This window comes from Crassostrea angulata, chromosome 9, assembly GCF_025612915.1.
Source record: "Crassostrea angulata isolate pt1a10 chromosome 9, ASM2561291v2, whole genome shotgun sequence".
Taxonomy (NCBI): Eukaryota; Metazoa; Mollusca; class Bivalvia; order Ostreida; family Ostreidae; genus Magallana; species Magallana angulata.
In genome coordinates, this window is record NC_069119.1 from 9,344,969 (window position 1) to 9,489,147 (window position 144,179).

The following is a 144,179-nucleotide window of genomic DNA, read 5'->3' on the forward strand; positions in this document are numbered from 1 at the left end:
AAAAATGACGTAACGTAAAAACGGAAGTGACGTTGCTATAGAAACTTTAACATCTTTGAGCCATTATAATTTCACATTATCTCTGAAAGTTTCATAAAAATCGGTCAAAAACTTTTTGAGTTATGAAGCCGAAAAGAAGTCAGAAAAAAAAAGAAAAAGTATAATAATAACTAGAGCAAAGCTCGTTGCAAAGCAACGAGTGGGTCTTCCATTAATCTCGGAAGTAAAGCTGGAAGTTCCTGTAAGAAGCAGAGCTCTTAAACCAATAACAAGAGTAACTAAAATAAAAATATGAAAAAATCGAATTATTCCTGGTACGACTTAACAAAATACGAATGATTTTGAGTACGACTTAACAAACACCTTTCCGATTTCAAGAACGACTTAACAAAAAAAATCCGAATGTGTTACAGTACGACTTAACAATTATTTTTGGTACGAGTTAATTTTACTTTAAACATTACGCTATTTTTTAAACCAAGGAAACGGAAACAAAATTTCCGGAAAAATCAATGTTTAAACCCCAATATCTCTGTAATGCATCGTCCGATTTTAAAACGGCTTTCAGTATTTGATTTAGCTTAATAAGCTCTACAAAACACATTTCCATTTTTGATTTGATCAGAAAATTCATTTTTTCGAAAAATTTGTTTCACTTCCGGTTTCGACCAGAAGTGACCGATTTTCATTTCGAGCCTTATTACAGAGGTAAATCGACCAAATCATAACCATTGAAAATTTCAAGCCTCTATCCTAAAGCGTTTTTGAGAAAAGTCCGGGACAAAATGACTTTTTGAAAATTTTAAAAATGACGTCACGTCAAAACGGAGGTGACGTTCTCTTTAAAACTTTAACATTCGTGAGGGACGCCAATTTGCAAAAATCTCTGAAAATTTCATCAAAATCGGTCAAAAACCTTTTGAGTTATGAGGCAAAAAAGGAGTCAGAAGAAAAGAAAAAGAATAATAATAATAACTAGAGCAAAGCTCGTTGCAAAGCAACGAGTGGGTCTTCCGTTAATGTCGGAAGTAAAGCTGGAAGTTCCTGTAAGATGCAGAGCTCTTAAACTAATAACAAGAGTAACTAAAATCAAAAGATTTTAAAAAATCGAATTATTCCTGGTACGACTTAACAAAATCCGAATGATTTTAAGGACGACCTAACAAAAACCTTTCTGATTTCAAGAACGACTTATCAAAAAAAATCCGAATGTGATACAGTACGACTTAACAATTATTTCATGTACGAGTTAATTTTGCTTTGAACATTACGCTATTTTTTTTAACCAAGGACGCGGAATCAAAATTTCCGGAAAAATCAATTTTTAAAACCCGATATTTCTGTAATGCATCGCCCGATTTTAAAACGGTTTTCAGTGTTAGATTCAGCTTAATAAGTTCTACAAAACACATATTCATTTTTGATTTGATCAGAAAATTCATTTTTTCGAAAAATTTGTTTCACTTCCGTTTTCGACCGGAAGTGACAGATTTTCATTTCCAGCCTTATTACAGAGGTAAATCGATTAAATTATAAGCATTGAAAATTTCAAGCCTCTTTCTAAAAGCGTTTTTGAGAAACGCTGCGGACAAAATGACTTTTTGAAAATTTCAAAAATGACGTAACGTAAAAACAGAAATGACGTTTTCGAAAAAACTTCACAAACTTTGAGATATAATAAATGCACATAATCTCTGAAAGATTCGTCAAAATCGGTTGTAAACTTTTTGAGTTATAAAGCCGAGAAGGAGTCAGAAAAAAAAATAAAAAGTATAATAATAAAAAGAAACCGAAGAATAACAAGAGGGTCTTCCGTTGAAAACGGAAGACCCTAATAAAAAGAAACCGAAGAATAACAAGAGGGTCTTCCGTTGAAAACGGAAGACCCTAATTAATGTTTCTTTGCTTTTTAAACAAACGTTGCCAAGGAGACTGGGTCTGTTTTTTGCTCAAGCAGTATAGTGATTATAGACATCATTTATTTAGTAAATAACGAAATGATGTATACAAAACGTGTGTGCGAGTGCGTGTGTGTGTGTGTGTGTGTGTGTGTGTGTGTGTGTGTGTTTGTGTGTGTGTGTGTGTGTGTGTGTGGGGGGGGTCATAAACATGTTACATAGTATTAATACATGTGGTGCTGAATGCAATAATGACCCCCCCCCCCTATTTTACACACCAACGTAAAATAGACATCACAAAAACACAATAAAGTGGCCAAATGACTAGAACTATTATGCAATACATATACAAAATATTAATCAGAGACCCCCTAATGTAGTTACATAAGTAAAACCAAACATAAAAAGACGCATAGAATAATAGGTAACGTCTTAGGGAGTCTCTTGAAGACTTTTCAATCAGATTAAGTGTTTGCAATTAGCAATATTTAAAGACAATAATTAATTCTACTAAGATCGCTATTGCAATACTTTATTAATATGGATATGATAAAACACATATTTTTGTAGACATAACAATTGAAGAAAAAAAAATTAATGTCGTGTAGGACATTTTGTCGTTCTAATTATTGTATTTGTGTATAGTAAGGGAAGGTGTGGAGTATGTTTGGATACAGGGATCCAGGAGTTCCCTTTCAGCTCCCTGGTTGGCCGACGACGGAACCCCATTGCCTTACACAGGAACAATCGACAATAACAACGTTCCGGATTCATTCAAAATGGCTTTTTATCAAAGATTGTACGCTTATCCAGCTTTGGGTCAATATTACCCTCTTTGTGAAATCTGATTTGTTGTTAATTAAAAAGAATAGATATTCATTATATACACCTGTCATCTTGTTTTGAACCTTGTAAGATGTTAACAAAGCAAGTTTTTATTCATGGATCTGCAGTTACATGTACATCACCTCACATAAATTCTGCATTTGACACTACTAACTGAACTCTGATGTATCAATGTTTTGTTAGTTGAAAAAAACTTAACAAGAAGGTTCATTTCCTAAGTAGAATTTTCAGTGAAAAATAAATAGCCATGGTTTTTAAAATGAAATACAGAAACAGAAATCGTTTATTACTGGTATACAGAACAAGAAATGATCAGCGTTTCCTTATTTTAAAGACATACTGAATAAAATGATCTAAATCCAGTGGTGTAATACATGTATCTGTTGATACCAAATGTCATGTGAAAGTATGCGAGGCAGTTTTTGTTTTAAAAAAACAACAACCAAACAACATCCACTCATTCACAACTTGCACATGATCGATTTACAATGCGCGTAAAAAAGTATTAAATGTGTACGACAAAAAATATTTAGATAATAACTGCGACACACACACACGTGAATACGCATCTGTGTTTATGAACTGGTACTAGTTCCATAACCTGTCTTTCCCGTATAGGATATGCGTCATTCATAAACTTTAAAAGCATCATTAAGCTTGTTTACAGATGATGGAGCCCCACTAAAATACTAAAATGTTAAACACATTTCTTGATGCAAGATCAAAAATATAACTATCTACGAACATGTTAAGAGTTATTTAATTATTCTATTTACGATTGATATTTACCCCTGTCTATCCTATTAAAGATCATTTTTACATTAAACTGTGTTTTAAATGACACAAATTTTTGCAGGGCTAGGTCCTGCCGATAAATAAAATCACTGGAGTGAAACACCACTTTCAAAGTCACTGAATGTGATAAAAACAAGTTTCAGTTTAAAAAAATATGTATACAAAAACATAATATCAGTTTTAAAAATGTAAAAGCTCTTCGTTGTTGTTTCCTTGTCGCATGGAATTTTCGAACATTTCGTCTGAAAGGGTCATAATGTTGTCAATGCAATGCCCTCCTCTATACAAATTGTTTGAGAAGCAATACAATGTACCATATGTTATGATTATATACATACATATATTATGTATCGTTTTAATTAGAGTAAAAATTGGATGTTTCAAAAATATATCATTACTAAATATTTGAACATTAAATAAAACAACAGACTTGCATACAACACCCAAAAGATTGATAACATATTCAATGTAAATTTTCCTCTTAAGGAATTCTTCAAATCTGATTTTATATTTGCTGATTTTTGCAAAAGAAATTCATATTACTGACATCAAGGCCTGTTTTTCCCCCTCAATATCTGAAAATTTTAGTCGTTTTTCAAAAACAATAAGAAGTGTTCTTACTTAAAATAGGCTTCGGATCCCCCTCCTACAGATATCATTAATTTGAATCACTTAAAACATTCTAGATAAAATGTTCTATCGTTAAAATGACAGATGTCCTACGGACCCGGTTTAACGATAGAATACTCGCTCCGTAGAAAATAAAATATATATCGAGCTGTATCTCGCCTAAATTTTCAAAAGATTAGTCTCAAATACCTACAATGTTGCTCTTTTATAATCCCATTTACCACATTCACTGTTTTTGCAACGAGATCACTGCCTCTTTTAACATCAATTTTGAAAATTCGCTGTTTACGGTCGCCATGTTAATGATAAAATCTGAGACATTCCGAATGCGATTTCCGACAAAATGGCATGCACATTCAAACGTGTTTATTAACAAAATGCCTTGGTACGACTCATTAAATTGATTATTTTGTAAATTGAACTACAAAAGCATGTTCAGAAAGGTTTGTAGTGTTTTTTCCCTGCAGATTGTTTTTAACAAAATATAAAATAAAAGCGATAAACTATAAAAATATTTGGTGAATTTTTACACCGTATTGTATCTATCCACCATTTCTTGAATTTGCAAACTTATGATTTAAGTTAACACTGTGCCGGATAATTATGCCAGTGCCAAGGTAGCATTTTTGCACCCGCTTAAGATGCAGTTTAGGAAAAATCCGTATATACCGAATGATAGACCTTTGTCTAGAGAGTAAATAACCACTTTTGTTTTAGTGTGTGTAACCTCACAGGTGAGATAGGGTGAATTAACCATGCATCGGACACATACCTTGGATCGGACAACTTTGTTTATAAATATACAAATAAATGTGCTTGCGCTCATGTGTTGTTTCGTATATTCCTGAATTAGAACAAATGAACTTTATCATTATTAAGAATCTGACAGTCACATTGTCAAAGAAATAGCAATATAGGCATCGTTAAATGACATCAAATACGCCATTATTGAAAATTTAGCTGGCACGATAAAGAACCCCTTATAATAAATATTCCTTTAACAGAAGCACTTGCCTAAATTCCTATAAGTAGATTTGGAAATTTACATTAAAAGAAATCTGAATAGCAATTGAATAAATTTATTTTTCCGAACCTTTGAATTTTTGTATCAAAACCAGAAAATGTTATTTTTAATCTCTAACGTTACTGTACTGCTATTGCTGTCCGATGCTTGGTAAATATTTTCCGATCCATGGTGAAATCGTTCAACACTTCATTAATTTGCTTTATTTTCTACATTTTTAACAATTTCACAATTTTTCCTCCAATATTAAGCAAGGGGAAAACCTATAACTTTTAAAACAAGTTTTATTTATATTTGGACGATATTTGATGCGTGAACAAAGGGAAAAATCCAAAGGTGTCCGATGCATGGTGAAATCACCCTACATGTATTTACCTTTAAGAATTAACATCCCATAGGAAAATAATAGGAAAAAAATAAATTACACTTAATTACCATTACAAATTACCATTACCCCATCCCTGTCCAGGATAGAAAATGAAAATGTATTAATAATTATTTAATTGATTCAGAGTAAAGATCAACATTAAAAAACCCCAAAAAGCTTGAGCAATGTAGCCAAAATTGCACTCTAGTTAAGTGCAATTTGGTGATTGAGACGAGGTATAGGAGTATGGAATTCGTAGTTTAATTTTATTACACATGTTAAATTGCCTCAAAAATTACTTTTATTTCCTATAGTTCCGTCTTATATTGGCTGCTTGAACTAATTATATATTTGTATGTTATATTAAATACAAGTTTTATTCATACCAGGTTATTTTAGGCAAAAACAAAATTTCACTCGAGTACATCGGGCCATTATGGAACACTGCACTCAAATAAAAACAAGAAAACACGTCATAAAAATAAGTGCTACAAACTGCATTTATAATGCAAATGGAAATTTAATGACAAGAGTTTGATAATTTATTCAAGTGAATCACTATAAATGCATATTTCAAACAAAACATATTTTTTTCATGTAAAAATACTTTAGACAAATTTGACTGACTTGTCGTTCAGATTTTGATAAAGTTTAATCTATCACATGTTTCATTCGTGAAATGTAAACAAAGAAACTGCTAAAAATGTTAAGAAAAGAAATCTTTTAACAAAATGTAATCATACTTTTCTTGTTGTTGATCCAGTGTCACTTAAATTAATAATTGCTGTTGTTTTAAAAAATTTTGATCGATTTATACAAACCTTTATGTTTTTACGATATGCTTTTAGCTCTGAGCTGTCACTAAAAAAAGCAAAAATATAAATAACCAATGTTCAAATAAAACACTGAAACCTTTTTATTTCATAAACTGCTATGCATAGATTGTTAAAATATCTTCCTTTACATGCACTCAAATAACAAAATGCAGCCAACTAAAATTTGAGTTTACATAAGACAAGATATTTCTTTCTCATTTGACATTGCTAGGGTTGATAAATTGTTGTAAAAGTGAAAGGGTTGACTCAAAGGTAACGATGCTTAAAGGTAAAAATAATCCCCAAAATGCGATAATAATGGTTTGGCTTTTTATAATAAGACCTAAAAATTCCAATTCAAAATAATAATGACTTTAGAATAAAATATCATAGAGAGCTTCGGGTAAAAAAAAGTTGCCGATAGGCAACATTTGTTACAGATCATTGACGAAATGTTTAAAATCAACAATATTGTATTTCAAAGAATAAACCGTGGAAACTTACATGTATTTATACTTATTTTAATATATGTTCAACAAATAAATTGCAATTATTCAGAGCTTTTAAAATTCTAAACTTTGTTATCTACTCTGAATAAAACAGTGCATAACTCAATGTTAGCTCCGGGTTTTACCAGTAAAAATCATAATATATTCTTTTTCTTGTTCATAATTGTAAATAATCGTTTCTGTTAACAATAAACATAAATTCAAACCAGATGCATTTTCTTTCTAGAGACACTTTTAGCGGGTTACATACTATAGATTGCTTATTTTTGGCGAGTACAAAATTCCGTGACATAAATTAAAAACTCCCAAACACAAACTTTTCTTTCATACTTTCATTTATTTTTATCTGTTCAAAAATAGAAGCAGGATTTTAAAATCCGCGAAATGTACTTCTTGCGGTTACAAGTGAATATTAATACCGCTCTTCTGATAAGAAATCTACAGTAAGTACACCCACAATAGAATTAGAATGTTTTAAAATCTTTGCTTTTTTACGAATTTTAAACAGTCTATATAGTCACCAGATTACACATCCGATTCACATCAAAAGTTAAGAAGTGATATTAACTGTCATTTAGTTAGGAACATTATAAATACTTTAGCATTAAAACGTAAATGTTTTCTATATATTTATTTTGATATAATTTTCTCAAAGATATTGAAAGGGTCTAAACAGTACACGATCTTGAAGACATTTTGAATTAGCTTACGTTTTATTCCGTGTCAAAACATCATGTTGAATTGAAAAAAAAGATGATGTATTTTCAAATTTGAATCATCATATAAATTTATAAAAATGATTTAAATTCTATCAAATCTTCTTTACATCATCATCAACATCATCATCATCAAAATTAAGATACATTTTAATAACTCATTCTAATGAGAATGTAATTTTATGACTTTCGACAACTTGAAAATAACACATTTGATAGTTTTCTTTGTCAAGAATGATAGATTGCTGAAGGAAAATGCTATCAAAATGATTGAAATGTCAATGTATATTTGTAAAAAAAAGATTTTTGTTTAATTTCTTGTTTTTGGACTTTGTAATGGTGACAATAAATTTCAAATTGAATCAGACAAAGTCATTAATCTGATATATGCATTTGTATGCAAATAAGTGAAACAAAATTATTGACAAGACAGTATTTATGCATATATTGGAGACAAAATTTGAAACAATTCTGTGAGCAAAAAAGATTATAAATACATGTAACAGTTGAAAAATATTATTAGGTGAGAAGCAAAGCATGTGTGGCACCTCTATCATACAACATAATTTCTGAGAAAAAAAACTATCACATTAAATGGCACTTGTCTGGGAACGATACAATGTAATAATACTATTATTTCAACTTCAACTTAATGACGAGAAAAAAAATATTTAAAAAAAAATGATTTCTGCTTATTATTGACATATCAACAATTTAAGCTGATATTTATATACTTAACACGTAAAATAAAGCAAAACCAATGTTTAGGTGTAAAAAATTACATCGCATTTTCTTAAAGTACACTATTAAAAAACATGATATTGGTTAAAGATCTTGAATAAAGATCTTGTATTTTGGGCGTTTTAAAATTAAATTTCAATTCAATATGTCGTGTGCGTCATATTCATATTAGGTCAATTTTTCATGCGTAATTTATTAAATCGGAACTAAGAACTCGGTTATCAACAGCAATTCTATTGGATCCCAACAGAAACCCGTGCCTATAAATACTCGTTTGTTGGTAGCATACGACGCGTTTTGTTTTTGAAAGAAAACAGTTTCCCTTTAAAGAAAATCATGAGATGTTTTATTGCCCTCTCGATTTTGGTTTGTGTCGCTGTGGTAAGTCATTTTTTATATATTTTTTTATATTTGTTTTTTGTTTCTTTTTTGCAATATGAATTTAACGTGCAATAGATGTAACAGTGTTGTATTTTCGTTCCTAAAGTATTTAACGTGTTAAAAACACCACGTGTCTTATTTTTTGATGATTGAATGTGTAATAGATGTTAATGTGTTCTGAAACTATTTAGATAGTTAAAAACACTACATGTCTAAATTTTGTAAATTTACAGGTTTACAGAGAGAATATGAACTTTCATATTTTACAACATATACTATTTTGTAAACATTTTGAGTTATTTTCTTTATATCAATATGTATTTAACGTTTATTGAATATAACAGCGTTGTTTGTATTGTTGAAACACGGCATGTCTACCTTTTGCTAATTTTTGGGTTTGCATAGAGAATCAGTCATATTAATTTACCTTAAAATTTTTGTAAATAAAAGATAATCAAAGTACCTCGAGTACTGATAGGCAGAAGCATGGTCGTTATTACAATTACCAAACAAAATTAAGGTACTATGGGACACCTGTCGATGTTGATGGGAAGAAAAAACAAAATACCCCTATAGGTTTCGTAATTTCAAATTTAACAATATATTTGCCCAAAAATATATTATATCTTAAATTATTTGGAAAGATAGAAGTTATAAAAAGCTCCAGCGCGATTAGAACTCACGACTAACAGATTCGTAGCTAACGCTCTAACCCAGTGCCCTATACTGCTGGGTAAGAATTTCGGCAAAGAAAACACATGTTATCCATACTACCTTAATTGCATGATAAAAAAGGCACTATTCTTTCCGTAAAGTAAGTTGTTTTCAACCTCGGTAGATGCAAACGTAAACGTCGATGTTGGTAAATGATTGCTTGTTTAATAGATTAGTTAAATGTAGCAAGTGGACTTGGTGTGTAAAAAGTAGTGAAGGATACTTAAAGAAGCGATAAAATAAAACATGGGAAACCCAAAATTCAATCGTATGTCTTCACACGTACCTGAGGATTGATTGAAGTCATTATGACTTTAAAAAATCTCCAATTACGTGTGAAATATAAATCCAGTAAACCTTCTAAGTTTTATAACTTTCAATCAAAATTATCAAAGAAATAACGATTAGTTGTTCTTGAGAGATATTTTGATATATTTACATCCACCAATTATGATTCCCTCTAATTTTGACGGAAATTGATTGCAACTCATAGCTTTGTATAAACTGACATCAGTGATATACACACGCCCCATTTATCGATTGGTCAAAATCTTTATCAACCTAAGACTGCACGAAATAATTATGATGATATCAGACTCAAATTCCATAGAAGACGCTTTGGCCATTCTTTTATCAAACGAACGAATAAACATTAACAATAGTTTAAATAAATAATTAACTGATTAATTTACTTACTTCTTAATTTTAACGATCAAACTATTAAATCAATAAAAGAAAGATGTAAATAAAAACAGTAAAATGCTTTTGTGATGATTCATGCGGGTTATGAAGGTAGCGATCATTGCAGAAAAAATTACATCACCCGCTATATAACAGGGGTTATGTATTTTTTTCTATGATGCCACTTTCATATTCCCCATGAATTCCCAAAGAAATAATTTTATTAATTACATGCAAATAAACCCCAGGGTCGCGACTAAACAGTACCGGCAAAAATGCTATAACTTGACATGACTACACATTGTGAATGGCACGGTATGCATCATCGCCTCAAGCAACGGTCCGTAGTCCGCATAACTTTCTCCAGATGGGCAGATGATCTTAACTATTTGCCGTGGTTTGCGAAAATAGGTATGCATTAGATATGCTAATAGATATAATTAAATAAAGGGCCAAAATTCCCCAAAAGTCACCACACCGAAAGCTTTAGCAAATATACACATGTGTACCTTTGTTAACGATAGCAAGATTCTAAATTCAGAAGTGCAAAAATTCGCAAAAAAATAATTGAACCGGAATATCCCGGTAATATGTACATTTACATATAGCTTTAAAATTCTGTATACAGTATTTGAAATTTTGTGCAGCGGTTGAAGAGGACCGCTAAAAACCGTTCTTAACTATAGTGACTACACCCAATAAATGACAAAAAGTCTGAGTGCAAAAGAACCGAATTGCAGGAAAGTTAATGGAACCGTGCTTTCCTGGTAACATACACATCTACATAATTTATTCCATACAAAGTTTCAGGAAATTTCTTGGAGCAACATTAGAGAGTCGCTTACAAAAAAACTACTTGCGGATTGACCGACAAACAGTTAAATTATTATATCCTCCCTACAAGTCGCGTGGGGTATAAAGTCTAGGAAGGTAAATTATTAAAATACATTATAAAAACAAACTTACGACATAACACGCATTTTTATGACCAGCATATGGCATATGTTTAAAGGTGTAGGCGCAGTTGATAGCGTTAACTGATTTGTACACGGCAGCCAAAAATCGAGTCCGGTCTGTCGCATTTTAATTTTGGCACGTAACTTTACTCGTGCACTCTCTAAAAATAAATGGGTACCTGGCAAATAGCGCCTGGATACTGGTTAAGTGGCTTGCATGCTCACTAGGGAACCGAAGATGATATTGATTGTACAAGTAGCAAATTTCATGTCTTCTTGTTTCATTATAATTTAATTACGTACTACATTGAATAATTACACCTACTTTTTAAAAAATATAATATATAGAAGAACATAACTGCATTTTTTACTGTAACAGTTTTGATAAACATGTATTTTTTAAACTTAATAGCTCTAATAGATGAAATATCTGTTAATTTGAAAACATTTTGAAATCATAGTACATGCATGCATACACACAAAAGTGACTTTTTATACACAGCAGCTCCGTTACCGGTTTAACGGGTTGATCACTTTTTACATCATTTAAGATCTAGGCAATACTTTTCGGCAACATTTAATATTTCAATCGCATTCAACAAACTATTAGAATCTTTGTTACGGATGCGATATATCATACCCGGGCGAGTAAAGTACTTACGCCGAAAAAGTGTTCTGGGAACAATTAAACATTACTTAAGATTTTATCTTATTCTAGGCTATACCGCCTAGCCGGCTTTGTCCCGGTAGAGGTGACCCGAATGGCTATGGACTTTGTGCGTCAGAGGGGTCCAATTGTGACGTAGGATTCACTTGCGTGAACGGGATCTGCTGTCGTTCAAACGATTTCAACGTAAGGCATACACTTGTTCAATACCTGGTATTGGATTTTCAAATCATATTTAACATGAGTATGGTTGCATCTAACAGTTATATGTTAAGGCTTCCAGGAATTTCGTGTAGTAAGCTAAATAAAATAAGATTAGTTGCATAAGTGCTTGTTTTATCATAATTATAATTATTATCGATATAGAAATTTTAATATACTATTTAGATAGTGTGCATAAAAGCACATTGGATCTCGCTTTTAGCCTCTTCGTGTACTTTTTGTTGCAAACCATTTTGATTATTAATTCATAATTATACTAAATTAGATTTTGATTCTTAATATGTTCACTTAGAATACAATATAATGTTGTTTCATTGTTATTTATTATAAAATGCAAAATTGAATCTCTATGAAATATTTTTAGAAACCACGTCTTTGTCCCATTGGAAAACCATTTGGATACGGGCGATGCGACATGGAAGGAAACTGTCTAGGAGATTTGGAGTGCATCGCTGATGTCTGCTGTAAAATCCCCAAAGGTGATTTTATATACAGAAAAATACATTTACATCTACTACACTCAACTCCTAAATTTCTTCTGAGAATTTTTTTTTTTTGAAAACTGATACTACTAATTAAAAATCTCAACAATACAGGTCTAATCAGTTAAAAAATGACAAGTCTCAGTGTGAAAGCACTAATTTCTTAAACTGATTTCAATTCAGGTTTAATTCATTTACGATTTTTGCAAGAGATCGGTGCTAAGGGGGGGGGGGGGGGGCTGGATGGTCACCAAATTATCTTATAATTGTTGATATGATATCTTTTTTAGTTTGAACTGTCATTAAGTAAAGAAAATACAAATATTTTAGCTTTTAATTTTGAAAATATTCTTTATCTTTATACATATAGATTTCGAATTCTCTAATCGAATAAAATAGTTTAAAAAATGCATGGCTACAATCATCGAGCTATCTTAAAGAATGCTGTTTTAAACAACAAATAGGTGTATATATTACATGATTTTACATTTTTCAGTATCCGCGATATCGCAACAAATTAAATGGTAACATATAGTCCAAAACATTTCATTAACGACGCAAATGTCGTATTGTGTGGCGCAAGTGGGTTTGACATAGGAATACATTATGAAGAATGACGTTAAAATGTTAATAACTTAATATTTAATTAAACTTTTTTTAAAAGATTAGATGAACATGGATATTTAGAAATCAACGTTCATAGTCTCATGCAAAGTCTTCACTTAAACCAAGCCTTTTATGCAGCTCATATTTTAACTCATACGTAAACCGAAGCTTGTTACAAATAAATATGATTCTTAACATTATTCTTACGTTCCCGTCTCTCTCTCTCTCTCTCTCTCTCTCTCTCTCTGTCTCTCTGTCTCTCTGTCTCTCTCTCTCTCTCTCTCTCTCTCTCTCTCTCTATAACACTGATAATACCAAAATCAGCTAGTAGTTATAAAAATTGTTTTTATTGTAGAGAGAGTGTGTCCTGCTGGCAAACCAGGTGGTTTCGGTTCTTGTGATAATGATGATGACTGCGAGAATTCGAACCATTATTGTTTTGATACAGAGGGTGATGAAAAAGTTTGCTGCGAGGATGGAGAGTCTAGCTCCGAAGAAGAAGGTATCTTAAACATGTACAGTAAAACATGGTTATAGCGAACAGGCAACACACAATGAATTGTGCTTATATTGAAGAAAAATTTCAAAAATTGAGAGAAATGTCGATTCATATGATTACAGTTACGTTGGGAAAAGATCACATTTAAAGTTGACAGTTAAAAAGATAAGCTCTTTTATTTTTTACAATTAGATTTTTTCTTTCATCAAAGCATCATAGAAACCAAAAATATTAATTGAAATAAAATTAGCTTTGTTTTAATTAATATGTACATAGCTCTACAACATTAATCTTTTTTCTTTGTTGGTATTGTTAACAAGTATTACTGGAATTTTGATACAACAGACCTTATTTACAAACAGCATCTCTGAGCAATTTTTAACCGGGTTTTCCGACGGAAAAATCCGGTTATTGAAATGGTGAAAATGGCGGGCGGGCTAGTGGGTGGGCGGCTGCCAAAAGGGTACCCTTATTGTACGGATAACTCCTCCCACAGTTTTAAGATAGGAAGTTTTTCTTTTGCAGATCAATTGTACATATATCAGAGCTGTGAATATTGCTAGGATTTCGATTTCTGATAATTTATAATAAAAAATACCAGCTTTTGGACTTAGTCATATTTGGGCAAAATATTGCAGATAGGGTACCCTCATTGTACGGATAACTCCTCCTACAATTTTCAAGATAGGAAGTTGTTCTTTTAATTTGCAGATAAATAGTACATATATCAGAAATGTGCATATTGATAGGGTTTTGATTTCTGATAATTCCTGAAAAAAATAAAAGCTTTTGAACTTATAATTATTCATTTCTTGCAAAATATTGCATATAGGGTTCTCCATTTCGGTAGGTAGTGTTTTTCAAGTCAGGGTTGACATGGATTATGGACACAGTCAACATAAAAGAAAACACGGATTGCTGTCACATTGACAGCTTTTCATTATTTTTTTTATTATTATGTATTATCAACATTTATATATATTCTTTATTTATAACACTTTTAAAGTTTATGTTATTTCAATAGTGGAGTCTGCCTCTATGAAAAGTACGCCACCCTTAAACCAAGGAACTATCAATATCTCAATCGTAAATTAATGTTTGGCTTTTTAGTTCTGTCAAGAACTATCAGTATCTCAATCGTAAATTAATGTTAAGCTTTTAAGTACTGTCAAGAACTATCAGTATCTCAATCGTAAATTAATGTTTGGCTTTTTAGTTCTAACAAGAACTATCAATATCTCAATCGTAAATTAATGTTTGGCTTTTAAGTACTGTCAAGAACTATCAGTATCTGAATCGTAAATTAATGTTTGACTTTTAAGTACTGTCAAGAACTATCAATATCTCAATCGGAAACTAATGTTTGGCTTTTAAGTACTGTCAAGAACTTTCAGTATCTCAATCGTAAACTAATGTTTGGCTTTTAAGTACTGTCAAGAACTATCAGTATCTCAATCGTAAACTTATGTTTGGCTTTTTAGTTCTGTCAAGAACTATCAATATCTCAATCGTAAATCAATGTTCGGCTTTTAAGTACTGTCAAGAACTATCAATATCTCAATCGTAAATTAATGGTTGGCTTTTAAGTACAGTCAAGAACTGTCAATATCTCAATCGTAAATAATGTTTGACTTTTTCGTTCTATCAAGAACTATCAATATCTCAATCGTAAATTAATGTTTGGCTTTTAAGTACTGTCAAGAACTATCAATATCTTAATTGTAAATTAATGTTTGACTTTTTAGCTTTATCAAGAACTATCAATATCTCAATCGTAAATTATTGTTTGGGTTTTAAGTAAAGCATAATTGCGTTATTGGTCATTACGAATGATGGTTTTATTTACGTTAATCTGATTTCGTCCTATGCTTTTTATGGCAACCCAGATTCAATAATTTTGATTTGGAAAACAGTTTTACACCATTACAAATATTAATTTGATTCACACATCACGATGAATAGTCATTAAGAACACTTTAATATATTACTGGCTTTTGATAAATTACGTATCTTAATTGCTTAAGTGGTCTAGAAACACCTTCGCTGTTGGGCAAGAAAAATATGCGCACTTCATTTATTTTTTTTATTTATTGTATCGATGTCAAAGCACATATGAACATAGATTAAGTACATAATTACTGCTTTCAGTTTTTTTGTTTTAGGCGCACGTTAGTAGGGAAAAATTAAATAAACAAACATTATGCCTATTTAAGACGACATGTTTATACACATATACGGTCAACATTTATGTACACTTTATTTTTTCACCAGAAGAGGAATGCCAGGTTAATCCTTGTGAAGGATTTGTATGCGCAAACGAAGACCTGCCCCAAGATGAATTGACATGCACGTAAGCATTTTCTTTTAATTTTGAATGGATTTATGCAACACTGGCTTATAAAAAAGTTTAGTTCTAGTTTTTGAAAGAATTACTAATAAATGATAATTTTTGGCTAGTTAGTTATTGAATATGCTAACGTTAAATATAATTGTTTTATGAACTGTTTTAATATTAAAAGACATGATGGTTATCAGGATTTAATCAGATGTGCGTGTGAAAACAGAATATATATATAAATATATATATATATATATATATACATATATATATATATATATATATATATATATATATATATATATATATATATATATATATATATATATATATATATAATGTTAATAGTATTATTGTTGATAAAATGATCATAGCTTGGATGTATATTGATCAATTTTACTTTATTTATTACAGTTTTGACGCAGATTCATGCCAAGCCACCGTCACTTATGATGGAGAAGATGTGACAGGGCAATGCCTACCAGATAATTCCAAGTAGAAAATATGACGTTTCATTGCTCTTTGAAATGCAGGACCTTCTCATTTTTTATACAAAAAAGTATTAGTTTTTATTGATCTGTCTTTTATAAGAAGTAAAATGTTTCTCTCTGAATTTGTGTGTTTTGTTCTTGAATTATGGATCTAGTCATTTTCTTCCGGACGATTTATTCACTTTTTTAACGTGGAGAACATGCCATTTGTTCATTTGAAACCCATGACCCAATTTAATTAAAAATTCAAACTTTAGCATTTCACAAAGTAACTGATTGGGTCAAAACGATGCAATTTAAAAGAATATGTCTTTAATTTGTTTTGCCTTCTACGGACTAGAATGACAAATTGATATTGGATAAGTTTCGTCACGTATATGCTGTCTAATATTTGATAGAAAGCGAGCCTTCAAATTTAGATATTGTGGGCGTGACGTCTTTTTCACTAATTGTTGAGCAAAGCGTTCCTCAAGAAGAATGATTTCTCCCTCTTTGAATTATCAGAGCAATTCCACATTGCTGTGACGTAAAAAACGTTTACATTGAACACTGCAATGACCACCTGACCCTAGATATTTAGACTGACAACAGTGATCAAACTGAATTTAAGAAATCACAACAAGATTATGACAAGACGTTTGGCGTAAATAAAGTAGCAGTCTATGTACTTGAAATGTTCTACTTAAAAGGGTTCAACCCATTGATTAAATTTGAGATATTGATAATTTAAAATTTGATAAATGCCTTTGATATTTCACTTAAAAATCTGTATAAAGTTAATGACATTTACTATCAAATAACTTGAGTTGAGAGTATGAAAATGGAATAAACCGACAAAAATTTCTTTAATCTGATTTCTTTCTCTAGTTTTGGTCCTCGCTTTCAATGGAGTTTATCAATCCAACAAATTTCCATAGACAGTCAGTTACAAATGAAAGTGTTCAATATCCCAGTATATTCTATACCTGATAATATAATAACAGGCATATTTTGACTAATGTTAAAGAAATAGCTATCAGAAAACAATAAACATGAACAAGTCTTCTTGTGTGTCATAATCACCGAACCCTTAGGGTCTATCTCTTCTAAAACTCTGTTCGGTTTTATTTAAAATTATTGATTTATTTTCATATTAATTTATTATCTTAACTGCAATGATGTGTGCAAACTCGATTTGTGTAGACAGGCCGTCCTTGTAATAGGAATGTATATCTTTAAAAATGGTGAAATGCTTAATCAATATTTCAGATAGCTAAAAATATAAAATGATTGAATAACAGTGTATTTGTATACTATAAATTCCTATTTAAACGCGAGTAATTTATATCCTTTAAAAAGCGCCCGTCGCGGATTTTAAAATTTCGCCTTTATTTTTTGAGAGTTATAAACTATAAGAATATGGATAAATTTTTCGCGTTTGCAATTTTATATTCTCGCGATTTGATACAAAACAGCGGGATCGCCGAATTGATTACTCGCGTAATATTAGGAATTTACAGTATTTCCCTTACGAGCAAATGTTGTAAATTTAAAAAGAATACACTTTTTGATGGTGGTGAAAAGTCGTCTCAACCAGGAGTCAAACCCATGGCCCCTGGCGTACCGTGCCCAGCGCCAGAGTCCTAATACTCTTTGATCGACAGTTCTGATAGTTTGGTTGCTGTATTTGAAAGCATAACACAACTCTAAAATTTAAACAATGTATGTTCACTCGTGATCAGTACAAGTGGACAGAGCCAATCAGAACTGTCAGTCAAGAATATGAAATTTTATTAACCTCTGTAAAGTGAGAGAGAATGGGAATGGAAGGAAAATGGAATGAGAACAGGAAAATGGGAAGAGCTCATGAGAAGGAGCTTAATGTAGAGACTAGATAGAGAGTTTTTATCTAAACGATCACTTGGTTAAACAAAGCTAGTTATTATAAACAAATAACAAAAAGTAAACCATATTATTTTTAAAACAAATGACATTGCTGTTCTTTGCAGTTTAATCATATCAAAAAATCAATAAACTGTGTCCATTTGATATGCTTGAGTGGATTTTCGTGCAATGAAAATGTCATCCTCTTTTATTTCATTTTTTTTAATTAAAAAAAGACTTAAATGGTTTGTGACCGTTCTTTTGACTTTGAGGCTTGCGTTCCTTGTATGTAGTTTTAATAATAAACTTAATTTCTATCAAGATTACGTGATACACATTAAATGTTAAGAACACAATTACGATAGTTTTATTATATTTGGTTATAAGACACGAAAACAACAGTGTTTAGTTTATTTCTTCAAAATACATCAGTGGAAGATTGCTAAAGTTTAAAAGAAGGTATAACTGATATCATGATTCTGTTATCTTTTTAATAGGTGTATATGCTAAATTACAGGCCTATGATCCTATGATGGGTGTATCTGCAGCCTCAGTGTTATCAGGATCCTGCGAGATCATGGTAGCTTCACTTAGATCAAGATCTTGCGTGCATTGCGATCTCTTCTTACGTAACTTGTAGGACATGACAATACTCAACATCCAACCTATTGCAGCAAACATCATCCTGACCTCGGCAAGTAGTATCGAGTAGGGAAACTTCATTTTTTCTTCAATTTCTCTAAGTGTTTATAACAGAAAAATTTGCATAAAAAATCATATTCTTTTTTGTGTTTTCTTCAAATAATTATTTATAAATTTGTTAAGTTCTTAAAACATATTGAATAGGAAAGTACAAATAGAAAATATCACAAAAGTGTACTTAGATGAGTACATTATTTTTGAAATAATCTTTCAGTGATTTGTTTTCGGAAAGTTTAAAGAATGAGATCTATTCAGTTTCCTTTTAGAATTTCAATTATCCAAAAAAAGTTATAAAAATGAATTATACATGTATTTACAGCACAAAGAAAAATTATCGCAACGTGTAAAACTGTTTTTTTATGTAAATGAAATTACATTGTAAATAGAATAAAGCATACAGCGCAAAGGAAAACTGCTATCACGCTCTCTATCTGCATTTGTACATGGTGGAAAAGGAAATACCTTTGATTACAATAGTACGACAAATGGAGGAACGTTCGCACTAATCTTTAAAAATCTCACATCAACCGTACGCTACTTACATCCTCAAATTCCGATAAAATTCCTTAAATACTCTCCAAACTGAACTTTTATTTCATTAGTTAATATTCCTGATGGTCCAATCAGAAACAGTCTTTCTGTCTTTCTCGAAGACGTCAAAATGGCTGGCGCTGTCAGAATCTATGTGGTTGCAGAATAATAGTTTAGTATGGAGACTATTTAAGGAATTTTATCGGAGTTTTTGTATGTAAGTAGCGTTCGTTGGATATGGGATTTTTAAAAGATTAGTACGAATGTTTCTCTATTTGTCGAGATACTGTTGTTGTCAAAGGCAAAAACACACCAGGAGCCCTGGACTGGTAAATGTCCGAGTAAAAAAAAACTGGCGACTTTGAGAGAATAATGATGTATATCGCCGCTATTTTAAGACCCATCAACTTGAAATTCGGCTTGAGTGTATCTCAAACATCACTTTTCTAAAAACTACATGCATATTGCAAATGTTTTGAAATATTTGATTTATTAGGCTTTTAAAGCGAGCCTGTAGATTTTACCTGGGTCAGAGTTCGACCCCTTTCTTTATTTATAATTACATTGAAATAAATGTTAAAACGGACTTGACCCATGTGCATTTTCCTGACCAGAACTTCATTTTCCTCGTTCATTAATTAATTAATTAATTTATTAATTATTACATAACGACAATAAACCAAAGTTCCCGAATCAAAATAAAAAAATCTATATAAATATAGAACTCTTTCCCTTTACAGTCGTTTTATTTAGCGAGCGGTTTTACTTTAAACACCATTGACAATTTATTAAAATTCTAAAAAATAAAAAAATAAAAGACACTCATGTTGTGAATTTTTTTTATTCACAAATTTAATTTTTAACCCGATTTAAGAAATTGAATTATCCTCTTTTTCGTTTTCGAGTATCTGTGCAAAAGATTAAGTAGAAATGAATAAACTGTTTTGAAAGACCCTGAGATTCAGTTATCGATGGGAAATTATCTTATTGGGGGTGAGGGAGAGGTTGTGACGATGTTATACAAATAACAAAGTCGTATACATCATTCGAGAAACCTTTGGAAGCGTATCGGGGCCTACATTTGTTGTGTTGCATTTACCGTATACATGTACGAGGACAATTTGAATGAATACTAGTATATTACAAAGCAGTACTTTTGTTTATTCTACTGATTAACAAAAAGATTTCAAACCAGGCATTAACAACATTTTACTGGCAAAAAGCAGTACATATTATTATTGTGAAAGTAATTAATTCCCCCACCCCTTAACCCAACATAGCAGTATATTTAAAATGCCTTCATCTCTTGTCGCTCATATTCTCAATTTCTTCCATTCTTCAATTTGTTTTTACATTCAAATTATTCTAAGTAATGTTATCATTTTTTTAGAAATTAGATCGATCAGAGGGGCACGACTAGGCAGCATTGTTTTCAGAATCGTTGTTTTTTCGATCGGATATACTACACTGTAATGTATCAGTAAATATTAATCATGGAAAACTTCTGATGAATTCAAATATCATGATTGGTGTTTAATACAGTAATAAAACTGTTTTTAGTTTGTTAAAACATTAAATTGTTGCAAGAACTGAAAAATTTAAGTTTAAAAAAAAATATATGGAACGTTTGCAGTGGCTTTCGAAGTTTGAGCAATAAGGGCACTTTGAATGAAATAGTACCGCCAGAAAAATTAAAATTGTCATTAAACAGAATATGTATTTTGTAAAACCAAACTTTGGCAGGCACGTAGCATGTTTAAAGTGGGTGGGGGGGGGGGGGGGCACTCATCCAAATTGTTATTTTTTATCATAAATATACATCAGAAATAGGTACTACAGGTGAGTACATGATTTTAATATTATCATAAAGACACGCTCTTCATAAAGATTTAGATTATCACTTGTTTTGACATTTAATAAATATGCATAATATATTTTAAAGATAAATTTGGTTTACCAGCGTAGGAAAGAATTATCACAGCGTCTGTTTGGTGTAGATTTCAATGACATCGTAAGTAAAATACAGCATATAAAGCAAAGCAATGCTTTATAAGCTTTCTTCACAATATGGGACGCTGAAAAAAAGGAATTCAAATGTAAACACCAATAAAGCAAATGTAATTCGCATAGATGTCTAAATTATAACAAAATATCTAAGAAAATTAGTCAGTGTATTTGAGCTTATATACAAAAGAAAAATAATTTCTTATAAGCATTCATGGCCCAAAATTATTTCCTTCACAAGAGAACAGATACTGTGAAAGTGGTAAATTGTTTCAACTACACACTATGCGATTATATGAAATAGCCGATCAAATTTAGTGAATTGTTGAATTGCATTTGTTTCTCCTTGTTTGTTTGACTTAAAAATCAACTTGCATTGTTAACTGCATTTACATTAACAAATGAATCCTTAGTTCTCTCATTAACTGTTTAACAACTAAAGAAGTATTATTTTATTTTGCAATGCCCATTACCTTTATACCTAGTGTAAATTTATGAAGTGATTGTGAAGTTTTCTGAAAACCTTTGGTAAAATTAATATTTGCAAAAGATGGTTGACTGGCGGGAGTGCATAGATAACGCTACTTGCTGACCATCTCTATGGGGTGTCGGGCTACAATGCGGTAGCGCATGCGTGTAATGATCTAGTTTTTAAGGAATAGGGATAGATATAAGAATAAGAATGATATAATATCAATTATTGGTTTTTAACTAGATCACACCAGTCGTTTTAAAACGGCGACATAGCCTCAAATGAAGAACTCCTGATGTGAGAAAGATGAAAAATGGTCGGGTACGTATCAGTCAACTAGCTAGGGTCAGAAGTAACACTCTGACTGTGGAAATGCCGAGGGAAGAGTTGGTAGTGGCATTTTAGGTCTCACAACACTATTTTTCCGAACGTTCACGTCAAAACATGGCTGATGCAAAATAATTCCAAAATTCCCCTTTGTTTTTAGGGTATGTCCGCCTGGACAGGGACTGTACTTTTTTATGGGATGAAAAACAACGTGTAAAATGCCTGATTTTCCCACCTTTGTAAAAATACGAGGTCACTTGAATTTTTGATGCCAGTTGTTTCGGCAGAGGAGAGAAAGGGCTCGCACATGATTTTCAAGCACATGTGTAACTTTGATGTAAACAACCTCTCGTGCCTTTGTGGATGGCAGTGTTTTTTTTTGCTATAAATTGGTTAGGAAGAATTGTTTTAAAGTTGATAAGAGATATTTTCCCAGAAGTTTGTGTAAACTCGCTACCTGTGTCTAAAGTTGCGTAATTTTGGTAAGAATATATTTTACAAGTATTCCTTTTAAAGGAATAATCGGAATGAAATATCATCGGTCAGCTCTGTTTATTTAATATAGGCAACATGCAGTAGACTATATATAGCACCGTTTTATTGATTTCCGAAATGGCAAGGCATGAATGAGCTTTACTTTTAGTAGGCGAATTAAACTTCCGACTAATATTCCGACGCATATATGAAAAAAAAACCCTGATTTGAATCATTATGTATGAAACTCTATAAATGTTTTATTTTCAGGGTAAACGGATAAGATTACCGTTTTAGTAATCTTCGTCTAATTAAAGATTTAAAAAAGAGTGTCAGTGCATAGTAAATAAAATAGTGAAAGGCGCAATACGTGCGCAAATAGTTAAATATGCCGGATGCCTCATATGGACACAACTGTGATTGGCCGAAACCGATCCCAAAAATTAATAGTGGTGTGCAACCTCAGAGAGATAACAAGCGAGGACAGGGTGGAGATGCTAAATATGACCTACCCCTTGGGCATATCTATGGATACATGCCTTATCCAGCTTATCAGGGTTATATGCCAAGACACTCGGAGCGGTTCAACCAATAGGATCCTGTCTCTTTTATGATTCTATGGGTCATCTCATCAAGAATTGTTTGAAGTTCAAAGCTATAAAACAAAACACTTAGTTCAGAGGGACATGTATACCTCATCAGAGTGAACAGTTATTACCACAGTTTATATAATGTTTGTGACAAATGTAATAATACAGGAACTGCTTGTATGTTCTCAACGCACATTTGTAGATGGCTGTATTATAATGAATGAATTGTCGTAATTGGAATAAAATATGTTAACTTAGTTCTAGTATTAGATACTTTATTTAACAGCTTAGAGAAACTAATTCCGTGCTGGACTTTGTTCACGTGAGCTGCTGAAATGAAGTTTCTTCACTCTAGATCACCTCATGTAGGTTTAATATCTCTACATGATATTTACATTGTAGGTGAATGATGCGCCTAATCCAGTTCTTCCAAACTGGGAAAAAGATGTTTAATGTAGATCAGATATTGGATAACATTCGAGTTAAACCTTCATGGGTAAAACTAGGAGAAAGAAATCCTTCCTTGGCAGCTCAGAAAGAATTAGCAGAAATAGAGCTAAGGGACCCAGCACTTTTTTGTCAGGACAGCTTCATGATTCTGCTATCCATTGGACTGGCACCCTAAAGAGCTCTATAACGGATTAATCAACTTTAGTGTCAACTTTGTCAAATATGGATTGAATATACTCCCTTTTTTCCGCCGGATTACAAGAAATTTCAAAGGGCAATCATTTGATTCGGATAAACCACCAAAACAGTATTTTCAAAAAAATTGAGTCATGTGACATTGTATTTCTCAAATTGAAGTTGTTTTTTGTGACGTCACAAACTCTGAAATTCAAGACCGATAATCACGATACGATTTTCTTTCGTTGGCAACTTTTACTTCTTACAGTAAATGCTCAAACTAATTATGTCCAATATTTTTTATGAATTCTCTATCATACCAAGTTGATATTTATCAGAAAATAAAAACTTAATGTTAAAACCCGTCTCCTAAAGGTGTCATTCCTCCAAAACTTAAGCGTTTCAGCATATTCAACGTGAGTGTCGTGCCAATAGCATCTATCTTTATAAGATGCACAGCTTACTCGTTCGTTTTTAATAAGAAATGAGTAGAGTATGTGGATGAGAGAAAACGTAAAAGCTTATCTCTGGACATTTCCATTAGTCAAAATAAGATAAAAAAATTTCCGTTTTATAATTTTATGCTATAAGTAACAAATAATTAAATGAAACATGGAAAAGAATCGAGAAATATAAGATTTTCAAAAAAATTCAGAAGGATGTATTTGATATGCGATGATGAAGGAAAAAAGCACATTTATAAATACAGGAACATATTTTTAAACAGTCGCACTTGATTATGCAGATATTGTCAAACATGAATTAGGTCCGGCAAACCAGGTTGTAAAAATATCACATATTAATTTCTAATAGGCATCGATTCAACTACCTAATTTTTATTCTGATTTATCATACAGTCCCTTTAAGTAAGTAGTAGTTAACCTCTTGGTGTGTTTGAAATGTCATGTCGGAGCTAGGAAAAATCAATTGAGAAAATAATCATTATGACCTTTGGCACTCATATTGTGTTTGGTCATTAAGTTATGTAGTCTTGCGTTTTATCAACCTTCTTTTCACTGAATAAAAAGTCAGTAAAAAAGTGTAAAATGAAAGCTGTAGAAAACATATCAAGCATATTCAACTCAACCATGGCAGCCCAATAAATCATGCTATGCATCTTTTGTCAATTAAAATTTCGCTAACTGCTTACTTTGTACTTACACCTGTCAGTTTGTTGAAATATCGTCACCAGCTTTAAACATGAAAGTTTATCCTTAAAACTCATAACTTCTTATTCCTTTGATAATTAAATGCTATAGAATTGCGGTCTGAAGAATAGTTAAAACTACGTTCTCAGATAAACATCGGTATAACATAATAAAACTGTGTTATTGACTTACAGTTAAACAGCAACTGTAAAGAGAAAAAACTGCTTTAGGACCTTGAAGCCAACAAATGGTTTGGGTCAAATGAATTTTTTTTTCTACATTTAAATAACTGTGTATCATTTTAGGGAACTGTGGCATGAAAAGAGCCACATGATATTCTAGGTTTTCATCTATAGTGTAGGGTGTCTACAGTCTTTTTAAAATAATTTTTCTGAGTGTATATTTGAAAGTTATAAACCCTTGTACTTACTCTTGACATTTGATATAAATTTACCTGACATCATTCGAGTTTTTTTTAACAAATCAAAAAAGCCAACTAGTTTAATACTGGGTCTGTATGATATCAATTTTCATTTAATTGGTTGTCATTATCACTTAATGATACAATTAACAGGAGACTTTTTGGATAGTTTTGAGATACTATTTTCCCAAACGAGAAGCAGAAAAACCAGAAGTGTTCAAAATTAATTTAGCTTCAGCTTTTTTGGACTTGAACCCCGGGTAAATTATTGATATTATGCAAAATTACTGTAAACGGTTTAAAAAAAGTAATTGTGCATTTTTACTAAGCCCATATGTTCAATAGTAACAAGTTTAACAAAGACCAATGAATGATACATCTATAAATTGGTAATTCCTTCAAGAAATAGCAACAATGTTTTTCTGTGACACAAAACTAGTGTGGGTACTTGATGCACACATTTTTGGTGCACAAGGCTTTTTTAACAAAACAATATTGTTTAATATTAATGATATGGCAGTGCTACAAATACTCAATAAACTACACATCAGAGTCTTGAAAGTTTTGAAAAAAACTCACTAATGTACTTCCTTAAAATAGATGTGGTCAAGTGTGTGTGTGTGTGTGTGTGTGTGTGTGTGTGTGTGTGTGTGTGTGTGTGTGTGTGTGTGTGTGTGTGTGTGAGTGCAGTGCGATTTTTACGTGCACAACTGCTTTTAATGATTTAGGTTTTTGATTTTTGGATAGGTTTGTTTTTATTTGTTTGTTTGTTTGTTCTTTTAATGACACTTACTCAATCTCTTAACATATACTCGTTTGAAAATATCCCGAAAAGGTACCTTTTCTATAAATAGAATGATTGCTCTTGTTATCTCTTTTAAGGTCCACTCCTCAGCAAATATGAAAAGTGCTCTTTTATTTCTCCTTAACAATTAGAAAAGTATTTTTGATAGGAGCCTTTTAGTGTCAGACTTTGAAAGAAAAGAAAACTTCCTTGTTTTAATAGCGTACTATATATTCTAAATTCTTCTGCTAATACATTTAATCTTAAAAATCACATATTCTAAGTATCGGAAATATAGTGAAATGTTAATTTTTATCATTTCTACATTTTTTGGATACTTCGGCTTAGGTAAGTGTTTAATAAAAGATTAAAGACAAACTGGCATAATATTTGCTGAGTCTTTGTCCCATCCTATAATCAGAGAAGATGTGATTTATATGCGAGGATTGTCAAAAAAGTTCGTGGACAAATGTAATTTTATTCAAAATAACGGCGCCATTATTATGAAGTACATGTATTATAATATTTGAATATAGTGTATAATAATGTATATTTATTAAAATAAGAGCAGTATACATTTTTGTATTGGAGTTATCGTTGTATATACATTGCCTATACAGGCCGCACGGTCCAACCTGACGTTGAGTTATAACGACGTTTCTATAACGTCGTAGTCATATGGGTTTACCTGTGAGTAGTATGGCATATTCACCGTTTGGTCAGAGGGTACAATCGCATACTCCATCAAAATATTGCTTGTGCCACTTGTGGATAAGTAAAGTCGGACCATTTCGAAGATTTTCCTTCTTCCTCCAGCGTTTATTTTGTTTCTGTTATTTGCCTCGATCGACACAATTTTATAACGGCGCGCTGTTCCGTGCATTAAGTTGACATCGCTTTTTCAGGCGTTTTTAAAGACATGTTCCTGCCGTAATATCTTTTAAAAGTCCTCTGCTAGTTTGAAAGTAACTTCAAATTATGTATTTCAATGACTTACCCCATACAGACTACATCACAATAGAAGATTATGAAATTTGGAATTTTTTTTAAAAACTAAAACTATTCATAACTAAAAACTTAATTACAACGTTTGGACAATTTTTACGCATGGCTGTGCCTACTTTCCGCGACCTGTTGATACATTATCATTTAGTTTATTTCTATGGAAAATATTCAAAACCACTTTAGTTTGATTTTAAATTTTATGACAAAGATTTAGATATACAATATGTATATATTAATCCATTTTAGATAACAAAAACGCGATTGTTCACGAACGTTTTGGACAACACTCGTATATATTCTAATTTTACCAAACCAAAATATTTGCTGCATTCTTTTTATCAAACAATCACAGTTATACTTGCAATAAAATGTCTATATATATTTAAGGTATTCCGGTGGACGAAAGTCTAATTATTGGAGTATGGAGCCCTGCTTCATTGAAAGTTTTTACAGAAATACCGAAAGATTCGACAAGTTCTTTTAGAAACATAACTATTGAAACAACCTCTTCAAACTTACTAATAACCAGTCTGACATCTGATCCAAGCAAAGGAGTTGTTTTTGCAGCAATACAAAATTTTATTTATATTAACCATCTCTTTTCTAAAAGGCAAAATATTTCTGCAGGTTTCGCAATTCAGTATAGAGGCAAGTCATTTTCATTCGGGCAAATTGCGTTTGACTATGTGTCAAGTAATTTGTATTGGTGTGACACATATCTAAATTGGATAGCCATGAAACCAGCGTATAATTTTGACGACTCGATTCATAAAGTCATAGTTCAAAAGGATTTAAATCAACCCGAAGGACTGGCCTTGGATCCAGAAGACAGGTAACCATTGATTGTTAGTCGAAAAATAAAACTGTTCACGTTTAAGACCGAATATTTAATTATTTTTAAAAGTATTTTCATTAACAGATTAATGTTCTTTTCTGACAATGAACCCAATGCAAGAATTGAAAAGGCTTCTTTAGATGGTAATGAAAGAAAGGTCATTGCATACAAGGGATTATTATTAGTTCGTGCCCTTGCAGTAGATACTGTCAATAATAAACTGTACTGGGCCGATTCTAATAAACTGACAATAGAGGGATGTGATTATGACGGATCTAACAGGAAAGTTATCAGAAGTATCACCACTGATTCAGTCTCAAGCCTATCTTACCATCAGGTATTTCTCTTATGCATAATGTCTCTAATTTAAAGATATTTCTCCGCTTTTCTGATATCGCGATAAGAAATGCTCCCTCTCTCTCTCTCTCTCTCTCTCTCTCTCTCTCTCTCTCTCTCACATACAGATGTAACAGTCTGGATGAACAATATTTACCGTTAAATACAACACTTGGTGTTACTAATATTGTTAAATTCTTATTATGATTTGAGTTGATGGGTAATAAAGATATTGGATATCAAATCTCGAATCGGGAATTTCGAATCTTGTATTTTCAATCTTGTTTTTCCAATCTCAAATGAGTCCTCTGAGTTTTTGTTAAATTCTGACATTGCAAATTGCTATGTAATTCGACACTGATTACGACGGAGTTTGATATTCCGTATGTAAAACATTTACAGGATTCACTCCATAGAACAAAATTCAAAAGTTAAATAAATTGGTGGAGAAAAAAATCGATCTTTATGTAATCTATAATTTTACATTACAACAATCAGTTCAAACATATCTTTTACAACAAACACTATAGCATATATAGTTTTGAAATCTAATAGCATAGCATTATGATCTCATACTATAGCTAAGAATTCTTATTTGTCATATCATACCATAGCATACAGCATGATTATAATTCGTTTTAAATGCTCTTATTTAAAAGAATAAAAGTTTACATTGCTGATTAGTGATGAACTTTGGCTTCTTATCAATTTACTTAAAAATGTTTGCAACTCTTCTACGCAAGGAGGCGTTTTTAATAAAATTTTATAGCATACCATAGCATAGCGTAGCATAACATGTTTTAAGCCCTCTCTTTTAATTCATTATAGTATAGCATACAAATCTCATAGAATTGAATACAATAGCATAGCATAAAATTGTAAAAGATATGCATGAAATGACTGTAATAACTATTATAAATATGCAATTGATTTAAAATCGTGGTATATTGTTATCATTGATAACCAATTTGATGATATTTCTTTTACAGAATAAGCTTCATGCAATCAGCTTTGCGGGTAAGTCGGTATTTGCTGTTGACGCATCATCTGGATCCATACTTTACACACGGGAATTCCTTTCTGAACAACCAATGTCAATTGCTGTCTATGATGCTGAGTCCAAAAAATCTGTTACCAGTAAATAATTTTCATAAATAAACACAAAACCTCGCAAAAATTTCTCATTTTGTATTTCTCAATATTTACAGCTACTGTATATGAATATTTATTTCGAATAATCGCATTAATGTTGTATCTCTTTAGATCCATGTTCGACCTTGAATTGTCATCACATGTGTGTCATCACGAGATCGGGACCAAAATGTCAATGCTCCGAAGGATTTGATCTCAACAGTAATAACAGAACATGTACCTGTTAGTTTTTAATGCATTTTTTTTACTTTTTAAATAATTACATTTCGTATAGATAAAATGACAATGTTTAAAACATAACTCAATTTTTGGACATTCAAACTTATAAATACAATCAGCTTTAGTTGCTGTAATCATGGAAGTTCTTTCAGTGGCCTCCCCCTTTTTTGAGAGGGGTTTTCTTGTAAACAACGCATCCATGTTTGCTATGCATGACGTACATTCAACAAATGGGCAATCAAATAGATATAACTATAGACAGATTTCTGGAAATATCAAGACGTTAGCTGTTGATGTAAAGTCAAGGATCATTTACTTCGTGGACAGTGGAGACAGTGTACTAAAGAAACACAACATTATATCACAAAAGGAAAGCACCATAGCTACGGTATCATCTGCTAAAGGTAAATGATAAAGAATTCAAAAAGCCTTATAAAAGTCTAGTCACTATCAACAAATAGTTGTATTGCATTTTATGTGAATTTTCTTATCAATTGCATAAGGAAATTTAATAATAGAAAAAATCTGTATAATTTTTTTTTCAAATACAGACTTGAATTTCGACTGGATAGCAAATTTACTAGGATGGATTGAAGAAAAAGGTTTCAGTATAATGTGTTTCTCAGTCAATTCACAGACCACTAATACCATATACTCCAATCTGGATAACCCTTCTTCTCTAACCGTAGAATCACACACTGGGTAAGGAGCGCACTTGTAAATCAACTAGTTTTGTAAGTGGCAAATGAATAAGATTTTTAAGCTCGGCAGCACAGACGCTTGGTTGTCGGATAGTGAAGTTCTTTATTGTTTGTTACTGAAAACAAAAATGAATAAAACCATAATATGTGTATATTTTGGTTTTGGGTTAAAAGCATCCATTTAAAACCCTGTTTCAATGTTAAAAAAAAAAACTTTATTAAAAAAAAAAAACAATAAAAAGTTAAAGAGTCGACAACCGCCATTATGGGTTTATCAGGGTGGCTAGGGTCACGATATCCTATAAAAGTTGCAATTTGTCTAGCGATTTCCAATTATATGCCTATATCTGGGTGCTGGATAATGTAATATTCAAGATAATCGTCAAACAAATCGAAGCAACGGAAGTTTACAATTGAATAACGTACGTTTTCAATATGCACGTACAAATAATTACAGAGATGTTACGAAATCGTATAATTGGTCTAGAGATGTAAAAAAAAAAAAAAATCCGTGAAAAGGGTTCTCTTGGGTTATGATATAAAACATAAAAAATATGTTTCAGGATATCATCAATGATTGAATGGATAGTTTGTATAAACTTCAGTTGTTTTCGATAACTTTGACAAGTATCTGTACTAGTATATTTAGACACGATGCGTTTATCATGCAGCACAAACCATAAGGTCAAATTGTCCAACCTATAAATAGATAAGAGAACTAGTTAAAACATATCGTTAATAAAATAAAATAAATCCAAGATGACGGGTGTCGTCCATTTATTTTTTTAATGTACATTGAGTACACCTTCTTATCATCTTTGTCTTTGGTAACTAATAACGAAAAACTGCGATGTTCGACAACTGTTTATTTATACGATATTCATTATAACATTGCATTAAGTTATGTGTCTATTAAAAATGGTTTCATAAGGGAAAAGAACATGCAGAAAAAACATTGAACAAGCTTTTACAGAATAAAGTATAATTCACATTTACAACAAAAAACAATTGTTCGTCCCATGTGATTTGGTATATCAATGTTTGTAACATGTTAAATAATGAGCGTCCTTCGTATTATGTTCGTGTGCAAATGGTAGTTTTAAATGAACTTTTTGTAAAATCACAGATACCTCTGCACAATCGTATACGTGTAACACAAAGTGAAATAGCGTACAAAAACATTTCCTTTTAATGTCTAAACTATATAGTCTATAATGGATGTTTTCTTTTGTTTTCTTTGGAGAGGGTTGGGGTGGGGCTGGGTTGGAGAAGGGTCATTTTTTTCATTAGTGCCCTTCTGTGAGACAGAAAGTGATTTTTGTACTTAATGTTTTATGAAACAAAAATATATGAGAATTAACAGGGGCAATATTTTGAGTTTTGACCATTACAAAATAAACCACAAACTTATCTTAAAGAACCATATACTGGATTTCGGGGACACAAGGGCGATCGATAGTTCGTGGATCCTGGACCAGAGATGCACCAAAAGTTTTGATATCTTTTGGAAAGCTAAAAGACCCAAGGTCTTTACAACACGACGTCACTAGTAACAGGTAATCACGTTTTATGTATTTGATTTTGCTTTTGTTATGAGCAATGTTTTTTTTAAAGGAATGGTTTTCAATTCTAGACTATATTGGCTAGAACACACGATCATCAGAAGCTCGAAAACAAACGGTATGGATGTCAAAAGTCATATTGATACAAAAGGAGCCACAAAGTCATTCGCATATAAGGTTAATTATTCAAGACTGATTTAGTTTTAGCAAAAAAATTCATCAGATATATACGGGTAAATGACTGCAACTGTTTTAATATACGGACTTTTTTTTTAGGATTTCTTTGGCTGGATTAATGAAGATAGGCTATATTTTGCCCGAAAGATTGCCGATAGAGCGGAATATGGATTTAACACATTAAAAAACTCAAAAGATGTCGATGTGTTTGATTTTTCCCTTCAGAATGACAGAAGAGGTTTAATGTTTAACTAAAATGACTTCGTTTTACGTTTCTCATATCACATGAATCTACCGACGTGCAAAATTGCATTGTTATTCATTCAAACATAGTTCGGTTCTTTATAATCCATCAGCATAAATCAACAATTAACAAAATATAATCTTTATATTTAAAAGCGTTATTGGTAAAATTTTTGATATTTTTGAAATTGTGCAATAACTAACCGAAAGGCAAAATATTATAGACTTTCGAATTAAAAATGTAAAATCAAAAGATGAAGATAAAAGAGATTAGTGGACTACCGTTTTTAGCTCACCTGAGCTGAAAGCTCAAGTGAGCTATTCTGATCACATTTTGTCTGTCGTCCGTCTGTCCGTCCGTCTGTCCGTCTGTCCGTCTGTCTGTCCGTAAACTTTTCACATTTTCAACATCTTCTCAAGAACTACTAGGCCAATTTCAACCAAACTTGGCACAAATCATCCTTAGGCAAAGGGGATTCAAAGTTGTGAAAATTAAGGGCCACACCCTTTTTCAAGGGGAGATAATTAGAAATGAATGAAAAATTTTGAGAAATTTTCAAAAATCTTCTTCTCAAGAACCAGAAAGCCAGGAAAGCTGAAACTTGTGTGGAAGCATCCTCAGGTAGTGTAGATTTAAAGTTGTGAAATTAATGACCCCCGGGGGTAGGTTGGGGCCACAATGGGGGGTCGAAGTTTTACATAGGAATATATATAGTAAATCTTTAAAAATCTTCTTCTCAGAAACTAAAGAGCCAGGAAAGCTGAAACTTGTGTGGAAGCATCTTCAGGTAGTGTAGATTCAAAGTTGTGAAAATCATGACCCCCGGGGGTAGGGTGGGGCCACAATGGGGGGTCGAAGTTTTACATAGGAATATATAGAGTAAATTTTTAAAAATCTTCTTCTCAGAAACTAATCAGCCAGGAAAGCTGAAACTTGTGTGGAAGCATCCTCAGGTAGTGTAGATTCAAAGTTGTGAAAATCATGACCCCTGGGGTTAGGTTGGGGCCACAATGGGGGGTCGAAGTTTTACATAGGAATATATAGAGTAAATCTTTAAAAATCTTCTTCTCAGAAACTAATCAGCCAGGAAAGCTGAAACTTGTGTGGAAGCATCCTCAGGTAGTGTAGATTCAAAGTTGTGAAAATTATGACCCCTGGGGTTAGGTTGGGGCCACAATGGGGGGTCGAAGTTTTACATAGGAATATATATAGTAAATCTTTAAAAATCTTCTTCTCAGAAACTAAACAGCCAGGAAAGCTGAAACTTGTGGGAAGTATCCTCAGGTAGTGTAGATTCAAAGTTGTGAAAATCATGACCCCTGGGGGTAGGGTGAGGCCACATGGGGGGGGGGGTGTTAAAGTTTTACATAGGAATAAAGAGTAAATCTTTAAAAATCTTCTTCTCAAAAACTAATCAGCAAGATGATTCTTTATTATTGTTAAGACTTTGGCTCCAGGACAATTCTTCGGCCTCACAAGAAGGTTCAGAGTTTGATGTAGCTAAATATCCCATATATAAACAATTGTAAAGGATCTTTTTGAGAACTCAACATGTGATATGACTATAAAATTGGAGCAGGCAGCTATTTTTTTATTAGAATCTTTTTGTATTACTGTTTTGGGTTATTGCCCTTGATTTATTGATTCTTGATTATTTTAATTAATGCATCCACTGTTAACCAATTATTGTGATGATTATTTTTATACAATAATAAATATTCAATGTATATAAGTTGTTCTGCATAAGTAGTTTTGGGTTAGGCTGGATTAGTTTGTTTATTTTTGATTTCCAATTTTTAGATACTATGAATTATTTTAGGCCGGCACAGATATAGGGACAGTGTCTATTGCATTGTAACGAGCATCGTCGGATACCCACGGGTGATCGCGTCTTTTACTTATCACTAATAAGTAAAAGACGCGATCACCCGTGGGTATCCGACGATGTGTAACGAGCTACTGTTGGGGGTTAAACTTGAACAGGTATGGAGAGATTGAGGGTGTTGACATCCCTGCTCTATCTAAATCTTCGCGTTTTTCTAACCAACGATACAGAATGTGCGGTCATTTCTGCCCTGTATCGCATTAATACAAGTGTGAGGTCATACCTGCTTGTATTAGTGGTGGTTGCGGCGGAGCACTAGTGTATGGTCATCCCTGCTGGTGTTCTGGCCTTTCTAGCGCAAGTGTGCGGCACTCCCTGCGTTAGGTTGAGCTGTTGGCGCAAGTGTGCGGTCATCCCTGCTTGGATGACCTGCTTGCGTTAACGTTGGTACCTGTTGAGTTGCGTAGGTGTGCGGTCATCCCTACCTGCGTAACGTTGAGTCCCTATATATGTGCAGGAGCGGTGATTAAAGTCTGCTCTTGTAAATATTGGCAGCAATCAGGGCTATCCGAGTTCCAAGGGGGAAAAATGGATTTTATTTATACAGGATCTACATGTATTAATGTACATTGTCCAGATTGTATTATGACTCCATTAAGCTGACTTTATCATACCTATTGTTCCTCAGGTGAGCGATGTGGCCCATGGGCCTCTTGTTCTAGTTTCTCTTTGCAAAGCTTGAGCTCTACACTTCATTTGATTCATTTAGGTACATGTCATGTATTTAATGGAGGTTGCGAGGAAATTTGCATTCCTGAGAAAACTGGTCGTAAATGTGAATGCGATATCGGACTCCAAATTCAACCAGATCAGAGCTGTGACAGCGGTGAAACTTTATATGATTTAACACAAACTGACTGTTATTTTTAATGATATAAACTGTTAAGTATCTGCATGTTGTCAAATCAACCAATCTGTTGAAAATTACAATATTCTTATTTTCGGCCTATTACTACACATGCTCATGATAAGATATTGATAAGACCAAATCAATATGTAGACTAAGTTTAAAATGTTCATTTTCTAAGAATGACAAATGTTTACATGCATTTATGTTTTGTGAAACAGTTATGAAATATGTTTTCTTGTCAACAACAGTTCACATCATTGTTTTTATTGTAGATGTGCTAACGTCTAATTTCATCGCAGTAACAGATTTTACCCATGGAAGAATACTTCAAATTGACCTGCAGACTGGTAATGTTGTGAAATTACCTCTAAAAAGAATTAGGCCGAAAGGACTGGCGTTTGATAAAACAACTATGACGCTTTTCTATTCTGATGCTTTGACAAAGACAATAACATCATCTACCTTACATGGGAAAAACAAAACATTGATCTACGAACTAGGTTAATGTCACAGATATACATTACGTCTGATTTTTTAATCAGGGTTTTCAGTTTAAAGTAACATTGGAATATCAATATGTTTGCTAATACTAAATGCATTAAGATAGCAACATTTTCAGGTTTGACGATGGTTTCAAATCTTGCAATTGACTATTCCACTGGGAACCTCTATTACACTGCTGAAGGTCCTACAAAATATGAAAGTTACATTGGCGTAGTTCACAGAACAACTTTTGCTCACAAAACTCTGATATCAAATATCTTTAAACCAAATGATATTGCTCTCTATCCATCAAAAGGGTGCGTACAAATATAACTAACTATTGTCCATCTTAACATTTCATAGATATTATAACGCGAAGGTATTTAAGAATTATCTGTTTCATTTTTTATTAAATATTTGAAGATCTACTTCATTATGTTTAGGTACTTGTTTTGGACAGAATTTGGAGATATGACTGAAATTGGAAGAGCAAGTATGGACGGAACATCTCGGTTTTACTTTCCAACGACAGAGATAAGATTGCCTCATTACCTAGCTATAGATTATAAATGTATAGTTTGTTTGAACTAAACAAGCCATTTGTAATGATTTTATAAATTTGTTTTTATCAAAAGTATATTTCGCATACATTGGAATAACCACTAATTTATCTGTTTAGCCGACCGCTTGTATTGGACGGATGCGTTTAAAAATAGCATCGAAACCTCAGACCTCAACGGTGGACATCAATACGTCTTGGCTTATGAGAATGGAGCTACATTGAATGATATTGTAGTCTATGGACAATATCTCTTCTATACGGCATGGCAACGACAGTAAGCTAAATAATTATTGTTCTGACATTTAAGACATAATTGTATAAAGCATAAAACATATCTATTTCTGCTAACACATTTATGGTAATCGTCGAGTAAAGTCAGAAAAAAATTATCACATCAAATTCTTTCCTTTTTTATGTAACAGACGTATTACTAAAATGGATAAATTAACGGGATCAAGAGTTAACTTCATGTCAGATCATCCAGAGTTTGGAAATCTTTACAGCTTGGATATAGATGCAGATGAAATTCAAGACGGTAAATTGAGCTGATTCAATGCTTTTATTTAATTGGTGTAAATATCCTGTAGGAACTGAGTAGGTTTATTAATTATCTAAATAAAAGGTTAGAAAAATAACAAAAACATAACTTGAATAATTCAGAGTGTTTAAGATGTACTGCAATAAACCATTTTTAAAATTAAAACAAATAAAAAAAGTAAGTGTTTTTATTCATTGTACATGTATAAACTAAGTTTTTTTTTTTTTTATTATTTTACAAAACAAATTCAATTTTGTTAATTATAAATGCTTTTAAATAATGATTTATATAATGATAAATGTCCCTTTGGCAACATGGCAGCATAACCTAGTGTTGTTTTATGTATAGTAGATGTAGTCGAAATGGCATAACGTATTGTTATCATATTGTAATTGGAAAAGTGAATATTGTATAACCGACTTTTATCGATTTATAAATACTGTTGTATCAGATCCTCTAGACAATTACACTCTCTAACAAATCATTGACCACTAGGTCTAGGTAATGCATTTGTTTTCAGTAAATCCAAGCTGTTCAATAGCTAATGGACAATGCAGTATGTTCTGTTTTCCATCTCCAACTGGAAGAACATGTGGTTGCCAAGACAATGTTAACCTCCAACCGGATCAATTAACATGTGAAGGAGGTTTGTAGAGTCTAAAAGTAAAATACGCGTATGCATAAATCAAGTCACTATAACAAGATCTTTTCTGAAGCATATCATTTAAAAAAGTACATAATTGATTATAACAACAAGCAAAACATATAACAATGCATGCAAATGACATTGTTAACACGAACTGCAATCTGAACGAACCCGGTCAGTGCGCAGAGCAAAATCAAGTTCATCTCCAATAAATGAAAAAGTAAAAACAAAAACTATTAAGATGTATTCTTAAACAAAAATGTTAATCAAATTATGATAAGGTTAAACAAAAGTTTCATATGTTTAATGATGAATACAAAATGAAGCACAATACACCCAAAACCATGAAACACATATATCCTGACCTTATATGCATTCTGCTCCATTTCTTCTCAGAACAAAGGACAGTTGTAACCGACCAGACTTATTTGTACAGTGGCTTGTTCGCAGGCGGTGCCTTTATTCTTGTAATGACTATTGTTTGATTAGCCTGTATGATGAAAAGACGAAACACATCTAGGTAAAAAAATAGCGTTTTAAATCTACATTCTTTTCGTTTCATTGTCAAATTGATTTGGCGTGTCAAAATCAGAGAACATTCTAACAAAGCCTCAACAAACTTATAGGCGTATTTTAGATGTACTTAAACATTTGGTTTTTTTTTTTTTTTATTATTTCACATTTATACTTTCATTGTTTTCTACTTAAACACAAAACATGATATGTGTTCAGCTCACCTGAGCTGAAAGCTCAAGTAAGCTGTTGTGATTACATGTTGTCTGCCGTCCGTTCGTTTTCAACTTCTTCTCCGGAACCACTGGGGCATTTTTAACCAAACTTCGCACGAAGCACTCTTAGGGAAAGAGATCTTAAGTTGTGAAAATTTAGGACTATGCCCGTTTTCAAGGGGAGATAATTTTGAATTATTGAGAAGTTTTGAATATTTTTTTTAGAAATCTTCTTCTCAAGAACTATCTGGCCATCTTTTCTCCATTCGAAAGTCACTCGGAATACCTCGGACAATTTTACAACTTATGGTCATGGAAGTTTTATTTCTTTTGGAATTCAAAATCCACGTAGTCGATTTCTTAAGCTGTGCAATGAAACCTGACAAGCTCAAGTGACGTTTTAACGCTGAAACCTTGAGATTTGTTCATACTGTTAGAAAAAATATAGTTTAAACCCAGATGCATTTTACAAATATCGAATATTGTAATAAATGTCCTTCATAGCTTCATACAGACTATAAAACATTACATGTTATTTTACAGAGTTTAGCCAAGTTTTTTCATATTTTTAACTTCAGGTTATCTTATGAAAGGACTTATCACCACCAGACACTTAATTCTGTATATGATACAATTCAAGATGTGTATGAAGAACCAATCAAAAGTTTTCAAGACGGAAGTGAAGGAGAAAAGAACTTTCATGATTGAAAAAAAAATGGTAAACGATATTAACGGCATCAAGAGTTATTTTTATTGTTAATATATATATATATATATATATATATATATATATATATATATATATATATATATATATATATATATATATATATTGATAGAGAAAAAGGACAAAAGAGAAATAAGGTAAAAATTGTGTTAAGATGGAACTGTTTTAGCTAATTGGTGTACATAAATCATTCGACTTTGTTTTCAATAAATTCCTTTTTAAACTTAAAATTTAGTTCCTATCGTTTACGAAATCAATGCAAATATGCTGTGTTCTGAGTGTAAGGGAAGTTATAATTAAATCTTAAACTGCTGCCATTTTGACAGTTTATGAAAGAATTCAGCAAGCAATTTGAAGATGAAATCTATGACATTTTCTGAAAGACTTTACGTAAAGTAACCCACATATATTGAATATTTTTATTCTAGTTATTAAACAAATACTCGTCGAAGATGTCCCAGCAACTATTTATCACAGATGCATAAAATTTTAATACACTATAATTGATAAGACATGCAATACCTTGGGGTATATTTTTGTACCAATCGGACGTCATATTCCTGTTGAATGACGACTTTGTTTATTTTTAGCCTAAAATTTCAAACACATTTTTGTCAAAGATTTTCAGCAACCATTTATCGCAGATGCTCGAAGTTTTAACACACTATATTTGTTAGGGCATGCCATATCGTGGGATATATTTTTCTACCAATCGGATGCCAACTTCCTGTTGAATGTCGACTTTGCTTATTTTGCATATTCACATCAGAGCGGGTGTATAAGTGGTGAGCATTGGCTCACAAATATCTTGTTTTTTTACCATTGAATCTACCAATTCAGCATTTCAATGCTTTTCTTTTTTTACCATTTGCTCCATTAAAATGATTACAAAAATGCGTATGCTAAATCGTTATCTTAAATTATATCTAACTGGTCATCAGATATCTTAAGATTCTGTTAATTATCAATAAACTTCAACTATAATTTGATACCCCTGCTCTCTGCAGATATCATTCAATCTAAAAGATCAAAGGTTAAGTTTAATGTACTATTACATTATTATATGTAGTCTCGTCCATTTCGAATAACAAATAAAATTTCAATAACACATTGTTTGCCAGTCATCAAACTTTACACAAAGGGTGGTCATAACAAGAAGATTTAATATTTTATTGAAAAACCAGTTTACATTTTAAAATTCTCAAAGAAAATCCCTAAAATATCTTGGCTTGAAAAAGGTATGTAATGGTTATGTATACTTGCATGTGGAGAGTAAGCTTATAGGGTCAGAGTAAGCATATCTAACAAAGTTCAATGGGAATTTACATTAGAAAACTTGCAAAAACTGTTTGTTACTTGTAAACTGGTATATATCAATCTCATCAATTCTTAATCAGATGTAATCACTTCTTACGCAAAATAAAAAATACTTCTTAACTAAAAGTTAAAGGAAATTTTATCACACACTTTATAAATAATTGCATTTACATGTAATCAAAATACAATGCCAGGGCCTAAACACATATATCAGTGTAATTTTTTAGAAGACAAACAAATAATTGTCAAGTAATAAAGGAAACCGTTGGACAATACATTTATTAATATAATTTCATGAAGCAATTTGCAGGCATGAATACATTCAACTAAAACCTAGATCTGAAAAAAAAAATCATGACATGGTATAATAATTGCAAAAAACTAAAAATAAAAATTGTAACATTAAAGTGATACAAAATTACAACAACTCCAAATCTTAAGTATTCAAATGTTTATATACATGTACATGTGTATAAATTTAGTGTAACATTTAGTAACACGTAACCCTAACAAGTAACCCTGTACGTACTAAATTTTGAAATATTTATGATTATTAAATTCTATCGAATCCATTCAAAGACATCAATTACGCTACAACTGCTTTCTTGTTTATGTGTCAAACAACTTTATGCTATAATATAGATAGCTTCTGTAGATAGGCGCGGATAGTGTCGCAAGCTCTGAGAACTTCGTCTCTGGTTGATATAGGGGCAGGGCGGTCATCAGGGTGGTTGTCATCAGCAGGCGTAGCTTCGTACTCTTTGTTCATCCTGACTTCCTCTAGGATGTCTTCATCTGTCAGTTCAGCGCACGTCTGTAGTTGGTGATCGGCGTCGGTGAACTGCTGAAGGATATCGGGGTCGAGACCATGATCTTGTAGTCTTGAGAGGGGGATGTCGTTGTCGAGGTCAAAGCCATCGTCCTACTCTGTCTCTGGGGGAGGGGGGGGGGCTGCTGGGAGTAAAGTCTGCTTGTCTGAAGCAGTTAGAGATGGTCTTCTCGGTGACGCTGTTCCAGGCTTGACTCAGCATGTGAAGGACATCCAAGACGGAAATTTGCGGGGTGTCTTTCCTGTCGATGGCAGAAATGTAACGCAGCAGAACTCTCTTCCTGTAGTGAACTTTAATGTTTTGGATAATCCCCTGGTCCATAGGCTGGGTTTTGGATGTCGTGTTTGGTGGCAGGAAAACGAGCTATTGACTGCAGTCCGGGAATTTTTAGGTGGGCTGGGCAGTTGTCGATGACCAGCGATATTTCCCTATTCTTTATTTTCATCTTCTTATCTAGCTGCTTTACCCAGGTTGTGATTATCTCTCCGGTCACCCAAGATTTCTTGTTGGCCATGTATTCTTCACCAGGTTGCTCAGTAAGATAGCAATGAGAGGAAACCTGACGGAAACCTGATGGATTTCTGTGTAGCAGCCACTGATTTGGCTATCCCTTCGGGCTGAACGGGTCCTTCACCAGATTGTTCAGTGGTACTAGACAGTTTTGTAAGTACTTCTTCTGCAATAGTCGTCATGATGGCAATGATACTGCTATGATTTAATTTTGTATATTCATAATTCACGTCTCGTCTCCTTATTTTTTTTCTCATTTTCACAACGTCTCGTAATCATCATAAGTCACTGTCAATTTTCATTACCGTGTACTGAAATGACCAATTATCAATCAATTATCACCATCCAGTTTTACCGTGCCACTTGCTGAAGGTGGAATAACAACCCTGGAAAAAGTCACTCAAATTAACAAGAAATTTTTTGATAATGAAAAATATAATTATAAATAAACTTTATAAATGTCAAATAAGCGATAAATTTGCAGATTGGGGATCAAAAATGAATTTCAAAAATAATTATCCCAGTAAGTAATGTTCAACAAAAGCCCCCTTGGGACTCGAACTCTGGATGTAAGGATCACAAGTCCGGCACTTTATCCACTCGGCTATGGAGTAAGTTACATGTTTTAGTCCATAATTTCCTTTTAGTAAAACGAAATATCGTTTCGATCAGTGTCAGCCATTTTATGATGATGTGTTATTCCACCTTAAACTCCCGTTAGACGGGTCGCGCGTCTAACGCCTGAGGTCATCTAAATGTCCACAAAAGGTGTTAATTAGGCATCGCTTGAGTTCGCACTGCCACTTCGAGGTATCAAGGGAAAATTACAATGGATAAGGTATAACATGACCGTATTTTGACATTGAGGTTTCAAGGCTTTCGAAAGATTGAAAGTTCGAGAAATCAAGGGTAGGTTTGCTTAATTATATAGCGGAAAAATCGGGACCGGCGACTGACTTGGAGCGATCAAGAACTTCGAGAGATTGAAGTTCGAGCCATGGAGAGTAACCCGTATGTACATTATATGGTATTACTTAATTATTTTCTAACAATTTCAGATTAGAAATGATAGCTAAAAATCTTTTGCTTTCTTTCTCTCTGTGATCTTTCTTTCTCTCTCTTAATTTCGTATTAAGTGAATTCGTGAATTGCTTCTTAAGGAGATTATAACAAATAAAAAATACAGTTATTTATGTTGCATACAGTAAAGATACAAATGACAGCAACAATGAATACCATTAGATGAAAACATTGATCATCATATGCATTCATTTAATTAGAAGCTGATGATGCATATGGTATGCTTGAAAACAAGCACCCTGACAAAGATATACCATACACTTGTCACATCAATAAATAGCATCTTTCCTTCTTTTGCACACCATTTACACATTCAACGAGGTCGCTCGAGCTTTATGCTGTGATGCTCACTCAAACCTGCTGAAGCTAAAGTAAATACCCAGCTAAATGTAATACATTTATAGTGTAGTATACAATTTATTGAGAATGTTGAGTTGTTCATCGCATTCAACACAATCTGTAAAATTAGTATCAATTCATGAGAGAGAGAGAGAGAGAGAGAGAGAGAGAGAGAGAGAGAGAGAGAGAGAGAGAGAGAGAGAGAGAATATCAAGCAGATGGTTTGGTTATTCCACTGATTTAACAATATGAAGATGGATTACATTGGGTTAATTTGACGGTATAATTAAAACTGGCTCAAAAACCATTTTACTTTTACGTCAGTAGCTAATAAAATATCTTTCTGCAAAATATTTTAACATATCATCAATGTTATCATATGAATATTCAGGATTAGTTTACTAGTATATTGCTGTGTATGGTATAATTAACACAGTGCTTGTATTTTGTAGTAAAACATGTTGTGTTACAGTAAAAAACTAAACTAAATAAGAAAAGTTTCATATATTATTACAATGGACCCAATTGGAAATAAGCTATCGAGCTTTCATGGGTTACATGTATTCTGGTATAATATCTATTTTTTTTTTTTTTGAAATTATAATCATTTAATATTGAAACACAGTATGCAAACTATGTATGTTGATATGTTTGATGACATAATACCAAATCAATCTATCTAACAAAAATTTTGATCAGGTGAATTCAAAATAGATATATAGAATATAAATTACACTATTTCTTATGATAGGACTGGACTAAGGTTCAAGCTCATTCATTGCTAGATTATGTATTAAATCCTTTATTAAAAACCTACCTAAGTATGAGTATATAAAATGGTAGCAATTTAGAAAATCAGTCTTTTCACTATATTTCTGATACTTTGGACTGTAATTTTTAAGACAAAAAATGTGTTAGCAGAAAAGTTGAGATTATATAGTATGCTATTAAAACAGGGAAGTTATTTTCTTTTAAAGTCGGACACTAGAAGGTTATCCTATTAAAAGATACTTTTAAAAAAAAAAAAACATTAAGGAGAACTTAAAGTCCACTTTTCATATTTGCTGAAGATTGGAGCTCAAAGGGGATTACAAGAGCAATCATTCTATTTATGGAAAAGGAACGACTTTTTCGGGAAATTTTTAATAGACTTTATGTCAAGTTATTCAATGTATAACAACTACATTTTGTACATAATAAACGAATGGTCCTTTATTCTTAATCATGATATCATTTTGAAGGTGTTATCAAGTAAAGATACTCCACCAAAGGAATTTTCAACATTTTGAACATGGTCTCATCTAATTACTCCTTGAATTTTGCATTGAAGTCTGTGGGCAACATATGTTTTATTAGGGCATTGTAAAAAAGTAACTTAAAATTTGTAAAACTCTCTTGGTTAAAACATGCACAAATTTTCTCTATATTAAAACATGAAATAAAATGAATCATTTACCGCCGATATTTTCACAAAATTAAAATGTTATTTTTTTCATCAAGGGGAGATAACCCTTAAGAAAATTTAAAGGTGCAAAAATGACCAACTCCGTATGTGTTGTCTGTCATGTGAATTTTGTTCAATTCGCTCTCATATTTATCTAGCAATACATATTTAACTAATGTAAAATGATTCAAAATTGTTCAATATCCATTCACCATACATTGAATACCTTCAGTTGTTGAATGTCATTAAAATACCCCCCCCCCCAAAAAAAAAAAAAATATTTGATACAACCGTATTCATATCATTATTAAATTCAATGCGGACACACATTTGTAAACATATTAACATCAAAATAAATAAATGAACAGTAACTGAAACTTAAACTTAATCATATTTATTACATACATCTTCAAAGATCTAGACAATTACATCAGGTGTTAAATGTTTCCTTTAAAAGACTGATATCTACTTTTATAGGTAACGAAAACTTGCAAAATGTAGTTGACGGAAGTAATTAGAACTCTTGATTAATCACTAATTGCAACCTTTTATAATAATTTCATGACCATTTCTATTTAGAGGACTGATAAATTGTTGTATTTGCAGCATCTGCGATTTAATTCTAACCCTAACCCATAAGGGAGTACATTGGGGAGTGACTAGCTTTTAAAAACGTTCAATAATCTTATGTGTAGATTTATTGAGTGTACAGACTGTAGCTACTACCATGTTATTGATATGGAGCAACATTTTCTTATAAGAGGGCCTTTTGCACCATACAATGTGTGCAACAAGTACTATACTATTATTTTTAGCAGTAAATCATTGTTGCTACGTGTACTTCTTCGGAGGATTTCCAATTTATAGATGTATCTGTCTTTGACCTATGTTAAACCTGTTGCATTTGAACATGTGGGCTTAGTAAAAGCGCGTATTTCCTTTTTTTTTCAAATCTGTTTACACTAATTTTGTATCACAACAGTAATTCACATACGGCTTACGTCAAAAATAGACTGAGGAAGAATAATTCATCTAAAACACTTTTCTGGCGAATATCAATGAATTTTCCTGCTTTTCATTTAAGAAAATGTAAATATCTCAATAATTTCCGAACAGTCCTCGGTTTATTGTATCATAAAGTGATCATGACAACCAATCAAAATTTATGAAAATTGATATCATATAGAGCAGGTATTAATTAAAACTAAGTTTTCTTTTAAATTTGATTTGTTTGAATAACTCGAATGGTGTCCTGTAAGTTTATTTCAAATGGCAAGATAAAGTACAATGATGTAAAACTTTCAAATAAGCACTTTGAAAATGATGAAAAAAAGACTGTAACATCCTGCAAGACAAACAAACCTTCTGTACAAATATGTGGCTATTTCAATGCCGAAGTTCCTTTATATAAAACACGCTTATATAGATGTAAAGAAAGAAATCTTTTTTCGTTAAACCCCAAATATTTGTTAACTTCAAGATTTAATTTTTTATGACATTTGCTTTTTTAATTGTAAGTCAAAAACACAGCCGTATTATTTAATACCATTAATTACCTAAGAACGTAGCATTTACTTTTCTTTGGACCTGCAAATTTATAGGATTTAATTATCAAAGGAATCAGAAGTTATGATATAAGGGATAAACTGGATTCCTTTTGGAAACACATCATTATAGCGCTATTTAAACAAGACAGTGCACCTGCAATGTATTGTAACTATCTATTTCTCTATCAAAAGAATGGAAATCATGCAGAAATAAGTTGATTATTGGCTGTTATATTCACCTAACCGAGGACTTTTCGAATATTATTGAAATATTTACTAATTCCCAAGTTGAAATATTTGCCGAACTTTAAGTATGTAGGCAAAGCATTTTTAGAGACGTTTACGAAACAATTGACCTTGCATCATATTTTATGCAATAACTGTTCCAAATACAATTCGCAAATGATCAGTACTGCAGTTGCCATAAAAGGGTTTACTGGCTTTTAAATATTTTTTTATTTGTCTTCCAATAGTCCTAGACATCTTGTTATTTCAATATAAAACATCTCTAGCTAATGAGATGTAGGTATTTTAATCATTTAAATACAGTTTAGATATATGGTTTATTTTATATAAGATATATAAGATATTTTCAATGACCTTGCGTCATATTTTATGTAATAGATGATTCCAGATACAATTCGCAAATGATCAGTTCTGCAGTTGCCATAAAAGGGTTTAATGGCTTTTAAATATTTTTTATTTGTCTTCCAACAGTCCTAGACATCTTGTTATTTCAATATAAAACATCTCTAGCTAATGAGCTGTAGGTAATTTTAATCATTTAAATACAGGTTAGATACATGGTTTATTTTATATAAGATATTTTCAAGCAGCAAATTTGTCCAGTGTCGAATCTAAAAGATCACACCTCTTAAAACATGTTTTTAATATGTCAGAAGTAAATGAGATTGGCAGATATTTCCTATTACAATCTGTTTGTGTGGTCCTGTCCTTTGCTCGTGTTTTATTGAATTTACAATATTAGGATAACATGGAATATGGAACAGTATTAAAATATTTTTGGAAAAAGTTTCATGTAATTAATGTCAAGTATCATATGTTGAGTCAGTAGTAATAAATGACATAGGATTAAATGCTTATATTTTATTGTACTGTTTTTATGTTGAAAAAATGTTCAATATAAACCTAAATGCTATTTAATTCGAATTTAACAATGCACATCTCTGTTTTACGTTTGTCACAATATTTCAACAAACTGGCATGTGTGATTATAGAGTAGGTAGTGAGAAAACTCTTAAATAATGAAAAATTTGTAGCATGAATTTTTGGGCTGCCATGATTGAGTTCAATCAGTGAAAAGAAGGTTGATAAAAAACAAATAGACTACTTAACTTAATGGCCCCCATACGATATGAGTGCAAAAGGAGGTGCCATAATGATTATTCTCCCTATTAATTTTCTCTAACCCCGACATTTCATTTCAAACACATCAAAAATCTAACACATACTAACTAAAATGGGCTGTATGTTAAATCAACAAAACATCGGTAGCTGTTTGATTGATGCTTATTAAAAACTGAAATGTTATAGTTCTACAGTCCTGTTTGCAGAACCATGTTTGACAATTTCTTTGCGTAATCAAGTACATATTATTTACTATTGCGTTCATGTATTTATAGATGTGGTGTTTCCTCCATTTATACACGCATATCAATTACATTCTTTTAATATTTTTCTTAATTCTTATTTTTTTTTCGATTCCATTCGTTTTCATTTCATATTCTAGTACTTAATATTCTTAGAACTAAAGTTTTAAAAAGTAAAGTATCTTATCTTATAATGGCAATTGAAAGTGTCCAGAGTCAGGACTTTACGTTTTATCTAATCAAACTACTCTGCTCATTTCAAATAAAAAACGAACGTGTAAGCTGTGCATCTTATTAGGATAGATGCTATTGGTAGGACACTCACATTTCCCATGCTGAAACGCCTAGTGTAGGAAGGATGGCATCATGTCTAAAATTTTACCGTTGTTGTATTTTGACATAACTTCCTTGTTTCAAAGCGCAGCAAATGCTGATGAAGAAATATCAAATGTTTAATATCCATATACAAGGAGTTAGAATGCTGCATCTAAAGATTCTAATGATTTTCGAAATCATAATATTTTGGGGATCTTTTAGCTTTGGTAAGTGTTAATGTTAATGTTCTTACTACTAAAGGTTCTTCCTTTGCTTAGCGAGTGAGATAAGATAATATTGATGGCAGAGACAAAAATATCGAAATAACATAAATATGTTCAAATACAAAATGAAAAAGGCAAATTTGATATTATTCAATAGTCCCATACTCTAAAATAGCAAAAATATGCAAGTTTAATTTTTTTTCATTTGTAGTTCAAGGAATTCCCGGGGACAAAGCTTTAATTATTGGAGCGTTGAAACCTCCGTCCTTCATTTCCATCAAAGAAATACCAAACAATTCTGCGAGTTCTTTTGACAATTTTACACTTAAATTTACACCGGAAATCCCTTTAATCTTCAGTCTGGCATCTGATCCAAAGAACTCGGTAGTTTTTGCAGCCATTATGAATGGTATTTATATTTTCAAGAATTTTTCTATTTTGCAAAACTCTGTGATAGAATTGCCAACTGAGTACAGAGGTAGATCTATAGCATATGGACAGATCGCATTTGACTTTGTATCAAACAATATGTATTGGTGCGATTCCTTGCTTAATTGGATTGCTATGAAACCAGCGTACAGTTTCAAGAACACGATATATAAAGTCATAATTCACAAGGACTTGGTTCTACCCGAAGGGCTGGCTGTGGATCCAGAGGATGGGTAACGATCTATTACAGCACACAAAATCATGTTGATATTTAATTGCAAATTTAAAAAAAAAGTAATGAGATTTTTTTTGTTCTCAGATTAATATTTTTTTCTGACAATGATCACAATGCACGGATCGAGAAAGCTTTCTTAGACGGTCAAAACAGAGTGAGCATTGTATACAAAGGACTGTCAAAAGTTTCGTCCCTAACTGTAGACACAGCAAACAATAAACTCTACTGGGCAGATTCAAGTAGACTCACCTTGGAGGGCTGTAATTACGATGGGTCAAACAGAAGAGTGATAAGACGCTTGAACGATGTGTTAGTGTCAGGCTTAACTTACCACCAGGTACCTCTTAGATATTGATGATCAAAGTGTTAGTGAGAAGTCGTATCTAACAACGGATGTCGATTAACCATTAAATTTAATGTGACAATATGTGTCAAACACATGTTTAAATCATTAGTAATTTAATATTCACAAATATGCAAGTGATCAAAAAATGTCTCAAATTCCTAGAAAAAACCCAAAACGTTTAAATACCAAAAAAAATCTTGCAAATTTATCGTTTATTCAAAATTACTTACCCAGCTTTGAACAATTAGGATTGACAATAAATTGCTTTAGTTTTCATTTTTGACTTATTCTTAAATAACAATTGTATAAAACTGATTCGTATTTTAAATTTTAATATATGAGAATATCCTGCATGCTGTGAGTTCTTCGACTAATTTGATGTTCGGAGTAAATACAACATCTGGGTATCTTCTTTACTCACGAAAACTTCCTACCTTACAACCTTTTGCAATAACTTTGTATGACAACGAGCCCCCAGTTACCTTTAACGGTAAGACATTTACTTAATTGAAAATATTGTTTAAAAAAAATAGTGAAAACTGAGCTTGTGAACGGATTTGAATATGCATATGAACACTTCACTGCTTTAAATGCAAGTCGAAAGTTGTTCCTTTCTTAGGAAACAAATATTGTTTGCAATGTTTACATTTACAGATCCATGTTCAACGCTAAACTGTCAGCACATGTGTGTCAACACGCAATCAGGACCTAAATGTTTGTGCTCAGAAGGTTTTGATCTCAATAGTGATAACAAAACCTGTACAGGTGCATTTTTTTATATTAATGTTTGTTTTTTGCGTATTCAAACTGATTAAAATCAGCCAGCTTGTAATTGTTACTCATATTTTACTTTGCTGAATGATAGGGCTTCGTCTTTTGATTCGACACCATCTGTGTTTTCTGTAATTATATTTTTGCTTAATGAACCTTCGTATATAATTTGCATCGGCATGTATTATGGTGTTTTCTTTTGTTCAGATGCCTCCATCTTTTATGCAAAGGGCTTCATCGTTAGCAACGCCTCAATGTTTGTCATGCATGAAATAATTGCAAACGGCCAGAAGGTGCAAGATAACATCATTAAATACATACCCGGTACCATTATTGAGTCGTTTGCTATTGATTCAAATTTAGACATCATTTACTTGGTGGATGGCAAAAGTAGTTCGTTAAAAAAATATAACATCAGATCAAATCAATTGATCACTTTAACCTCGATTTCGGCTTCAACAGGTAATATTTACATTTGTTCTATAACAAGAAATCTTTTATGGTAGTTTAACTCAACAATATATCATGTATTGGGTTTATCAAATCTCTGAAATTCTGAAAAATGCTTTTACAATCAAAGTATGTACATGACCTCTCTATTGTATTTTAAGAATTATCTTTTTTACACTCAGAGAAAAAATGAACCAAAAATGCTTTTTATGCAAAAACTTGAAATGTGGTATATATGTATTAATAAATTCATGATAAATTATTAAATATTTGATACAAGCGTTAAAAAAGGCAGCTAACCATTTGTTCTTCTGCATGATTATTTGAAAGATCGAGTTTTAGTGTAATATGAAATAACCACTCACAGATATATGAACAAAATGTACAAACATTTAATTTTAGTCCTGCATATTTCATATCAATATTTCAGTTTTCATGTTTTTATTTAATATCAAGGAATCCTAAAGTTAAGGCTAACTTTTGGGGGGGGGGGGGGGTGGGGGGAAATAAAGAATTTTGAACAAAAACAAAAACTTAACACTTTTTTATTGATTACACACGCTATTTTGGGTTAGATGATTTCATATACCAGCATGTTAATCTACTTCACAAACGTAAAGAAAAACGAATTTCTTTTTAAATTGAATAATTGAATTTTGTTTGTATTTGAAAATGATTCAAATGCTACAAAAACCAATATTATTTGATATATTTTTTTTTTTATTTCTTCTGAATAATCTATTTCATCCCCATGCTATTTCTGTACAAAGCTGCGTCCCGTAGTCAAAATGTCTGGTTGAAAGAGACTTTTATAATAGCTCAGCAAAAATGCTTAAAAACTTAAAAATGTATTTAATTGAAAGATCTATCGTACATCTTTTTACAAACATTTCCTTGTGCTATGCATCTTATTGCATTGGGATAGAGAAATCTAACATGTATGCAACTGTTTCACACAGATTTGATTTTTGACTGGATAGCAAATCTCCTTGGATGGATAGAACCCAGGCTGTCAAGCATACAGTCTTTTTCAGTCAACTCGCAGATCACAGACACCATATATTCTAGCCTTCAAAACCCCGAGTCTTTAACCGTAGATCCATACACTGGGTAAGGAGCAGAATTAACGTATCACTTTAAAAGACGAACATCTTTTCACAATTACTAACAACTATTCGGTATTTTTGGTTCGTGCACTTTGTAGACATTACGTAATTTATAAATACATATATGTGTAGACTTGTTTCAGCATATCTAAAGAAATAAGTAAAGATTATGTTTCGAATATTTATTTCTATGAAAGGGTCTTGACAAGACGCATATCGGGCTTGTTAGGTTAGAATAGGTCTTTTCCGTTATCAATTTGAGCAATGACATAGAATTCGCTTTTATATCCTTTTCCAGTCAATACTCTATCACATATACTATCACTATAGTGAATATTCTCGAATGGGATACGAGGTCAAGCTCCTCAACCTTTTTTTTATTTTTCATTATTGCTTTGAGTCCACAGTTTCAGTTTCCAACATTATTTTATATAAATTGTGATTAAATAACCGCTGGTTGCGTTACAGGTTATCACATAATATGTTACATTAAACACTGTGTTGTACTTGGATTTATAAATACTGTAATTGGTTACGAGCGATTTTCCCCTACAAAGTAAACAAAACCTCAAGAAGGATATTCTTAGTACGCTTTTATAGCTTTTTTTTCTAAATTGCTTACCATGTGTACATGACTTGTGTAAAATTAAGTTTAACTAGGTACAATCTCATAAAGAATAACGAAAATGTCTTCCATTTGTTTGTTTTGTTTTGCAAATGATATCACAGAATATCAAAACAATTTCAGAATAACCCCCTATAACTAGCAGATGATGAAAAAAAAAATTTCACTATGTCAAAAATGGGCGTTACAATGATTTAATCAAACAAGTTTTCTTATGATCAACAACTGTGCTTCTATAATGCATTACAAAATATTGTTCGTTTGTAAGTCACTTGTAATTGAATTTACGAGTCTTTTGGCCTACACTGAAACGGGCCAATCCCTTTTATTGATATCATAGGAGAGGTTTTGGGAATCAATTTTTTTTGTTCTTATACCCATCTAAAATAAATTGTTATTCATGTTTGAGATACAATGCATTTGGGATTAAATTTTTTAGGGGCCAGTCCTGTATATCCCAAATCGGGACAGACGTCAGTGTTTTGAATAAGGGAACCAATTAGAATCATCAATATGGACATTTTCTGTCCTTCAATGCTAAGCAACATATGTATCAGATACTCTAGATACATCGCATCCAGGTTTGAGGAATTTGATCCCTAAAAATAACTAATTACGTTATAAATAGGCATGGCACCAATTTTGTGAGATAGTTAGTGTGCAATAAATAATTTGCTCTAATAATAAAATACAAAATAATGATCGTTTTAAGATTATTTGAAATTGAGTTTACAAATATTTTGGCCCCTAACGAAAGGAGCGAGTCCCGTTTTCCCGAGATCATAATTACGTAACACATGAGTGCGGGAACGATTATTGAGATCCCTCTTGATTTTGATCGTCTTAGATTTGTAATTGCGTTTACGAGTCTTCTGGTCCCTAATCAAAGGGAGCTTCCGCTTTTTCTTGATATCATACAAAAGTAATTGCTATTACGCCAATATAATATTATTGGTCATTTTTGAAAAAAAAATGATTGAATATTGGAGGGGCCAGACCTTTTATTCCTTAATTGGTAAGAAATTGGTATTTCGGTTGGTTGAATCGATTTGTATCATCACTACGGACGTATAGATAATTCAATATAAGATGTTCAACTTCAAAAAAGTAGTGAAATCAGCTAAAACAATCTAACGTACATGTTTGCACTTACTATTCGTAATTAAAAGTCATTTTTTAGTGAACTATATTGGATTGTTGGGGCCCCCGAGAAGTCGATTGTTCGTGGATCCTGGACCAGGAATGCGCCAAAAGTTTTGATATCGGCAGCAAACCTAAATTCCCCGAGATCTTTACAATTTGACGTCACTAGTCAAAGGTTAACATGTTTGATGGCTTGCGTAATTTTTTATGCATTAATATTTGTTTTAACAATTATTAAATTGGCTGTATTACTGGTATGCTTTTCCATTTTAGGCTCTACTGGCTGGAGCACACATTTATTAAAAGCTCAAACGCAAACGGTTCTGATATCAAAAGCCACATCAACACAAAAGGAGCAAAAAAGATCTTCGCATACAAGGTGTTTTAATGACGTCGTTTGCATTCTCTAAACATCAAGTGAACATATTTCCCTGCCTTATATTACCTTCACAGGATGAAACTCTGCCATTCAGTCAACTGAATGTTAACATTACGTCACATTTCGGTTAACTGAATGGCAGAGATTCATCATGTGCTTATGATATCTTCTTCTTTATTGTAGGGTTACTTTGTTTGGATAAATGAGGATGATCTTCACTTCCATATTGCCAATACCTTTCAAGCGGAGTATACATTACCGACATTACAAAACCCGAGAGATGCTGCTGTATTTGATTCTTCTTTGCAAGATGACAAAAGAGGTTTAACGATTCAACATATTAAAATGATCAATTTTAAATACATACACATCGCTAAAAATTATGTATGTTACACAAGGGTCGTTAGATTGTAACATATGCATACTTTTTTTTTTATTTAATAAAGATAATAAATCACTAAGTCATTCAATGCAAAAACATACATAATATAAGCACAATATATCAATATACAGATATAAGTTGGAATTTATATATATATATATAAATATATATATATATATTTATATATATATATATATATATATATATATATATATATATATATATATATATATATATATATATATATATATATATTTATGTTATAATTAATGAAATCATTTTTTATCATTTATCCTTTGTTCGTATTTCTGTTAAATTCTGTATAAAGGACTGTAACTTTTTGTAATGTAAGTGTCATACAACAAGTATTAGGGTAAAATGATTGAGACATTTGTTACTTTTTAGGTCACTAGGACCAAAGTTCAAGTGAGCTTTTCTGATCACTCGTTGTTTGTCCGTCAGTAAACTTTTCACATTTTTGACTTCTGAACTATTGGGCTAGATTTAACCAAACTTAGTAGTAACCATTCTTATGGGAAGGAGATTCTAAAACGTTAAAATAAATGGCAAACTCATTTAAAAAGGAGTTATTTGCGAAACAGTGAAAATAGGGCGCATGTCTTCAAAAAAATTCTTCTCAAGAAGCATTGCACTAGAAATACCAATAGTGAAAACCAAAGCTTGTCTATATAAAAAAGATTCTAAATTTTGAAATCCATGACCGTTGGACTAATACTGGGGCCCCAAGATGGATTTAAAATCTAACATAGAAATATAAAGGGAAAATGTTTAAAAATCTTCTTATAACCTACAATGCTACAATTTGTGAGATTACTATGATAATCCTAATATTGTAGATTCTATATTGTTTGATTTGTGGCCCTAACCTATTACTGGTGCCTTTTGTTTATTGTAACAAAGACATTTTAGCAAATGTTTGAATGAATGCAGGTACCTGTCATATTCTAAATGGAGGATGCGAAGAAATCTGTCTTCCAGTAGAAAATGGTCGTAGATGTGAGTGCGATATCGGCCTAAAACTTCAACCTGATCAGAGCTGTGACAGCGGTAAGCAATGTATGCTATATATAACACTGCACTTCAACGTATGCGGGTCTTACACGTACTTGAAACATTTAAGGATGCTGTGTGGTCAGCAATTAACCATCAGGTCTGAATGTGACCGAAAGGAAATGGAAATTAGCAAAATTGCATAGTTCTGCCATTAAGTCGACTTTCTAGACCATTCAGTCACGTTTCACTCAAATGAATGGCACCTGTTTATATTGAATTGGTTGTTGGTCTTTGGATTATATCTTTTATTATTTATTTATTGCTATACAAATATGTATTTATGTGATAATGATTTTTTTGGGTGTGCTGTAGAAAATTTTCTTTGAAATTTCAATAAAACGAACGACTAAGAATAATAAAAAAAAAACGCTTGTTTAGTTCGAATTAAGAAAAAATATTGTAAATTACTAAGTATTTGTATTCTATTTTGTCCAAAAAACAATAAATTTTAATTAATTCTATTTTTTGCCTTATAGATTTATTTTCATCAAACTTTATATTAGTAACCGACTTCTCCCATGGACGAATTCTACAAATTGATCTTCAGAACGGAACCGTAGTAAAACTACCGCTATCAGTAAATAAAGCAACAGGATTAGCATTTGATAAGTCGACGATGAAACTCTTCTTTTCTGATAATTCGACAAAAACAATAACTTCAACAGCGTTACACGGAAGAGATACAGAAGTATTCTACACACCAGGTATAAAAGTTAAATGTGGTGTTGACTTTCATGAATCCTGAAGGTAATTCCGATTCAAAATCTGATTTTCTGTCTTTGTAGGATTTTGTTATACATTAATTTAATTACATTTTGTAAATTTCGCTTCACTTAGAATTGTTGGTTTGTTTTATTTCCTTCTAGCTTTATATCCACGTTTTAACAATATTTCTTTCATCTGTTTTGTATAGTTTATTCTAAATGTTATTATCACTAGTCGATTAAGTTTGAATTTTCAGGCTTTGCTTACGCTGCAAGTCTAGACATCGATTACTCTACGGGGAATCTGTACTACACTGCTGTAGGACCGACTGCATCTCAGAGTTACATTGGTGTAGTTCACAGAACCACAGCAATCCACAAGACTCTACTTAACAACATGGGCATCCCACATGATATAACTCTCTGTCCTTCAAAAGGGTAATTCTTTATATAAAGTGCACTAGTTGTTTAATTACATGTCAGACGTTAAATACTGCAAATGCATTAACAAATTTATTCACTTATTTTGTAAACAAATCTCTTGATTTGCTTTAGATATTTCTTTTGGACGGAAATTGGAAACAAGACTAAAATTGGTAGAGCAATTATGGACGGAACAACCCCAACCTACATTGCAACAAGAGGAATAGAAATGCCAAATGGCTTAACTGCGGATTGTTCGGGTAAAGTTTGCACGCCATCAGGAAATACTTTTTTCAACTTCAATAACTATTTTCTTTTATTTATCTGGCTTACTGCTGAACGTTGTATCATTTTAGCAAGCCGGTTGTTTTGGACAGATGGGTTTTTAAATCGCATAGAGTTCTCCAACTTCAATGGTGAAAATCGTCATGTTCTGGCATCTGACAGTGACGCTTTTATCAATGATATTGTGATTCAAGGAAGGTACATATTCTACACTGCATGGAATCGACAGTGAGTTCTTTTTTCTGCACGCATAATTATTAAATAATACAGAAAGAAAAACATAAAAGATAATTCTTTAAAAAAAGTAAATGTGACAAAGATGGAAAAAAAAATTATAAATAGATGGTGACCTGTGAACAAACAGCAATGTTTTTGTTTTACAGAAGTATCACTAAAATTGATAAGATAACGGGATCAACAGTTCAATTTATGTCAGATCATCCAGAGTTTGGACGACTTGACAGCTTAGATATATATGCAGATGAAATGCGAGACGGTAAATTATGAAATACATCCGTACTTTGTATGTAGTTACTGAAGCAAATTTTAATATTTAATGCTGTTTTCTGTGTTTCTGGAAGTGTCATACATCTTAAACAAGTACGTGAAAAATATATTTTTAATAAAAAACGAACAAAATACAAACGAAAATCATAGGGTTTTTTTCAAAACCACCCTGATACTTTTTCCAAATTATGTATGATTCAAAAAAACGAATTTCTAAACTAATAAATTAACGCATTATTAAAATTATATCTTGTGTTATATGTACTTTACATAACATCAAGATTTTAATTCTTGATTGATATTAAAAATAAAATTTGGGACAGACACAACATAGATGACAAAAAGAAGCAAGATAAATGTCAAAGCTCGTTATCACTATTACGTTATCACGTCGTCGTTTTCAAATTGTAATTGTTTTCTATTAAAAACTTACGTGGGACTTCATAGAGTTTAGCCTCAAATAGTTTGATTAAATTTGTGATGATCAACATGATTAACAATTGAATTACGGCTGAAATTTAGGTTATTACACATTTTTTTTTGTAGTAAGTTCAAACTGTTCTATCAAAAATGGATTATGCAGTACGTTCTGTTTTCCGACTCCAACTGGAAGAACATGCGGTTGTCAAGACAATGTTAATCTCCAATCAGATCAAGTAACATGTGAAGGAGGTTAGTTATATCTTAAATACATAATAGTGAAATATCAAAGTTATATAAAAAAAAAACAAAAAAAAACTTTAAAATTCAAATAAGTCCGTTTGCAAGCAACAAAGTCCGAAAAGTTTAGTCATTGACTTTTTCCATATTTATAAATTTAAAGTGGTTCGATGTCAAACTCTGCAGCGGAATTTGAATTTTACTGATTGCCTTCCCTATCCCGGACAGTCATGTAACGTCAATTGTAAGACTGGATATCAACTAGTTATCAACAGAACTGTTTCATGTGGATCTGATGGGCAGTGGATACCTTCAACAGACACAATTTGTAAAGGTATCATTTCCACAACAAATATTGTCAAACACATGGTCTGTGTACATATTTATTGATTTTTAGAGTAAGTACTTTTACAGAATTTGGGAACAAACTTTAATAGATCTAAATAAATTGTTATTGTTTTGCATACAAAAAACATCTCGATGTCTTTTTAATTAGGATTTGATTTTGTCATTTATCATTCCCTCTTTCACGCTCCCTCTCTCTCTCACCGACAAGACAAATATATACATACAAACAAACAAAAGCTGCATGAAATCTCAACTTTACTTATGTCAGAACAAATTGTTGGAAAAATATACTTTGTGTAAATGAGAAAGGTGTGCGAAATATTCAAAAAAACCGCACGCACCATCTTAGTAACAATTGAAATACATGCAATTAAAATTGAGGGGTTTTGCAGGACTGAGACGTTAATTGTAAACGAAACGAATAAAATATTTTCAAATATTCGGCACGAATCAGAGAACCATCATTTCACATAATTAAGTCAGAATTCTTTTTAATCACAATAGCAATAACTGAAATGCTTTAATGACATTTAAAAAAAAAAATCATGATCTAGTCATGCAAAATATTATAATGCCAGGTAAAGACAGTTGCAAACAATATTTTACATCTTTAACAATATGTAAACCCCCATCTATGCATGGACTAATCGTACTGCTTTGTTTTCGTAGGGAAAGAGTCCACCTCTGAGGCAAGACAGTCGGGTATGATTTACATTTACATGAATGCTGTGTTGTCTGCAGTTGGTGCTATTGTTGTTTCCATGGTTATAGTGGGATTCACATGTCTGATGAAAAGAAAAATCAATAACACAAGGTATGAACGTAATAAGTATATTCTTCTATATTTTTATCACATGTTTTGTTTTAAAAACCTGAGTATTTTTTTAAATTTAGTTTGACGCCATTTATCTTAAATGAAGTTTATCAAAAAATTTGACAGCTCGTTCTTGTGTCAGCATTAAAAAAATATTGATAAATTACAATTTCATATACTATTAATACAAGTAGCATGCTGATACAATAATATTTATCATTCTTATTTTTCATTTCTATAAAGATTTAATTTGAAATTTATGACGTTATTTATTCCTTCCGATCTAAATGTTTAACTTCATTTTTATTTAAATACATTAGCTTCTTCTCCGATATACTACCTGTGTGCTCACAACAAATATTCCAACATATTTTCTGATACTTTGTTGCTGATTTAGTTTTCTATAATATTCGTTCAGAAAAACGGCTAAAACGTCCTCCTCGAACACAAGACATGACACTACATCTACGTTCGAGAGTCATGGATATACCAGTGCTGAAGAGGAACATTACCATACCATAGATCCTGTCTATGATACAATGCATGATGGGTATAACGAACCAAGGAACCCTTACCTTGTTGTATTAGAATAAAAATGTGATTACTAGTGAAAGAAAAAGGTCGATGAAAAAGGCATTTTCAATATAGAAAATGTTCCAGTTTACACCAATTGAAATATGAACTTGTTTAAAACATTTTTAAAATAGAGAAAGAAACACCCTTAAATACGGGAGAGAAGAGGATTTACTTTTGTTTTGTACACTTTGTCTATTTAGAATGTCTAAAAGAATAAATGTTGGACTTTCTCATACAAAAGTTATAAATGACTAAAGCCAATATAGTTTTAAAATCTTATCATTTTATATCCAGCTATAATTATAAATCATTTGGAAACAACGCGAAATGCTCAAAATGCTATTTCATATTGTTATTCAGTTAGTTAAAGCAAATCAGACACTTTTTAATTACCGTATTTAGGGAGTACACATTTCTTTATCAAACAATATAAGGGAGAAAAAAGGCAAATTAAAGAATAAAATAGTTGGTTTGGCTTTAAAACAAAATACAATGTAGTAATGATTATAGAAATTCTATGTCTCGATTGATAGCTAATTTATAACTCCTGCACAGGAAGTGTTGACCGGTTACAAGTTCAATGTACAAGTATATGCGTATTTTCAGTTGCATAATAATAGCAACCGAAATGAAGACTTGGAAAATGATATGTAAACCTCCTCATAAAGTTCATCAGTGCTTGCTTTTTAAATTAAATTTTCTAAATAATGCTTAGTATGTCAGTTTTAATTTTTGAGACATATACTCAATGCTTTGTTTTAATCAAGATATAATGAACATTAGTAGTTTTAATGTTGTGAATATTATTATTATTATTTAACACCTCTAATAAGTTGGTGCAGTTTTTCTTAAAGATATCTTCTTAGATTTTCAAACTAACCATCGCAGAGTATATGTCTTTATCTAATATTCATCCTTTCCAATATACCACCTACATATTTTCTCCTTTGATCAAATTAATAAACAACCTTTATTGAAATCATGTGTTTTAATTTCATTGCAAATATTATTTAAGTAATTTTTACATGTGATTTGGTGTATATATATATAGTCATAACTTGCAGATAATGTTATGCAACAAAACATATTTAATTGATATACGAAGTTTCATTCCATTTAATGAAAAGGTATTTTAGTCACCCGATTTTAAAATCAATATGTTTTGTCACCACAGCGCACGGTAACTTTGAAAACACGATGTCAAGGAGACACACGTACAATTAACAGAAAGTCAAATCTTTATATCACCTTTTTTTCTGTTGTGCTCTTCATCATACAATTTAATTTGACACTATGTAACTTAACGTCTAATTTGTTCACATTTGGTCAAAAATCAAAAGTTTGTTCTTTTTTTTTACTATATGTCTTTTCCTTTACAGTTATAAAACCCCTAAATGTCAGATGAAGTTGTTTATTCTTTTGACAAACTTTTTACAGATATTCTACTCTTTTTCGTTTTGTTTTTGTAAAAAAAAAGTTAACGAAACCCCCACAGAATGTGTAAGAGTTATACACAAATAATGTAAAAATAACTTTTTACTTATTTTTTTCACCATTGAGCATTTTCACAGTTTTTATCGGCTTTTTTTCGAGTATATATATTTGGATTTTTCTCCCACTCATCAGAACAGTTTATTAAATGTATATTATTAACTAATCAAAAATTAATAGAACAAGGTTTAATGCAGAGTTTGTAAACTGGTATTTAACTATGTACTTATAATTCTATAGTTGTATATTTGAATGCTGTTTGTTTATTGTAGGGGTAAAAGAGCTAAATTGGTAAATGCCTCTTCTTCTGATATAAATTTTCACAAATAAAAAGTTGATACTACAGTTAACAAAACAAAAACATGAATGACATATATCAAATACTAGGCGCTTTGAATAACTGAAATGGACTAAACAAAGGTGTTTTTTTTTCATCTGCGCACGAAAAGAGAAATATTATTATAATTTTTAAGTGTATTTTGTTCGGGTTATTCCTCTCATGAAAAAAAAATATTACTCGAGAAGTGGACTTTTGTTCAATGTTTATCTCTTACGTTCTTTTTTATAACATTACGAAAGATATACTTCTTGGATAAAGATGTCTTAAAATGTAAAATATTTCTCTTTTAAATGCATGTTTTAAAGATAAAATTAACTACGACAATAAGAAAACAAGATATATTGAAAAAAAAACATGCATTTTATATTCTGGATAAAAATTGAGTCAATATGGTTCTGTTCCACTGTTGCTTAATATAAACCCAAAGTTACAAATGGTTATTAATGTTGTCATTGTTATTCCTTCCGCCTCCTGTAACTGCTACAGTTCAGATGCACTCATGCTTCATATACTGGGGTAAGGTATGGGTTTGTCACAGACTCGTCATCTAGATCTTCATCATGAATTATGTTATACACAGATACGATGGAATGATAGTGATTCTTAGTTCCTGGATGCAAATATCCTTGGCTATCGTAAGATATGTACTGGTTGTTCACTGCATTTGATGAAGTTCCGTCATGTGATTCTCTGAAAGTAAACCGATAGGTAAACCAACTAGTATTGTATAACTTTGACGAGTAGATGATACGTATAATAAATTTTTGTTTTATAAATGAACAAATTATTAGAGAACTAAATAAATTTTGATAGGAATTTTCAATGTTACATGTTTACGGAATTTGAGATATAAAAACCTACAAATAAAATTGTGTTATCAAACATAGCTTTCATAAATCATATATACAAGCAAATCCAGAATACACGTCCGCATCATCTGTTTTGTTAGCACTAGTAAAGTTTTAGTCTAGTTTTGCCCTGTTCGAATTAATGCTACATATAATTGAAGACATTATACCCTTTTGTATACATATTTCAAATGCATAACTTGGTAAATTAATTTGCCATGAAATTGAAAAAAAATTGAATTTAAGGGCAAATAATGAAAGAATCCTTTTTTGTTTTGGATATCATTTCGCAAGTACATGTATGTGGCATCAAATGACTGTAAATACGTACGGACAAAAAACCGAAAGAAAGGGTTGACTTGGATTTAACAGTAATAGTAACTATTCATACCTAGATCTGAATTGTCTTTTTACAAGGCAGATGATTCCAATCATTACCATGACAGCAACAAAGGCACCTGTTGCGGATGCGACGTACAAATACGTGTAGGTTATTTCCGTTTTTCTAATCTCTGAGAGAGGGAACACAGCATATGATATGATAATGAAGTGTGACATTGTAAAACATCCACATTAATAATTAAAGAATATTTAGTAACTGCACTGCGATAATTGTTAAGTTATGGATGCCAAATGCTTTTATCGCCAATTATAAACAAATTGACCCTTTTCAAATGCTCATAAACTTTTTATAATGCTTTGGCAACAAACACGGAGGAACGATGATGCGTATTCGACATTGTAGCATTTCACGTTATCAGGGTCATAACAAAACAAGTTCTCAACTTATTAACGTTACGTTAAATGTCAATTTTGGATAGAAACATAATGTAAAATTACAGAAAGTAATAATTTTGCACCTAAAAAGCAAAATACTGAAAAAATCATGTCATTCACACTCGAACATGAATCCTCGTTAAAACATATTCCTTGAACTGTTTAAATAATATTGGAAAATGTGTTACATTTTATTTGTAATTTATTTTAAGACCATTTGAATTGTATTCAAATGCTGTAGCATAATGTATAGAGCCTCAAAATACTACCATAATCCACTTATTTTCGACCATCATGTATATCTTGGGATATAAGCTCTTAAATTGGCTTATTTCTGCCTAAACAATGTTTTCTAAAGATTTAGCAAAAATAATAAGGTTTTACACGTTGTTTTATATGCAAATTACGCATACAAGGGCAATTTGTCCCTATGAATCTAGATATGGATATATTTGAACTGAAAAAAAACTAATGCTGGGATTAGTATAGAGATGCCTTTTACATTTAACAACAAATGTGTTGACATGACATTATTTTTTTACCATGAAAATATAACGTCAACAAGCCTCCATTGACGCATAGGAGCTCTAAGTGTAGACTGGACTTTATCTTGTTTAAAAATAGACCCCATGCCGTCTGATAAAAAGGGAAACCTATTTTGAGGCAAAGAGATTACCATTTATGTGGAAGATGATTAAGTGTTTTTCTTAACAAATAGATTGAGAGAGGACACAGATGAACCCCTTGCATATTTTTGTCAGATTTTTAATTTTCAAAATATGTCTGCAATTTGCAGTTCTTCAGCTGTTTTAGTGAAAAAGGCCTTGTTATGTTCTTCTATGCGTAACTTGCATTCAAAACAACACGTAAAATCTATGTATTCCTAATTTATCCTTTGAGAACAGTTTTAGACAGTTTTAGGCGGGCAAGTTTATGAAATTTTAACATTTTGATCATCAATTGTACAAAATGGCTGCTCATCTACTTCAAATTACTTGACAATTTGAGTAATACCTTTACACAAGGTGTCTGTTGAGGGCATCCATTGCCCTTCAGAGCCACATAAAACAGTGGTGTTGACAGCAGGTTCATATCCGGCATTACAATTGAAGTGACAAGACAGTCCAGGATAGGGCAAGAGGCAATCAATCAAGGTTAAATTCTGTAGCAGAGTTTGACACCGAAACACTAATAAATAAAGTCAATATAAGAAATAATGCATAGTGTATTATTTAAAATTAGACTTACATGTATCTAATTTCAATCTTTAGCATAAATTTTGACATCTGTAAGGAAGGTTTGCGACTTGCATTGATTTTTCATTAAAATGATATCATTTGGACGCCTTTATGATAAAATTTAAAATCTCTTTACCTAGATGCCATTTTTACTTATTAAAGGTTGATTGTAATTAGGCCATTCTTTAAAAAAAATGTTTAGAATTATCGCATTGGGGTTTCTAGACCGAAAAGAGAGGTAGGGAGTTTATTTTTATTTTTCAAACTTGAAGTAAAACTAATTAAAAATTGGAAAAAAAAAAATAAAAACATCCCCATTAAAAAAATTAGTTTTTGTTCATTAAATTTTATGAGCAGAGTTAATTGCAATGAGGCGGGAGACAATTAAAACAAACAATAATTTTATGTTGGCCTTATTGATAATTAACTATTATGGTGGAAACGTTACTGATATCGTAAAACAATGTGACTATTTCTTTTTGTGTTATTAATAATGAAAATGAAAGAAAAAAACCAATTCTACCCTTCATCTTATAATTTGTTTCTAAAATTATTGTAATTCGTGCAATATCATAATGAATGTATGTGGTATCTAAGTGTAACCGCAAACCATAGTATAAAAACTTATAAACCTATCCGGAAATAAAAATCATAATTCTAATATCAAATAAAGGCATATCTAACCCCCTTCACATGTTAACTGATCCGATTGGAGCTTAACATTATCCTGGCAACCACATGTTCTTCCGTTTGGGGTCGGAAAACAGAATGTACTGCATAATCCATTGTTTATTGAACAGCTTAAACTTACTAAAAAAAACAATACAAAATGGATTGAGGTTGATGAAAACAATAATAATAGGGACATTTTTTATACTCCAGTGATTTTAACAAATAATTCAAAAACCGCAACACAGCCAAGACTTGTCGAGCAAAAAAAAAGATATAGTTCATTAAAAACACAAATTTAAGTATACTAAAGTATAAGCAAATTTGGCTCGTAAAGAAAACGTAAAATGGCTTCCTAAGTCTTACCCTCTGTCACGTTTTCTAATCTTTGCTCAAATATCACATTACAGTATCAATAAGACCCAACCTAACACCCGAGTAAATCCTATGTAAACCCCGGGTTTAATTCCGTCGTTTACTTGGGGTTTACTCCCGGTTTTTATTTTGGAAAATGTGTCCAGGTTGAGTTTATTTTGGGTCCACTCAGGGCTTACTTTGGGTTTACTCGCGGTTTGCTTTTATGGTCCTCTTAAACAGTTAAATGTGAACCCGTCTTTTATCTAATTATCGTACTGCCTGTATTCCCCTTGTATATTCCAAATACACATATACCGAATGCCTCAGGGGTCTACTTCTGATCGGGGTTACTTAGTAGGTTTACTTTTGGTTTACTCTGGGTGTACTTGGGGTTTACTCTGGGTCTGCTCTAGTAAACCCACAGTAAACCCCGAAAGTAAACCAGGGGTAAAGTCTCAATTTACTTTCGGCTAGGTTGTTTATTATATGCACTGTATTTCAAAACATAACAATAAATCATACATTTTTTATTAATACATCTGTTGTTTTTAAATTTGTCATTTGTGCGATTTTTATATGTGTAAAAGAATACGCGTCCACTTATCAAAATATTTTTTTTTTCTCAAGGAAATTTGCCGATGTATTTATCAATCCCCTAACTCTACTTCATAACTGAATAGACTGTGTTGTGATTATGATGAAGATTGATTTAAATTGCCTTTTGTAAAACAATGTTAACCCCATTGCATATGAGAAATAAACAGTAGTCAAAGGATAAACAATATAGAAATATGCTATGAAAAGACCATCACATTCTTCCTTTCATCTTAACTACACTGCTTGTTTTCCTTCAAAAGCTATGAGCATCTAAAATACATAAATAACTCCATATTGCATAGAACATAGTTTGTTTTTTAGTATAATATGGTATTTTATTGAATTACCGTCCCGATTTTCATCTGCATAGATATCTAAGCTGTCCAGTCGTCCAAACTCTTGATGTTCTGACATGAAAGGTATCTTAGATCCCGTTACTTTATCCATTTTAGTAATGAGTCTGTGACAAAGAAAAAAATCGGAGTTTGATATACTTCTTCTTTAATTTATCAAAATGTATACCGTTTTAAAGAGAGTGCATTTTTTTCCGTGTTTTATCTTTTTTTTAAAAGTAAAATTTTAAAAAATACCATGTTACAAACGGCATTTCATTGTAAAGTGTAAAAGAAGTATCAATTTTTGCAAATATCGCCGGCCAAATCAGAATATATCTTTAACTTTGCTTCCTAAAGCATAATTTAGATGACTTATTCATGTTGCATATATATTCAGCTGGTTTGGTTAAAGTTTAGAATACGGTTTAACCAAAATATGCAGACGACTTTTGATTTTTACTCTCAAAAGCTATGGGAGTACATGTACATGAAATTAACTTTATATTATGATACTACATGTATTTATCACTGTGGGTATGCTACAAAAAAGGTTGTTGCCAACATAGAAAAATATTAAAATAGTCGTTGTAACGTAGGTGCTTTTGTCATAACAATTAAATGATACAATTTATTCTTCACTAGATAATTTACTCTCGGTTCCATGCCGTGTAGTAGAGATATTGTCCATGAATCGCAATGTCATACAAAAAAGCATCACGGTCAGTTGCAAGAAGACGGCGATTACCCCCGTTAGGGTCGGAATATTCTATCGTGTTTGTTCGCAAATCTGTCCAATACAAACGGCTTGCTAAAACAGAGAGGCGTCAGTAAATACAATGGAAAATATATATACAATATAAACTTATCAAAATAATACATTTTTATAATTTGAATGAGAGCAAGATTAGGAACTTTACAGGAGTAATCAATAGCTAGGCCATTAGGAAATTTTATTCCTGTTGTTACAATGTAGGTTTTTGAAGTTCCGTCCATATGTGTTCTACCAATAGCAATCCTGTTTCCCATTTCTGTCCAAAATATGTATCTACGATAAAAAGAAGTGAACATGTTTTATGATATGCGTAGAAAAAATTATTAAAACAGGTAGCTTTTTTTTGGAAACTTATATTACTTTACATGTCATATTGATTTGATACATGTAGAAAAACAATTTTATGTTAACGAAAATTTACCCTTTTGAAGAAAAGAGAACAATATGCCTTGGTTCGCTCAGATTGTTAATCAGAGTCTTTTGTATTGATGTAGATCTTTGAACCACTCCAATGTAATCCTGAGATTTGTTACGTCCTACAGTGTAGTACAGATTACCCGTGGAATAGTCGATGGCTAGACTGGCAGCATACGAAACACCTGAAGATTGATTAATGTAAAATTCATAACCTAAAAAGTACATTTAACAGGTCGGGGCCAATCACAAATTAAAATATAATAACTCGGTAGGGATTTAATAGCTCAAATGAGATATAAATTTAAAGTGCAAAAAAAAAGTTATTGGATTTTGATGGGTTTTTTTTTTTATATAAAACTGCAATAATGTGTAGCAAATACCACGATTTTTAGTTAAGAAGTCACTAGTTTGTAAGATTTTAAAGAATTGGATATACTGAGGGATCAATCTCTGTAAAAGTACGGTTGCAGAAAAAAGATGTTTTCAAAAAGTTGTTAAATTTCATATAATTAAATCAAAAAAAGTGTAATTAGCTAAGTTTACAGATGAAATAAAAAAAAAATAATTCCACAAGTGTATAATTATAAATAAAATTAATATAAAAGTAACGAATGTCTAAACAGTTCATGGAATAAAACTGAATGGGACAACTAATTCATTTTCTCTCTCATTCCTTTGTTAAATGTCAACAAAATTTCAATGATTTTAAAGTATCTACCATTAAAGAAGGGTGCTGTCCTTTATTTCATCGAATATATATCCTCATAACCAATAAATGCGTTTGCCAAATTTGCTTAGAATAATTGCATTGGTTACAAAAATTAACATGAGAGAAATTCCCAGCGTACATGAGATATAAAGGAATAGCTGGACCTTGGCAACTTAATAGAGTCGCAAGTAGACGGGTTAGACTTATAATCATGTGTTCAACTTTGCATTGATAATAAATTATTTTTTGTTCAAGAGGTATGTCCTTTTATTTAAGATATCTCACTCCTCACATTTTGATTTCATTGCGCAAATGATAATTATATTTAAAATGAATATGATCTTATTTATCAAATCATCACAGAAAGATTACTATTTCATAATTACACAACATCCATTAAGAAAATCCATTTGAGTTCAAGAAACAAAAATGTTTTTGGGGAACTATTTTTTTGTGCGGAAAGTTTTTTAGACGAAAATGACAGAAACAAGCAATTTTATGAATTTTCAATATACCTTTTTTTCATTATTTTTTTTTATTCATGATTCACATTTTTTTTTACATTTTATAGGTTTGTATTATATAAATAGTGCCTGTTTGGGCGGGTAACAGTTGAAATTGACACCCCGAGAAAACCATTGTCAACCGACGCGAAGCGGAGGTTGACAATGGTTTTCGAGGGGTGTCAATTTCAACTGTTATCCTCCCAAACAGGCACTATTTATTTTGTTATACTGAATGTCTTAATTTCTAAGGAAATTTTACTGCTTTTGTATAGGAATAACGTGAATTCTACAGCGAACCGTACGCGCATAATTTTCGCGCATGTAACATTTTTTAATGTTACCCGTTGCTAAGTGAGTTGCTAACGCTGAGGGTAATAGAAAATATTATTAACTGCGTCTTAACCAATCAGATTTCAGTATTTAACATGAAAGTATAACAAAATATTCTATAGGGACATGGACAGAGTTAAATCTTGAGGTAGTGATAGACGATTTGCATAAAATCATGCAAATATATATATAATGACTGAATGTTTTACCATTGAAGCCCTATATCTAAAATTTGACATCACTGACGTCGATGTTTTATCATGTCAAAATGATACTAAATACAAATCTAGGCAAACTGGATTAGTCTTATAAAATTCTTGATATTCAAAAGGTTTTTTTTTTTAAATCAAATTGCAACTATTATAAAGAAATGTCTTTTTTAAGTGCAAAAAGGTCACACAAACTTTTGTGCATCTTCGTTTATATTTTTTCGTAATCCCTTTATTTAGTGTGACCATTGTGCATAATTAAAAACAATTTTTGAAGGAAAAAGTTTGTTTATTCAGAAATACTGAAAACAAATCCTAATCAGGCTGAACTTACATTTTAGGTGCAAAATGGTCAAATTAAATTGGCCTTAACTCAGAGGGATGAATACTGACCGCCCATCGTCTTGGTATTTTTTAAGGATGTTTTGTCTACGGATTTCAATGATATACTTCTCAAGAAATTCTTGATACAACAACATTGAGAAGTGGGATACTTTAATTAGCATCAGCGTGTCTTTAATCAAGAATGTTTTCTACGCAGCACTGTTAAGGCTTACTGTGAAAATATCAGCGGTTTTAAACGTTCATAAAACGATGCAACCTATATTTCAAAATATTTATGTAAAGTTACTTATCATGATATAAATAATATATTAAATGAAACAGTATAGTAAATGCTACTTTGTATGACACTTAGTGTGGTCCTCTGAATTGATAGTCACGTGACTTTGTTGATAATTCTTTCGAATGGAGGTCATAAACAAATTTCAATATTACAAGGGAATACCCTTATTTAAATTAAAAATTTAAGGAGGCCGATTTGGGTTTTTTTGCGGAAAAACTACAATAGCATAATTCTTTATTTTTTAACCGTATGTAATTTAAACCAACTCTAGTTTATCTGCGACGGTTCATGAAAATCGACCGTCTGGTTCTTTTTAGGGACCATCTCAAAATAGAGGTACATTTACTATAGGAATATATAGGAAACTGTCATTTTCCGCACATCAAAGCAGTTTAAAAAAATACTACAATAGCTTTTTTTCTCAAATTGTTATATATGATTAGTAATATCACTTCCTACCTTATATGTAAAAAACACAAAATTCTACCGTCTGGTTTTTAGTGGGGGCCATCTCAAAATATTAAAATGCACCAAATTTTGCTATATATTTGGATCATCACGAATGATGATTGGAAAAATGGATTCATTCCAAAAATGAGGAAAATGTCCTCGAGGATAGCATCATTCTGTATATAAAATTTCTGCAGCGTACAATTTTTACTTTTTCTTTTATGTTATTTCTTATAACGTACTCCTACAAAGCTTCATTTTATCATAACGTCATAAAAGCGCAATAGCAATGCTCCCCTACCGCACAACGTAAAAATCGTGTTAAAAATAAAAATTTCTTTTAAAAATCTAAATATTTTTATCTGTATTTTGTTTATTGTGTTCAATTTTATAAATGATATCGAAAAAAATTCATAAAGAGTATAAATCAACTGTATTATATTAGAATGCGTAAAAACATGCGCAATGCAAACGAAAGTCGGCCTCCTTAAATGATAATAAAATTCTACTTTTCTTGTAGATTCTGCTGTTTTGTATAGAGTTATTCTTTTATGAGAATAAATATCAAATAAATGAGCTCTGTTGTTGGAATTTATCTGACCTTTATTTAATATTTTATGTATTTAAAAATTCATTCTATAGATTTAATCGAAGCAGCAGCACTTTTTAATAAATCAAACATTCCCTTTCTTTATGTATAAAAGATCGCAATGATCGGTTTAGCGCATGTCCTTGTAAAAAGCGGATTTAGATAGGCTTCCCGGTGTCAAACACCTAGAACTCGTAGGGTAAACACTCTAGAAAAGAAATAATACACGCTCTAAAAAATAATCAAATGTCAAATCAAAAAGAGCATTATGATAATAGATAGGATTTACGGGTATAATAAATGTTTTAAGATTATGCTCTGTTATTTTATAATTGCCTTTTTCCATGTTAAAAAATTGATTGATCCGTCTCTCTCTCTACACAAAATAGGCGCCAAAATTTACAGTATGACGTTACATCCACAAGAACACCACAAACAGTCGGTTGTTTATATTTATCGTTGTTGGACTTATATGACTACCAAGTTAAACGCATAGGTAATTTTTAATGTTACAGTAGTTTAATGTTTTCGTCCCTATAACAATCGGAAAATACTTTATTCACTAGCATTGTTGACGATATGTTGTTTTGTACGATATAATAGTTAACATTTCCCGTACTTTCTGGTCGGCGCGACCACAAAGTAAACCTTAACAGTGCTACGTAACATGTTTGGTAAGATTAAGACAAGATAGCTGAAAATGAAAGTCTTTGTCAACAAATTTGACAGACAGATCCTCACATAGATAGACAAGGATGTAACGTGATAAAAATGGCTATAAAATCTATGATTTGAACGTCAACACTGTGATTATTTTTTACACTATAGTGCACTTCTACAGTCAAATATTGATACAATTTAGTGGAAAGTCAATTACAAAACTTATACCTATTGTGCAGAATAACATTGTATTCTTTCCGTGTAACGAAGTTGACATTATACTTCGATTTATACTGGAAAAGAAAAGAGTCTTTGTTGATTTATCAAACGCTAGTCCTGTAGATATGCTTATTGATAAAGGTAATTTCACTACTGCCCCAGTCTTAAGGTCAATTTGTAGAATTCTTTGATGTGTATAGTCCATTACTGCAATAAAATTTGACGTGAACACATCTACAAAAAAATATAAATTCAAATTGAAATATAACCATGAAACATATATACATGTACCAGCTATGAAAAATTAAATTAACTTTTTAAAGAGAAATTTGATGTACATAAACGTCTTTAGAAATAAAAAAAAATGTTTTTATAAAATACGTTTAATATTTTCTTTTACCAACAAAAACTGTTTTTCAAGGATATTCAAATACCAATATTGGAGCTTGAAAACTGACATTTTATTTATTTATGAAACAAAAATTTTCTCTGTCACAATGAAGTCCATATACATCAATCATTAAGGAAAAAAGATCAATTACGCAGTTATGTTTTTAATAATTGATCTTTAGGGTAACGATCAACTGTTTGTTGGCTTAATCACGCATACTGCTTATTTCAGTTGAAACAATATGATATATAATATCAATACAAACCACTGTCACAGCTTTGATCAGGCTGAAGTTGAAGACCGATATCGCATTCACATGTTCGACCTTTTTCACCTGGAACACATATTTCTCCACAACCTCCATTCAATACATTGCAGGAACCTGAAACCATTTAGTCATATTTAAAAGACGTTTTCAACATCGTGCAAATCTATATAAAGTAATGGAATTTAGATACATATCTATGCCATCAATGCATAAAGTTTTATGGCAGTGTCATCATAACAATGAAAGCGCTTATGTTTTACTCGGACTTTGTGTTTTTATTAATTGAAGTTTTATATATTTCATCCGACAACTGTAACTTTTTTCTGGATTTACCTGTATATTACCAGTGATCGAGATGGAAACACGGAGTTCTTCTAACAAGGAAAAAGATTTTGAACGAAAGGATGATTTTTCTGTACTGCTTGAGAAAATGGATCTAGTGACTAACAAAATGGATATAACAAATGATCTTTTACGGGATTTAATCAAAGTGTGTGGAGAAAGTGTTCCTATTTGCAGTCAGTCATCTACAAGAACAATGAAAATTCTGGATGAAGAGGAAACAAATTTAAAACTGCTCTGATTGAAGAGAATAAGGTTAGGTCGTTACAATCGTTACAATCCCAAACTCAGTTATCGCAAAGAGAAATAAACGAGCTAGCTTTACAAAAAGAATCAAGAGTCAAGAAAAAAATCAAAACTTATTGGAATCAGACTTTGAATTCAAGAAAACAAATGTACTGGGCACAGATAAATAACGCTAATCATGCTGAACAATTTGAAAAATAGCTAGAAAAAGCAGAACCAATTTTGCCAAGAAAATTCAGAATAAAGCCAATCCGCGAGGAGCCTAGTGCCCAAACAAACATCCGGATTGAAGTCGCCAAGGAACGTTTAAGAGGAGAGATCCAGTTACTACAATTGAGATCCAACAAGAGCCAGGAAAAGGTTATTGAATACGATACTGAGATGGAAAAAGTATTTAAAAACAGGCTTCTGGTAGAGTTCTGGAAATTCTCCTAAACATGTGGGAGTCCGATTGCAAAACAGAAAAACAGAAATCCTTCAACAAATGGCGATATAAGGAAGCTTGGTTATTGGATTACTAGAGAAATTATGGAAAAGAGCTTACAAAAAATAAAAAAAAGTGAAAACACAACAAACCACCAAAACCAAACCACAGAAAAATTTGACAAGCATGGCAAACGAGGATCAACCCAGGGACTATGAAGCTGTAGTTAAGAGAAATACCGCCATAACTACAAACAATCACCGAGCAACTCCAAGTCATTTGGAAAAAGAATAACACAAGGAACCAGGTTATTACCAAAGGAAACAGCCAAAACCAAAATTGATCAACACCTAACAGGGAGAATAGTACCTCTACAACATGTAGAACATCGTCTTATGACAGAAACTACGTGCACCACAACAATTTACGTGCAAACAATGTATACAAAAACAACCACGAGACCTACGTAGGAAGAAACACCAGAAACTATTTATTAGAAGGAGGCAAACCCAACCCAAACAACGACCGTCAATACAGACACCAGTTTCATCACAGATAAAAATCGTGAATGAGGTATGTGTAGATCAAGATGATACATCTCGACCATCTACCAACAATATTGAACCTTAAGTTATTAATCTTTCTAATAGATATCTAAGTGATTCAGAAGTACGACTTTTATGTAAAGGTTTGACATTTACTCCAACGCAACAGAGCAATAAACATGAACTAAGAACAGATATAAAACAGTACACGAGACAATTGAGAGTTGCCGAGTATTTTTATGAGAAAGATGACGGTGAAACTGAATTGGAAGAGCACCTTGTACGCAACAAGTCCTACTTTAATCCTAAAAAGGGTAAAAATGAAATTTTAGATTTGGGAAACTCTTAATAAATTACCTCTGAGTAGTAACACCGAAAATGAAAACACTAAATGCAACTTAAATAACGAGGAAAGGGCACCTTTAAAATCACTGTCAAACGATGAATCAATTATGATTAAAGAAGCGGACAAAGGAAGTGCAGTTGTCATAATGGATTCTATTTTTTACAAAGAACATATAATTGACATGTGGTCAAACACTGTCTATTACAAAGAAATAGAAGACAATGACGACAGGAAAACTATGCAAAAAATTAAAAAAATCTGTTGAAACGACACAAAACAACATCCAATTTAACAGATTAACAGATAAGGAGGAAGACTACTTAACAAAGTTTGAATTTAGAGAGAGCAACTTTTACGGTCTTCCAAAAGTACACAAATCAGAACAAATCAAGGAGGCAATTAAAACCCAGTGTTCGGAGTACATCCATTGTCCAAATTCAAGTGATATCTCTTTCCGACCAATAGTAAGCGGACCTTCAGCACCAACTCAAAGACTCAGCAGTTTATTAGACATTCTTTTAAAACCATTCTATAGTGAAGTCAAAAGCTACGTTCAAGATGATCTGGATTTCCTCCGTCATTTACCAGAAAAAATTGAGGAAAACAGCATTTGTTACACTGGATGTTATCAATTTGTATAGTAACATATCAATTTTTCTGGGACTTGAAGCAATAAATTATTGGATAGATAAGAATCCAGAGAAAATAAACAACTGTTTCCTAGGAGATTTTATTTTAGAAGCTATGGAAATCGTTCTTACAAACAATAATTTTACATTCAATGGTAAACACTTTAGACAAATCAAGGGAACCGCCATGTGGACCAAAATGGCTCCAACGTACATGTATTCGACATTAGCCCTAGGTAATTTGGAGGAAACGATGTACAAAAAAGTTAACAAGATATTTGAGGAGGACACTGGAAAATATATCTTAACAAACTGGAACAGATACCTCGACGATTGCTTTATAGTCTGAAATTCAGGAGAACTTTTAAAGAAATATTAACTGAACTTAATCCAGACATTAAATTTACAGTGGAAGAAAGTCTTGATCGTATTGCGTACTTGGATATTCTAATGACTACACAGGGCGAAGTCATCATGACCGATATATTTTACAAACCACTGATACACCTCAGTATTAACATTTTAACTCGTGTCATCCACGGCATAAAAAAAGAGCCATACCTTATAATTTAGCAAGAAAGATGTGTACCATAGTTAACAGTGAGCCTGTAAAAATACAGAGATTACATCAACTGAAGCAGTTCCTGTTTCGCCGTTGAGAAATGTAAAAAAAAAAGATAGAAAAGATTTACTTAAGCCCATTCAACGGAACAAAATCCAAAGCATAATTCCATTAGCAACAACATATAACCCGAGAAATCCAAACGTTACTCCTACAGTTAAACATCTTAACGAAGTCTTGAAGACGGATGAAACCTTTTCTAAAATATTTGAAAAACAGATGTTTATTAACAGTAAAAGACAACCAAAGAATCTAAGAAGAATTCTCACCAAGTCAAATTTCACAGAAAAAAAACCCAGATTACAAAGTAACCAAATGCCAAGATCCACGGTGTGGTACCTCCCTGTATATCAATACAGGACAACATTTCAACTTTAGTGGGAAAGAGTTCACTAAATACAATGACATATCATGCCATACCAGAAATTTAATTTATGTAATCACGTTCTGGTTGAGGAGAACTGTATATTGGAGAAACAGGAAATACATTACGGGACAGAATCCGGATACATAAACAGCATATTAATTCACCGGAATTTTGTAAAAAAAAAAAAAAAAACCAACTCAGTGAACATATGGACGTAGTTGGAAAGAAATCTTTTACTGTTTTACCCTTTTATAAAATGTGCGAGTCTAATACTTCTGAAAGACGAGAAAAAGAAAAACATTTTATAAGAACATATAAACCTAAACTGAACAGTTTATTATAACATCCGTTTACCATTTTAATGTTTGTGCATTGTTTTTATTTAACGAGGCCGGGTCTAATTTGTTCTGCCCTAGATTTTTGGATGAAACTTTTTACATGAATTTCTACTGATATAATTATTATTTTAAGATTAAAAAATAAGACATTTACCACACCGTTTGTTTAGGGGGTCATCTCAAAGTTTGTTCGTCTTTAACATAGGACCCTATGGGATTTTGCTTGAAATGTATCAATTTTGCATATTTTTTACATTTTTTCAAAACTTCTGCCCTAGGGATTTCTTTTTCTGTTCTACATATTAAAGTCATTGCTAAAAGGCATCAAATTGTCAAATAAAAAAAACCTTTTACCTCCTGGTTTGTTCCAGGGGTCTTATCAAAGTTGATTTTTGTATGCCCAATTTCCCAGATTCGTCAGATAATGGCTATTTTTTATTTGACAAAGGCGGAAAAGGTGATCTTCTTAGTATTATTAAAACATTCAGACATATTTAAGTAATAAAAAAATATATAACATCACATATTAAGGGTCATTAATATAAAATACATGGTTACTTTCTTGACATATATGAATTAAGCTATATTTAGGCGGGTTAAGAAAACGTGACAGAGGGCTAGGCTTGCTGAACCCTCTTCATGTTTTCGACCCGAGCCCTAATATAGCTTATACTTCGAGATATTTATGTTTATTCCACAATATAACATTATTTTTACGCATCAAACGAGACATTTTCTACAATTTTCGCTGAATATCTGCAGTTGAAACTATAACGCCATGGCGTTAACTAAGCAAAAAGATGACGTCACAATACAAATGAAACGCTGCGCGAAAGCGTGCGTACTCGTTCTGTACTCGGCCTCGTTAATTGATATGTGTTGTGCTTAAAAAATACGCCAAAGTTGTGACGTCAACACTAGAGATTTTGCTTACGTTATAATGACGTCACAATAACGTATTTACCTTAGTTAGTTGTAAAACATCTGGCCCCGGGGCCATAAAACTTAGACGAGCTCACTTTCGATCTCTGTCTCACTTTTCCACTATACATTCCTTTTGTAAAAGTGAGTCTGAGATCAAAAGCGAGTTCGTCTTAATTTTATGGCCCCCAGGCCTGAAGATGAAAATAAAAGCGCTTATATTTTACTCGGACTTTGTGTTCTTATTCATTTAAGTTTTCTATATATATATAATATCAGAATTGTCAAGTTGTATATCAAGGACTCCAGAGTGCAAGGGGAATCTCAAACCAAAGACTTTCTGTCCTTTATTATAAATATTTCAAAATTATCAAAACTATGATAACGATCATCTAATTAAAAAAAAAATCTTCAGAATGGTGAAGTTCTGGTTCATTGAATATATTTAAGTTTGGTTTTCAATGTCCCATCTCTTCTAAAAAGATCATAAAGCAGTAAACATTAGCTAAGAAAAATAATTTTAAAATAAATAAATCTAATAAAACTGCTTTTAATTTTCAGTTGATTTCCTTCAAAAGGTTACAGAAAATGTCAATTTTGAAAGAAAGAAAAATAATACAAAAGAAAGTTAAAACTTTGGACTTACTTCGGTTTTACGATAGCATAAAATTATAAGCTGTGGAAAGTTATGCACTTCCGTATTGTAAGGGTCAGTATTGTTTTGTATTAGGAAATAATATGTGATAATTTTTTTTAAACCTTGTCTTTTATGTTGCAGGGAAGCATCGAACACAGAGACATCTTTTGAGTTCTGAGTTGTGTTTAATGCCCAGTCTGCTTCTTTGGAATGCAGATCTCTTGCAAAGTAGAGTTTATCTCCATTTATCCAACAAAAGTAGTCCTGCAAAATATGAGAATTTCAAAACTGTCTAATGTTGTTCATATCTACGAACGCTGATTTTAAAAGGACAAACGATTTCATAATAACCTTATATACTAAAGACTTCGTAGCTTCATCAGTTCCAATATGATTTTTTATATCAGAGCCCATTTTCATTGAACTTTTGATCGTTCTGCGATCTAGCCAGTATATTCTAAAATGATGAAACAAAACTTTTTTTTTTCATAATGAAATACATGTAAATGTATATCTATTTTTTTTTAAAATTGGCATGTTAAAGACAAAAAAGTTACATTAACTGCCTAAAAACATTATGTAGATATCAACCAATTTTTAACTAAAACTCGTTATTGAGATTGTCCTTCGTTTTACAAGCAACAACAATGCAACGTCTATTTAAAACAAATCTTTTAAATTAAAATTTCACAATTTTACCTAAATGTTAAAGACAAAAAGAGCTTCCATGTTCTATGAACATAAATGGTTTTTCATTAAAGTTTCAAGATACATTAGGATTGTGGTTTTTTGTTTAGATATGTACGATATCGATTATTATTTGAATGAAAAAAAATTATTTGAATCAAACTGATCCTTTATTTATAAAACTTCTGTGAACAAAGGCATGGTATAAACATTTATTTTACATTTTGTATTTTGGTTTATTACTCAATAGAATTCAAACTTCAAAATTCAGAATCCGAAATTCTTAACAAAAAAACATTATAACAATTAAAAATACAATTTCAGCTGAAGTTGTAACTCTTTAATTAAAACGAGTTCAAATAAGATACAATGAAAGTGTTTAACATGCTTACCTTTCACTTGTGACATCATATTGAAGAGAACGTGGGTTGTTTAGACTATCCGCCGATACCAAAACCTTTGGTTTATCTCTAGTCCAGGATCCACGAACTATTGACCTTTTAGACGTTCCCGAAATCCAATAGAGGACACTAAATGAACATAAAATACCGTTGGTTATTCTTTCAAATGCTTTAATATACTCTCGATGCACATTTAATTTACTGTTTAGTGATCGACTAGAGCAATGTTAAAGCTGGGTTTTTTTAAAAATATGAATGGTCCTGATTTTGCAATACAGCAATTTGTTTTAAATAGAGATGATTTGAGACATTGGATACGCCCAGTCGTTAATTTACCCGCGGACAACGAGGGCAAAATGAATAAAAATAAAAACGGGTGGAGTGGGGGGGGGGAGTTGATATTGCCCTGTAAAAAATATTTCATGAAACATCACCATTAGTAATCGAATGTTTTGTATAGTTTACGTTATTTTGTCGTTGTATTTTTTTTACCAATCTTCTCTTCTCGAAAGCGGTATTTTCTAATGCATGAAGTTTTATTTGTAATTTGAATTTTACAATTTAATTTATTTTTTGTATATAAATAACGTACCAAAATATAATCCTTCCGACAAACTATAATCACGATATATTTGTTTGGTTTATTATAATTGAAATTTGATTAGAAACAAAATATACAAATTTGTTAGCAAAAACATATAACAACAGCTTAATACTCAAAATGGTTATTTTTTGATTTTATATCATAAGTGCAGAGCTTGCCCATTATAAGGATCTACGGTTAGCGATGACGGGTTTTGCAAGTTGGAGTAAATGGTAACTGCTATCTGAGAGTTGACTGAGAAAGACTGTATAGTTGACTGCTTGGGTTCTATCCATCCGAGAAGATTTGCAATCCAGTCAAAAGTCAAGTCTGTCATAAAATAGATTATATATATATATATATATAAATATATAAATATATATATATATATATATATATATATATATATATATATATATATATATATATATATATATATATATATATATATATATATATATATATATATATATATATCTCGTGACAATGAACAGTAAAATATATACTTGCAAATGTCACATGCTATGCAATGGATATTTGCATTTAAACTCAGAAATCTTAGAAAGTTTTTTAAACCAAAATACAAATTTCAATTTTTACCTCTTGCAGATGATATCGATGCTAAAGTGCTTGTACGTTGTGTTATAATGTTGTATTTCTTAAGTGAAGTGCTTTCACTGTCGACGAAGTAGATGATATCTGACTTTGCGTCAACAGCAAATGTCTCAATGTTGTTGCTTAAAATATTTGTTTTCAAATATTTACTTGGTATCCCACTGGTCGAGTGTATATCATGCATAACGATCATGGATGCATTGCTCACAAGAAAACCCCTTTTATAAAAGGGGGTGTTGTCTGTAACAAATTCTTTGAATTAGCACGAAAAAACATTCAACAGGACATATGTTTATTATATATATATATATATATATATATATATATATATATATATATATATAAATATATATATATATATATATATATATATATATATATATATATATATATATATATATATATATATATATGTCTGTGTGTGTGTGTTTTATCACAATTTTTATAATAAGTAAGTCACATATTATCAGTGACTTTATTATTTGTAAAGCAGGGGCAGCTTGATTACACCGCTACATTAGTTGGAATTTGCAAAGAATTATTGATAAAATTCGCAAAACTATAAATAAGAGATGTTGATGTCAATGAAGGTACATGTACTATTCTGAAAAAATTTATTTTTCTTAAAAGCGCTCATTATTGTAGCAAAAGCAACATGAACTTAAATAATGAAAAAAAAACACCGAATGACACCTGAACAGGTTTTGTTATTCCTATCAAGTTGAAAACCTTCAGAGCACAGACATTTTGGTCCTGATTGCGTATTTACACACATATGATGACAGTTAAGAGATGAACAAGGATCTACAAATATATGATACAATATAAAAGAATAGACAGCAACACGAAAAGATAAAAATCCCCGAATGTACATTTATATGTTCAATAAGTAAAGACACGGTAGTGAATATATTTATGTATTCTTAAAAATAAACAAATCAACGATTTTACAGAAAAATATATGCATTGTTTAATCTTTAAGACGTGAAATTATAATATGAGAGATGTTAAGCATACCAACGCGTAAGCGTTCTTGTACGTGTATGTTACGAGTTCAAACTAAAATGAATGCGTACCAGTTTACATAAAATATTTTGTTTCGTAGTGATACATGTAACTTGAACTTGTACTTGTAAATGTTTTAAATGCAATTAGGTCTTTCCACCTATCAGTTGAAAGACCTTTTGTATTTCCTATGTTTTTTATTAGGTTTTTCCACCTTTCAGGTGAAAGATTTTTTGTTTTTTTTATGTTTTTTATTCTCCTTTTTTTTCTATATACCCCAGAGTCACCTTTTGTTATTAGAGTTGTCATAACAATTTAAACTTCATGTAATTGCTCATTAAAAGTTATGGTACCAATTGACCCTGTGTCGAAACACTCCCACAACTTACAGAGTTATTGCCCTTTTAGAAGGGAATGCTTGTTATCGCTACTCCCCTGAAACCATAATAGATAGATAGTTGAAACTTTTACCAATGTCTTAAGTACAATAAGAGGGTTCTTCAATCTATTCATACCAAAAGGCTCTGACGTCCCCTTCTAGCAGTTTTTGCCCCTGAAAGTATTGAAACTTCTATCAAAGAGACTTCGGACCACTCGGAAAAGAAGCGTCTACCTTGGCCGAACAAAATAACATAAAGGTCAAAGGTCAAGGTCATTTGGAAAATCTGTTAATTAATGAATTTTCATATCTTTTGAAATACAGAATTATTTTAAGGGTTTTAATAGCTTGCAGGATTGCACAATAAGGTATTCAATGGGGTCAGCCAGGTATCACATCAAGTTCTGTTGTTACTCAAGTGGAACCTGTTTTTACAGTCCACCCATTCATTTTGTACGGAGACAGCTAGCCTCTAGAACACTTTCTTCTATTGTTAGGTTTTCTGTTTACATGCTTGTGTAAAGAATTTTCACTTGGGAATTTTTTTTCAGAATAAATGGAAAAAAATTCAGAAAAGTAATTCAATAGATGTTTACGATATTCAACATAGAATTCTTAAAGAAATGGCTTGGAATAAAGAAAAACCTTTTTAAAATTATTGATGGCTTTGTTATTTTCCCATTTTATAGTACAACATATAGCATAGGTATAATAATTTGTACTTTGTTCATACCTTATTGCGCAGTCTAGCATTTCTTTTAAAAAAATGTTAAGGTGGAATGACCTCTAACTGTTTGAGAATAATTTGTCTATTAGTTAGGTCTTTCCACCTTTCAGGTGAAATACCTTTTGTATTTCTTATGCTTTTTAGGTTTTTCCATCTTTTGTATTCTTTATGTTTTATCATCTTTTTTCTCCTCTTTTTTTCCAGGGACAGCTTTTTTATTTCTAGAGATATTGAAACAATTTTCGTTATGTTTTTGACCATTTCAAGTTATGGTACCAAATGACCCTTTGCTTGATAACTCCTAAAACTTACAAAGTTTTTGCCCTGGTGTACGAAAAGCTTGTTATCGCAACTCCTCTGAAACCATAAAAGATAGAGACCTGTAACTTTGGCAATTTTTTTTGGCACGCTTGGAGGGTTCCTCAATCAATTCATACCGAAAGTATCTGAGGCCCCTTTTAGTAATTTTTGCCCCTAAAAGTATTTGAATTTCATAAAATCACTTCCAACTTTTTTTATTATTCATCATAGAGAGTTCGGACCACTTGGGATGGGAACGTCTACCTTAGCCAAACAAAATGACATATAGGTGAAAGGTCAAGGTCGTTTGGAAATCTGTTAATTAATTAGTTTTTAGATCTCTTTTGTTTAGGGTGGAATAGAAAACCTTCTTCATGGATGTAAAAGGACATCATACGACATTTTAAAATATAGCCTCTTAGCTCTTACCTTGAAACAATAATAGAGTTATTGCCCCTGTTTACGAAAAGGTTGTTATCGCTACTCCTTTGAAACCATAAGAGACAGAGACTTTGAACTTTTACCAATGTCCTTAGTACACTTAGAGGATTCTTTAATCTGTGCATACCGAAATGATTTATTTTTGCCTCTGAAAGTATTTAAATGTTTAAAAAATCACTTCCAACTTTTATATTTTTTGTCATAGAGACTTTGGACCACTTCGGATGGAAGCGTCTAACTTCGCCAAACACAATGACATAAAGGTCAAGGTCAAGGTCATTTGGAAATCTGTTCAGTAATGAGTTTTTGTATCTCTTTTTTAACCCATCAGCCCCTATCTTGAAACAATTATAGAGTTATTGCCCCTATTGTACAAAATTTTTGTTATCGCTATTTCTCATAAACCGTTAGAGGTAAAGACTTTAAACTTTTACCAATGTCTTCAGTACAGTTAGAGGGTTATTCAATCTATTCATACCAAAATAACCCATGGCCACTTTCTAGCAGTTATTGCCCCTGAATGTTTCTTTAGTTTGTTAAAAACATCATAGGCATTTGAACCTTACATCGTAGAGTCATCAAATTTCTTTAAATTGCAATGTTGACCTTTACCAGTCAATATAACATAAAGGTCAAAGGTCAAGGTCAAACAACAACAAAAATGCATATGTAAGTGTTTGACTTTTCCTTAAGTAACACAGAGAAAATGTTGTATTAATTATATTGAAACAAATCTTTAAAAACATAATGAAGTGGAACGACCTCTAGTTGTTCAAGAACAATGAGTCTACTAATTTTAAATTCCCTTCTTACTCTGCGTATTAATAGTCACAGTCGAAAACTGAAGGTAGGTTTTATTTTCCATTGAACACCATGTTTGAAGTAATCATTTAAACAATAAAATGCTTTCTTTGGTGATTTATGCGGAGTATGAAGGTAGCGACTATGCAGAAAAAATACATAACCCGCGTTTGTTGTTTATGTAATTGTATTTTGCAAAGATCGCTACATTAATAGCCCGCATGAATCATCAGAGAAAACATATCATTGTTTATATTTACATCTGTTTTTACTAATGAAAAATTGATCATTAAACGTAAGTAAAATTCACATAATTACTGTTAATGTACATCAACACGTTAGCTAAAACAAACAACCATATCGTGTCCTGTGAGAATTTGAGTCGGAAATCATTAAGAAGAGTTCGCCCAGCCCGAGATTTGTCTAAGGTCGTTGTAGGTTTCGACCAATCGATAAACGGAGCGTGTCAATTTCAAACCTGTTAGTTTTAGCCGCTGTAGACTTCGACAAATCGATAAAAAGAGTCTGGCTGTTTCTATAGAGCTATGAATTAACTTTGTTTCCATAAGAAAAAGAGGGAATCATACTCGATAGATGTAAACTACATATAGATACTGGAAATATTTTCCTTTTTATCAAGTATAGAATGTCCAAAAATTTATCTTCTATATCTATATATGTATGATTTTTTTTTATTACAGAAAATTATGAGTCGTTGCTTGTCTCGTGAAAATCGATCAGTGTATTAAAACCTCTACAACACATAACATTTTCGATAAATTTATGTTTCTTGATATCAGTAGTCGCATTAAATATTAAAACTTTGCAAAAATTAACACACTTGTTCATATTAATAGCCAACAAGTAAATATAAAATACAAGTTCGATCTTGTGTGTATTTTGCAAAATACCCGTATGTTCATTCGTCTTCATACATGCAGAGTTTTGTCATTACAAAAACGTATGACGTTATACACATATTTTCCTTTCTAAACGTACACGCACACGTACACGTTGGTTTTCTGAACATTTTTTGCAAACCAATCTATACATTTGACAATATGTTTTGATTGAAAGTCGTACACAATACAGAACCCGAAGTACATTCTTACATGTTATATAGTTCAGGGATAACAGCTAAACATATATATTTTATGAAATTGTGGCATTTTTAAAATCATTTACGAGTTCAATGTCATTAAGATCAAAATTTATTACTTCAAAATTATATCTAAAAATTAAAAAAAAATGATAAACTAATCATCTCTTCTACTAAGAGTAACAAGCTAGTTTTCTTAAGCGAAAGACATGTTTGCTAGGACTCTTAGTGGAACATAAAAAGCTAGAATGTTTTGCATCGTACATGTACATTTACATGTATCATTTTTATAACTATTGACTGGTTACGACAAAGATATCTTTACACATTTATCCAATTTGTGGCAAACTACTTACTGTATGAATATCTCTGAGACTCGGCATCATATGCATTAATCGCAAAAGGTTGCCTTGAAGAAAACTCTTTGGCGTAAATTAAAGAACCAGTGGTTTTATCAACTGCATAAAACCTTTTAGCTTTAAAGCTAACTGCATGCACCATATTCTGTTGATAAAACAATACACAACAGAATTATTTTATTTTTATTTTCACACAACATAATAACTTAGTAATTGTTCTGATACAAAACATATCATTACAAAGTACACAACACACAAATAAAGGTACTATATATCTGATAATTTTCGCGATTATCTAATTTTCGCTTCGTTCGCAAAATTTTAAATACGCAGAAATTATATTCTGAATTATTTTTTATAAGAAACGTTTTAAATTGCAAAAAATGACTGGCGCAAATTAAAAATGCTACACATTTTCTCCATTTTCAACAATTGTATGACACGCAAAAAAACCCGGATATACTTTTTTTAAGTTGTATTTATTCTTGAAAGTTACAAAACATCTGACATTATAGTCAACATATTTTATTTTAAAAAATCTATCGTTTCATTAGGGCTACCACACTATGTTTAGAAGACATAAATAAAACCTCAGTGCGCAAAATATATCTTACAGTGGACTAAAGGATCTCCTGACTTCAGATGCAAAACATCACCTATGTAATATCATATCTCATAAATATTTTGATTATTATGATCACTTCTAGGCATTACAAAATTTATAGACAAAACACAACTCTTAAAAGAAAAGAATTTAATATCAAATTTGAAAAAGACCCTTTTTAGACAAGACATGATTTTGATTTTCACAAGTATTTATATGAATTTTCAACTTAATCTGTTCTTTTTTAAATAGTCTTAATAACATGATACAGGAATATTAAATAAATTTTTAATTGAAGTTTTGCCTTGTGCTAATAAAAATAGAAAAACACCTTTGGGTACACGTGACGTACATTCATTTATTCGATACTGTAGATTCCTTATTGAACGCGGGGAATTTATATCAGCGTAAGATCGCGGGAGAACATCTCGAGGATTTTTAAAATCTCTTTTAGATTTTTCGGACAAATGTAAACCAAATAAAAATATGCAAACAAAATGGCGTACACGATTTTATATTCTCGCGATTTGATGCAAACCTGTTGAATTGCGGAATTAAGTACTCTCGTAAAATAGGAACACTACAGTACCTGATAGTAGACCAATCCTGACACTGCTACATGGTTCTCTCGTCTGATCACTATTCTTTCCGAGCCGTCGTAATTACTGCTCTCCAGAGTCTCTCTAGAAAAGTCTGACCAATATAATTTATCCCCCGCAGTGTCAACAGTGAGGGTGAGCACTCTGGACAGTCCTTTGTATACAATGGTCACTCTGTTCTCACCATCCAATGAAGACTTTTCGATTCGAGCATTTGGTTCATTGTCAGAAAAGAACATTAATCTGCAAATAAAGTTAAAATATTTTATCATTTCGAATATGTTTTTGCATTTATATAACCATATAATAGCTAAATGTTAGCAAAAACGCGCACCTGTCTTCTGGATCTAAAGCCAATCCTTCGGGTTGCAATAACTCTTTCTCAACTATTACTTTATAATTCGTGATGCTGATATTGTACGCTGGTTTCATGGCAATCCAGTTTAGCATGGAATCGCACCAATACAAATTACTGGATACAAAGTCAAATGCAATCTGTCCAAGTGCTGCAGATTTGCTTCTGTGCTGAGTTAACAATCCTTTTGAAGTGTGTCGATGAATTGAAAAATTGTGGTAAATGAAAATTGTATCCAATATGGCTAGGAAAACGACATTTTTCTTTGGATCAGATGCTATGCTGTAGATTAATAGGTTGGTATCGGCAATTGTACGAGTAGCGTTACTAAATGAACCCGCCGGACCTTTAGGGAATTCTTTCACAATGATTAGCGAGGTAGGGTTAATTGATCCAATTAAAAGGCATTTGTCTTCTAGCATTCCTGAAAATATAGATTAGAACATACCAGTCAGTTTTTGGAAGCTGTTATTTTGTAAGATAAGTGACTCTTGAAACCAAACCTTGTTTCAGGAAAATAAACGATCCTAGGTTAAAATCAAAATTTCTGTTATTCACCTAGTACTTACTTATAAAAATTTAAAAAAAATTATAAAAGAGTTTCAATTAAATGTTTCAAAAAAAGTACTTACTTATAATATATATTATATCTTGAAATAGTTTGGTACATGTAGCAACAAGATATGGAACAATTTCTAAAATACATTTTAAATCTACTTTGCATGTTATAATAGAACTTTTAAACTGTGTATAAATCTTTTTTCTTAAGTTTAAAACAGATTTATTATCCGAATTTAAAATTACGTTGCGTGTTATAATAAAACTTTTAAACTGTGTATAATTTTTTACTTATGTTTAAGACAGATTAATTATTCGAGGGCCTAAATGTGTCGAAAAATCTTAAAACAAATATCGCGTAGCAATGTTAAGGTGTCCCAGAGCAAAAATACAGCTAAAGAACGATATTTTTAAATCAATGAAGAAATAGTTTGACCGGGAGTATTTCTTAAAAAAATTATATCGTATATTGACAACAATGTCAATATATGTAAAATACTTGATGCATTTTAATGATTTCGTATGTTTTTCGTTGTCACGTGACCTGCATTTCCTAACATTGCATAATGTCTGCTTAAATTGCATTGGAGCAGATGATTAGTGAAAATTGCTTTGTTATGTCATACACTTTGAAGTTCTTGCTTGAGCTTCGAATAGGTACTTTGTTTATTAAAGATATTATTAAAACATTACGCTAAATCATAAAAAGGCACATTTTTACTAAATAAAAGCGATTTACATAAAATTGGTGTAAATCCGTAGGTTTCCAAAGCATGATTGACTTTGGTACCCGTATTCTTTGCTTATTTTACTTACAATATTCAAAATCTGTATTGATCTTTCACTTGCGCCGATTTCTTTCTTACATGCATTAAAAATCCTTTATTTAGTTGATTACACGTATCAGGAAAAGTATCCAAATCACTAACTTGTGAATTTAAAAATGAATTAGATTTTACTTAAAATAAAGCTTTAAACCTTCAAATTTTTTAATACTGATTATGGATATGAATAAATTATGTACATCTAGCATAAATGACGGCATCAAAGTAGAGGAAACAGCGGTTTTATTGCAGTTTCAATGTAATTCACTTTTAACGTAATGATTACATCTCTTAGACCCATCGAAAGGAATGCAGATAGTGACGACAAAGTTGATTATGACGTTATATTGTATGAAGAACAGAAAAGTGACTCTCTACACATCGCTGTGGGAGGCCTTAAAGGGGCATGGTCACGATTTTGGTCAAAATTATTTTTCTGATTTGAATGTTTACAATGCTTCAGAAAGCTATTTTAAAGAAGCAACTAACGTTTGAGTGTCATTCGTTGAGTGATAAGAAAGTTACAGAGCTTGCAATTCTTTGCTTTTGTTTACATTTTAAATGTTGAAGTAAAAATTAAAATTTCAGACCTAAAAAAAATGTGTTAAACTTAGGAACTGTTTATGTATGCTTAAAATGAATAAGAAAAAAGACAAATCAACTTGAACAAGATTTTTACTGGTATATTGAACCTATGTAAACAATTACACGGGCCTTATTTACATGACAAAGAGTTGTGAGCCCTGTGTCTTCCTGATAACTTTACGAATGACTCTCAAATTTCATTTGATCATTAGAAATGCTTTCCTAAAGCATTGTAAATAATGTTAACATAAAAATAGAATTTGACCAAAATCGTGACCATGCCCCTTTAAGATCAAGATCTAGTAAATGATTCCAGAGTGTCTTTTTGGTGCTAGAACCCTAATGATGTCAAAATTGATTTGATGAATCTTTTCTCGTATTTTACGGCTTTAAAGGAATTATGTAGAAAATCAGTTTTTTGACATTCTTTATTTAATAACGGAAAAACATTCCCTGTACCTATATTCAATTTGACATCATTTTAAAGAGGAGTTCAAGAGCTTGTTTGATGTCGTTTTTGGAGAGATTGTAGGCATTCTAGATATATTTCATTGGTCAAAATTAGCTGTAGGTCTGAAAAATTCGGATGGACGACCAGGGAGCTACAGGGCCACCCATTGAAAAATTTGTATATTTATTGCGCAGAAAAGCGTGTGCTAGTTTTCGAATAATTTACCTTTTTTATACGCAAATTCTGTGAAAACAATTAGTACCATTAAATTCTTCATGCAATTTACTACTGATATCGTCTCTACACCTGCCTCGGATAGTCTTTTAAACACCATCACCAGCCCCGTAAAGTGAAGTGGTGCACTTTGTTTACATATAAAAATGGCGACTCTCGATCTCGATGTAAATTCAACATACTTGATTTTCCGAGGTCGGTAGCGTTTTTTGAAGAAAGTCTGAGGCAAATAAAGAGGCGATATTAGTAGTAAATTGCATGAAGCATTTAATGGTGCTAATTGTTTTCACAGAATTTGCGTATAAATAAGGTCATTTAGTCGAAAACTAGAGCACGTTTTTCTGCGCAATAAATATACATTTTTTTTCAATGGGTGGCCCTATAGCTCCCTAGTCGTCCATCCGAATTTTTCAGACCGGGAGCTACAGACCTGCAGCTAGTCAAAAATGGACAAAGCTCCGAGATATGTTAATTTTATCTTTCATATTTCATAGAAAATGGTTGTTTAAAACATGATTTTCTATAGTGTTTACCAAAAATTAAGCCCCGGTACACCCTATGAAACAAAGGTATTGTTATGAAGCATTATTTAAAGAATTAATATCTTAAAAATCATAAACCTGTAGGCACTTTTCATTTACTTGATCTTGACCTTAACATACCCGCACGGACCTGAGTCTTGATCAAAATGTGTCCGTTCTTTGTCTCTGTCGTTGTTATTGTTATTGTAAACCCTTCCTATTTTAACTTCTTTACCACTTTGCCATGCCCTCATTTAGGAATATATATTTTTGAATAATTGAACGTTTGTCTTTATCTCAAACGCCATTATGAAAGAATAGCTCTACATTTGTGGAAACTTTTTTCAGGTAAATTTACATTTGTTAAAATCATTTTTACAGAAGTATAGAAATAAACAAATCTTTGAAAATTTTAAAAATCTGTTATCCCAATAACTATTTGGTTAGAAACTCTAAAAATTGTTTAGCAGCATCCTCAAGTAGTGTAGGTGCAAGTGTTTTATTTTCAACTCAAGATATGGTGTGGCCACAATGGGGGTAGGGGATCTCTACATAAATGACATAGAAATAAAATCAATAAGAAAATTCTTTCAATAACTAAAACAACAAAGAGAGCTTAATGTTTGACACAAGGATATATACATTTAGTTTTGGTATTTAAAAAAACAATATCTACGTCCTTATATTGTCCTAATATTTTGTATATTAATCTGATTTGATTACAACCGTGTAAATGTTGCTCAGTTAAGCAATGTGGTCCTTGGGCCTCTTCTCTAATTTCTCTAACAAAAACCCCTTTTTTGTAAATATGTTTACTCAAATGCCGAAAAACTAAGTAGCAGTCGTATTTTCCGTTAATTTTCAAAACATATATAACTTTGTAAGACAAGTTGCAAGCTTTCCAATCCTACTCAAGTATTCATATATCTATTCCCTTTTATTTATTTATGTTTGGAAATCTATATTTAAAGAACCAACGGCCTTTTAATCTATTGGAAAAAATTACCATGCATTGGATGAGTCGTTGCCATTTAGTCGACGCGAATGTGAGTGAAAGGAAAAGATGATACAGTTACGTCATTCAGTTACTGTATACAGGGTTATTAACTTGCCTGCTAACAACGAGGGCGAATTGAGTACAAACAAAGTGGATGCTAATGTTTCCCTTTTTACATTACCTTTCGAGACCTATGAGTTCACATTTAATTTACTCCATAGCATTGCTTCATATTGTGATGTTCATTGTAAATTTAAATAATGTTCGTATTGTGTTTTGTTCATGACGCATTTTACATAAGAACGTGATGATTCGAACGTAAGTATTGTGGGTTTTTTTAACAATTCCTACAGGACGTTCGTTAAAACATTATAAATAAGACGAGAATAAACAACTTCCCATAGAAAACATAATTTAGAAAAAATGCTACTGTTTTTACTATTATCATGTCTTTCGTTTTGATATACATGTATATGTTTTACTTCTACATTTTAAAAGATTTAATCGCATCTGTAAAATTACATCAAATGAAGGGCTATTTCTGAAAGATACATTGTTATTCTTGTAACACTCACCAGAGGAACCGTATCCAAAAAACACTACAATTTCAATAATAAGTAATATCTGTAACAGTTGCATTTTGACTCTTTGACGACAGTCTTCAAAAGCAAATAAAGAATCAAGTATGTGTTGTACCACACAAGGAAGGTGCATTAATACAACATGTCATCGATGAAATATGTTGTCGTTTCACCAATGCTATAAGACTAAGCCCATAGATATTAGATTTCTATTAAGGAAGACTCTGCATTTAACGAATTTTCTTATAATTTGCAGTAAACAACTTAACAGCATCGCTGATAATTGGACATAAAGAAATTATTTAAGAACAAGTTTTCTGTGCATAGAACTCTTAAGTCTAGCTCCGGAATTGTCCCCTTGACCGTAAAACACTAGAGGATTAGTCATTAAGATTTCAAGTAGATTACATGTAAAAGCCTATTGCTGAACATCTCATTAACATAATTGTCCAAACATAAATACATATCTCTAATATTTGAATACTTCCGGGTAAACGTAATTTAGAGTACGTAATGGAGCATTTTAAACTATATATAATTTTTGATTACTTTTTGGGTGTTTAATTATTTCCGTAAGAGAGGTCTGGTTCTTCATTAAAAAAACACTTAGAAGACAATTCAACGAAATCATTTGTGTAAAGTTTGGGTGGTTCTAAAACACAAGAACATTTAGATTAGCACGCGAAATACGAAAATATATCGATGAAAAATATTGATCAGTTGTGAACAGAACTATTTCTTTTTACATTGATTTAAAAAAATATGAATTTTTTTTTAAAAACAAATATTACTCTTGAGGAAACTATTTTCATATCGTAGTTTGACTAACTGGTAAAGTATTAGCTGCTGGCTGCACTATGGACTAGGGCTGAGGTCATATGTGTATCAGGTGGATCGTTATAATTTACAAATCATAGGGTTTTTCTTCTAAATGAAGAAAAAAAAATAGGAAAAAAAGTTAGTCCTTCCTGTTCTTTGCTTCCTATTCAAATCATTCTTGCCATTTATGCCCAGTCTACTTGTATGTAGACATTTGAAGAAAGAACTAAGTAGACTTTCAGTCTTATTTTTTATTGTTTTGAACAGATTTTTAATAATATAAAATAAAAAACCTGAAATGTAACAAGAATACCTACCAATAAAAAAAAAGATCTATAAATAGTTACCTAATTAGACTTTATCGTGTGTTATCACATGAAATATGTTAATTTCGCTGTAGGCGCTGATTGCGGACACATTTTTTACTTCAACAAACTATAAGAAAATTTCACATTACAATATTTTCAGCATTTCACTGCAATGTTGATAATTTTTATGTATTGTTCTGTATTTCTTTATCTTCAACAATACTAAATAAAATACTTGCTGTCATCTAGAGTAAAATGCGTGAAGACTGTAATAGAAAATTGTTTACGTAATTATCTTAGAATCTTATAAATTATGTCCTTTTATCAATACATGGATTTGTGGGTATCACTTTTTAATGATAAAAAATTCCATGACCAATGATCCTGTCCATAAAATGTTTTATTATAAAATACTCTTGAATGGACATTTAATTTCGTTGATCAACAGCAAAATCCTCGAAAATAGGTATTATTAATTTTGATGATATTAAAGTAGCCAAATTAACAAAATGTTACACTCAATCAAACGACAAACAGACACTATCATAAGAATGCCTGCAAATTTTTCAAATATTCCTATATTTCATAGGAGGATGTACAGATGAGCAACATTTGCCTGCCTAACGACGCTTTTATAATAGGTTATAATATGAATTTATAAATAGTGCTCATTGTATTGCTAGTGTGTTGTTCCAAAATAAGGAAATAATTATTTGTATCAAATGATTTCCAACCAATCAGTCACCTTAATTTATATGAAATATGTTTTAAAGTAACTTCACTGGTTAACCACTACATATTATTCATGTGTAGTCCAGTACATGTACATCGAATTTTAAAGTATGTCCTTTTATACACAGAAATCGGTTATTTTGAAAATCCGTAATTGTAAACAATGAATTAATTTATTGGGTTTTTTGATGGGTGAAAGACTTTTTATGCTGTGTTTTTTTTACATAGTATAAAGCAATCTCCTTTTTTGTTTTATATCAATAATTTTGATTATAATAACAATAATGTATCCTTTATCGCTGTGCATATTTTTCTGGATTTGAAAAAAAGATATCGATCATAAATTGATTTGACCAAAAAAAAAATATTTTTTTGTATGCAATACGAAACTTTATTTTCTATTTTAGCCAGAATGTAAGTGGTGTGATTCTTTCGTGTGTAACATAGAAAGGACAGCAAAGGTAATATCAACGATTTAAACAAAATTCTAATCACACAGATTTTATGTATCGAATTATTACAAAGTTTAATATACATTATTCTTGCAGGCAGGGTTCAGTTAGATATTGAATAATGTTTCAAAGGTTTGAAAAGGAAATACTTCCATGCCGAAATCCTGTTGTTTTGAAGCAGACATAAAATGATATACACCACTAACTTCTTTAAAAACTTTCATCATGTTTTTTTAGGAACTATTTCTGCAAAAATTTATATCACTTTACGGAAATAAAATCTTTACGGAGGTGGGGTAAATCATGTATGCAATGTCAGTAAAATTATTCATGTAAACTGGTAGATCAAGATGTTGATGTATTTTGGCGCAAGACGTCAGTGAAAGATAATTATGAATTGGTGTGTTCATTTAGAAAGGAGCTAGAGTCCTTTAGTTTTCAAAAACAAATAGTGTTTTGTTATTGTCGTAATGATTTGTCTGTTTTAAAAATTAGAAAAAAAAGTTTTAAAATTTCTGTTATAGTATTCGAAAAAATGTTATTGGTACGTTTACAAAGTAGTATGCAATGTTGATATAATCATAACTACCATTTATCAACTTCATGTCTTTCTTTCGTGTTTATAATGATGAAATAGGTCGGAGAATTTAAAACATATGACTGGGATCCTCATGAAGATTCTGCTTGTTTCTAAAAACATAAAGAATAGGAATATATTCTTAAGAGTGTAATTAATAGCACCCATGTACTCGTATATCTCAATCTATACTAAAACAACTGAAACATTCTTATTTCTTAAAATTATATACACAATTTATATGAATATTATTGTAGATTTTTTGAGTTACAACAATGCCAAGAAAAGCTGGGGAAATTTGTTCTTTGTTACTTGTGGGACTTGCACTAGGATCCTGGGTAATTGCCATAACAACTCATGGATGGTATGTCGTTGTGTTTGATATCGGGAGACGAAAACCGGTAAGTTGTGTAGTTTATTATAACGATGATTAATATATAAATGTGGATTAATGCAAATTATGAATGTGTGCAATGCACGTGAAACATAAAAATAGTGCTAAAAGAATAAGAATTTCAGAAGTTTGTTTTTCACAATCATTGCAAGTCATGCATAACATATTCTATTTTGACTAAAAATTGCGTAAGTTTAGATGGTTGTTCAAAAAATATTGGTTTAACCACTATAATAAGCTATTAGTTTCTTTCTAGAATAGCTTAATACAAATGTCCAAGAAACATTTAAATGTTTTTTTGTTTTTTTTCAAAACAAATTGCAATCCGTCAATTTATTTTAATACATTTAAAATAACATTAAGGCAATCTTGTTTATTTAGATAATTGGTCAAGCATATTCAAGGCACGAAGTAAGTAAATCTGATAGTTTAAACAATATATCTTTAATACCTCTTTATCCTGAGATAAAAATCTTATTTATTAAATAAGTTTCATAGATAGGTGGATTGGTTGAGAGATAGATTGATTACTGACCAGATCCAACATAACGACAGAGTAGATCCATTTCAACCCCGGTTTTACTTTCAAAGTTTACTTTGGGTCTACTCTTGGTTTAATTTGAATCATTCGGAGTTTGCTTTTGCGGTCCAATTTGCACCTTGAGGTGTGAAGCAGAACCGTCTTTTATTCTACCATCTTACCGCTTGTTTGGAATGCCCTCTGCTTCGAATGCTTTCAGGGGTCTACTTCTGATTAGGGTTCACTCTCTGTGTCCACTCAGAGTCTACTCTGCATTTATTATGGGTGTAACGGGGGTTAACTCTTGGTCTGCTCTAGCAAAACAGGAATAAGTCCGGAGCAGACACGGAGTAAATTCAGGGTTAAGTTGGAATCCAATTTCTGTTAGGTTTGGTCTGATCAATACTGTAGATAGATAGATAGATAGATAGATAGATAGATAGATAGATAGATAGATAGATAGATAGATAGATAGATAGATAGAATAGTTGCAATCAGTATATAGTGACATTTTAAAGTTCTCTTTTTACACGTTTCATATATCGAATTACACATAAATAGAATTTTTTACAAGTATTAAACATTGACAATTCTGATATTTTATGTTCAATAGAAATTCACTTAGAATGTTCAAAGTTTATTATACTTTTTATCACAGATATAAGACACAAAGTAAAAATTTGGGTGGGATTTATTTTAATGTAATTGGCTTATTTGGTCGCGGTGACATAAGGAACAAAATTTGGGAGCGGCCGCAGGGTCGTCTCCCCAACAACAAACAATCAAGTGTGGCGACCCCAAAATGGGCTAAATTGTGCACTGGGTAGGTCACAATTGCACAACGCCACTCAAAATGCAATATGGTCAAAGTTCAATCAGAGTTCAAAGTTCAATCAAAGCTGCATTAAAGTGCAATAAGGTTAAATGGGTCAATATCCCATTTAATACACAATTGTATAATTAAACATAATAATTTGCATGTATCAAAGTTGCAATGATGAAAAGCGCTATTTGCGCCACAAAAATGATACACGGTTTAGAAAACACTGTTCCATTTGAGGTGGGGTTTGACGAAAGCGCCGGTTCAAATTCACCTCCAGGTCTTCAACATGTTCACCGCGACTTTGAAGGGCTGCAAGTCCAGACTTGGGATTTCACCTGAAAATTTAACACAAAGAGACAGCAGTATCTGATTTCAACAAAACAATTATAACATTATACAAATTTATAAAAAAAAAACAAAAGGGGAGGGTGGGTGGGTTTTTAAGAAATAGTTAGGCAAATAATGATAATTCAACAGAGAAAATTTTAACCTACCAGTTTGTATGACGTGAAGATTGAAAAGAAGGATATGACGTAATATAGAAAAGCACTTAGTAAAAAACTATTTTGGAACTCAGCATGCGCAACCCGGATAAATCCGGAATGAGCATGGAAAGTAAACTGAGATAAATGCGCATATTCTGAGACTGCGCTTTAATATGCGCTATTATTCATAATTTTGTATTGAAACCAGTTTCTATACAATTTCAAAAATAATACGTTGCTAACATATCAAAAATACCTTGTAATAGTTAACTTGTATTTTCAACATTTTAGGAAATGTTTTCTGAAATTTAACCCAATAAGCAGAAAGGAAAAAGGTTTCATTTAATATCCTGAGATGACTGTTACTAATCACATATAACAATTTGAAAAAAAATTTGTTTATTGTAGAATTTTAATAATCTGTCCTTCGAATTGCTGTTAATTGCAAATATTTATATGTTCTTAAATGTACAAGTACATGTATGATGAGATGTTCCTTAAAAAAAACCCACATAGTTGATGTTCACGAAAATGTGCAGAAACACTAAAGTTGCATTATATTCAGTATGGTTAACAATATTACGTATGCAATTTTTACGCAAAAAACCTAAGTCGGTCTCCTTATTTGAACTAGTTTTACAGCTGTTTTACTACAATTTGAATTCTTAAACATTGATTTATTGAGGCTTATGTACATCAGATTTTTATATACCAACCAATACAACTTCATAATTATTTTCTATCTTTTAGGCTACTTTTGACTTCGGTGTTTTTTATTCCAAATATTGCGAAGGAGATTTGTGCAATCATTTGTCAATTATGGTGCCGGACAGCGTGAATCGAAACCCAGAAATGCGTAACATATCCAACTGATATAAATCATTCAAAACAAACATTTCAACAGGGTTTTTTTTGAAAGACAAATAAATACCATTGTAAAACATAACTTATTTTGAATATTCTCATGCTTTGGTGACATTAACAGGTTGCTTTTTGCATTTGGCTTAAATCTATTTTCTAATTATATAGCTTTAACGTTTCTTCAACATAAAATACACTAACTAAATAAAATACACTGACTGATTTTCTAAGAAATGTTCTTTTTTTATATGATCGCTAAAATATCTTGCTTTATTGGTGCTTACAAATGATTGCTTTTTTTCCAGCATCCCACATTGAGATGCAAATAGAGAGCGTAATAGCCGCGTTGCTCTGTGCTGTTTGCTTTATCTTATTGCTGATTTCAATTCAATCTACAACAAAAAGATTTTTACACGTTGCGATAATTCTTCCTTTTTCCGGTAAATCAAATTTATTTTTGAAACATTCTATGCAAAATATAAAATGTCAATGCCAATTTAATTAGGTCTAATTATTTAGGAAGGTATACTTATGGTAACACTTAAGTATTGTTTAATCATTTATTCGCTGAAGCACATTTTTTCTATTTTGCTTAATTTGTGACTTATTTCTAAAGATATGCATTAACGATAAAATAATGTTTATCCTTAAATTCATTTCAAATAACAAAATTGATTTTTGCAGTATTATTTCAAAGTGTCCTCATTGGTCGAACTTCTAAAACCAATCCAAATTTTCTAGCCTACAAGGTGTTTGGTTGGAAAAAGAAGGAAATTAGATTTCCATACTCAATTCTTCTGGCTGGTATTGGGGTTATGTTTGCCATCATTGCCTGGATGTTAAGCATTGCCATGTACTGTAAGTTACCTAAGCAGAGATTGCAGAGTTTGCAAGATCAGAACCTGAATGAAGACGCAGAAACATCCCATATGGTGTCGCTAGATCAAAATATGACAGAGACCTCATATTCAGCAATTAAAGAATCACATGTGCAGGATATAAAAGAAACTTTGAAAATATCAACAAGTGTTTCACAACAAACGTCATGTTCACCCGTTATGTTCTGACAAGATAATGATAATGTTGGAGCTATATTTGAAACCATCGTCACTCAACTTTGTAAAACGATTGACAAGTGACAGGCGTTAAAAAAGGAATACTTCAAGTTGGTGTTAGCAATGTGTTTGCGAACATGTTTAAATAAAAAGATTTGAATTAAACATTGAAACGCATGTTCTTAGCAAAAATTTCATTTCAATCATTTTGTTATTTTTAGTAAATTTCTTCAAATGCTTTTAAACAGTTTTATTAACACTTTGCAACAGATATTCTTATTTAAATGGGAAGACATAATGTGCTTATTATTTAAACAAGAGAATCACAATAACTTACTAAGTTATGTACAGTCTCTGTTTTTTATATGTCTGCGTAATACACATTTTCATTACACACGATTGCTTTCAAAAGATAATTATCGAACGGATTTTGTAGAGATACTTAATTGGTTCTTAATGTAACAATACATTACCCACAGAACGTATTTTGTGCTCTTTATGCTCATTCTTTTCATTCTGGTACCAAATCAATAAAATTCAGAAATTATTATTTATAAACATTTCATATACTTTATTTCCTTCTTAATATTTTGAATTTTAACTGCGGTATTTTGAGCGTTTTCTATTAATTGATTATGTCTGAACGTCTTCTATATATGAATTCAATTTTAAAAAAGACTTAATTTTAATAACAAAATGTCAGCTTCAAAAGAACAAGCATCGTTAAATGAAATGAGGTTCAACCTGCGCATATATCGGCCTATGTTTTGTTCCAATAACTTAATTAGCAAGAACATAATGAAGCGATATTTTACTAGGTCGGAAGGAAAGCCGAAATGGAATTATTAATTGAAGACCCACACAAACATAAAGAGAAAGAAAGGGAAAAAGAAACCAAAAAAAAAAAAAGAAAAAGAGATAAGGAAAAATCGTGAAATACATTTTTTTCAAATTTCGTCAAGCACTTTCCAAGATTTACTTCAAGACCCTATTTGAATGCTCATTTCAACATCGAAAATATTTAAAAATTCTCGAAAATGGATTTTTAAACCAAACATTTGAAATGGATAAAAACAAAATTGATTAAAAAGAGATCTTTTACAAAGTAATACAAAAAATCGATAATAATGATATGAAAGTTTGCTTTATACTAATAAAAGTATTTGGGGCAAAATTGTTAGCTTTATCATTAATGATCAAAAATTTGTTAAAATTATGGTTTTGAAAAAGCATTTAACTGACACTAATAGCAACCCGGGGATGATTTCACTTTGAATTACTATGGAATCATCATTGTTCGTGTGGAACCATGGTTCATGGCTTCCGTTGATAACCCTTACTCAAGAATTTACATCCCCACAAATGTATATACAAGTATTTGTTTATATATATCTTAAAATTATCCTAAATATGCTACCAAGGAAAGTACGTTTCCTCGAACAAGGAAATATTTGGCTGTCAACGAACATTCACTCCCACGAACAAAATGATTCTTCAGTAACTTAGTGTAAAATTGCAAGTGTATTATTTTGTGTAGCTTATCATTTTTTTAAATCGTAATTAAAAAGCACCAATTATAACTTTAAAAAAATAAATCGATTTACACAAAGGCATGTTAAACACACCCTTTTTCCTCGTTCATGCCTGTGTTTATTAGATGAATATCTTACAAACAATTCGGTAGAATACAAACACACTTTAAAACGAGTTTATGAATATAATTTTTTTGTTTAAAAACTTAATAACCACATATTTTGCAATTATACTCACTGTTGTTTCTTGTATGCATTTTTAACGAATACTTTTTTTCATTGTATATACACTGAAAAATATGTTCAATTCAATTGAACATACGTATAAAATCTAATGATATTATTATATTTATCACCATGATGTAAACATGTTTTCTCCTTTGATTCTCATTCAAATAGTTTATTTTTTTTAAATACCACAACATTTGTTATATACATGTATTGGAGTTATTATGAATACGATAACATTTTACTTTTGTGACATGTTATGTACAGTATACATTCCTATTTATGACGTGAAATGGTGAGCTGACGTCATACTAATGAACAAGTCATTGTGTACTTTGTATTATTAAGATTGTATTGTGTTTCTACCATGTAAATAATTGAATAAGTTTAGATAGAGAATTTGTCCCAAAAAGATGTGTTTTATCTATCTCTCGTAACATTTTGGTACCGTGACCAGAGAAATGAAACAACGCAAGTTAAACCAAAATAGAACAAGGAGCAGAAGCGCTGTTATCAGAAAGCTTAAAAAATACAAAGGATCTGAATAGTTTTTCAGGGAAGATTATTTGTCAATTTATGAAATCTTGAAGCAGAAAAAGAAGTTAATGGACGATCAGGACAAACAAATATTAAATAGAATTAGAGAAGAGGAGGAAATCGAAGATGAGTACAACACTGAGTAAGACATTTGATTGATTCGTTTTAAAGAATTCATTGAAAACAAATTTGCAAATGTAACTGGAGAAGAGCAAGATTTTCCTAAGTCAAATGATGAAATTGGAACTTTTAATCCTCATGAAATCAATCACGTGTCATCTTATTACACAACAGTTCCATTAATACGGGACCATTACCCTGTGTCAGTGCGGTCAGGTAGTCTATCTACCGATTCCAACTACAAATTACCGAAGTTATCCTTACCTACGTTCCAACAAATTCGATTGGCACTCTTTTTGGGAATCATTTAACTTATTTATACCGAACAGTTATGTTTTATCTATCTCTTGTAACAGGTATGCTGCTGTATATCATACTGTATATATAAATTGTTAAAAATGCTGACTGACATTACAAATTTCACTCTAAAACATTTTTTATTCTTTGTAAAATGCAACCAAACTGTTATTATATGTAACTTAGATACCATTAACAAACCATTAAAACATCTTTAAAACCTGATTTATGCAGTTCTTGCATTATTTTAAACTTTTAGCAAGCTATGATAGAGTTATCACTGAATTAATCAAAACAATAAACACGATAAATAAATTGGAGCTTTTTCATTATTATAATTTACCAATGTATTAAAATGTTGTTTTTTCGACCTCATACAGAAAAAGAAACAACAAGGATCCTGAAAACATTACTGACATTGTCGTTGCCCTCTTATCTATCTGATTAAAGTAATATATTGATAACATTCTTAATAGATATAATTTGAAAGTAAATACAAACGTTAGAGAAAAAAGAAATCAAGAATATGATCGACAAGAGAAATTTAAACGAACATTGATTGTAATCTATGATTGAAATACTGCTAGGTTGGGTTTTCGGGGGAAAAAATCAGTAAGTTTCAAAATGATATTAGTATAGCTTGTTAGTCCAGTTAAATGTTATAAACACCTGGTTAACCTGTGCATGTAAAATCTTATTGCTTTTTTTCGTGACAAAAAATCCCAACAATCTCTTTGTAATACATTCCTTTAAAATGTACTTAATGTTCTGCATGTATACTACATGTATACGGTACTAAAGTCAACTTGAATTGGTGAGGTTGAATTAATAAATATTGTCCATTGATATTAAGCCCATGGTTAATTTAGATAAGACGAAAACCTTAGAGTCACAAAGGTTTATTTACATCACATTTAAATATATATATATCAGAAACGATCTATAGAAACGGTGAGAGTATTTTCATTAGATTATTAATAGCCGTTCTGTGTTTCAAAAATTAAAAGGTAACATTTTAGTTGTCGACTATTTGTCTATAAATTGTTATATAATGATAATATAGTACTTAATATAACAAATACTTTTATTTAAAGTATGTCCGTTTTTATCAACTTCCATATTTCTTCCAGGATATTTATTTTCTTTAGACAATTTAACATCAATGTTGAATTTCGTTTGAGGGTAACATGTATCATAAAACAAAATATGTGAGTAAGCTCGAGCTGATACATCGTAATGGGTAGTGTTGATTAAGATATAGCTACCGTTAATTATATATTTTTCTTTAATTTTTTTAGTTCATAACATAGAGCGTAATGATATGTCCATTCAACTACGAATTAAACATATCTTTTCTTTATCATACTATTTACACATTGTATTGTTAAAGTTAAAAGGGCACTTGAGCAAGCATGCGCTTGATATTTCCAAGTAAAAAAACCGTCCGAAAAAATCAATATTTTGCTCCAAAACATTATCAAAATAAAAAAAAATCTTCATACTGTCATATCTAATCTATGACGTCACTGTGTTGATAACATTTTCAAGATTAATTCTAATATGATTCAACTATTTATTTCCTTACTTTTCAAGCTCATGATTAATCTTTGATTTTCGGACGTGAGAAATGCAAAATAATGTATATACGTGTAATCTATTAAAATTTCATAAAATTGTCAATGATCTTTACAGCGAAACCGCTCGCTGTTTTCGACAGCTGTAAAGCAAAAGCGGGGAAAATACAAATCTAATTAAAATATATTCCCTTTTTAAACCCAGGAACCTTTGTTTAGTGTCGATAAATAAATTATTACATCAAATTAATTAAGCATGAAAGAAACCGGAAAAAAAGCCTTTTAAAAGTACTAATAATGTGTATAAAAATAAAAAAAAATCTTAAATGTTTTTTTTTAATCTTTAAAGCACAGAAATTGTTCTCCATTTATTTTAAACTCACTAAAACATTAAGAAAATGTTTCTGTTTTGTGAATATTCACAATATGGTTCCCTAATAATTTTGATATTTATCGTTACAGTGGCAAAGATAGATATAGGTTAACTCTAGGAGTGGCACTTCTTATCGGTTAACCGGTTACTCATTGGGAACCATGGTACCGGTTATAAAATAATTATTCTAAACTGAAAATCTAAAATTTATGATTGCAAATTTTAATCGACCATTTAATCGACCATTTATTAACTAACTTTAAGTTGATCTGCGGGCAGGGATATTATGTCACGACTGTTTCCTTGTTGTTATATGTACTTCTCCAATATTTTCATAATAAATAATTCTGATATAATACTTTAATTTACAGACAATTCCTATCATGCTCTCATTGGCATTTAAATATAATAATAAGCGAAAATGTGTTTATCTTGATACAAGTAAGCAGATAACTGGTCAGAAATAGGTAACCATCCCTCTTTTATTCAAAATTTCTTAAGAAAAATGTTGGGATATAGCATGTTGATATTTCAATAATTATATGTAAAGTAGCACCGTTTTCGACTTGCCAGTTTCCAAAATATGTCTGTTAAGTACTCCAACATCTGTAAATAACTTTTCCCACAATCACTCTTTCGTGTGCAACAACTTTTGGGACAATTTTGATTTATTTTTTTTAGCATCCGCATTGCAAATAAATTCTGATAAGCTGAAAACTTACGATATATTTTACTTGATATCGTATACTACATGTCGGTCTATATACACATCAATGCCATTTTTTTATATGCATGTACTGCCTAAATAGTATCACATGTGTTTAAATGTTTTTTTTTTCATAATTAAAAAAAATTGGAGGACTACACTAATTATTGAGTGCCTGTATACATGTTTCTGATTTGCTCAAACTTGTATTAGCAATTAATAATACATTGTCAATTGTGTTTGTGGATAGCATTTTTAGACTATGACCTTTTCAATTTGAATGATTTAAAACCGATTTCATGTCATTCGAGTCTTTTCGTTACATTACAAACAAACGTCTATCACTTTACTTTAACATTGCTGAAAGTACATGGCTTGTACATGTAAAAAAATGTTAACATTTTTTGATATATTAAAAACGTGTTTTCTACCCCTTACTTTTGAGAGAAAAAAGGTCACTCGATAAGTTAGGGGGAAAAATTGTCTAACAAATCGTAGACGGTTTTTAACCATTTTTTAAAACCTTTTTTTCTAATTACCAGCTATTCGTATAGCTTTTATCATTTCATTCTTATTAAAAACATCTATTTTGTTGACTTTGAAATTTTATATAAAACCGTGATGAGTGTAGTGTACATCACCGCTTTATGCAGATCGACAAAGAGGTGAATATGATAAACAATACTTAATCATATTGATATTCGTTAAAATTCAATTTTCGTTGTTTTCGCTGTTGATTTTATCCACGATTTTAAGTAATCGATGAAGTAGAATATCTAAATAATACTATATGCTTTTGATTTTATCATTGATCAGAAAACGTATCCTTGAAAGTAACAATAATTAGATCAACAACATTGATATCCATAAATAGAATTGAAAAAAAATGTCCGTACTTTTCAATATACATTTAAAAAACAATCAAACTCGTTGTTTAATCATCAGTAAAAACCAATTTAATCACTTTAATTTTTTCATTTTAGTTTTTTTGGGTTGCAACAATGGTCAAAAAAGCTGGTGAAATCCTTGCGTTGTTGTTTGTCGGACTCGCCTTAGGATTCTTGGTAACTGCCATGACAACGCATGGTTGGCTTATCATACATCATGTGAGATATCGTGATCATTATTGGAGGGGACCCTCTGGGGTAAGTATAAATAAATGAAATATATAGATGATCTATATCGTTACAAAAAAATGTCTGCAAAAAACATCAAACAAACAGAGAAAAAACAGTTACGAAGAAAAAAGAACCTTTGATAAGAAAATCAGTATATTAAACCCTTTTCAAACACTATTTTTGTTATTTGTTCAACAACTATAAAAATGTATAAAAGTCGGTTTAAAGAAATTTTTTACTATGAAGGCAACTATCAGCAAAATCAGTAATATATATGACACATGTCAAATCCATTTCACACATGATTTCAAGACAAACAATGATATTATTTTGTTTTAAATATAATTGATATTATATAATAAATTATATTTCTTTAGGCGACTAGTTCACCATATTTAATATCTTCCGAAGTAAGTAAATCTTTATATTGCTTAAATACATGATTATTATAATAGTGCCTTTCTGTAATGTGTATTTCTTTCTTATGCTTTGAATACATTTTATTATTTCTTTCTTAACATTCACAAGATAGATAGATAGATAGATAGATAGATAGATAGATAGATAGATAGATAGATAGCTAGATAGATAGATAGATAGATAGATAGATAGCAAAAAGGGGTAGAATCGTTAAAATGGAAAACAGTAAAAAAAAGGTTTATTAATAAGTCTAGAATCACAAAACACGAAATACGTTTTTCGTAAATTGGCTTATTTATCGACTCACAAATATGCAAAATATTTGTGGAACATTTGTTTCCTTATTTTAACATCGTTATTCTTAAACAAATATTGATAGAAAAAAATTCTAAGGTGGTGCAATATGTTTTACTACAATATGTATGTTTTAACATACTGAAAACGAATTATATTTGGGGGTACGATATTAAGTGGAAATTGATTTGTAAACAGATAAGTCTGGATTTGAATTATTGTATTTCTAGATTCTTGTACATAAATACATGGCATTTAGCGATGTATTTGATTTAGCGGAAGCGCTAAAGTCGCTGAATAGAATACACAACCAAATATGATATAATTACAGTAGGTTTTATTGGAGCCTTAATTTTGTTTTGTTTGTTTGTTTGGTTTCATTTTTTGCCATGTTACTTGTATCATTTTTGCTATCTTTATAGACTACTATTTGGAAAATTGGAGTCTATTATGCTGATGTGTGTAACGAAAATATATGTCACCATGTTTCCGTTACTCTGCCAAACAACTTCATCCAAATACTGGATATGCGTAAATATTCATGTGATATTAAAAATGCAGAGCATAGAAAAATTATATTATTTCATTTTGTTCAAAAGAAATATAACCGTATTTGTACTAATGTAAAACATGTGTTCTGAATTAAGATTTCTGCTTTGTTGGCTTGATTGTTTTTTTTATTCATTTAAAAAAGATTCAAATATATGAATATATAAATTGTAGATAAAAAGGTTTAAAAATCCAATAAAAATTAAACCCTTATTTAACCCATTTGTTAATATCTGTTTTATTCGAATGCAAGGTAAACTCTTCAAGTTTTTCTGTTTAACCAGTTTTTAAACAAACTAATCATTTCCTTTGACTAGTTACACCCCTGTCACACCAGAGCTGTGTCTGCATGGCGATCTCGATGAGTTCCTAAACAATGTAAAATGCCAATGTAAACGCAGAAGAGTCTCTTACAGCGCCATATCAACGCAACAACATCGTTGTTCATCGCGGTTTGATCACCTAGAAAATTTTAAAACGCCATGCGCCGACTTTGAACATGCACAAAGTACACGCCCTGTCTCTGCGTTCTGATAAACATGCTGTAGAAGCGGTGTGAGGTTGCTGTTGATCGCGCCGTAAGGTATCCAACAGCGCAACGAAATCTCCGTTGGCGCGCTCAAGGAACTCTTATATCTACAAAATGAAACAAGCCGTAGTACTTTATATCATTTATTCGTGGAGGATGTTAATTCATGGATAAGGGGTACCCACGAATTCCACGAAAATTGAGCCACCATGAAATCTAATGATTCCACCGTAAGTCGATTGCGCTTGCACGGATACCTCTCGGAGTCCTTTGGGATCTCACTGCGTCTCTATCACACGTTCTCTGCATATCCACAGCGTTTGAACTTGTTATTTGTCTGCGTTTACACAGCGACCCCAAAGAGCGCTCCCACTGCGTTTCTTGTGCGTTGTCATCTAGACCATGAAAACGCGAACAATGGCTGTTGTACTATAACAAGCGATGTAGTAATTGTCAAACTGGATGTGGATCACTAAGTAAGAAGTAGCATTTGCTAATATTCCAGGACCTATCAAAGGACGTTAATGGGATTCATGCCATTTGGTTCTATTGTTTTTACTTCTTTTCTATGTTTTCTTACAACTAATACTACTAAGACTGTTGTCCAAGTCCTTCACAAATTACATGTAATTAGAAGTAGATATGTTTCAATTACAATGTACCTATTCATCAAAACAAAACAATGTTTTTTCCATTTAGTTTCTAGTTTTTAAATTCTTGTTTGTTTCCCATACAATTGTACAAATTAACATAAATTAACTATCAAGAAGTAAAGAACGTCTTGTGCACGCAGTCAGCGTGCAGAACACGCCTTGAACGCACGGTAACAACTCCTAGCACGTCATGACGGATACTCAGCGAGAGTGCAATCAATCGCCAAATAGAACTCAGTTAAACGCAGTAAGAGCTCCGTAAGAATGCATTGGTCGTCGTCAGGACGCCGTGACATCTCCACTTGTCAATCTTTAAATAAAATTGTACTTTTTTTCTGAATTTTCTTTGCGATACAACCGCGATTCCATGAATTTTACAACGCCGTGAACACGCCGTTGAAACGCAACTTGGCATGACAGAGCCTTTAATCTGGTCATAAAATGGCTTTACAAAAACAAGAACCTTGCAGAATATATAAGCTCTACTCAGAACAAAGCACTACGAAAGAAAAGTAGGCTACTTTTTAAAATTCTTGTTGTATCAAACATGTTATTGTTTTATAACAGTGTTTTGCAATATATCTTTGAATTTGTCAGTCATACATTTGGCATCATAACGTTTGAACGGGAGATGTCTGTCCATCATTGGCTTTTGAATTAGTTTTATTCAGTTTTATTTTGCATTCTTTTTAGATTGTTTAACCAAGATAAGGAGAGCTAATTGCATGATTTAGTACACAAACACACAAAAATACATCTGTTAGGCTTGATTCGAATGTCCAATAAATACATCAAATTCAAAGCTTTACTTAACTGAAAGTAGCATGGTGTGACTACAATACAGACACCTTGATACAAATGGGAATTCCTTCAAAGTGAAGCAAACAGGAACCTTTGATTCTCAATTCATAATTGTTAATACTTCTCGGGATCAATTCGGCATCAATGTTTGACCTGTTGCATATATAATAAGAGGGTAGAGTGTAATCAAATATACGTTTTAGTTTTAAGCGTTGACTTACACAATATCAAAGCATTAAAATACTTAACGCCGGGCTATTTTGATGTGTTATTATGAATAATGTGTAGGAAAGATAATTTATCTCTCTCTCTCTCTCTCTCTCTCTCTCTCTCTCTATTATAAAATCAATCCTTCATTTCGCTAATGTCCAGCCGATTACCTATGCTTTGAAAAGAAGTTCATGAAAATTCATGCGCAGTCATGCCAAAATGCACAGTGTTGTTTTTAAAACATGTAAAAATACAAGACAAAAGACCTACATCGCTAACTTCACTCACAAAGGAGCCAATTCCAAAATATTTGACAACACATGGCTCATTGTTAAATTTATTAGGTATAGTGGAAGCTTTTACTTTTATGCTGTTCATTATTTTTTGATTAATTTTAAGTTATTGATATTTATAGTAGCATTAGCAATTTTCCTGCCTACAGCCAGTAGTTTGCTTTTAGCAAAGCCTGTCTAAAATGCATTATCTTGAGTTTCCTATATAAATGAAGCTTCCTGTAGTAAGAATGAGTACTCGAAAAAAAAATCACAACCCGTTTTGCTATTAAATGGATTAAGCGAATCACATTAAATACATGTTATGCTAAAAGAATAAAAGTGTAAGATTACTGTGGAATCATTAAAATTCGTGGGGGCCAATTTTCGTGGATTGCTACAATTTTACAGGTTCGTTGGGACGTAATTTCGTGTATTCTCGGATACTTACAAAAGGAAATATGACTTTACAGTCCAAATTAATTTATTCGTGGAGGATGTTAATTCGTGGGTGAGGGGTAGCCACGAATTCCACGAAAATTGAGTCACCACGAAATCTAATGATTCCATAGTATAAAAAATTAAAATATCAACGCAAGTTTACATGGTTTTTTAAAAGCAAAAAACCATTAAGACAATTCACAAAGTTAGTAATGTTGAATATATATGTTACATAATCGTAATCGCTTTTTGTCCGACTTTAACAGTTGCAAACCAAGCCATGTATGATCATGCATGCTCATACTAAAAGAGTTCACCTTGTATGTCAACTAAAATACATGTTTTGGTTTTGATTACAGAGAAAGATTGGTTCATGTTTAATAATAGTGTCTAATACCATTATTTCAGTGGTATTCATGTTTCACTGTTTTTTTCTCCAGCTACTCATATTGAGATGCAGATAGAGAGCATACTAGCCGTTTTGCTTTGCGCTGCATGCTGTATCTTATTGCTGATTTCATTTAAATCTACGACAAAAAGATTTCTACTTGTTGCGATAATCCTTCCTTGTGGTGGTAAACTAAACTCATATTTAGAAATTTTATTAAATCTTTGAAATTCCAAAATGATATGAATATATATCATTCTTCAACATTTGTGAGAAAAGTTTTATCAAGATATATTTTTAATTACATGGTAGTGCTACCAGGTATATAATTGTGATATTTTAGATCCTGTTTTCTCATGTTATTTATTCTAACATGTTAAAATAAATATAAATACATGTTATTGAAAAAAAAGCAAAACTATAAAATATGATTTGGGTAAATATATACAAGATACTTATTTAAGTACTTATTTTTTGCAGCATTATTTGAAAGCGTTCTTATTGGTCGAACTTCTAAAGCTTATGCAAACTTCACTGCAATCTACAGTGATGAAATACAACAAGAATTAAAGTTTCCATACTCGATACTACTAGCTGGGATCGGAATGCTGTTTGCTGCAATAGGTTGGATTTTGAGTATTGTCATGCACTGCAAGTTACAAAAGCAGGGATCGCAAAGCACGCAAGATCTAGATCTAACTCAAGCAGCCATTGTCTCACGGGATTATGATAATATTGAGGCTGCAGATACATCCAACATCGGATCAAATGCTGGCTCGTGATTTAAGAGAGTCTAGATATACAAACCAGAGAGGACCAAGCAGTCACTGAGAATGCATTTGCATCTATTACAAGATCATATGGACATACTATCACTTAAAACTACGTTCGAACTTTTGAGCTCTTCCGCTGATTATTTCAAAGGACTAAACTTAACACATTTATTTTTGTGTCCCATAACCAATCAATTACAAGACCAAAATATCATAACATCACTAATAACGTCTTTTAAACCTTTCCGCTTTTCCACTGATTCAATTCAAAGGAATTAGCTATGCATATTTATTTTTGTGTCTCATAAGCAAAGAAAAAAATAAAACTTGGTTTAAACGATTACAATCCTTCAAAGATATATAATAAATGTGTATTAAATGTCTTATTCAAAATAGAAACATCACAATAAAAATAAACGTTATTATTACAACTACATGCAAGAAAAAACTCAATGCAAGCGTAAACAGCAAAAGCGTCTATAGCAAAAGAAAACATTGGTATGAAAAACATTCATTTTTAGGACATAAAATTAAGCTCATTGATATATGGAACAATTTTGTCTTGAGAAAGAGAGATGTGACGATCATACAGTCATTTACAAACTGTTCAATGAATTTTATTATGGAAATTGAATGACAGAGTATAAAATGTTTGAAAACAAATTTAGAATCCTTATTAACAGTCAACATTTGATACTGTCTAATAGACCTAAGCCTGTTTAATATTTACGATGGTTTTTCAAAGTTACTATTATTAGAATTGTGTAGGTATATTAAGAATAGTCTTAACTGTAATTAAGTATATCCAGTTTCTTATAATGCATTTAACTAAAACTGTTCACGAAATAATATAAACCCAAGATCATTATTGAAATAAACTTATTTCAAAGAATACTTGAAAACACCATGAGGAAAAAATATAATCAATTGTGTTAATATAGAACAGTGTCGTGAAGGCTTATGAAGCCAGTGCAATTTTAATTAAAGCCTATTTTATTGCTGATACATGTACTAATTGCTTGAATAAACCAATTTAGCGCTTTGCCAGCATAAATCTTGAATAATGTACTAAGACATGGACAAAGTAATATATTCAAATCTATTGTGCTACAGTTGGGTTGATCAATCTGCTTCCATTGATATTAGACCTATGGCCAACTAAAAGAACGTAAAATAATTTAATTTGTTGATACTTGGCATTAAAATTTCAATAGATGTTCTTTGAACTAAATGCATCAATGAATGGATTATAGAACTTGTTTGTAAACATTTATTAAAACATGTTTTTCTTCATGTTCTTTTCTCTATTTTTCGTCATTTTCTTACAGATTTTCTGAACACGATTTCTTGGACAAGTTTGGACCGATTTCCGTAAAATATTGCTTTTGCTATTGATATTGCTCTGTGTATTTTCAAAATAATTCTTTATTAATTACATGTACGTCACATCCATTTTATATAAATAGAGGTATGGATGTTTCATTGATCATGATTTTTGAGGGCCCTGTTGTCCATTATAAGTGTTCTACTTTACTATTAAAAAGCGAGAGTTTAAAATTTTATTCAGGGTAGATGAACGATTGTGCATCTAGGTATATTTTACTGTAACATTTGTGGCATTTATAATTGAATCATTTTAGAGAAGGTAATAGGAGGTAGAGCCGAGCTCGTTGCAAAGAAATGAAGAGGTCTTCCGTTGCAGCTGCCTGTCGGAAAAGGAGCGTCAATTATTTAGATTAAAACCACCCTCTTTCTACTTACACTTATAAGGGTCTGACAGGTATTGATAGGAGGTCATCTTCACACGACATCTGACCAATTAGGGCTTTAGAAAATAAACTTCAATTTTTCAAACGGAGACAGTCAAAATAATTAATGTATGCTTTATATATAAGCCTTAGACTGAGTATTGAAGAGTTGCACCTCTCATTAAGCAGATAAAGGCATGTGTTCGGTAATTTGCTGTATTTAAGTTGCATCCAAATGTGGAGGTCATGCGAAGATGACCAACCTTTTAGACCCTAACGAGTGTAAGGAGAATAGGGGGTTATTTAAATCAGACTGGATTGTTAATATGATAAAATAAAGTTCATAAAATCAAAAATGAACGATGACGCCTTATCCAACCTGAGGGTGCGCTAAATGAGAGGTGCTCAGCGGGAGAGAGAACTCTCCGTATAATGTTTGGCTATGCAAGCACTCGGCATCGTTTCTTCTTGGGTGATCAAATTCATGCGAAATCTATAAACAAGCAAATAAAAGGGAATAATACTCAAATCTTCACAATCCTAAGTCGTGGTAGTGGTATTGGAGAGGGTGATGGTTGTGAGGCAACTCTAACTTCTTCAGTTAAAAATGGTTTTGTTTTGAATTTGCTGGAAAAAAATCATATTGCCTTCCTCTGAAAAGTGTGTGTGTGGGGTGGGAGGGATGGGGGGGGGGGCAATGTCCCAAAATTCAATTTCCTTAATGTTAATTTAAGGAAATGTTTTGTTGCGAGTAATGGGAAGAGTGTTCCCACTAGAAGTTCTGTGAACAACGTCACAAATGATACCCCCTCCCCTTCCCGCTAAGACAAAATCCTAACTTAAATATTTCTCTGTCAGAAAATAATGATTACTTCTTTTTCTTATAGTGAACTTTCATAAATGACTCAAGTTCAAGTCAGGATATATTTACGTACATGTCACATGCAATTTTTGTGTCAGATGTTCCCTTCTTATCATTTCCATGTATATAAGATATGGCACAGACTGGAATTAAGCTTTTTTTCAAATGATCTTGAACTTGCACAACCGATCCTTGGTAAACTTTATGCCACATCCTCAGGTCATCAGCAATCTTTATATGAAACAGCAACTTCCAATGTTTTTCCTTAAAAACAGTATGAAACAGACACAAATTATAAGCTTTTTCTTCCAATGACCTTGAACATGACAAAATAACCTTGGAACAAAATCATTACACACGCTTAGGTTATATGTATAAGCAATTTTTTTAAGAAGTAAGAACTTCCAATGCTTTTCCATAAAAAAAGATATGGACCGGACACTAATTTTGCAGTTTTCCTGCCAGTGACCTTGAACTTGCCCAAATAATCTTTGGTAAAGGTCATGACACACCCTTGGGTCAAAAGCAATCTTTGTTTTAGTTAAGTATTTAAACTTTTCGAATATCCATGCATTGATTAATGTTTTGTATGCACATTTTCACTCTTCTTATCATCGTCGGAACCCGCACATTTCTATATTTATAGATCAAGACTGTTTGCCAAAAAACTAAGAAATGCCTGCACCAGCATAACTGCTTACACCTTTGGTATTTCAATACGGGTTATGTGATGTTCGTAAGCTATAGTCGAGTTTTACCTGATAAGTAATTAGTGTAAAAGTAATCAAAAACCTACTTTCTTTTTCGATAAACCAGTTCGAAATAGCAAAAATGTGAGAAAGGTGGTAGACACGCTTTGGCAGATCTAAGTCAGGGGTAGTTTGCATCAAAGTATATGCTTGCAATGAAATAAAATTGAATGATTACGTAACAAGTGAACATATTTATTAAAAACTTACCTACATTATACATAGAAGTTAAGATTAGACAAATTTTTCATAAAAGAAATAAGGCAATTCGTTTCTTAAGTGAGCGATTTCAGTTTTGAAAGATAGAAGCTAGCAAGGCGCGACCTCTAGCGAACTTTCCAGAACAGAGTAACAAAAAACGCGGTTTAACTAATTAACGTCATGGCGAAAAGTGTAGGACGGGTTCACTATGCATCGCAGCCAGATATTCATATCTTGGATGGGACATCTTTGGTTAATACAAAAAGTTAATAAATAAAATGGAAAAATTTGATGCAATTTTACTTTTGATCGAAAGAATTTATTTTCCAGAACAGAATGGCCAGGAACGTGTAGTGTGAGATACTTTGGATATGACAACTTTGGTTCCAAAAATGCAAATTAATATGGATATACTAACTTTTTTTTTTTAATTTTTTTACATTTTAATACCACGACAGATTGGTATTAAATGGGGGGGGGTGCCCCACCCTTCTTAATTTTGTTGTTTTCGAAACAATCTTTAATATGAACTTAACGTGTGGGACAGGGGTAAAAAAAATTTGACCTAAAGAACAAAAGTTAAACGTCCTAAATACCCACACACTGGTTTAAAAAATATTGTTATCATTTTCCACTCAGCTACAACAAAAAGAATTAAGGCCATGTTGATGTAAGTATCATCCAATTCAGTTTAAATTTTGTATCCCTTTTCTAAATATCCAGCTGTGCATTTTTTTTTATAATTTTATTTCAATTATAAAGAATAGGTTAGGAATACAATACAGAAAAAAAATTGGACACATTATATACAAAAAAAAATATGATCCAACAATATAACATTATGTCATTTATTTGTTAAGTGTTGATCTCCGCGCTTGCGCGGGTTATTATCTAGTTCTATCTATTACACTACGTTGAAAGGAATGTAACGGATAGGAAACCCATGAGTTTCGACATGTCTCTTCATTGACAAGTGTCAATTTGAATCTAAATAATTTCCGCGTTGTAAGGTATTCACAGCTTTCATAAAGTTTGGATACTGAATTTCTACAGTTCTAAATTTGAGGTTCAAAACAACACTGTTTTATGATGAAATGAAAACGAACATACCTATATGGACTCATACAAATAAATGAGAATATGTAGCAAAAGCCATTAAGACATTATTTCTTCCGTTTTAGACTATTTCAGAGTTAAACAATGAAATATTATACTGAGTCTTTAGTCCGCCCGTAAGCTGACTAATTAAATTGGGACAAAACGTGCGTTTGTGTAAATTAGAATTATGGGAAGGAATTAGACAATCCGTGTTAGAGAAATTCGAAGAAGTTATGAAACTGGTCAGTTTCTAGGCCCAACCGCGCATCGATATACTGGTAGACTGTATCGTCTGTAGCCACGGTCCAGAATTCGTATCTGCAGTCATTAATTGTATGTACATCAATACACCTTTACCTCCTCACCTACAGCAATACAAATGAGGATGCAACCTAAATGTTAACCGGCATATATTATTATTGTTTGCGAAACTATATTATATTTTTATTAGATTGTGTGTTCATTGTTGACCTAAAATTAGTATTCCGCTGGCTGACTGTCTGAGTTATTAATCAATCTAACCTTGTAAGTAAATTAAGTTTCATTACAATCTCATACTAAACAACTTCAATAAAAAAAATATCAATGTGTATTTATTAACAATAAATAAAATACCCATGGACACATACATGTATAGATATTATGCTGTATAAACCAGCATATTTTTTCTGGTAACTTTTTTTCATTTGTTAGCACCAAGACTTTCGTTCACTTGCCAAATGAAAACAGATACATGTTAACATGAAGCTTTTAACACTTTTATTACACAAATCACTAACAAAATAATATTGAAACGACATTTATAAGATCCCAACAAACAATTTTTCCAGTGACAGCCATATTGAAATCCTAACCGTTTCTGAGTTATTTCACAAAACATTTTAAGGGCTATTGGCCCCTAATTAAAGAGGTCAATCTTTTTTTATTGGTATCAATAGAAAGCCCTTGATGTTTTGCACAGGTATTATTGTACACGTCTTAAGGAAGGAGTCATCGTTATCAAACATACTTCTTAAAATAAAGAATTCATGAAATTTTGACACAGTCAAACGGATCGTATTACCAAATGATTATATCAGTTTAATCAAATTTGACCTTTTTGTGTTCGCATAAAGGTCGGGTCAATGTCACTACCTTTTTCATGAACATAAAGGATGATAAAAATAAGTGTAGCTCGTTGTAGTTCTGTAGACATTTGTTTAAGATTTGAAGATTCTATTCTTCTGTGAAAGGATAGAACATCAGAATTTCTATCAGATAATACTACTAAATTGGAATAAATATAAATACTAATTGGTATTGCTTAGTCCGCATTTCCTCTAAGTTTTTAAAAATTTTAAGAAATGTTGATTATTTTTTAATGCTTCAAATAATAAAATATTTCTGATTTTAATGTATTATGAAGACTTTATATAAAGATATAAATTGACAGAAAAGCTAATATATTGACCATTTAATAAGAGAGAAAAACTGATTTAAGTGGTTTTTTCACAAAAATCAATGTATAGAATGGGCGCTTTAAAAAGATTATTACAATTTAATTTGATAGGCAAATCATACTTTAAAAACATATTCTGAAACCCAAGTGTCATATCACTAGTTCACATTAGTAAAAAATAAATACATCATTAATGTTATTGTTTTTTAAAATGCTAAAACAGACTCATTAATCTGAAGCAATTCTGAATTGCGAAACGTGATATTTTCGTACGCCAATATTAATATTACGCCCAAAATGTAGTCGTTGTTAGATTCTAAACATTGATTACTTTTTCTATGCCAAGATGTATGAAAGTAAAAAAGGAAGAAAAATATTCTATTTTAATTTCCTTTCATCTTGATTTAAAGTCTAAAATGTTGCACTCTTTGGAATCCTGTGTTTGGCCCTTATGTTACACGTAATCTAAAAACAGAAACCGATGTGCAAAACTTTAATGTCTCTGTTATTCAAATTCGTTAGATTCTCATTCCCTGCTATCATAGTTTCGGAGAGTTTGTCTGGAAACCAAAGGCCCTTAACATTTTTGAAAGTCAAATTACTCGTTAATTGAAGAGGAATTGAAAAGTTTTTGCCAGTGTTTTGCAGAGTCTATTAGCATTTAAAATTTAAGTTAAAACCATTCAGAAATGAGTAAAATATGAAGCCTCAAAGTTTGCGTCTAGGGAGAAAAAAAGAAAAATAAGAATACTATTAATCTAATCCTTAATGATATATACACCTTTTTTATTTATATACCCTTGACACAACCTATCCCTCAAACCCAGTAAATTAGTCCGCCATTGATAAGTGCGTCTCGAGGTCTTTCAAAAGATTCTACCCAATTTAAGAAAATATGTTGCACAGATACGTGAAAATAGAAAAATGTTAATTCAATTTCTTAAATCAGTTTATATCATAAGCAGCCTCCACGTGACCGCAATTAATCTATAAATTGTGCTATCAGTTCTCACTGCATTACATTACCAGTATCCTCTAATCTACCAACACACATTGGTAATTAGACGGATTCCTACCTAACCTACACACTAATTGCTGTTATTGTACACACGCAGCTCCTCTATTTAAATGGCTCGACGATTAAATAGACGGAGTAAACAAAACAAAACCGTGAAACGCACGTGTAATTATTTACGGGCTTATCAGGCTCACTGTAAAAAATCTACGGCCATAGGAGACAAGCTCGTGTTTAACCTATCACGACACACGCTATCCAAAGACGAGCTCTCACTTTTGAGCAAAGGCTTAAAATTCATTCCTACGCCAAAAAATAACAACGCTAAGCGTTTACTTCTCAACGACTTTGATGAATTTGCAAGAAAACTCAGATGCAAATTCCACTTTGATACTGGGGACAACTCGCCGATTCACCCCTTTAAAACAAAGTCTGGGTTTATGCCGCCTTTGGCTTGCAGAGAACTCGAGGATTACATAGATAAAACAAAACTTGAACTTTCCTCAATGGAAATTGTAAACACGAGATCGAATATCTCTAAATCTGAGAGAGCGGCTATTTTATCGCTTAAAAATAACAACGACATCGTTATCAAAAAAGCAGACAAAAGTAATACCATTGTCATTATGAACAGAGATCAGTATGTCTCAGAAGCACATCGACAACTGTTATCCAAACACTATATGCAAGTACCTGAACCGAACATGCTCAAGCTGCATAATGATATTCAAAATATACTTTCGGAAATGCATATAAATGGGTCACAAAACAAAGAAACTTACAAGTTTCTGAATGACATTAAACCGTCATTAAAATGTGGTCATCTTTATCTTCTACCAAAAACCCACAAAATTCCTGAACACATTTACAACGCTTTAATGAACGGTCAATGCAGCATCAGAAAATTACCACCTGGTAGACCAATTATCGCGCAATGCAACACGCCGACAAGGAAAATAGGTCAGTACTGCGAACACTTTCTCGTCCCTATCGTACAAAAACAATCAACGTATATAAAAGACACTGCGGACTTTATCAACAAAATTGAAAGCCTCACGCCGCCACCTAACACATTATTAATTACTTATGAAGTGACCAGCATGTACACAAACATGGAATTCAATGAACTTCTTTCATCGGTGCACGAGGCGTACACGCAGGCTAATAAAATTAAATCAGACATTCCTCATCCCACACCCAAGGAGCTAACGCTTTTATTGAAATGCGTTTTAGAAAAAAATTACTTTGAATTTGACGGAAAATTCTACAAGCAAGTCATTGGAACAAGCATGGGTGCAATTCCAAGTCCAGAAATTTGTGACATTAGAATGTATCAAATCACGCAGCATATTGTTACACAATTTCGTCATGCAAACAAAATTTTGTTCCATGGAAGATATCGGGATGATGGCTTTATTTTATTCAATGGCACCACAGAAGAAATAGAGGATTTTTTTTTCAAATTGGCAATCATTGTCACAAACATCTTCAATTTACGTTTGAAGTCTCACCATCTTCTGTGAATTTTCTTGATACTACAGTTTACAAAGGCCCTAGATTTCATACCTTTAACAAGCTTGACATCAAGTCATTTATCAAACCTACAAACAACTTTCAATATTTACACAGACAGAGCGCTCATAGCCCATCTGTGTTTAAAGGTTTCATTAAAGGAGAATGCATTAGACATGTACGAAATACTACCGACCCTACAATTTTGAATGCTACACTCAATGATTTTAAGGCGCATCTGTCAAAGCGGGGCTACTCTCCCCAAGAAATCGACCCAATTATCAAAGATACAACAAACAAAAATCGAACAAAACTCATCCTCAATAAGACTCAAAAGCAAGCACTACGTAACCCTACGGTATTGGTTACTAAATTCAATCCTTGCCTTAAAGGACTCAAAAAGCGAATTTTAAAGTATTGGGATATTGTACTTAGGAATTCTGAATGCAAATCTTCTTTTGATGCTCGACCTATTATAACTTTCAGCAAGCACAAAAACATTAGCGACGAGATAATCAGGTCTCACCTAAAATAAACATCAGCTATTCTTGCAGACCCCTGATGAGGCTCATAACTGCCGAAACACTCTACAACTATTAGTACTTGCATATTTTAAATTGCAATTTGCTTTTTTGCAAAACATTACACTATCTTTGTGGTTTGGAGTGTCGGGTCCTAATAAATCCCTTACAAGTCTGGTTGATTGATGTCGCTAATTTTCACAAGTTGTTAATAAAAGGACTACGTGCGGTTTTAAGCATTTTCCCCCCAAAATCAAAGTTTTAGAAAGAGCTTTAAAAATAAGGTGAAAAATAGTTAAAATCATATTTGAAATAAAGATTTAAAAGGTTATCACCACAGTGACGTCATAACATAGAAATGACGTCATGAAGAATGCATTATTTTGATAAACTGATGTTTTGTAGAAAATATGGGTGTTTTCCGATTGTTTTTTGACTGGGAAACATCAAGCGCAGGGTTGCTCAAGTACCATATTTTAGGATAATGTGTTTAACTATCTAAAGAAAACATATGTTAAAATCGCACTTGAGCAGACCTGCGCTCTATATTTCCGAATGCAAAATATAGAGCAAAAATGAGAATATTTTCATTTGTTTGCAAATTTGCGGGAATTAGGTCATTTAGGTGACGTCATGGATAAACAGCGAATGAGCAATGATGACTAAAATCAAGATTAAAGTTATAGGCATCCTCTATACAATGATTTGTGAAGATTTTATTTTTATACGAGACTATTCAAAAATTGGTTGAAATCGGGGGCAGATATTTGACCATACCGCACATAGTCCTTTATTCACGTTGAGAGCGATGTTTTTGGGTTGTTTTTTTAATTTTTAATGATGTTTATAATAAACAGCTCTCTTGTATGACAACTGTAAAGCGGAAGCAATTTCAAATTTAATTGGACTATTTTCTGTTGTGAATGAGGACTTTGTTGTCGTAATGTAATTAATTATTAATAATTAATTAATTAATAATTAATTAGCTAGGAAAATTAATTCCTATCAGGAAAAATATTCAAGTACTTTTAATTGTATAACATTCAACTTTTAAAAAAACACTTTTTTAAAATTAACGACATTAAAGAGCAACACATGTAGCGTTGAAAATTTGTGCGATGTACTCAGAGTAATTTCCATATTGGGAATTATTTCAAAATTTCAAATTACAAATCTCCGTCAGAAATCTATTTGTTTTATCGAGTAAATATATATATAATTATATATATATATATATATATATATATATATATATATATATATATATATATATATATATATATATATATATATATATATATATATATATATATATATATATATATTTATTCTGTGACTGTTGACACTCTTTAATAATTAGCGCCCTAGATCAATATAACCCCTGTTATATCCATCCTAGGACCAGGCATTTCATGCATTGCCTTGCGGTCAAATTAAACTTTAAATCGTAATATAAAGGGTTTAATTGTTCATCATTTTAAAATACAACAGAAAAATGCAAGTACCAATAAGTATGAGTAAAATTTAAGAACAAATGTGAAAAAACATGGATGATCAGGTTTCATAATGAATACAGAGTTTGGAATTTAATACGAAAAGAATGATAAAAGAAGCTAAAATAAGTTAGGCTGGAAAGAAGACTTGCTCCTGGTTGATCAAAATTAAAGTGTTAATACCTTGTAGGTATAAATTGCTTTTGTAAAGTTGAGAGGAACTTGCAATTTGGGGGTAAAATGAAATTCGTCCGCTTTATAACCAATTCATGCCATTTACAGGAATTTCATATCATCTACCGGTTTTAATCGGTAAAGTGGTTTCCAAATTATCTGGTTAGAATCCTATTTGTTTTGCTTTTTTTTTTTGGAAATCCAAAAGTTTTATGATATATTGCATATATTTGAACCATGGACGAATTATCTTTTCATTTTTCCATTTCTGAATAAAAACTGGTTGACAATGGCCAGAAGTAAGTTAACTAGAATGCATCCCAACAAACTGTTACACTATGCTCTGTTGTACATGTATACAACTATTATACGGATAAGGTAGACAAGACACCGAAAACTAAACCGATCATAAAAAAAACCGAGTCACCTATTCTAACCTTAGGAATTAGGGTGTAGCATTACTCATATCTTATAATGGCATATACATGTTCAGATGTCTTACACAGACACATAACTTCATTCACTATTATAAATTTTCCACAAAGGACTATGTGCGATATTATGCATTTTTTGCCCCCAAATAGTATAATGTGTATAACTATATGAAGAAAAACATTGGCTAAAATCGTACTTGAGCAGACCTGCGCTCTATACTTCCGAATTTAAAATATAAAGAAAAATAGAGAATATTTTCTTTTTTTTTTTCTTTTTTTTTTTTACAAATTTGCGGAAATTAGGTCATTTAGCTGAAGTCACAGATAAACAGCGTATGAACTATGATGACTAAATTCAAGATTTAAGTGATAGGCATCTTCTGTTCAATGACATATGAAGATTTGATTTTTATATGATACTATTTAAAAATTAGTCGACCTCGGGGGCAAATATTTGACCATACCGTACATAGTCCATGGGTACTAATTTCTGTTTCTTAAAATAAATATAACATCCTTCCCCCTCTTAAAAGATCCTTTATTTAAGACCTAAGGAGAGAATCTTTAAATAGACTTGATAAGTTTTACTTTCCGAGACTGTTTGAGATGCAAGGGATATTTTAAGAGAGATCTTGATTTGGAGCACAAAGCTGCTTCTGAGCCGCATCAATGTCGCTATTTTCGTCAGAGCGGCTATCTGACTTGTATTAATCCTGTTAGGATTTAGAATAAGAAATGTACTAATTTTCATTTACCTAATCGCCTTTTAATTCTTTCGAATTGTCAACATGAACCGCATACGTTTTCCCTGTAGCTGAATTCTGAATATCATACGTAATGACAGCTTTCGAACGATGGCATACTATAGTATATTTTTGTCCATCCTGAACCTAATTACTTCCGTCGTGTGAAAATTGCATACAGGGTGATCCAATTATAACATCAATTGAAGTCGTTATTTATTTCCAAAGCATTACGAGATGTTGAGTATATTTAGTACTTTTTCAAACAGTAGCACGGTATGCCGTTAACATATATGGTAAGTGGTCATCAGAGTTTTTCAGTTCTTCTGTTTTTATCTATGAAAAAGGCCAGCATTTGTTGTAAGTTGCGATTGAATTGACAATCATGCCGCCAGATTGTGGGTGTTTTAGCGTGTAAACCTAAAAGCAAGCATATTTCAAAAAATAATTTTAATTTAAACTCCCTTTCTTTGGCAATGTGTATCCGATATTGTTCCCGAGTTTGCATTTAAATTCTGTTACCACTTTGTCTGCTACTGTCTGAGCAATATGAAATAACCTCCAATATCCATTATGTACTGCTGGTGTCGTTATTGGTAAATGACCAATTATGTCGATTGCAATTCACTCGAGTGGTTTAGTAACAGTTACACGCTGCATTAGAATTTTTTTTTATTCCAGGTCCTGTTTTAGTACACGGTTTGAATGATTGACACATACGACGGCGTTGGTCATCTGACATACCAGGCCAGTATCATTTACCTTTTCTCAACTGCAAAGTCTTTTATCGTATTGGGTGAAATGAGGTGTGATTATTGTGCAATTGGCACATGATCTCCCTCCTTACATATTTGGGTTCAACTAGCTAGTTTTTGTTGTCATTTTCCCACTATCTGTAAAGCATGAAATTACCACTAGTTTTTTTTATCCAACTGTCGAATAACACAGTTTCCTGTAGGATTAGAATTATTGACTTTGGGACTTTCTGTGCTTTCTAACAGAAAACGGTTCACTTAGCTGATGCATTGATCAATGCGGTGCTCCCTTGCTCTACCCAGTTTGATTCTGACCGGGTGTTGGAATTGGTAAGATGCTGTTTACTCTCCTTCAGAGCATTATCAGAACACTTTGTCCCATCGAAGCACTGGCTGCATTTCTCTGTCTTGAAACGATTCCTGGGGCTTTTTAGATAACCTACCTGCATTTAAATGTTGACTTCCCTTACGGTGTTTAATTGGAAATTCATAGCTTTCTAGTAGAGAATTCTTGTGCAACAATAAGCCCTCTAGCTTTTTGAAATTCTTTAACCAGATAAGGGTCGCATAATCTGTTCGTAAAAGAAATGGTCGGTCGTAGAAGTAGTGTCTAAATTTCTTTCAAAATGTCACAACCGCTAACAACTCCTAATAGGTTGTACAGGATCTAATTTGGAAGCTTGAGATAATTTTACTGTCATATGCAATTACAACCTCTGTCCCACCCTGGACTTTGATTAAAAAGCGGCACTTCCGTAGCCGCTTTCGTCAGTGTTCAATATAAACATATCATTTGTTGATGGATACGACAGAATTAGCGCTGTATTCAATAGATGTATTTAAAGCTTCCTAGTACAAATGCTTCGTTAAATGGTTCTCTAAAGTAGCCTATATGTTTACCGGATTAACCCGAAATAACAAGATATTTGAATGATCTAATGACTATGAAAACATCTAAACAAGATATTGCATACACAACGCGTGAATCGCAAGTGATTGAAAGAAAACAAAATACTCAAGAATTAAGATGTTTTGAATTTTCTTCGAAACTAAATGCGGGAAGTATTAAATATTTTAAACGAATAGTAATAAGATTTTATTTTGACTTGTAGATATTTCCTTTGACCTATACTAACCGCATACCAAATTTTCTATTAATCATATGCATACTAAAGTAAAACATGTGCCTTGTTTTATAATTAAGAGTTATATGACATGTAAGTGGTATTATTTAATGATCATTTATGTTTTAAGAGGTCTTATATTTGTATTTTTGTAAATTGTTGATAGAAACCAATGCATTGAATTTATAGTGCGTTTATTTTTTTTCCACATAATCTATGTTTAGGTTTTTTGCCCATTGTCTTGCTAAGTCTTGATATTGTTTTCAAGAAATATGAAAGCATCCATAGTTGATATTTACACAAAAGCACCTACATCTTTCTAGCAGTTGGTCGATTATGAAAAATAATATGAACGTAATAAATTATGTTGAAAAAAAGGACGAGTTTCATTTGAAGTCCATGGTGTTTTGTTATTGTCATTGAAACTTGCTTTCTTTAAAAATAATGTAACATGTTTTATAGCCCATTAATTTGTTCAAGAAAAAAATACACGAATAAGCTCAAGCTGATACATCGTAGTGGGCCGTGTTGATTAAACTTTAGCGACATGTGTCGTTAATTAAAGGACAATGTGCGGTATTATGCACGTTTCGCCCCAAAATAAAAGTTTTTTAAAAGCTTTAAAAATAATGTAGACGATTGTTGAAATCATATCGGAAATAAGTGCGTAAGAGGTTGTCACCACAGTGACGTCATAATGTAGAAATGACGTCATAAAGATTGTCTTTTTTTGATAAATTGGTGTTTTGTTGCAAAATATACTGGTACTATACCAGTTATCGGCTAAAATTTAACGTTTTCTTTTCGTATTTTCTTATTTATTAATTTTTTTGGATAAAACTTGACATACTTTAAATAGTGTACTCCTTGTTAATCAATCTGTAAGGTTATATCGTTACCCAGAACCCAAACTATATTGTTTTTGTGCTTTTTAGCACAACCCGAATTTGCCGAGTTTTGACGATTCACTGTACCAGTTATCGGCTACATGATAAAAGACGTAAAATCCCGAGGTCATTCATTTGGATCTCATCTATAATTTCCCTTACGTTATGTAATCACATTGATTTAATTAGAAGTAGTTATAAAAAATAAAAAAAATAGTACGATATGCAAAGACATACATGTAGGTGTCGGAAGCGGGGGGGGGGGGGGGGCTATTAAAAGGGGATAACTTAGCCCCCCCCCCCCCTCCCTAAGTTCTTTCTTGTCAAGCTTTCTGATGCGTCAACCCCCCCCCCCCCCTTTTAATCTGCTTCCGACGTCACTGATATGTAAAGAAATAAATTTCCGAGAATGGTCTCTAGCAAGATAAATATTTATTTCATGTTTATAGAGAATACAAAATAATCCAAAGTTTCTTTTTACTCTTCTCCTCTTTCATTTTCTCTCTTTCTTTGTCCCTTGGTTGCCTGCTTCTGTCTTTTCTAGTTCATTTTTTCTTGTCTTTTCCTTTCTCTTTCTTTCTTCTTTTCCTCTGTCATTAATCTTTTTTCCTCTGTCCCTCGCTCTTTTTCTTCTCTTTTTTTTATTCGGTCAATTTTACGTTTTTCCTTTTCCTCCTCCAAAACCCAAGCCTTATTTTCCTTTTCCTCCAGCAACCTGATCACGTTTTCTCATGTCATGTGTTAAATACACGTTCATGAAAAAATTGCAATTTCAATATAATGATAAAATAATGATAGTGAGTTTATCATAATGTTGGAGTTTACAAATGCAATTTGCTAAAAAATAATTAACTGGCTTTAATACAAACTGAAAGGCCTGGATAAAGCAAAAGATATTGAAAACGATTCGGGTAACCTGTAAGAACTCTTGCTTCTGTTATTATTTTAGAGCTTTTCTTCTTTTGGGCGTTTTGGTTCTTATCAATTGGAGGCATCAGAATGTTTGCCAGGGAGTCGGGTATGAGACCTTGTGTGACCAGGGGGTTCGTGGCAACAAGTCTCTTCGTCTCTATCTCGAGACTTGTTCCACAGCTATGACATAAGATCAGTTCTGGTGTTGCCTCATCTAATAATTCAAGACAAAAAATCATTTTGAAAATGATTTGCTTGTCCCGGTCAAAATTTCTTCAGCAAAACATCATCAATCAATCAACAGTTAGATCGATCGATAAAAAGAATGAATAGAATTTTGTTTCTCTTATATACAATGCATAGCATATTAACGAGTTTGTAAGGTTAATTAAGTATCAAAGTATAGATATTCAGATATTGTATGTGTTAATAAGATATTACTCATTTACTCTCTATGAAATCTTCGCTTTGCTTTTTGTTCGATGTGTCAGGAAAGTCCCTTGGTAGGATTTGTGTCTTGTCGATGGCATCAATGTCTATTGGATAAATGTCACATTTCATGAAACCCGATTTCACCCGTGCTGGCGTGCAGATATTGTCAATGGCGGAACTTTTCATCAACAGCAAAATAACAAATAAAATCATTAAAATCCTCTTATCTCTTTGTATTTATATCAATACCATAAGTTAAGGATTACTCAGGCACGTATCATGAAGGTTTGAGGGGGGGGGGGGGGGGTTGCTGCCCCATTCACTTTTCTCTCAGCAGTCAATTTCTTAAATTTACACATATAAAAAGTGAATAAACATGGATCGAGTTGCTTACCACCACCCTTTTTTGGGAGCATGTAAAAAAAATGAAGTGGAAAAGAAGGGATGTAATAGTGAAATCGAGTTAAATTGTAGTATAGGTACAGTACGCTAACCCAACCCCCCCCCCCCCCCCCCGGCCCCACGGATAAGGATTTTCATGGTTTTTAGAAGTTGTAAATTCATTATTTTATTATTTGTCAATTGAATATTGTTTTGGCGAGTCTGCGCTCCCCCCCCTCCTTTTCAAAAACGATGCTACGTGTCTGTTATTTATTTTACCGGTATTAGAAACAATATCTACATTGCGTCATATATTCGAATTCGTGATTCTGTACCTCAGAAGCATTTGGAACTTAGCCTTTCCTATTATGGCATTTGGATTAACGTATCCAACAGAAGCCACAAGTGATGCTACCTTTTGTTTCAAAGGGCCAAAAATGGAAACGTCGAGGGGTTGCAGAATATGGGTTGTGTGTGGCGGCAAACCCATGACATGGACGTCGTTAGCCATCGCCTTTTTAAGAAGGGACAGTGAGATATGGGAATCGTGGTTGTCGATGATGAGAAGAACTGGTCTCCTACTTCCGCAGTGCGGCAGAAAAATATTATCGAACCACAACTCGAAAAGCTCACTATCCATGTAGCCACTGGCGGACGAACTAAACAACCAGCTTGGAGGAACCCCGTCCGTAAAACTTCTGTGTGGCAGACCTCCTTCAAAGATTATGTAAGTTGGAAGCACCCTGCCGTCAGCTGCGACACAAACATGCGCTGTACAATGCGAGTGTCCAAGATTTGACTGCTGGTACGCATGTGTGCCTTTACCAACCAAAACCTTCTTTCGACATTTTTCTTTACCTGTAATTGAGGAAAATTTTGTATTTTTTAATATCACATGTGTTAATACCGCTATTTCATCCACTCGGCAATACCAATTTAATTTCATGCGTCAGACTCACGCGCTCATATTTAAAGAAAACAAAATAAAATAATATCTAAAAAAATCACGTTAATTAATTGTAAATTCTATTTATTTTCCCCTTCCATGTTAAGTACTTGTTTTCATCTGATGTCCTACAAATATGAAATTAAATTGGTGTGACCCTAGTTTTCCTTTTTCTTTTAAATATATATTGTATAATTATCTTCAGTTTTTTAGTCCATGGAATTGTATTTTAATAGTCATGCAATATAAGTAAGCATTTTTAAAGTACCGCTGAATCCGCTTTCATCACAGTTGAATATCTGTGCAGGTTTGTCCTTAAGGCCCAAGTCTTCAACAGTTTTATTCAAAAGATTGAAGTACTGGTTCATGACAGTCCAGTTGGACATCCTAGCTCTAGATTTATCTAGCACCTCGGGAACTTTTTCCGAAATGTCGGGATGTCTTTTGAAAAACTGCCGACACCACTTATCTGAAGGGCCATTTTCTAGGTTGATCAATGTTTGTTGTCCACTTTCTTTAACTATTGCAACCACGAACGACTAAATTGAATTTAAAAAAAAAACATTGAAGAAAATTTACTGGACTGATCCCTTCAAAATATTCAAAAGTAGAAATTGGTGTATAAAATAATGTATAATTTTAAGAAATCGTGTACTTAAGTTTTAGCAACATAATTATATGAATAAAAGAGAGACCTTCAATAGTTTTCTCGACACGGGGAAACCTTTTGTTCCCATATGTTTAATGTAATTTAATAGAGACACTTCTTCGTCCTCGGTAAGCATACGTGGTGGACCACAAATAAATATTAAAATATATGAATGCAACTTTATTTAACGGGGGCAATACAGATGGTGGAGAATTGGATATGGGACTTAGTATATTTTTCTTATTTTTGTTTATATAATTACAATTTTAAAAAAAAATATCTATGGTCTTTCATTACCTTTAAAACAGTTTGATAGTGCATTTTATGCAAGTACAAGTTAATTAAATAGCAATTAATTCTATGTTCTCTGCAAATTGTAATTCGAATTATGTCCCTTTGTAGGGTCAGACTAAAGGTCGTAAGGGTTATGATACATAAATAAAACCTTTGGTGTCATGCGGTAATACACAAAATCGTACTGAATATTCAAACATGGTTGTCGAATAAGGCATTTAACTGCGATATGAATCTTTCATAATTCAGCGATTTCCTTTTGTTTGTATGCATTGATATTGTATGTCAAATCAAGAAGGGATATATAACAACGTATTACAGAAGTCATAGTCTATTTTTAACTTGTTACGTCACTTCCCCCACTGCTGAAAGTGCAAAGATGTAAATTAACAGGTAAACAATGATCGTTTAAGGTAATGTTTAAAGGATATTCAAGAAAGTTTTCAAGCAAACTTACGTTTCTTTATTCGGAGCAGACGACCAAATTAAAAAATCTCGGATAGTCGCGCGCTATAAACCCAAACTCTCGGTTTAGCCGATAACTGGTCTTAGCCGATAACTGGTACAGTACCAGTAGGTGTTTTTCGACTGGGAAACATCGAGCGCAGGCCTGCTCAAGTACCATTTTTTAGTATGATGTGTATATTTATATAAAGAAACACATTTCTTAAAATCGTATTTGAGCAGGCCTGTGCACTTTACTTCCGAATGCAAAATATAAAGAAAAAATGACAATATTTTCATTCGTTTGCAAAATTTGGTCATTAAGGTGACGTCATAGATAGACAGCGAGAGCAAGATGACTAAAACCAAGACTAAAGTGATAGACATCCTCTGTACAATGATTAATGAAGATTTGATTTTCATACGTCACTACGTAAAAATTGGTTAAAATTAGGGGGCAGATATACGACTTAACATCTACAGTCCTTTATTTTGTTTAATATAATTACATGTACATTATACATGTATTATACATGTATGCAGTGGTTCGTAGAAGCTAAACAAATGGTGAGATCTTCTAGAAGGCTCTGGGTTTTTTTAAAAAAATCTTTTGAACAGGAACATAAGACATTCTTAAGAGGTTCATAAATGCGTATTATTTTCAATGAATTGAAGAAGTTGAGAGGGTTTCGGATAAATAATGACAAAAATTATTCTATGCGATTAACAATTGGTCTCTAGCAGTAATACTGATAAACATTAACTAATTACCGATTGAATTATTGTATTAAACATACAAATAAACTTCAGGGTAGTGTAACAATTTTTTATTTATTCTTAAGGTGATCTTTTTTAACTGTCACGTAATACCATTACACGCTACTTTCAAAGATCAACTCGATTTCGAGTTAAAAAATAATACCTAAGCGAACACATTCAATTGATATTTAATATTCAGCGCTGTTTTTTATTAAAAAAAAAAATTAAACAGTTTTTAAATTGATCATTATATCGACGGTCAATAAACTAGAAGTTGCCCTAACAAATATTTTCGTCATAAAACTTTATACAGATAATGTTTATCACATTCATATTGATGAAATTCACCATGGTCCAATAGCCGTTTAACCATGACGTCACCAAAATGAGCTTATTCTCACAATTTTTCAAAGAAATGTAAGTATTATCATTTTTGTTGAGTTTATAATTTGTTTTTTAGAGCGATTGAAACATATTTTATTTTTAAAATCATATAATAATACACATTAAAGTTATAATTAAAAACTGTAACAAACGTGCGCTTGATATTTCCCGGTTGAAAAACTGTCGGACATTATATTCATGTTTTGTTCCGAAAAATTATCAAAATAAGAAAATCGTCATGACGTCATTTCTACACTATAACGTCGCTGTGGTAATTAGATTTTCAACACTTACTTTCAAAATTAAGGTCTTCCGTTTTCAACGGAAGACCTTGTACTGATTCTGTTGGTAATTAGGGTCTTCCGTTTTCAACGGAAGGCCCTCTTGTTATTCTTCGGTTTCTTTTTATTATTATACTTTTTCTTTTTTTTTCTGACTTCTTTTCGGCTTCATAACTCAAAAAGTTTTTAACTGATTTTTATGAAACTTTCAGAGATGATGTGCAATTATAATGCCTCAAAGATGTTAAAGTTTCTATAGTAACGTCACTTCCGTTTTTACGGAACGTCATTTTTAAAATTTTCAAAAAGTCATTTTGTCCGCGGCTTTTTTCAAAAACGCTTCAAGATAGAAAGTTGAAATTTTTCGTGCTTACATATTGATCGTTTTGCCTTTGTAATAAGGCTGGAAATCAAAATCCGTCACTTCCGGTCGAAACCGGAAGTAAATCAAATTTTTCGAAAAAATGAATTTTCTGATCAAATCAAAAATGTAAATGTGTTTTGTAGACCTTATCAAGTTGAATCTATCACTGAAAACTGTTTTAAAATCGGATGATGCATTTCAGAGATATCGGGTTTTAAAAATTGATTTTTCCGGAAATTTTGATTCCGCGTCCTTGGTTTAAAAAATAGCGTAATGTTAAAAGTAAAATTAACTCGTACCAAAAATAATTGGTAAGTCGTACTTGAACACATTCGGATTTTTTTTGTTAAGATGTTCTTGAAATCGGAAAGGTTTTTGCTAAGTCGTACTTAAAATCATTCGTATTTTGTTAAGTCGTACCAGGAATAATTCAATTTATTTTATCTTTTTATTTTAGTTACTCTTGTTATCGGTTAAAGAGCTCAGCTTCTTACAGGAATTTTCAACTTAACATCCGACATTAACGGAAGACCCGCTCGTTGCTTTGCAACGAGCTTTGCTCTAGTTCTTTTTAGGGTCTTCCGTTTCCAACGGAAGACCCTCTTGTTATTCTATTGTTTCTTTTTATTATTATTATTATTATTATTCTTTTTCTTTATTTTTCTGACTTTTTTAAAGCTTAATATCTCAAAAAGTTTTCAACAGATTAACATGAAACTTTCAGGGATTATGTACCATTATCGTTCCTATAAGATGTTAAATTTTCAATTACAACGTCACTTCCGTTTCAACGTTACGTCAATTTTTATATTTTAAAAACGTGATTTTGTCCAGGGCGTTTTTCAAAAACGCTTCAAGATAGAGACTTGGAATTTTTTGTGTTGAAGCATTGATCGTTTTTATTTGGACATAAGGCTGGAATTTAGTTTCCGTCACTTCCGGTCTAAACCGGAAGTGTTTTAAAATTTTCGAATTTTCAAATTTTTCGTTTTAATTTTAAATGTTTACGAGATTTGTAGAGTTGTTCATGCTGAATACGAAACTGAAATCCGTTTGAAAATCGGACGATGCATTACAGAGATATCGGGGTTTAAAAATTGATTTTTCCGGAAATTTTGTTTCCGGGTCCTTGGTTTAAAAAATAACGTAATGTTAATAGTAAAATTAACTCGTACCAAAAATAATTGTTAAGTCTTACTTAGACACATTCGGATTTTTTTTTTTGCTAAGTTGTTCTTAAAATTAAGAAGGTTTTTGTTAAGTCGTACTTAAAATCATTCGGATTTTGTTAAGTCGTACCAGGAATAATTCGATTTTTTCATCTTTTTATTTTACTTTCTCTTGTTACTGGTTTAAGAGCTCTGCTTCTTACAGGAACTTCAAGCTTTACTTCCGACATTAACGGGAGACCCACTCGTTGCTTTGCAACGAGCTTTGCTCTAGTTATTATTATTATTATTATTATTCTTTTTCTTTATTTTTCTGACTTTTTTAAAGCTTAATATCTCAAAAAGTTTTCAACAGATTTATATGAAACTTTCAGGGATTATGTACCATTATCGTCCCTAAAAGATGTTAAATTTTCAACTACAACGTCACTTCCGTTTCAACGTTACGTCAATTTTTATATTTTAAAAACGTGATTTTGTCCAGGGCGTTTTTCAAAAACGCTTCAAGATAGAGACTTGGAATTTTTTGTGTTGAAGCATTGATCGTTTTTATTTAGACATAAGGCTGGAATTTAGTTTCCGTCACTTCCGGTCTAAACCGGAAGTGTTTTAAAATTTTCGATTTTTCGAATTTTTCGTTTTAATTTTAAATGTTTACGAGGTTTGTAGAGTTGTTCATGCTGAATACGAAACTGAAATCCGTTTGAAAATCGGACGATGCATTACAGAGATATCGGGGTTTAAAAATTGATTTTTCCGGAAATTTTGATTCCGCGTCCTTGGTTTAAAAAATAGCGTAATGTTCAAAGTAATATTAACTCGTACCAAAAATAATTGTTAAGTCGTACTTGAACAATTCGGATTTTTTTTGTTAAGTTGTTCTTGAAATCGGAAAGGTGTTTGTTAAGTCGTACTTAAAATCATTCGTATTTTGTTAAGTCGTACCAGGAATAATTCGATTTTTTTATCTTTTCATTTTAGTTACTCTTGTTATTGGTTTAAGAGCTCTGCTTCTTACAGGAACTTCCAGCTTTACTTACGACATTAACGGAAGACCCACTCGTTGCTTTGCAACGAGCTTTGCTCTAGTTATTCTTTTTTTTCTTCTAGACGTTTTTTAAAACTCAAATATCTTGCTTGTTTATTGTCCTATAAAGTTCAAATTTTCAGAGCATATTGGTAGTTACTATTTCTCAATATCTAAGGAAAATCGTTAAAATCGACACTTCCGGTACCGAGTTATTCCCCTTTTTCCCCAAAATATAGGCATTCTTGTGCACGCAAAGGCTCTGAAACCGCTCACAGCATGTGTTAAAAAGTCACAAATCTTAAAAATAGAGAGTTTGAACGTTGTCCTCCGAGTTTTGTTTTTACAATTTTCCTCCTTTAAAGTTTCAAAAAATTAATTTGAATTTGTGTTTCAAAAAATGCTGATTTTTGGTTGTGTTTTTGTTATGTAGCTCTTTAGTTTAAAAATTTCTCTAAACACATATAGAACAAAATATGTGCAAAATATCAAGGGCTTTCACTTGACACCATTGAAAAAGGGCTGGCCCCTTAAATTAGGGGCCTAGAGCCCTTAAAAGTCTTCGCTTTATAGCTCAAAAATGGTTAATATTTCGCTATAGCTGTCGATAGAAAAGTTGTTCATTATTGTGTTATCAATGTCGTTACAAAATTATTGTAATATGAGTATTACGGTAATGCGTAATATGAGTGTAAAAAGCTTGTCTTGTTAACATGTACCTGTATTCATTTGGCAAGTAAGCGAATCGTCTTCGTGCGCATAACGTACATAAATTAACAGCTGAAAGTGTGGATGCTTTAATTCATTTGAAAAAGTGTCTAAAAAGTATACGTGTACATGTTTTTCTTACAGCCTTTTTTGGAGACACCTCTGTTTAGTTCTTATAGTGGACAACTGTTATGAAAAACAAAAACGAGAAAATATAAACGTTCTTTTTCTTTTCTAGTGAGATACATCAACTAGATTAAAAAAAAAATAACTTCCATGAAATAGATTTGAGTCATTTTACTGCAAGCATTTCAAATCGACCTAAATTCTTAGTTGTGTGCGTCATTACATAACCCATCTCGCCCGCGGCCGAGAAAATCGATCGCCGAGGTCGCGGCTGGACTACCTAGCGGTCAGCGGTTATCTAATACACAAGAATCGCGTCTGTCATATGTGATTTTATTTAGCCGCAAACACAAGAATCGTACACAGTGAAATTAAAGCTTACTCTTCCTAATTTGAATTAAACGATAGAGTGTCAATAAGAAATCGTTCTGTTTCATCATAAAAGCAATGCCATTCTCGAACTGAAGCAGTGTCAGACAGATAGATCAACTGTGGGATTAAAGGGGGAAAAAAACTTATATTAATTAGAGTTTATTCATCATACTGCAAACATTGTAAATCGTTCTGGGTTCTGAGCTCTCTATGTGTGTTTTACCTTTACGTAAGTTATCCGATCCCTCATCCGCGGCCGAGGAAATCGGTCGCGGCTGCACTACCTAGAGGTCAGCGGTTATCTAATAACAAGATATATATACAAGAACTGTTTCAATTTTATGTTCTTAAAGTTTGTTCACCTTCAATTTATTTAATTAAACATTAGAATGTGAATTGAGAAGCCCCTCTAAAAATTGATAAAAGCGATATTATTCCAAATCAGAAACATCATCAGACATAAATCAATAGTGAATTTGTAATTCTAAAGTGTTCTAAAAACTATACATGTACTAATAATTTTATAGATAAACAACGAAAAACCACAAAGATTAAACCTTAAAATGATGATCACCCCTAGAACATAGCCAAGGAGATCCCGCGCTAGTGGACAAGTGATCCGCGGTAGCTTCGTGTTCTTCTACATGTACTTTATCACTCGTGCATGTTTATTGATATTTTGTACGATTCCAACTATTTGTTTATTCGAGATGTTTTATAGATATCGTAGAAAGTAGTTGACGTCTTCATAAGGTTGCACATAAAATGAGAGAGAGAGAGGAGAGAGAGAGAGAGCTCAAAATTGGAAGCATTATTTAGCCGAATTTAGAAAACGAAACAGTCCCCTAGCGTTCAAGGCAGGATATAAAAAATCAAATATCAAATTAACACATGCGGTAGAGACAATTGCAACTTCTCTGGCCTTTCCGGCAAGTTTGGAAAAACACCTTGAGTGTATTAACATAACCGGATGTTAGAATTTTACACAAAATGGAGTCGCTTCCCATTAAAAAAAGTATCGGCAAGAAGTCATGTATGTCGTTTCTGTGTTATATTTTTAGTGTATATTGATACCTTTAAAGAAGTATAGCTCGCATCTCAACAGATCAAAATGTGTTGTAATTATATCAAGTTTTATAAAAAGGGGGGTTGTCATGGACGCCTAGGTAATACATTCGAAGTGTTTTTCCGAGCTTGCCGGAAAGGCCCGAGAAGTTGCGATTGGCGGTAGAGGCTGACACGATAAAAGAATTGTCCAGAATTGAGGAATTTAGTGATTATTTTTAGAATGTTTACATGAGTTTTTAAACAAGATTTGTTTAGATTTTATCGGTTTCATGATCACAGTGCAAGGGCTTTATTTTTTTCAAAATGTGGCGAAGACCTATTTTTGGCGACTACTTAACATGTGTACATTTTTCTCCTCAATGTATGTCACTTTCCCACCCGTGTGTTTATTCGGTCAGTCTATGCTAAGTCAATCCGGTCCACGTGCGACCGAAAATCTCCTGTCGCGTCAGCGCACATAGCTCAGAATATTGCCCCCGGGCTGCAGATCAGCAATTATTGATAAATAATTGAGTAACATTTGGAAGGGTGCTTTCACTGCAGCGGTCAATTGTTAAACAATAAGTGTCTAAATATTCGATGCCAATCAACCTCACATTAAAGGTGCGATATCGTAATCTGAGAATGTGGCTAAACAATTAACCTGTTGAACACGCTAAACTTCTATAGTTGTGAACAGAATAAAATATATATTATCAGAGACATAAATAACTTAATAAGTTATTTATGTCTCTGGGTTTATAAGTTAACAGTTTTAAGTCAAAGATTAAATAAAATTTGTTCTCAGGATTAGAATGATTAGTAATGATATACGACTACATTAAGCAATAAAGTCGGTCGATCGTTATTAAATCATCAGAGTACTGCAAGTTTCGACAGTTTCTTATTTTTTTTAAATAATTGTAGTAGTTCAATTGACTTGCAGACTATAATATAGCGACTTTTCTGCCTCCCAAAAATGTATGCATTTAATTGCGATAGATATTTGTTCTTGGGGATTTTACTTATTGTTACATGTATATGCACATTGATAAAAAAAATCATTGAAGTTGTGTAGTATGAGGTTGTCATGCAGATTAAGTGACCTAAAACTCAGCGGAATATTTTATTTTTCATCTAGCTTGTCAAAATGGGAGATTGTTAACTTGTAGTTTGTTAACTCTGAAAAAGTCTAGAACAGAAGAAATAAAGTCTTTATAGCTTTCGCTACATCTTCTTATTTATGTGTACGCGTACATAAAGCTATTTTAGATTTTTTTGTATAAAAAGTGTTGTTTTTCCTTACGTTAAATTTAAATCTATAGAAATTCAATATCTACATGTAACATCTCAAAAGCTTTGATAGCTTACCGCTTGGAAATCATTTAGTGATGCAAATTGACAAATGCCCATGAAAAGACATTATTGGACACCAAGGGTTTCTTATCCTTTCCGACGATGATGAGAAGAACTCAAATGTGCATACAAATCATACATTTACATGTATATTTATATGTGATGTGATAGAAATAACTGAAAAATATAGGGGTTTTTTTGTGCCGCACAAAACGGGCGAAAAGGATTTTTATACCCCACGAAAATAAATTAAGGGGGGGGGGGGTAAATAAAAATCACCTTGTCCGTCCGTACGTCATGTCCGGTCTATATCTTTCTGATGGAGAAACATTGGAAGTGTTCTTACTTTATATAAATATTACTCATTACCTGACGAAGCGTCATGACCTAAACCCAAAGTCATTTGGACAAAGTAAAGGTCACTGGCAGGAAAAGTGCAAAATTTGTTTCTGGTCCACTTTGGAACTTCTTACTTCACACAAAGATTGCTTATGACCTGAGGGTGTGTAATGATTTGTCCCCAAGTCATTTAAGGAGAAACATTGGGAGTTTCTATTTCATGTAAAGATTCCTGATGACCGATGATGTGTCATGAACTTGACCCAGGGTCAGTTGCGCAAGTTCAAAGTCATATTAAACATATGTCATATCTTGTATTAATGGAAATGAGTAAAAGCTAGAGTTTAACATAAAGATTACTTGTGACCTGTAAATATACCCTGCCTTGTCTGACTCACTAAAGAAAACGAACCATCCATTATTCTCTAATAGAGAAATACGTGAGTAATGACTTCTTTCTTAGCGGGGATATCATTTGTGAGCTTGCTAACAGTACCTTTTAGATGGTCCAGTGGAAGCAATGCCCCCTTTCTCTCAACCGAAATTTCCCTTAAGTTAACGCTTAGAAAATTTCCCCCACCGCCACATCCACACTTTTATTATAATTAAATTAATTATATACATGTACATAAAAATGATGTAATTTTTAAAGTTATCCTAAACTTAAAGTAAGTTAAACGAAGAACTTGCCTGGTATGAAAATATTACTTTGCAATTGAGTCTCGTTTTTTATTTCTTGAACTTACTATTATCATATTGATAATCCAGTATCATTAAAAACCATTTCCCTTCTCCTTACACTCGCCAGGTTCTGATAGACCTGTATCAATAACAGATTATTTCCACTTGACCTCCACATTTGCATACAATCTAAATAAACACCTACTTAGCAAAGATATGCCTTTATCTGTTTAATGAGTGGTGCAATACTCAATCTAGAGGTTACATAGAAAACAGGCATGAATTATTTTTTTGGTCTCCATTTGAAGAGTTCCAATCAATTTTCTAAAGCTCTAATTGGTAAGAAGAAATGGTCGTGTAAAGATGACCTTTTATCAATACAGGGTCTGTCAGGCTCTGACAAGTGTCAGGAGAAGGAGGTGTTTTAATCAAACTGATGGACAATCCTTTCGCGACACGAAGTTGCGACGGAAGACCTACTCGTTGCTTTGCAACGAGCTCGGCTCTAGTTATTTCAACTATTTATAACCTTTATTCTTAAAGCTCTTATAGAGCTTTGACTATGGGGGCGAGCAATGCATGATAATAAATGCTAATAGTCCTTTATTAAAATTTTATGAAATTGACAATAATGTTTACACTAAAACTGCTCGCTTTTTCTGACAGCGTTAAAGCCAAAGCAGGTAATTTACAAATTTAAATCATACTATTGTCCCCTTTTTAAATCCCGAAGCTTTTGTTTATTGTATAACTTAATTATAAGTCAACAAATTAATTAAGCATGAAAGGAAAAAGATAAGTTAAGACCAGAAAAAGCCTTTAAAAGTACTGATAATATGTATAATAATCAAAAATAGTTCTCTACAAACTTTTAAATCTTAAAAGCACAGAAATTGTTATCCCTTTTTATACAACTAACTAAAGTACTACGACAATATTTTAGTTTTGTGATTACTAAATGTTTACAATATCATGGTTTTCTGATAATTTTGATATTTATTGTTACAGCGGTGAAGATAGATATCGTTTACTTAAGAAGTGGCATTCCTTATCGGATAGCCGGTTTATCAGTGGGACAATGGTACCGGTGTTATATAGTGCCTTTTCCCCCTAGCCATCTTTCCCCCCGGAAAAATGGCTATATAGCAGTTCTTCCCCCCGGAAAAATGGCTATATAGCAGTTTTTCCCCCACGGAAAGCTGACTATATAGTGGGCTTTCCCCCTTTTTATAGCCAGGTTACCCCCACGGAAAGCCTACTATATAGTGGATTTCCCCCCATTTTTACTTTCCGGCCATGTTTATTGCGGACCATTCGTGACAATAATTTGCAATAACTGATATGATATTAATTTCTCACAAAAATATGATAATTATGGCATTTATTGATACATAGAATAAAATACATGGTTTTTTAACCCCAAATATAAACTAAGGCATGCGCCTTCATAACATGCATGTGTAAATATCGTTTATTTCACCTGTTCTCACCCCTTTTTGGAACACCTTTTACACGGATTTGGAATACCTCGAATCTTTTTCATCTAATCGATGCTTATCTACAGTTTTTACTTCGACGTTATGAATACGTGAGAACACATTTGAGTGAAAATACGCCGGTTTGGAAATTTAATTTTCCAATGTATTACCATCAATGTGTAAGCTTCTCCCAGGGAACTAACTGACCAATCTTGACTTAATTTTGTAGAGGAATGGAATAAAAAGTAGAAATGTATTACTCCCTTCGTCCAAAAGGCTATCAATTTTAAATTAATACCGTTAGAATTGACGATCTTAAAAACAATTATATATTTTTTCTTCTAAATATCAAACGGGAGACAGGATGCAATGATATGACGAGAAACTGAAATGTTTTAGTTTTACTTTGATTGATGGGGTTCTAAATCATGGTTAAGGGGTATTTTAATTATGTATTAAAAGCATGTGTAAAGTTAGTGTTTACCATTTCGTTTTAAAGTTACGCATATTCATAATTTTAAGCACTTTACTACGAAACACGAGATATTATGATGTTAACATTTTAAAAAACAATGAAATGTCTTCACAACCAGAACAATGTCGGTATCTTTGCTGGTTACTTTGGAAAATGTGAAATGGAGCCTGAATTAACTTTATGTTTATATTGTCACTCACTATTTGCTAATTTTTTCCTTTAAGTTTGCAACGTGATTTATAAATATACAATTTTGAAAACGATGCTATATAAATCAAGATATACGATTCAATTACCTAAAAAATTTATACTATTTATTTCATATTTTTGCAATAAAGATTTACTCGTGTACCATATTATTTCTTCGAACAATTAAAATAGGGTAATTAAAAAAAAAAACAAAAACAACCAACACATATATTGTGATGAGCTGACTTTTTTTTTTAAATATAAGCTTGTTCTTCTAATCAATGTTCAATGTTCAAGTAAAAAAGTCGTATATGCGCTTAGGTTGGTTACTTATTTTTGATTTTCGGTTTCTCCTTTTATGAATAAAAGTTCATTGATTTATTTATCTAATTATTTATTATATCATTAGTCATCTTATGAATTGATTAAATGTTTTGAAGAATAATGAATTTTACCCGCGTACCTTTTTAAAAAATTTTGTTCGTAAATTTAAAAAAAAAAGCAGCAGAATTAAACGTAATTTTCAATCATTTTGATAAAGAAATATATGAGTGATTGTGTATTTCTAAATGATGTTTTTACTTTTAAATGACTGTAAAAATATGTTCATGTGGTCATCTATAGTTTTTGAGATATGGGGCCCAAAAAATACATATTCTTTATACATGTACATGTAATTGGATTTCAAACATCGGGCTCGAAAACAACAAAGGCTCCTACCCTGCAGGGGGGCTTAAATTTTCGGTGTCATCTACTATTGGTATACCACTATGACTGTGAAAATATGGTTAATTGGTCATCTCTAGAATTTGAGATTCGGGTCCCCACTTATAGAACACTATTCAATCATTATAATGGGGTTTTAATCATCGGGCCCTGAAATATCAAGGGCCCCAGGCCTACCCTGAGAGCTGAAATTTTCAGAGTCATCTTCAAGTGGTAAACCACTGCCACTATAAAAATATGGTGATATGGTCATCTCTGGTTTATGAGACATTGGACCCTAAAGAATATGCACTGTAATTATTATAATAGGATTTTAAAAATCGGTCTCGGGAACATTGAAAACAAAATTTCTCCAAAACAGAGGTTTAGCCTGGATAAAATTTTCACAAACAGACAAACAGTCTGATAGATTTATCAAGAAATTCTTAAAACATTCTCGTTTGATACAATTTCAGAACACAGAATAAATTACCTAAATTAAGTTCTATGTGTAATTCCATTACACACGTGTTCCACTTTCAGCATTGTCTATAAAAATAATAAATCGGCAAAACGAAACTTAACCTGTACAGATGAATGCAGATATACATGTATGTAACCTGGGAGTGTAGAAACATATTGGTTTTAATCCTTACTGGATTTCCATAAATATTTTTTATAAAATCTGAACCAAAAACGTGAGGGAGAAACCCTACTATGGGGGAAAAGCTACTATTTCCCCCCGGGGGGAAAGTTTACTATATAGTAGGTTTTCCGGGGGGGAAAGCTACTATGGGGGAAAAACTGCTATACAACACCGGTTACAAAATAATTATTTTAAACTGACAATCAAGAATTTATGTTTGAAAACTTTAATCGACCATTGTTGACTTATTCAGCTTAAGTTGGACTGACCACGACGTTGCGTGCAGGGATAGAATTTCACTACTGTTTGCTTGTTGTTATACACTCTTCTTTATTTATTTTATAATAAAAAAAATCATGTCATACTTTGATTTACAGAATATTCCTATTATGCCCTTTATGGCCTTTAGAATAATAATGACCGAAATTGTGTTTATCTTCATACCAGTAAGCTGTTCACTGGGAGGAACAAACTCACCGATTAACTGAATAGGAATTCTGTAATTGGTTACCATCTTTCTTTTATTCATTAATATTTTTTTTGAAAGATATCGGGAAATAACATGTTGATATTTCAATAAAAATATCTAAACTAGCATTGTTTTTGACTCGCCAATTTCCAAAATGTCCGTAAACCAGTCCAATCTCTGTAAAAAATATTTTCCCACAATCACTATCGTGTGCAACAACTTTTGGGACAATTTCGAGTTTATAAGTATCCACGTAGCAAATAAATTTTATTAAGCTGTAAACAAACGATATTAGGTTTATATACACATCAATGCCTTTTTATATACTGCCTAAAATTTATCACATGTGTTTAAATGTTTTTATTTTTCATAATCTAATGTCAGGTATCTTTAAAAATTTGTGGGACTACCGTAATAAATGAGTACCCCTATTCGTGTATTTGTTTTTCTCAAACTTGTGTAAACAATTAACACATTGCCAATTTGTTTGTAAATAGCATTTTTAAACTACTGTATTTTCAAATTGAATGTTGCAGATTATATTTCATGCAGTTTTTCATCTAAAATCGATTCCAGGTCATTCATATATTGTCATTACATAACTAACAAACGTCTATCGCTTTATCATTAAATTGCTAACAGGATATGGCTTGTAGATGTAAATAACTTTGGTAACATTTAGTGATGAACTAAAAACATTTTTTTTACCCTTTGCCTCTGCAAAGGGAAAAAAAGTCACTTAAAAGGTTAGAAAAAACATTTTGTTCTAGTCACAAGCTATCTGTATAGCTTTTGTCACTTCATTCTAATCAAAAACATCTATTTTGTTGACCTTAAAATTTTATGTTAAACCATGACCGCGTTATGCAGATGGTCAAAAAGAAAATAATAAACAATACTAAATCAAATTGATATTCGTTGAAATTCAATTTTTATTGATTTCGCTGTTGATGTTATCCACGATTTGAAGTATTCTTTGATAATGAAGTAGAATATCTAAAATTATATGCTATTAAATATATCATTGGCCATAAATGTATGTATCCTTGAAAGTATCAATTTAATAGCAGTCCCCGAAACGTTCTACTTTCCCAATTTTTCGTGCGTTCACCGTACGCTTACAGTGCGCTTACCGTGCGTTCACTTGCGCTATCTGCTCCGCTCTGTTCGCGCACACCGTTAACAATGCGCTTACCGTGCGCTCACTTTGCATTTACAAAGCGTTCACCTTGCTTTTACCGTTCGTTCAGCGTCCACTTATCCTTTAGTCCGTTTTCATTCATTTTCATTCGGAACTCCAAAATGAAAGGATCGGTCTTTGCAAATCACTGCAAAATGAGAAAAAAAAAACCCGTGCGTAAAAGTGGAAGGAACATATAAAACAACATTTTAATAAAATATTAATCCGTATAATTTATAAACCCATTCCTTAGCAGGTCCGTCTTTTATGACTTCAATAATTAATACGGTTGTATGTTTCCTTAAATCATTGAATATTCGTTTGATATATATGATATTATTAATAATAAAAATAAAAAGCAAAAACATTTTCTTTAAAATTAAGACATTACTTGACTATGATTTTCTCGGGGTGTTAATTTCAACTGTCACCCTCCCAAGCATTATTTTTGTCGATCCGAAAATGGCGTAAGTATGCGGTTACTGTGAAAATTTAAGGGCACACAATACAGCGATAAATTACTACACAAATAATATTTATTGATTCATTTTAAGACTTTAGTCATTTAAAGAGAGCCGAACTCAATCAACAAACGAATCGACACATATAATATAGACAAAATTATAAATAAGAAACGGGCCTTGTATTTGTGTTCTTTTCATAATTCATATAATTCCTTCGATGTCCGATCACTTACGGATCCATGCTCGACAATAAACTGAACAGAGCAATTTGAGAAATGTAAGCAAACTACAAAATGTCTGTAAATTTATAGATTGTTAATAAATTCAAACGATTTATCAATAAATGGCATGTTTTTAAAGTGATAATTATATAAATTATAATTTCCCGAATCGTGTTAATAAATAATTATTTCGTCTAAAGAATCTGCTGATTACTTAAACTCATATGATTACTATATGATTTAGGGGGGAAAGTAATATAAATGTTTTATGAAACAATAAATAAAAGATCTTTATTTGCTTTATTTGTTATAATATACATATCTAATGAAAACAAAAATGTTCTCTTACTTGTTTATTTACGTAATTGTGAATACGTGTACTCCGCGAACGATTTAATATTTCCGATGCACAGGTATTTAAGTTACCTCAGTCTAAAGATTTCCGGTTTTATGTATCAATTAGACATTGTTATTATAATTACATTACTAGATTATTCGTTGATAATAGTATTATTGTCTTAAATTTGCTTTTATTTCACGGTTATAATTCCTAAACATAAACGGTATGGTATAAGAAAGAATAGGACCGATATTTTGTGCAGGATACTGTATAGGATAGGATTGTTATGTCAACTTTCACGATAGCAGCACTGTACATGCAGCTTATTAGCTATTTTTTCCTGATTAACGACGAATAACAATGTAAGGATAACCCCAAAAGT

The 144,179-nt window shown here is 31.8% G+C and overlaps 5 protein-coding genes across 6 annotated transcripts in view; 4 read left to right on the forward strand and 1 right to left on the reverse strand.

Annotated features, from left to right (window-relative positions):
- Positions 1 to 2,746, forward strand: part of LOC128164203 (uncharacterized) — an 8,915-nt gene extending 6,169 nt beyond the window's left edge. Inside the window, exon 5 of the mRNA XM_052827960.1 lies at positions 2,544 to 2,746. Within this exon, the coding sequence (XP_052683920.1) occupies positions 2,544 to 2,746 (203 nt within the window). The remainder of the gene's footprint in view (positions 1 to 2,543) is intronic.
- Positions 2,747 to 8,594: 5,848 nt separating this feature from the next.
- Positions 8,595 to 16,494, forward strand: LOC128164001 (uncharacterized). Of its 2 annotated transcripts, none has more exons than XM_052827709.1 (6): positions 8,595 to 8,722; positions 11,792 to 11,926; positions 12,327 to 12,441; positions 13,406 to 13,552; positions 15,821 to 15,899; positions 16,302 to 16,494. In XM_052827709.1, the coding sequence occupies exons 1-6, from the start codon at positions 8,678 to 8,680 to the stop codon at positions 16,384 to 16,386; spliced, it is 606 nt and encodes a 201-aa protein (XP_052683669.1). In that variant the 5' UTR covers positions 8,595 to 8,677; the 3' UTR covers positions 16,387 to 16,494. The 2 variants fall into 2 exon arrangements, with proteins under 2 accessions (XP_052683669.1, XP_052683670.1); XM_052827710.1 differs by having other exon boundaries at positions 15,824 to 15,899.
- A 10,107-nt stretch (positions 16,495 to 26,601) lies between these two features.
- Positions 26,602 to 38,972, forward strand: LOC128162395 (low-density lipoprotein receptor-related protein 5-like). The gene is made up of 19 exons (XM_052825574.1): positions 26,602 to 26,669; positions 27,714 to 28,158; positions 28,246 to 28,498; positions 29,487 to 29,634; positions 29,761 to 29,871; positions 30,021 to 30,272; positions 30,420 to 30,570; positions 31,988 to 32,125; positions 32,203 to 32,308; positions 32,408 to 32,546; positions 35,147 to 35,263; positions 35,560 to 35,787; positions 35,907 to 36,087; positions 36,214 to 36,341; positions 36,450 to 36,606; positions 36,755 to 36,867; positions 37,391 to 37,516; positions 37,913 to 38,036; positions 38,823 to 38,972. Exons 1-18 carry the CDS (start codon positions 26,624 to 26,626, stop codon positions 37,999 to 38,001), a joined length of 2,928 nt encoding a protein of 975 aa, XP_052681534.1. The 5' UTR covers positions 26,602 to 26,623; the 3' UTR covers positions 38,002 to 38,036; positions 38,823 to 38,972.
- Positions 38,973 to 48,126: 9,154 nt separating this feature from the next.
- Positions 48,127 to 59,683, forward strand: LOC128162394 (low-density lipoprotein receptor-related protein 4-like). Its single transcript, XM_052825573.1, has 20 exons — positions 48,127 to 48,190; positions 48,405 to 48,849; positions 48,936 to 49,188; positions 49,540 to 49,687; positions 49,852 to 49,962; positions 50,176 to 50,430; positions 51,378 to 51,528; positions 53,330 to 53,467; positions 53,566 to 53,671; positions 53,855 to 53,993; positions 55,005 to 55,121; positions 55,604 to 55,831; positions 56,089 to 56,269; positions 56,387 to 56,514; positions 56,611 to 56,767; positions 56,923 to 57,035; positions 57,593 to 57,718; positions 57,870 to 58,040; positions 58,724 to 58,868; positions 59,287 to 59,683. Exons 1-20 carry the CDS (start codon positions 48,127 to 48,129, stop codon positions 59,459 to 59,461), a joined length of 3,351 nt encoding a protein of 1,116 aa, XP_052681533.1. The 3' UTR covers positions 59,462 to 59,683.
- Positions 59,684 to 60,487: 804 nt separating this feature from the next.
- LOC128163816 (low-density lipoprotein receptor-related protein 4-like) lies at positions 60,488 to 91,522 on the reverse strand. Its single transcript, XM_052827486.1, has 20 exons — positions 91,359 to 91,522; positions 86,593 to 87,037; positions 86,249 to 86,501; positions 85,053 to 85,200; positions 80,638 to 80,748; positions 79,930 to 80,184; positions 79,509 to 79,659; positions 78,738 to 78,875; positions 78,010 to 78,115; positions 77,781 to 77,922; positions 72,239 to 72,355; positions 71,592 to 71,816; positions 67,290 to 67,467; positions 67,014 to 67,141; positions 66,748 to 66,904; positions 66,109 to 66,221; positions 64,823 to 64,948; positions 63,915 to 64,088; positions 62,515 to 62,635; positions 60,488 to 61,965 (listed from the first exon to the last, which is right to left on the reverse strand). The coding sequence occupies exons 1-20, from the start codon at positions 91,495 to 91,497 to the stop codon at positions 61,773 to 61,775; spliced, it is 3,420 nt and encodes a 1,139-aa protein (XP_052683446.1). The 5' UTR covers positions 91,498 to 91,522; the 3' UTR covers positions 60,488 to 61,772.
- Positions 91,523 to 144,179: the final 52,657 nt, after the last annotated feature.

Excerpts from the sequence above, each read along its gene's own strand:
- LOC128164001 (XM_052827709.1), top strand. The coding sequence starts at position 8,678 with ATGAGATGTTTTATTGCCCTCTCGATTTTGGTTTGTGTCGCTGTG. Across the intron at positions 11,927-12,326 it reads GTCGTTCAAACGATTTCAAC|AAACCACGTCTTTGTCCCAT; the intron begins GTAAGGCATACA and ends AAATATTTTTAG. Across the intron at positions 15,900-16,301 it reads CAAGATGAATTGACATGCAC|TTTTGACGCAGATTCATGCC; the intron begins GTAAGCATTTTC and ends TATTTATTACAG.
- LOC128162395 (XM_052825574.1), top strand. The coding sequence starts at position 26,624 with ATGTTAATTTTTATCATTTCTACATTTTTTGGATACTTCGGCTTAG. Across the intron at positions 29,635-29,760 it reads GTCCAAAAAATCTGTTACCA|ATCCATGTTCGACCTTGAAT; the intron begins GTAAATAATTTT and ends GTATCTCTTTAG. Across the intron at positions 36,342-36,449 it reads CCTAGCTATAGATTATAAAT|CCGACCGCTTGTATTGGACG; the intron begins GTATAGTTTGTT and ends TTATCTGTTTAG.
- LOC128162394 (XM_052825573.1), top strand. The coding sequence starts at position 48,127 with ATGCTGCATCTAAAGATTCTAATGATTTTCGAAATCATAATATTTTGG. Across the intron at positions 57,036-57,592 it reads TGCAGATGAAATGCGAGACG|TAAGTTCAAACTGTTCTATC; the intron begins GTAAATTATGAA and ends TTTTTTTTGTAG. Across the intron at positions 57,719-57,869 it reads TCAAGTAACATGTGAAGGAG|TGGTTCGATGTCAAACTCTG; the intron begins GTTAGTTATATC and ends ATAAATTTAAAG.
- LOC128163816 (XM_052827486.1), bottom strand. The coding sequence starts at position 91,497 with ATGCACCTTCCTTGTGTGGTACAACACATACTTGATTCTTTATTTGCT. Across the intron at positions 87,038-91,358 it reads TTTTGGATACGGTTCCTCTG|GAATGCTAGAAGACAAATGC; the intron begins GTGAGTGTTACA and ends CTATATTTTCAG. Across the intron at positions 67,468-71,591 it reads AATGTTATTCTGCACAATAG|GTGTTTCGTATGCTGCCAGT; the intron begins GTATAAGTTTTG and ends ATCAATCTTCAG.